The sequence below is a fragment of the Mustela erminea genome, chromosome 17 (genome assembly GCF_009829155.1).
Source record: "Mustela erminea isolate mMusErm1 chromosome 17, mMusErm1.Pri, whole genome shotgun sequence".
Classification (NCBI taxonomy): Eukaryota; Metazoa; Chordata; class Mammalia; order Carnivora; family Mustelidae; genus Mustela; species Mustela erminea.
This window is the reverse complement of record NC_045630.1, coordinates 44,459,832-44,582,579: the sequence shown is the minus strand read 5'-3', so window position 1 is coordinate 44,582,579 and position 122,748 is coordinate 44,459,832. Positions and strand designations below refer to the sequence as shown.

At 54.4% G+C, this 122,748-nt stretch overlaps 4 protein-coding genes and 1 long non-coding RNA gene across 9 annotated transcripts; 2 read left to right on the top strand and 3 right to left on the bottom strand.

Moving 5' to 3' along the window:
- Nucleotides 1-7,623: 7,623 nt before the first annotated feature.
- On the top strand, nt 7,624-18,254 carry REN (renin). Of its 2 annotated transcripts, none has more exons than XM_032318511.1 (9): nt 7,624-7,760; nt 11,102-11,252; nt 11,824-11,947; nt 12,520-12,638; nt 13,562-13,758; nt 16,083-16,202; nt 16,614-16,758; nt 16,970-17,068; nt 17,910-18,254. In XM_032318511.1, exons 1-9 carry the CDS (start codon nt 7,663-7,665, stop codon nt 18,069-18,071), a joined length of 1,215 nt encoding a protein of 404 aa, XP_032174402.1. In that variant the 5' UTR covers nt 7,624-7,662; the 3' UTR covers nt 18,072-18,254. The 2 variants fall into 2 exon arrangements, with proteins under 2 accessions (XP_032174402.1, XP_032174403.1); XM_032318512.1 differs by lacking the exon at nt 7,624-7,760 and adding an exon at nt 10,688-10,809.
- A 1,929-nt stretch (nt 18,255-20,183) lies between these two features.
- On the top strand, nt 20,184-41,051 carry ETNK2 (ethanolamine kinase 2). 4 transcript variants are annotated; one of them, XR_004279959.1, is made up of 10 exons: nt 20,184-20,703; nt 22,446-22,705; nt 25,615-25,737; nt 30,352-30,494; nt 31,053-31,136; nt 33,571-33,716; nt 35,118-35,191; nt 36,819-36,998; nt 38,902-39,004; nt 39,427-41,051. XR_004279959.1 is itself a non-coding variant. In XM_032317361.1 (8 exons), the coding sequence occupies exons 1-8, from the start codon at nt 20,446-20,448 to the stop codon at nt 36,889-36,891; spliced, it is 1,161 nt and encodes a 386-aa protein (XP_032173252.1). In that variant the 5' UTR covers nt 20,184-20,445; the 3' UTR covers nt 36,892-38,059. The 4 variants fall into 4 exon arrangements, 2 of the variants coding, with proteins under 2 accessions (XP_032173252.1, XP_032173253.1); XR_004279958.1 differs by having other exon boundaries at nt 38,902-41,051; XM_032317361.1 differs by lacking the exons at nt 38,902-39,004; nt 39,427-41,051 and having other exon boundaries at nt 36,819-38,059.
- Nucleotides 41,052-42,422: 1,371 nt separating this feature from the next.
- SOX13 (SRY-box transcription factor 13) lies at nt 42,423-71,416 on the bottom strand. The gene is made up of 15 exons (XM_032317360.1): nt 70,929-71,416; nt 70,676-70,810; nt 52,733-52,931; nt 51,473-51,584; nt 51,101-51,187; nt 49,745-49,917; nt 49,291-49,359; nt 48,749-48,863; nt 46,164-46,249; nt 45,773-45,935; nt 45,278-45,387; nt 45,015-45,111; nt 44,553-44,696; nt 43,416-43,632; nt 42,423-42,797 (listed from the first exon to the last, which is right to left on the bottom strand). Exons 1-15 carry the CDS (start codon nt 71,180-71,182, stop codon nt 42,521-42,523), a joined length of 2,238 nt encoding a protein of 745 aa, XP_032173251.1. The 5' UTR covers nt 71,183-71,416; the 3' UTR covers nt 42,423-42,520.
- Nucleotides 71,417-74,457: 3,041 nt separating this feature from the next.
- On the bottom strand, nt 74,458-86,101 carry LOC116575934. Its single transcript, XM_032317559.1, has 5 exons — nt 85,966-86,101; nt 85,159-85,740; nt 82,626-82,678; nt 74,751-74,968; nt 74,458-74,476 (listed from the first exon to the last, which is right to left on the bottom strand). Exons 1-4 carry the CDS (start codon nt 86,099-86,101, stop codon nt 74,963-74,965), a joined length of 777 nt encoding a protein of 258 aa, XP_032173450.1. The 3' UTR covers nt 74,458-74,476; nt 74,751-74,962.
- Nucleotides 86,102-87,490: 1,389 nt separating this feature from the next.
- Nucleotides 87,491-89,997, bottom strand: LOC116576706. Its single transcript, XR_004280253.1, has 3 exons — nt 89,860-89,997; nt 88,708-88,768; nt 87,491-87,618 (listed from the first exon to the last, which is right to left on the bottom strand). It is a non-coding gene; the product is annotated as an uncharacterized LOC116576706 (long non-coding RNA).
- Nucleotides 89,998-122,748: the final 32,751 nt, after the last annotated feature.

Genomic DNA, 122,748 nt, shown 5'->3' with positions numbered 1-122,748 from the left:
CGTTTTCATGCCTCAGGGTTTGGCGTCTGGTCCCAGGATCCTGGGCGCATCTCGTCTCAGGAACACCCACTGACCAGAATCTCCCACCAGCCCCTGCCAGTCCTCTCTCCCCCTCAGGCCCCCAAAGCTCCCAAGACCCGTGTGACCTGCCTTCCGTTTTCCTGCATCATCACCTGAACAGGCCTTCGGTTGGGATCACCCCAACCCCATGGCTGAGTTCCTGTTCCTCCAAGGTTCCCAGAACAAGCCGATAAGGACACTTGATCCTCTCGGCCCCTGCCCCAAGCTCTGAGGCTCTGGTCCCAGCCCCGGTGCCTCCTCCAGAGCTCTCCAAGTAATTACTGCTGGAGGACCACCCACACACGGCAGCCTGGGCTGATTATTAAACTCCATTCTGGGTCTTTCTTTCCCTCTCAAGGCCCCAGCTGCTCATTGCTGCTGAGCTCAGTTCTCCCAGCTGATTGAAAAATTCCTCCAAAAAAAAAAAAAGAAAGAGAAATCCCTCCAAGCAGCCAGCTGGGGCCCTCCAGGGCTGGGGACTTCCGCGTGATGTGGGCAGGAGGTCAGGGAGAAGAAAGACATGTCTGGTTTTTTATCTTTTCTCCTACTTCCCTGTTCACTCTTTATGGACAGATGCAGAACCAGCCAGAAGATGTTTATCTCCTTAACCCGTAAGGTCAATTTCCACCTTCTTACCCCTTCCCCGGGGCGGCGGTCATGGCAAGAGTTTCCCACTAAATTAACGATGGCCAGAATAAATCCATGCCCTGCTCTCAACAGCATAAATCAGGCTCTTGGAGCAGCTAGCCTTCTCTCCCTCCCTCCTCGGCCTCCACTCAGCACTCCCAGCCTTGGTCACAAAACCCGAATCTCCTTGGGATCAGTATCCTGGAGCAGAGTGGGATTTGGGGCCATTTTTAGAGAAACCGTGGGTACCCCTTGTCTCCTGAGAGAGACCCGGGCTCCGGAAGCCCCAACCCCACCGCGCACACGCGGCCGTGGGATCTGACCAGAGGGCCAGGCTTGGGCAGGATTTATGCTTTCCTTGTCAGGTTCTCATGTCCGGGATCTGCCCCCACTGGGAAAGGGCAGGTGTAACACAACACTTCCCTTGGCCTCCACCGGCTCCACGACCCCCAAGCTCGAGGTGACGCAGCCTGGGGCCTAGATGTGAGATCCTGGGGAGCCTCCATGAGAAAAAATAGACCTGGGTGGGTGGGGGCTTGGGAGATAGCCCGATAAGGGGCCCACAGCCCCGCACAGCCATAGGGCAGAGAGGAGAGACTCCCGTGGTAAAGCCATCTATCTCCCTCTGGATTATCCCCAAGACAATGGAAATGGTAGAATCACATGTCGGGCCACCTGGCAGGAAGTCGGGACCCACGGAATCCTAGATCCCAGGGCGGACTGTCCCAGGATCAGGGCATACCTCCCGGCAGGGTACTCGCTCTCATTGGGCAGTGCCGAATGCTAACCCATTCTTCTCTGGTAGCCAGCTAAATCCGGGCTCTTTCTCCCTGCCACTCCTCCCCCAGGACCTCTCTTCTGTACCATGGGGCTGTACCAACAGGTCTGGCTCTGCTCCCCTGGGAAGATCCTTCTAGAGCTTTCTCTCCTGGCTTAGCCTCTGGGCATGGAGAGCCCTCCAGGAAACCTCAGGATCCTTGCTCATTCCCACTCCAGACCACAAACCGCCTGCTTGGATGGAGGACCTGGTCTCTGGTCTCAGGCTTCCTGGTCGAGGAGTTCAGAAGGAGGCCTGAGGGGAGCTGGGTAAAGAGCAAGGAACAGCTGCCTCTCTCCCAGCCTCTGAGCCGTAGTGACAGGGACAGAGGGGGCACCGGAGACAGTTACTTCTGGGCACTGTCACCCCTTGGGAGCTGATTCCTCGCCTGGCCTGTCTGCCCACCTGCTGGGGGGCCCCTCCTCCATCTCACAGCTGCTCTTCTGTGGGTTGTCCTCACTCCTGACGCACACCTGTGTCCCACAGCTGGTGGCGTTTGGTTAGAGAGTGCCTAGGGTCTGTGGGCTGGAATCCCCAGCCCTATCTCTGTCCCAGAAGAGCCTTATCAACCTAGAATGTATCTCAGGACCCTGCCTCCCCGAACCGCCGCCACTGCTACTGGGTGTCTAAGCAGCAGCTAGGTGCTGGATGCTGGCCTTCAAAGAGCTCCCCCACTCTAAAAAGCTACGGGCTGTAGCTGAGCATCCCTCTTTTGAATCCCATGGCTCTGCCAGGCATATCTGACACCTAGAGCCACAGAGAGGCTGGGGTCACAGGGCGAGCGCTCAGCTCATCCCTCACTGAGCTCTCTGAAGTCCCAGCTTCCTCGTCTGAACAGTGGGCACCAGAGCACCTCCTTCCTCGGGCTGCCGAGAGAATAGAGAACACTCCATGGGGCAGGACAGGGGCTCCGTAAAGTGGAAGGGGGTCTCTCGCATTCAGAGGCAGCCTCCAGGCTGACTCTATATCCCCACTTGCTCTCTCTGCCCCTGCTGCTCCTTCTGCTCTGGGCCTTGGAGAGGGGTGTAGGGAGGGGAGTGGTTAGTGCCCTGCACTGGCCAGGATAGGTCACAAGCTTGTCAGGGTCTCAGATGGGAAAGGAGACCATCTCACCTTCAGTCCCCCTCCTGAGATTCCTGACTGATTCTCCATCAGCAGAGAGCCTCAAGGGACAAGTGCGATTCTGGGGCAGGACATCCACCCTTTGGCAGCTGCCCCCCCCCCCCACTGGATATGGCTGCAGCAGGGGAGATCCAGGGCCACGCACCTGCTATGAATTAGGACCCGTTACATAGAGCCCCCGCTAGGTCTCGGTTTCTTCCTGTGTTAGAGGAATACTGATCCACTTGCCTCCCAGGGCTGACGTGGACATTGGGAGGAGACTCTTCTCCCAGGACCTTGCTCTTTGTGTGGGACCTTCCCCTCCCCCACTCACTGCTGTCATTTCCGGATGTGCCGGTCCCACCCCCTCCTTTATCAAAGACTCTGGCTTCTGACTTACAGCCTTCCTCTACCCTATGCCCTCTGTGATCCTTCTAGATGACATCACCATCCACGCAGACGGTGACCTGGCCAGCACCCTGGCCTCTCGGCTCCTTGAGTGCCCTCCGGCCAAGGACCTCACCCCCACATCCTGCTCTGGCTTTGCCATCGCTTGTCACTGCTCTACCTGGAAAAAGACTCTCTCAAACGTCCCACTCTTGACCAGCCCTTTGTCGTCTGCCAGCTTTAGGCTTCCTCTGTTCCCAACCCCCTGCTCTTCCTTTGCTCATGGTCCTCCGCTTCCTTCCCGTTCGTCCATCCTGCCCTATGCTGTCCTTCTTTCCCACATCCCCCTTCTAGGCCACGGTCTATCATTCTATACTATTTCTGCCGGGACCCTAAATCCCTTTGGGGACCCTAAGTCCCTCCTCTCTGATCACCTGGCACCACCCCGGCCTTGGGTGAAGCCAACCACACATTGTCCTGGGGCCCGTGCCCCAGCACCCAAGCACTGTGGTGGGAGCAGGGAGGCAGAAGACAGGGCAGATTGGCTTCCAACGAAGGTGTGATCTCCAGCCATTCAATGTCCACCTTCCTCCCAGAAACCCTCTCCGTTGCCCTAGTCAGCTCCTTCTCACTTTCCCTAACTATCTCAAGCCTCCTCCACAGCCCTCACGCCTCCAGACCCCATCCATCCCCAAGTCTCAGCAGAAGTCCTTGCTCCCAACTTGTCTGAGAAGCCAACAGTCGCCACAGAGAAAGGTCCTTGGCTTCCGGGCCTGGCAGGTAAACGACTCCGGGCAGCTCCCCTGCACGCTCGTCTTCCTTTCTCCTGCTCAGGAGTCTTGCCGGGGTGGTCATCCCACCTCTCCATCGAGTCCTTTCTAGGCACTTAAATATATTCCACTCCCTCCCACCATTAGAAAGAAAGGAGGGGAGCACCTGGGTGGCTCAGTGGGTTAAAGCCTCCGCCTTCAGCTCAGGTCATGATCCCAGGGTCCTGGGATCAAGCCCCGCATCGGGCTCTCTGCTCAGCGGGGAGCCTGCCCCACCCCCCCGCCTGCCTCTCTGCCTGCTTGTGATCTCTGTCTGTCAAATAAATAAATATTTAAAAAAAAAGAGAGAGAAAGAAAGGAGGGAGAGGGGCAGGCAGGGGAACAGAGAGCAACTGCTCACTTGGTCCTCATTCTCCAACCATCACTTCCTCCTTTATTATCCCCAGCTTCTCAAAGTAGCTGCTGGACCATATCACCTTCATCTCCCTCCTCCCCATCACTCCCCCACCATCCCTGCCTGGGCCCCCATCCCTTTGCATCACCAAAACAGCCCCTACGGCCACCTCTCTGCATTTTAACCCATGTCTTGCCTGACCTTGGAGCATCACCTGCCCCTGCTCACTCTCCCTCCTTAATTGCTCTCCTCCTTCGGCTTTGGGGCCACCTGATGCTCTCCTCCTGCCTCTCTGTCCTCCTTTTTGTGGTCTCCTAGTGCTGGCTCTTTCTCCATCGCTGACCCATGAAAGCTGGAATCTGAGGCTTCTGGTTCTTTGCTGTCCCCCTGACTAACTTTATTTACATCTGTGATATTAATGAGCAATTGCAAACAACACATTAATCGTTCACCCAGGTCCACGGGTGCACCTGCCATTTCATGTAATACCTGGGACATTTCTTTTTTTTTTTTCCTCCCCACCTCCCTTCCACCTGGGATATTTCAAAGGAACCCCACACTCAGCAGGACCTCAAAAGGTCCTCAAATTCATGGTCTCCCCAGGCCCCTTTGTCTCTGGGATCCCACTCCTCTTCCCTGCACCCTTGGCATCACCAGGAGTCCAGAAACCTCTGGCTCCTTCACGCTCCATGTCCCATCCATCACCCAATTTCATTTCCTGAATTTTTCTCTAAGCCATCCAATCTTTTCTCTCTCTACCATGCCCACCTCTCCTGGTCCAGCCCAGTTCTGTGGCTGTGGTTGTCTAATGGGCATATGCCACATGATTCGGGACCATTCTAAAGTCCCTGCTAAGCCACACTGTAGCCACCATGTCTTTGCAAAACACATCTGGTTACATCATCATTCCCGTCTTCACCGGCTTGCCACTTGTTCCCTTCAGGTAAGCACAGCACCGAGCTCAAGAACTTGTCATGGTTTGACCCTTGAGTCGGCTGTGTGATGAGTTTGGGGACATACCGTCTAAGCTTACAAGCTGACAACATCTGTATTGTTAGTGTGATCTTGGGCAAGTTCCTTTCTGAATCCTTCTGTATCTGTTTCCTCATCTATATAATAGAATAATAAGGCAACCACCTCCCTCAGATGTTCATAAGAGTTGAATGCATTAGGCATTTAGAATGGCTCCTGGAACATAATGAACATTCAGCAAGCATTTGCCCTTCCCATCCCATCATCTCTCACGCCATTTCCTCTGCCCTTCGTCTAGCCACACACTGGCTTTCTTTTGGCCCTTACTCTTCATCGTGCTTCTTCTCTCCACAGGGCCTTTGCATATGCTCCTGCCATCCAGACTCTATTTCTTTCCCTCTTCAGCTCTCCATTGCCTGCCTATGTGGCCTTCAAATCACAACCCAAGTGTCGTTTCCATAGAGACAACTTCCTGGAGGCCCCTGACTTACCAGTCACCATCATTATTTTATGTTTTTTTTTTAAAGATTTTATTTATTTATTTGACAGAGAAAGATCACAAGTAGGCAGAGAGAGAGAGAGAGAGAGGGAAGCAGGCTCCCCGCTGAGTGGAGAGCCCAATGTGGGACTCGATCCCAGGACCCTGAGATCATGACCTGAGCCGAAGGCAGCAGCTTAACCCACTGAGCCACCCAGGTGCCCCTATTTTATGTTTTTTATGTTGTGATGATAATCTATCTCTCCTACAGACTACGGGATCCACGAGAGCAGAAATGGTATTTATTCTTGTCACTTTCATAATCCCAGCGTCTAGAAAAGTATCTGACAAATAATAAATGTTCAGTGAATAGTGTCTCATGAATGAAGAGCAGAGGCCTATAGGAATGCTTCCTAAACATTCTTTCAATCTGACAAAAAAGGTCCCCAGCTCTGAGGAGTTTTAGACTTTTCCCCTGCCTTCAGAGCCTTCCCTCACCACCAACAACAGTGCCTGAAAATTCTCCAATAAGAGTTTACACCAGGAAGCACCAGGTCCCCCCATCATTCGGTGAGGGTGTTAAAATCTCAGAGGACCAAACATTCATTAGCCAACACATTAGTAACAGAGATAAGCTCCTCTGGGTCTTTTTTTTCTTTTAAGTAGGCTCCATGACCACGGCGGGTCTTGAACTCATCACCCTGAAATCAAGGGTCAGACACTCTACCAGCCGAGCCACACAGGTGCCCCATCTCCTCTAAGTCTTTACTGCTCCCAGCTCGTGCAGAGAGCAGCATCCTGGAGGCAAAGAACAGAACACTAGAGTGTCTGGCACCCTCGAGGCTATCCGGCACCTGCCTTGTGCTACAGATTTAAGGACTAGGACCAAGAGAGGGGAAGGGAGGGGCCTAATGTCACATAGCAAGTTCGTGGTAGAGTCAAAGCCAGAACCCTGGTCCCCAGTTCACTCATTTGATTAAGTGCTAAGCCACCCTTTGGGCAAGAGGCAGACACATAGCCACACAGGTAACTCTGATAAGGGACAGCTGAGGTTCCCACTCTCCTGGAAGAGCTCACATCACTCTGTAGAAACCCACAGCAGAAGGCAGTCAGTTCCAGGCTGAATCGGGGTCCTGTTGCCCAGCACAGGTGGTGATATTTGAAATGCACGTGGAGGAATGATCGGGGAAAGGCCGGGAGAGGACATTGGAGGCTGAATAAATAGCACCCATCCTGGGATTTGGGGGCCAGGTGTCTGTCTGGAGGGCTGGCCTGGACTGTAAACTACAAGGAAAAGGGAAGGCAGCAGAGACAGGGCCCAGAAAGGGCTCAGGGCGAAGCTGGAAGGGAAGGAGGGGTTCGGAGACCAGCATCCCACCTCTTCTTCTGAGAGCTGCCCTTACCTCCCATTAACACTGGGTCCACTGCAGGGGGACACACACCCCTTCCCCCAGCTCCCTGCTTCCTGGGGGCCCCACAAGCCGTTCCCCATGAACGGCTGCTGCTAACAGGGGCCCAGAGACCCAGGGTCTGGCTCTGTCATGAACAAGCCGGGAAGAGCTGCCCATGTTCCAGAAGAAAACTGGGACACAGCGTGGGAGAAGCCAGTCAGGGACACAGCTAGGGGTAATGCAGAGGATGGAGTTTGAAGGGTACGGAGGGGCGAGTCTGGCCGGGAGGTGGGAAACCTAGGCTGTGCGCCTCTCTTGGCCCTGACCGTGTTCCTGAACACTGCTGTTTCTCATTAGCCTCTGCCCGGTCGGGGGCTGCAGGGCCAGGCTGAGATGGGGCCGCTGGCGTCATGGGGCATGGCATTGCTTTCCCACAGCCCTGGTTCTTCCCCTGGTTCCCCAGCTCTGCGTCGAAACCTGGTCACCCTTCACCCCCGTTAGTCCCCTGGGGGGATTTATTACTGGCCGTCCTCCATCTGCCCCACGATCATAAATCAAGGCAGAGCAAAATCACAACCTCCCAAATGTGGAGCGCATAAAAGAAGGGCTCTGGGAGCCACAAGGCTTCAGGGGATCCCTGAGGGAGTCAGGCACCTAGGCCAAGCATGGACCAATGGAGCAGAATGCCTCGCTGGGGACTCCTACTGGTGGTCTGGGGTGTCTGCACCTGCGGCCTCCCCGCAGACACCGGCGCCTTCGGAAGGTAATGGGCTGTGCAGGTGGGGGCGGGGGCACGGGGGCTCCTGGCTTCCAGACAGGGGGTGTCCCCCAGTCCTCACGACCAGCTGGGCAGGGAGGTGCGGTCCCATTCAGAGAGGTGACTCGCCGGTATCCTATGGCCAATAGGGGCACACGACTCAGTCCAATAAGCCACGTCCTTTGATCTCTGCCCAAAGCTTTTGCTCCTGCATGAATCACCATGCAAGACACTGTGGGGATGATTAAGACCTACCTCTTGTTCTCAAGGAGCTCACAGCCTAATGATGAAGAAGGGGGTGCTATGGGGAAGCCCACCAAGGAAGAATACAGTGGTTGAACACCAGCCTTCCAGAGTTTCGTTGTCTTGGGTTAAATCCTGCCCCAGCGGCTGACCTAACTAGTTCAGGGAGCCTGGGCAAGTTACTTAACCTCTCAAGGGCGCAGTTTAACTATTTAAAACCAGAGATCATAACAGTACCTACTTCACAGATCTGCTTTGAAGATTTAATGAGATAACGTACGTAGAGCTCTCAGCGTGATACCGACAAGCGGCAGAAACCAGCTGGTGTTAGTCCTACAGGCAGGATTGTCACCGGTGTTAAAAGAAAGGCTTAAGATAGCCCAGAGGAGGGAGGGAGGAGGACCGAGCTAGCACCGCACCCAGGGCCAGACCCGTGGGAACCGGGCCCATTAAGTTCACGAGGGTCATTAAGCCTGCAGAAGGGGGAGAAGCAGAACAATGAGGACCTCAAGGAGAAAGGGCTTCAGGGTAGGGAGGGCAGGAGGGACCAGAAGATCTCAAGGTAAAAAGGCACGGTGAAGATCTCAAGGTAAAAAGGCAGGGTGAGGTGCTTTGTTTTTTTAAAATCTGACTTTTAAGGAATCTCTACACTCCACGTGGGGCTTGAACTCATAACTCTGAGACCAAGTGTCACGTGCTACAGACTGAGCCAGCCCCAGGCCCCTAAGAGGATAGGTTTCAACAATGGTCATAGTTACTAAGCCTGTAAAATGCCTAGGATTTCACAGGATCCTTCCGCGTATCTCAAATCCTCTTGCCGACAACCCAGCAGTTCCATTTCACAGGTGAGGACACCGACGCTCAGGGAGATCACATGGGAGAGGCTGAGACTCAACACCTACGGGGTCTTTTGTTTCCAAAGCCCCTTCCCTCACTCCGAGGCTCCCAGAGGGTAACTGCTAGATCAGGGGTGTGGGGTCAGACTATGCCTGGGTGCAGCCCCTGCACCCAGGGTAAGGGCAGAACAAGATAAAAAACATTCTCCCTTGTTCGCTTTATTTTTTAAAAGATTCTATTTATTTGAGACAGAGAATGAGATCGAGAGAGCATGGGGGAGGGGGAGGGTCAGTGGGAGACGCAGATTCTTAGCTGAGCAGGGAGCCCGATGCAGGGCTCGATGCAGGGCTCGATCCCAGGACTCTAGAATCATGACCTAAGCCGGAGGCAGTCACTTAACCAACTGAGCCACACAGGCATCCACCCCCTCTCCTTGTTCTCTTTAAAAAGAGAAGAAGGGTTTGGGCCAGAAATGAAGAAAGAGGCTTTTGAAACACACAATGTTTCCCCCTGCTGTGAGCGCAGCGTCATACAGGGCACTCTGGGAGATCTGAACACAGGACCGTTCTTAGGGCGTTCTGCCAGCTCTTGCACACACACTTTCCATTTATTGAGCAGTGGGCAGCGCGTTTGATCTGCACCGTGATCTCATAGGGGAGGGCATTTTGGACGCACAAAAAGGTCCAGAGAGGTTAGGTAAGTTGATCCGAATCACACAGTAGTAAGGGATTTAAGCATGAACCCACGACTGCTGCATCCTCACCACCAGGCACCACTGTGTGCACAAGCCCGAGGCTGTGCTTGCAGTGCTGGCTGTGAGCGCCCGAGGGAAAATGAAGCTGGAGCCCAAGCAGAGGTGGGGTGTGGGGGAAGGGACTTTCTGAAAGGAGAATGGTAAGAGTAAAGGTCCAGAGCAGAGGCTGTTCAGGGTAAGTGGTAGAAAATGCACCCTCTTTAGGATCAGGCTTTCTCTGCCGCTCCATTTCCCCGTCTGTGAAGTGGGAATAATCACCCACCCCAAGGGATGGCGGAGAATAAGATCGAAACTTCTCTGTGAACAGTAAACGGTGACATGACTATGATAAGTCATGTCCCTTAAGATAGGACACTGGCTGGCAGGAAAGCTGCACTGGGGTCCGTGGGCATGATGGGGTCTGGCAACACCGGGTAGGAGCAGGAAAGGGCAGTATAAATAGATGAGCAGCTAGAAAAGACAGGTTCCCCATAAATTGGGCTGCATTCCCGGGACCCCCCCGGCCAACAGCTAGAGACACACACACACATACACACCCCTCAGGCTTCCACAAAGAGCTGTCACGTGGAAGCCCTGGGATTGCCCTCTGGAGAACATGACTAGACACACTGCTTCGAATCCCTGCTCTGTCCTTTCTGAGTCCCCCCACCCCGGGAGCCTCTGCTTCCTGGTCATAGAATGAGGACGACGACAATGGCCTCATGAGGGCTACGTGGGGGCGAAGGGTAGTGTTTTATGCTCACCAAGTGGCAGCTCGGTATGCTTTACCCCCCATCCCCAGTGTCTTTAATTCCACCTCCCAAAGGCGAGAGGCAGGCGTCAGGGAAAGAAACTGAAGGACTGGGACTCGGACTCAAGAAGGCATCTCTTTCCAAGGACAGAGGGCACAGGCACTCTGGAGATGCTGGCTGCTCTCCCCACCCCACCCGATCAGTCCTCCTGCTGCAGCCCACAGCCCTGGCTGGGTGTCTGTCTACCCCGTGAGGCATCCCAGAGCCCCTGCAGGCTGCTGCGGGTGCCTGCCGCCACCTACAGGCCTCCCGCGGCACTGCATCCTCCTGTCCAGCCTTGAGGGGAGCACGCCAGTCGTCATCTTAGAGGGGATGTCATTGTTGGGTTTCCTCCTCTTCCTCCTCCCGCCCCTCGCCTGCTGGAGCTCCCTGAAGACAGCGATGATCTTTATCTTTCTATCTCTAGTATCCAGTGCAGTGCGGGCACAGAGTAAGTGTTCAGCATGTAATTATGGAATGAAAGAAAGAATGAACAAATGCCTTTGTCGTGATAGGGATCAAAATTCGACAGCAGAAGGAAGTGCACGGAGGATTATTTAATTCCAGTGCAGTTGACTCGAGGAGGCCTGCAAATTCTCTTTCAGACGCCTTAGAGCACAGGAGCCATGCGTCAGTGTCTGGGCTCGGTTAGGGAGAATTGTACTAGAAGCTTTGGGGACCCCACCATTATCATGGGGGAGTACAGAGCTCTTCTGGTTTTTCCCTCCTTCCCCCTGGACCAGGATCTTCCTCAAGAAAATGCCCTCCATCCGGGAAAGCCTGAAGGAGCGAGGCGTGGATGTGTCCAGGCTTGGTGCTGACTGGAGCCTTTTTACCAAGAGACTCTCCTTCGGCAACGGCACCTCCCCCGTGGTCCTCACCAACTATCTGGACGTGAGTGCCCAGCTGGGGCCTTGTTTCTCCGTCTCCTTTCTCTCTCGGACCCAAAGCTTTCTGTGCTCTTTCCACGCTGTCTCTGATGGAGCTGTTGAACCACACTGGTCAGCCTATAAAATTCCCATTTCAGAGCTGGGAAGGCTGAGGTACAGAGGGCCGAAAGGAGCCCAGAAGCAGAGTTAGGTTGGGAACGCAGGAATCCAGGCTCTGGGCCTCCAGCCCAGGTGTCCCTGGTGGACAGGACGGGTACATGACCTCAGGGGCAGGTCTCTGTGACAGGCTCTGTACGTCATGACTACTGATTGCATTAGTATCCCCCCAGATGTGGGACACCTTCCTGCTTCATTTTCAATATTTTTATTTTGCTCTCTTGTCTCACTTCCTGGGAAGTCCTAAGATGGTACTCAGCCTTACACCGAGGCCCTGCTAGAACATGGAAACCCAGAGAGGCTGTGTGAGCTACCTCATCTCACCTCACGTGCCAGAAGGGGTATCAGGCAAAAGCCCAAGGCCCAAGGCTCCCGAGCCTCCCCACCCCGAAGCTGCCTCTTTCCTCTCACCCCCACAGACCCAGTACTATGGGGAGATTGGCATCGGCACCCCACCCCAGACCTTCAAAGTCATCTTTGACACGGGTTCAGCCAACCTCTGGGTGCCCTCCACCAAGTGCAGCCCTCTCTACACGGCCTGTGGTGAGTCCCCCGCCCCACCCCTGCCCGTCCCTGCAAGACCTGAGGTTCCTCTCCCAAGCCCCCTCCACACCTGGCCAGTCCTACCTCACACCCTCTGCCACCATCGGATCCATCTCCTCTCTGTCCCTGCTCTCACCGCCCCCGAGAGGAGAGATGAAAATGCCCCCCATTTTCCCGATAGGACCACCAAGGTAAAATGGCAAGCCAGAGGAGTCCCCAGCCTGCCCACAAGGCCATTTCTCCCCTTTCCTGAGACTGGGAGAGGACTGACTTCTCCTTAGTCAACAACCTCTTAGTTAATGCTCACTGGGACCAGAATCTTTTCCGCACCCCTGCATTAGAAATGCTTCATTAGAGACAAAATTCTCACAGATCTGGGCACCTGACAGGGGCCCAAGAAACAACATAGTCCTTGATGGATGAAACACATTTTCAAGCCTCCAACCGCAGGGCCACCCCACCCCTGCTCCTAAGTCCTCAACCACAGGGACCATTCGCCCAGGGCACCTGCCTCCCTGCCCTCCCTGGCCAGGCCTCCATCGGAGAGCCCTGAGCCTACGTCTCCCTGACAGAGATTCACAGCCTCTATGACTCCTCGGAATCCTCCAGCTACATGGAGAACGGGACGGCATTCACCATCCACTACGGATCCGGGAAGGTCAAAGGCTTCTTAAGTCAGGACATGGTGACTGTAAGTGGGAGTGCCCCAGGTCACTTGACACCTGCCCTTTTTGGTCCCCAGACATCTCCTACCGCCTGAGGGCCCATACTTGGGGAGGGTACAGTTCAGTCTACCTTGGAGCCTGGGGAGGGGAGGAACCCTGACCCGCCACCTGCCAGGGGCCAGGGAGGCAAAGCAACAGGATCTGGGACCCAGCAAACCTGAGCTCCTGGCTGCACGAGGGGACTTTTACGGAGCCTTTGACCTTGAGCTCACCCAGCTCTGACTGCGCTCTTCTTAACCAGACCCCGGACTGAAATAAGGGTCCGAGTCAGGGTCAGTGGTACTGGTGAGGTTAGGGTCAGAATTTGTTTTAGGTTGGGGCATAGGTGTTAAGTTCACAGCCGAGGTTAAAGTTTGGGTTATGGTCAGGGCTTGGTTTTCTTTTTCATTTGGTTTGCATCTGACCCTCTCCATTCTGGGGTTTCTCCAGCTCCTGCTGTCAGTTATGGGAGGGGTACACGTGGAATGTGAGAGCTAATCAGTAGGATTAGCTCCTTACCCTCCCCTTGTCTGTGAAACCAGGGGAGGAAGCCTGCCTGGGCTGAAGAAACCCTTACCCACAGTGGGGGTGGGGAACTGAGGCCCAATTCTGCCAGTGTGGAAGCTGGGGAAGGGGTGTGGGAGCTCCTGGTGCATTTTTCTGTTACTTTCTGGCAGAACCATCTTCTCAGCCTCTGCCCCTCCCAGCCCTTGGGGCAAGCCCTGTTCTCTCTGGATCCCCACAGCCTGCACAAGTATTAGAAGAGAGGATATGGGGGGGCCAGTGTGGGGGTGATTGATGAAATGGTCTCATCCCAAATTTCTCCACTCTAGGGCATGTGACCCCTAGACTAGACCCTGGGCAGGAATACGACAGTAGGCTTGGTCTCCTCTGGTCCTTTCTCCCACAGGTGGGCGGCATCACAGTGACACAGACGTTTGGAGAGGTCACAGAGCTGCCCCTGATCCCCTTCATGCTGGCTAAGTTTGATGGGGTTCTGGGCATGGGCTTCCCAGCACAGGCTGTTGGCGGCGTCACCCCTGTCTTTGACCACATCCTCTCCCAGGGGGTGCTAAAGGAAGATGTCTTCTCTGTCTACTACAGCAGGTGAGCCTGGGGCTTCAGGGGCTGAGGCAGGGGGAGGGAGGGAGGGAGGTTGGAGAGCAGGAAGAGAGTCAGGACTGGAATTTTTTTTTTTAAGATTTTATTTATTTATTTGACAGAGAGAGATCACAAGTAGGCAGAGCAACAGGCAGGGGGGGGGCAGGCTCCCCGCTGAGCAGAGAACTGGATGTGGGGCTCGATCCCAGGACCCAGAGATCCTGACCTGAGCTGAAGGCAGAGGCTCAACCCACTGAGCCACCTAGGCACCCCAGGACTGGAATTTTAACATGTTTATGACTAGGAGGCATTCCGTTCATATACAGAACACCACTATCCAGGTTGGAAGCCGCCACTTAAATTTAAATTAATTAAAATTTTTAAAAAGTTCCTGAGTCACACGGCCCCATTTCAAGTGTTCAGCAGCCGCGGTGACTAGTGGCTACATACTGGGTAGTAGAGATAGAGAACATTTCCATCATTATAGAAAGTTCTATTAGCATTGCTCTAGAACAAGAGGAAAATGCAAACTGGGGGAGATGGAAAGTAAAGCATTACTGTGAAGGGCCCACGACCCCACTCACACAGAAAGAGGACTTCATTCATTAATTCTTTCATTTATTTGCCCCTTCATTGATTCAACAAATATTGGGTGCTCAAGTGCCAAACGCCATGAGAAGTCCTGGGGTGCAGCCATGAACACATTATACAGGAGAGAGTCCTTGCCCTCACAGAGCTTACGGTCTGGAAGGAAGACAAGAAACACCAGGACGTAATGTGCAGCAACAGGGAGCGAGGGGCTGAAACCCATAGGTGCCTTTCCACTCTGGGCTGAGCTTATGTGGCGTTCAGCCAGCCTCGGGGACGCCGTTGCCAGCTGTTGGGCTGGCTGCTGGGTCTGGAAAGACAGTAAGAGCTGGACCCGAGGGGTCCTCAGGGGAAGAACACAAGGCGAGTGCAGGGGAGGCTCGGGGCCCAGAGAAATCACACAGGTGAAAGGGAGACCAGGAAACACAAAGGCCACCAACCCGGCCCTGGAGCCAGGGGGGCAGTCCCAGGCAGAGCTGTCTCGGAGATGGGGCGTGGCCAGGCAGCCAGCAGTTGGGAGGCAGATGCGAGGGCAGATGAAGAATGCCCCGAGAGATTCTACAGGGAAGGAAATGTCAGGAAGGGGGTACAGGTGAGGAGCAGAGAGAAGGGTGGGTGTTTGGAAATGCTGGGGGAGGCCGGAGCCTGCTTGCAGGTGGAGGAAGAAGCCAATGGAAAGTGAGAGATGGAAACTCTGGAAGAAAGGAGAAGAACATGGAGGGCGCGGAGCCTGGACGCCACGGGAGGGAGGAGAATCCAGCAGGCAGGGAGAAGAAGGGCCTTGTGGAGAAGAGGGCCTGCTTCTTCCTTGACCCTGGGACAGGGAGGAGGGAACCTCGGAAGGATCTTGAAGTGTTGGGAGTGGGCCCGAGGTGGCTGGTGTTTGCACATGCACATTGTACAAGGGCAGTGAGGTACACGTGCCCACAGAGCATGTGCCAAACCTCCCAGGCGCCCGTTGGAAAACCCCCAACCCCCACATGCACATGGGAAACCAGCCCCCTGGGGTAGGCCCTGAGCTGTGGGAGGTGCTGTGCAGCCGGGAGGTGAGGAAGGCAAGGGGGTTAGCTGTGGACGGGGCACCAGGAGCCTGATTCTGCTCACTCCACTCCCCCCTGCTGCGTGACTCCATCTAAAGGGTGAAAAGCGGGCATGGTACCCACCCTGCCCAGCAGAGAGACTGGTGAGGCTCAGCTGAAACCTAGGCCCCCTCTCTGCTGGTCTTTCTCTGCAGAAACTCCAAGTAAGGAGCTGAGCCCCACCCCCGACCCCTGGCCCTGACCCTGACCCTCCTGAACACCAGGGTCAGATTCACAGCGGCCACCCAGCCCAACTCACCTCTGCAGGCCCCGGCTCTGCCGATGCTGAAGTTGTCCACCCCTCCTTCCCGTTCACCTCCTGCCCCTTACCCGCTCTGACCCCACCGGTCCCCGAGAGCTCCCCAACCCATACACCTGCTCAACCTGCAGCTCCCCAAACCCAAGTGAGGCTGCAGCCAACTGTCCCCTTGCCTTCTGCTCACGGTCCTTGCGCCGGATCCTTCCCTGGGGGGGATGCTTGAGCGGGTGCAACGAAGGTGGAGAAGTGGTGTTCCTGCAGCTTCCCGGCCATGCCACCCTTCCCACCGTCCTCTGCCCTCTGCCCTCTCCCTCCCACCCCTGTCTCCTTGCCCAACTGCCCTGGTTACTGGGGTGCCGGGTCTCCAGGTGATGGGTCTTCAGGAGCTCTGATCTTTCCTCTAGGGATTCCCACTTGCTCGGAGGAGAGCTTGTCTTGGGAGGCAGCGACCCCCAGTATTACCAAGGGAATTTCCACTATGTGAGCGTCAGCCAGACTGGCTCCTGGCAGATCAAGATGAAAGGGTCAGGAACCCTCCACCCTCCTGCTCTCCACAACTGCTGCTGCTGTTGCTGCGGGGGGGGGGGGGGGGGCGGCCTTACCATCTTGTCCTCTGTCCTAAAATGCAGTACCTTCTTAAGGCACAGCCTACATTTGCTCTCTGGGCGCTCTGCCCAGGGCTGGGGAGCACGGAGTTATGATGAGCAGAGGGGAGGGGGTCCACTGAGAGGAGGCAGCGGGTCACCAGGCGGTATGCTGGGAACGGGGATGGCACCTTTCCTCCTCCAGTGCATGCCTTCCCATCCTCCAGTGCATCCCGGGACCACCAGCATGGGCCCCCGCCCCCGCTACTGGCCTCACTCAGAGAAACTATGCAGCCTGGCAGGGTCCCATCAGCCTGATGTCTGTCTGACGCTCCAACTGGCCTCCCCCAGGGTGTCTGTGAGGTCAGCCACCGTGGTCTGCGAGGAGGGCTGCATGGTGGTGGTCGATACTGGTGCATCGTACATCTCGGGTCCCACAAGCTCCCTGAGGCTGCTCATGGACACCCTGGGGGCCAAGGAACTGAGCACAAATGAAGTAAGTTGGGGGAGTGGGGGCACCAGAGGCTGCTGGGAGCACAACCTGGGCCCCAGAATGACCCCAGAAGCAGTAGGTTCCAAGTGGGGTCATTCTGGGGCTTCCCTCCTCTCCTCTCACTCCTCCAGCAGAGGGGCCCAGCCACAGGCATGGGGCTGTGTCTGCTGGGGGACTTCCCACACTCAGCGGGTTCCCTTTACCTTCCCCTCAGTATGTCGTGAACTGCAACCAGGTGCCGATGCTCCCCGACATCTCCTTCCACCTTGGAGGAAGAGCCTACACCCTCACCAGCTCAGACTATGTGTTACAGGTGAGGGTCCAAGTTGCCCCTCAGCAACAGGGAGCATGGGTGTGTGCAGGGGCCTCTAAAAGGGACCAGGTCTTATGCCCCATCAGTGGTTCTCAAACTAAGCTACAAGTTAGAGTCACCTGGAAACTTTACAAATCCCACTAACAAGGGGCCCCTGGGTGGTGCAGTCTGTTATGTGTCTGACTCTTGGTTTCAGCTTGGGGTCATGATCTCAGGGTCATGACCTCAGGCTCGTGATCTTGGGGTGGTGAGATCGAGCCCTGCCTTGGGCTCCGCACTGAGCACGGAGTCTGCTTGAGATTCCCTCTCCCTCTGCCCCTCAGGCCGGTGCTCTCTGTCTCACAAATAAAGAAGCAAACAAATCTTTGAAAAATCCCAGTAATGGACCACAGCCCATACCTATTAAATTAGAACCTCTGGGGCTGAAGCCTGGGCATCCGTGTTTTTCAAAATTCCCCAGGTGATTCCAATGTACAGACAAGTTTGGGAATCACTGTGCTCATCCCCTTGTCTCCACCTTCTCGGCAGCTGCCCCCAGTAATGCCATGTGACTATACTTTTAACCCCTTTTATGCCGAACGGACTTAGGGCAGCTAAATAACTTGCGTAGGATCAGGAGTTCTGCCAGAATGTAAGCTCTTGGAGATGCATTGTTTGCCCGGTGTCCAGCTCAGTACCCGCATCCAGGAGGATGCATGTTGGGTTGAAAGGGCAAGAGAGGCTGGAGTCGATGGGAAAGGAAGGGGTGAATGTTGCTGAGGACAGCTGCTGGGGTCAGGCAAGGGGAAAGGAGAAAGGTCGTGTGCCAGGCAGTGGCGGAGACCCTCTCGCTTCCTGCCAGGATTCCTATGGTAATGATGACTTGTGCACTTTGGCCCTCCACGGTCTGGATGTCCCACCGCCCACCGGGCCTGTCTGGGTCCTGGGCGCCAGCTTCATCCGCAAGTTCTACACGGAGTTTGACCGGCATAACAATCGCATCGGCTTTGCCCTGGCCCGCTGAGAGGCCCTCTGCTGCCCAAGTGGGCCCTTCCTCCAGCCCTAGCCCGGAGCTAGAGCACTCCGGGATGCTCCCCCGCCCAACCCCTCATGCAGGGGCATGGGGTGTGGAGCTCCTTCCGGATGCTTGCCTCCAGCACCAGCGCTTCCCTGCTTGGAGAACAAACAGAATAAAGACTTCATGTTCACAGCCCTGGGTTGCACCTGGGTTCACTGGGGTCTGAGATGAGAGAGGTAGCCAGGGATCATGTGCAGACAGGAATGTGACATAGAATGACAAACTATACACTCACCCACACACACAGGTTCCTGCGTGCAGGGGTGATGCCATTCATACTCGCTCAGGTGGGGCTGCTGACACACACGGCCAGCTCCGTGCAAGACTGTGGGTCAGAAAGGTGCTCCCAGCTGGCAGAAGCCAGCCTCAAACTCAGGCTCCACCCGGCCCCTTGTGCACGGCACACCCCTTAGTCCCCCGGCCCACGTCGCCATTGACACATGCAGTCTAAGACACCATCGCCTGGCAATATGGAACACCAGAGATCTGACTGATACTCCTTTGTACATGCGGGGAAACTGAGGCTCAGAGAACGGAAGGCATGGGACCAAGACGGCTCGTCGATACATGTCAAGATTAGAAGCCAGCCCGTATGACTCAGGTGCCGGGGGCCCCTTAACCCATGCAGGTGTACCTTCACAGATAGAGTCACACGTGCCCTGGAGAGGGGCCCACATGCACAAGCCCAAAACCACACACACAGCTGTGCCCCCTCTCACAGACATGGAACGCGACAGGCTGAGGTCCTCTCCCACTCCTACTCCTCCGGCGACCAGCATGGGGTGTGTATGCTGGGGAATGAGAAGCAGCACCGACCTAAAGTCATGGATACTGGCCCCCTTTGTGGTAGCTGTTCACCCCTCTTTTGGCCAAAAAGGGTGAAGCACAAGGTGGCCCAACCAGGCCTCTGGCAAACCTCATAGCTCCATAATTGCAACCCCTTGGGACTGTGTGGGACCCTGGGGCTCCTCTAGAGCAGATGCCCGAAGGCAGGAGCTGTCGGCAGGGTCCCCGCCCCAAGCCAAGAGCGTGAGTCTGTGTTCAGGATCCTGGATCCCAGCCTGGGACCCCCTGCCCCATTCTCTAAGATCTCTTGCCAGCCTGCCTTTATTTCCTCATTGCCAAAAGGCAGAGTTGGAGTCAGTGTCCTTTCCAGCTCTATATCCTGGGGCTCCATGACCTTGAAATAGACAGGCTTCTCCGTCTCCTGAGCTGTCCAATACGATAGCGTCATAGGGCGATGTACATTAAAATTAAAATTAAGTCGAACGTCACACTAGCCATATTTCAAGTGCTGGGCAGTCACATGTAGCTAGCTAGTAGCCACTGTGCTGGACAGCACGGATATAGAACGTTTCCACTACGGCGGAAGTTCCGCTGGGCAGAGCTGAATTCTGGGCAGCAATAATGATAGGGCCTTGTGGTTGAGAGGTTCCTGAAGAGGCCAAAGGAACTACTTGGAGAAACAGAAGAAGGCCCCTTCTCTGTAGGCACGTTTCTGGATGGGGCTGCGAGAGCTCTCCCACCCGGGCTGAAGACAAGCGATCTTAGTTCCCACTCATACACACACCCTCCACATCCACCACCCAATGTCACCTCGCCACCTAATACATGCATTGGACGGTGGGTGGGAGGGTGGGTTAGGATTTGTCTGGGGAGCTCCCTGCAGAGAAGGGCGAAGGGCCTCTGAGATGCAGCGGGGGACTCCTTTTCAGCGGGGACCTGGGGCACAGGTGGGCGAGTCCAAGCCGACCTCTTGGTGGCAGCCAGATCTCCATCCACTAGGCTGGAACCGGGGCGCAGGAAGAGGCCTCCCCCGGCCCTGCCCCAGGCCGCCCAGGGAGAGTGGTCCGCGCCGATGCAAGGGGAAGGAGGCTGGCCATCGCGCGGGCTCAGAGGCCGGGGAGCGATCCCCGCGCTGCTGGTCCTGGGACCCGGGTGGGGGCGGGGCGGGGAGGGGCGGGGCGATCCCAGGCCCCGCCCCTGGCGTCACGGCCTCCCCGAGGGCGTCACCCCCGCCCGGAGCTCCAGGTAGCGGCGGCCGCTGAGTCCGCGGTGGCCCGCGGGCCGCGGCGGGGGCGGGGGCGGGGCGGGGGCGTTCCCGGGCCCCCGCCCCGCGGCCCGCCGCCCGTGATGATGTCACAATCGCGGCGGGCCACGGCGTTCCCGGGTCGGCTTCGGGCGCCGATCGGAGCGGGCAGCGGGCTCCTGAGTCATGGACTTCCCCTGGCCCCTCCTCTACCACTCCCACCGCCGCGCCGGGCCCCCCCGCAGGGGCTAGCGCTCGCGCGGCGGCTCCGAGGGGGTGGGGCTGCTGGGAATGGCTGTGCCCCCTTCGGCTCCTCTGCCGTGCTCGCCCTTTTACCTGCGGCGGCAGGCGCCGTGCCCGCAGTGCTCATGGGGCATGGAGGAGAAGGCGGCGGCCAGCGCGGGCTGCCGGGAGCCGCCAGGCGCCCCGAGGGCCGCCGCCGTCCCTTGCTTCGGCATATCCGTGGACCAGGACGACATCCTCCCGGGAGCCCTGCGCCTCATCCAGGAGCTGCGGCCGCATTGGAAGCCCGAGCAAGTTCGGACCAAGGTAGCCGAGGGGGCGCGGGGCCGCGCCGGGGCCCTGTCGGGGCTGGAGCGGGGATGCGTGAACGTCTGTCCGTGCATCCGTCCGGGTGGCGGTCCCAGGGGTGCGCGGCCGCTGTGCAGGGCAGGGTTGCAATGGTGGTTTGGGTGTGTATTTTGCTCCATCTGTTCTGGTCCCCAAGCAGAGCCAGGCTCCCACCTTCCTCGGCCACCCACCCCCTCCCCGGGTCCCCACACCCCCCTCCTCCCCGGGGCTCGTGGGCAGCCCGGAGGTCCACCTGCCCACCGTCAGCATGCTGCGCGCGAGGGCCCCACCCCCTGTCGCCGCGCGCCGGTGCCCCTCGCCGCCCGAGGAGCGCGCGGCCGGCGCTGAAACCTGAGGAGGCAGGAACTTTTAAGGGAGCCCCCACCTACACACACACACACACACACACACACACACACACATCCCTGCCTTCTCTGCACCGTGGTGGGAGCAAAGTCTCTAGGCTCTGAGCCGGTCCCAAGAGCCACCGTGTGGAATTTCGGCTTAGCCCAGGGCCCCTGCGCCGGATGGAAACCCTCCCCGTCGCCCCAGGCTCAGGCTCTGCACCCCCACACAGGGGGGGCCTCCTCATCCCCAGCTGGGTACATTCTCCCGGACACAGATGTGGGCAGAGCCTCCAACTGAGGAGCCTCAGGCAGACCTCCCAGCTGATCCGCATCCTCTAAAGGGTCTTCACCTGCTCACCCTCCCCCGCCAGCCCCTCTGGGAGCTGCTTGTGGAGGAAAAAGTCCGGAGCTGGGCACCTGCAGCTAGTTCTGGAGTGGCAGGGGCTCCCTGCTGCTGGGTCTTCAGGGTGGGGAGAGGCCAGGTTCCCCCACCCCAGTGCAGAGGCTGACAGACACCTCTTGGGGGACAGATGGGTGGGTAGCATTTTCGAAATAAAAGACACGCTTCAGTTGTAAGACCCACAAGGCATTGAGCAGGTCTGAGGTTAATTTCAGCACTGATGGAACATGCTATGTGCCAGTCCTTCCCCTCTCTGGGCCTCAGTTTCCCCACCTAGAATTGGTTCGGATGTCCTCTAAAGCCCCGACTGGCTCTGTCACACTGTGCCCCGTCAATTCCATGGTTCAGTCCTCCTTGTCACCGTACCCAGAAAGTCTAGTCTGTTTCCCCCAACCCCAGCCCATGTCCTCTTGTCTCTTCTGGTTTGGAACTCCGAGGCCCTAAGGAGCTCTGACCCCTAAAACCCTCGGCTGAGTTCCAGCCTCCATAAACTCCACACCGCCCTGGCTGGATGGGGTGTGGGGTGTAGCTAAGAGTCCTGGGCCGGGCAGAGGGTGAGAGGCAGCTGGGTCAGGATGTACTTGTCCTGGGCAACTCCCGATCCTCCCTGGCCACAATCTGGTCCATAGAGATTTCTTTCAGGGATGGAGGGGTAAGAAGCGAGGAGGGGGCTTCTCCCACCAAGGAGTGTGGAAATTCCTCTACTGCCAAATCCCATCTGCTAGAAGCGGACCCAGGAGACGTGAGGGTGCCTGGGCTGAGGTTTTCTTCTAAAACTCAGGCTCTCCCAAGCACTGAGGAGGGTAAAGCATTAGGAACAGTGCTGAGCTCCTGAAGGATGGCGGGGCAGGGTTCTGCATGGTTGTGCTGGGCATGCAAATGAGCACCCCTTGCTAGAGGTGGGGAAGCCATGGGCATGGGCCTGAACAGAGACCCTGCCCCACACGCCCTTGTGCTCCTCCTCCCCATGCCAGCGCTTCACTGATGGCATCACCAACAAGCTGGTGGCCTGCTACGTGGAGGAGGACATGCGGGACTGCGTGCTGGTCCGGGTGTACGGGGAGCGCACTGAGCTGCTGGTGGACCGGGAGAATGAGGTCAGGAACTTCCAGCTGCTGCGAGCACATGGCTGCGCCCCCAAACTCTACTGCACCTTCCAGAATGGGCTGTGCTATGAGTACATGAGGGGCATGGCCCTGGGACCCGAGCACATCCGGGAGCCCCGGCTCTTCAGGTGAGAAGGTGACCCGGGTTACCATTCATTTCCACGATTCCTCAAGCCTTGGCCAACTTCCTTGGCATAGAGTGGAGTCCGTGAATGAGTCATAAGGTCTGTGAACTTCCTGAAATTGCATGAAAATGTGTGTTTGTGTGTGCACACGCGTGGCTCTGCAGAGAGGGGCCGTCGGTCTGTATGGATTTTCAGTGGCATCCGCTGGAAAGGTGATCTGCTTCTTAGGCAAGTGAGAATTTGGTGAACCTGGGACCAAAGGATCTGCTTTCCCTAAATGCAGCAGGGCTCTGCTTCCTGGCTTCATGTCTCCGCCCTTTGCCCACCCCACGTCTGACCTGGAAACATCTTGAAACCTTGGAAATGAAATCTGAGCCAAATCCGCAGAGCGCCCAGGATTTCCTGCCCCTCCCCTCCTGCCAGGAGCTCAGGCATGCTAGGAGAATGGGCCCTATCCAGGGGGAGCCTGGGTTTAGCAGCCCAGAGAGACACCAGCCCTCCCCTAGTCTGAGCTCCGTCCAGGTTCCCCGACAAAGTGGGAGCCCAGGTTTGGGAAGCTGCCAAGGCTTCCTTCCCGAGGCTCACCAGAACCCATGATCCCCTGGGAGCCCCTCCCAAAGCCTGGATGTGTAGCACCCAGGAAGCAGACTTTACCTTTAAGCACCGTGGTTGCCTCTGTGAGGTCTGGAAGGGGGAGAACTAAAGAGGAGCCCTTAGTGCCTTTTCTCTCCTCTAACCATTGTGGGTATGGAGGCCAGGCCCTCCCTCCCATGCTACCGCTGCGTGCGGAGCCCTCTGGCCAAGCGAGGTCCCCAGGCAGGCTGAGGTTGACTTCTGATCCTGGGGGCAGCCTGGGATTCTCGGGTTCAGTCCCATCCTTGCCAAGGAGAAGGCACTTTCCAGATAACCCAGGTGAAACAGTAAAAGGTCATCTAGGGAGCAGACCAAGAAGTTTTTGCTTCCTCACCTGTTACCTAGTTAACCCCAAGTAAGTGCACCTGGCCCTATTTGTGGAGACAGATGGGCCCCCCAGGGACTTAGAAGGGACTTTGAGATGCCTTTGCTCTAGTGCTCCCTCTGCGGCTGGTCAGGCTCTGGGGTATTTATGTCATATGTCGAGTTGTATGTCGTATCTGTGTGTGTGTGTGTGTCTTTGTCTGGAGTTAGGGGGACGTACAAACCTGTCCAGTGGTCTTCTCCGGCTCCTGCTGAGTGTCCTGCCTGGAAGCAGACGGTCAGAGCAGGGTGGGGGCCCGGGGAGCCGTGGGTTGGCTTCTCCCACGCCACGCTGCTGGCGCTCCTTCAGTCTTGTGTAAATAAGCTCGTAGACTGGCACGTTGTCCCTGGGTCTCTCGCAGTGTCCGGCCACCTCTGGGAAGGTGGTGCCGTTCCTCGTGCTCTCGTGGGAACAGTTACCATCAGGAAGATTGAAGATGGATGTAGGTTCGATAGCAACTTCACACTTGGGGGAGAGCCAGAAGCTGGGGTAGGTGTAGGAAGTAGGCTCTTCCCTGATGATTTACCAAAGAGAGCCCGTTATCTTTCTCAGGGAAAGGTGGATCTCTAAGGGAAAGGTGAGGAGGAGGCCTTGGGGAGCCACGGCCTCATGTTCCCCTGAACCCCACCTCCCAACCTCTACGAGGCTTTGCAGCACAAAAATGCTGAGTGTTGAGGTTACTTCCATTGCTTTTTCAGACAACAGCCCTATTGATATTCAAGGAAACGCTCTGTTCATGCTCTAGTCGGAATCTTCCTTCTGGAAGGAAAGGCCTGGGTCTCAGGTCTCTTTCCCTGCCTCGCCTGAAACCCCAGCGGGCTCCCTCCTGCCCCCGGGGCCTCTAGCCTCTGAAAGCACAGCCTTCTACGCTCACCCTCTCGTGGCTGCCACGCCCCCTGCCCCCTCCGCCCTTCGGGAGGTGGGAGCCTGGGGGGCTTCTGGAGGAGACCTTAGCCTGCCCTGCTATCCCGTTAGGTGACAGCCTGCCCCTTCCCAGGACCTGGCAAGGGGAGGGGTGTCCCTGGAACAGCTCAGTAACAAGGTTTCAAACAGCCAATGCCTTTGTTGTCTTTCCTAGTGATTATTATTCGAGCAACAGGCAGAGGCGAAGGAAGCTTGAATGTTGGAGGCTTGGCAGCCGGGTTGGGGGTGGGGCTCCAGAAGGGAGAGCTGGCAGAGGACTGGGGGAGCCCAGCTGGGACGCAGGGCCTCAGATGCTGGGGTCCTTATCAAGGCCCTCCCTCTCTGACCGGTCAGCCCTCCATCCGCCCCCGCCCTCTCCCAGCCCCCTTCCCCACCGCCCCCTCCTTCTCTCCCGGGACCTTGGATAATGTCCACAGGAGAACTTGAAAATAGAACGCTGGTTTGTTTTGCGTCCTTGGCACCCGGCCGCCAGCATCAACTCCCTGCCGCTGAGGAAAGGGCTGCCCTGGGCCGGCCTGCTTCCCTCCCCACCTTGGCCCGGCTGATAAGAGGCAGGCATTTCTTCCCAGCCAGGCATCACCACCCGCCTCATTCCCCCGCTATGGGCATGGATCAGAGTCCCCTGGAGGGAGGCGGGCCACTGCCCCCATCCCTAGGTGATCCTTCTGTCCTCACGGGTTGCTGTGGGTACACGACCTTGGGGTGGGGCAGGGTCACTGACCCTCGGCCAGCGGCCCGCAGCTTTGCCTTCCTGCTCCCTGAAGCAGCCCCAGCCCTAACTTCTGGAAAAGTTGCTGCTGGACTAAAGGCCTGACGTCATTTTCAGACCCTCCTCCCGCAGGAACGAGAGTCCCTCAGAGAGCTGTCCCACACTCAGCGCTCCGGCTCGTCCCAGTCGTCCCCCTGTTCAAGCCCCTTCTGGTCAGGAGGGGCTGAGCTGGGATGGGCCTGCCCCCACGCTGATCCTCTCCCCTTCCTGTTTTCTGTGTAGGCTAATCGCCCTAGAAATGGCAAAGATTCACACCATCCACGCCAACGGCAGCCTGCCCAAGCCCACCCTCTGGCACAAGATGCACAATTATTTCACCCTTGTGAAGAACGAGATCAACCCCAGGTACAGAGATCTGGGAGGGTTCAAGGCTGCCCCTGTGTCTGCTGCCTTCATGGGATCCCTCCACCCCTCACTCTTCGGGCTCCATCCCACCCCCAGCCCCTGGAGGCTGAGGGGCTTAGGTCCTGACTGCTGAGTCTGTGTCTCCAAGCAGAGCTGGGCTGATAGACTAAATCTCAGGAACTTGGGTCCACAGCTTTACGCCTGTGTGCTTGTGTCTCATTGAGTCTCTGGTTGTAGTAGAGATGAGGGTTGGAGACTGTGCCTCTCCCTTTCCTTAAAGGAGACTGAAGCTCAGAGACTAGCCTTGACCCAGGATGTGGGGCTCATTGCGGGGGCAGGGATCTGTTTCCTAGCCCAGAGCCCTTTCTACCTAAGCTGCTTTCTGAGCAACCAGAAGGGAGAGCCTGGCCCCTGAGAATGGGGTGAGGCTGAGTTCACAGTCAGTCAAAACTCAGCTTGTCAGTTGACAAGCCCTTGAGACATCAAGACTCTTGCTACTTGCCTGGACGCCTCTTGTCCCCACATGCCCCTGGGGACCCTGCTTCTCACCTTGTTCACACTGACAGCTTACCATTTCCTCACTGCCCTTTCCAAGGATTGGTACTCCACCCATCCCGACTGTGCCTTTCCCCAGGGAAGACGGGGCTCCCAGACAGCGGGCTCTCCAGCCGGCAACCTGAAAGTCCTTCTAGCCTTTGGCTGCCTGGCTGTCCCCAGCTTGAGTGCTGGAGGAGGCATGGAGAGTTGAGAGAAGAGCGTGTCACCCCTGCAGGGAAAGGCGGTAGTGAGTCTCCATCCCTCCAGGTACCCTGCTGGGTTGAACATCTCCCTTGTTCCAAAGGTTCATGGGAGACGGGGTATCTCCTTCTCTCCTCCAAGATGACAAGACAATAATTAACTCTATCCCAATCATGTGTCTCTATCATACACACGCACGCACACACACGTGACTTTATCTGGATCCTTGCACTTAATGATTATCAAGCCGTGCTTTCGGACTATTTGTCCAGGATGGCCCACATTCAGACCTTCGATGCCAAATGTTATCTCTGGGACAAGGACTGCCTATCCCCTAGGGCTAAAACAGCACATGGAGAGCAGGACCCTGGGGTGTCTGAGTCAACAGGGCCCTTCAATCGTGCAGCCCACCACTTTCATTTGATAGATGGACGAACTGAGGTCCAGAGAGGGGATGGGTCTTGCCCAAGGCCAGTGGCAGCTCCAGGCCTAGACTCAAGTCTTTTGTACTATTTCCATGTAACCTTCAGGGGTGACCTCGTTGGGAGTGGAATGGTCCTTGAAGAACTGACCACCTTTGCTCTTGTCATACCTTTGACCTTGGCAAATTGAGCTGTTTAACTTCTCAGAGCCTCTTTAAGGGACAGTGTGTGTCGTAAATGACCTAAGCTGCCCCAAGTGGGGCAGTGGTGAGCAGTCACCGGGATGAGATGCAACTCGCGAGCTCGAGTCACAGTCTAATACCCCTGATTTAGTCAATCCTGCATCTCACAAACATCAACAGGGATTTAAAACAATGAAAAATATGGACGTGACATTGGCCCTGCCCTCAAGGAGCTTAGGAACCATCTGGGTAAACAGGACCTGCCTTTGCACAGTGACAAAAGAAGGCATGTAGGGTGGGAGAACCAGGGCTGGTCTTCCTGGCAGAGGCAGGAGGGGCAGAGCTGGGAAGTGAGGCCGCTCGGGCTGGCAGAGACGGTGTGAACTCACTTGGCTCATGGGTGGCAAGTGGATGAGGGTGGCTGGAATGGGCCTTCTGGAGAGATTGGGAAGGGCTGTGGGTGGTGGGGTGGAAGGAGACGGGGAGGACCCTTTGAAGCCAGGTTAGGGAGCCAACATTTTGTTTAGCAGACAGTGGGAAGTCACTGCAGGGGCCTCTGCGCCAGGCAGGGACCATGACTGTGGTTTAGGACGAAGGCTCTCTGGTGTTGTAAGGGACAGAGTCAGGCGAGATTTGGGGAAGTGGGGGTAGGGATTGGAGGTAGGGCGACCCGCTCAGGAAGAATGAACAAGATCCCTGGGCAGCCTCATGGTAACGAGGGGGGAGTGGGGTGCAGAGTGGCAGGTGTATTAGGGACCCTGTGGGAATAGATTTGGTGGCCTTGGTGTTTGGTTGGGCATAGAGGGTGGGGAGTGGTCCCTGCTCTGGGGGACCAGGAGGAGATGCAGATGGGTTGTGTGGTATCAGGGCAAAGGTGATGAGCCAGGAAGCTGGGACACTTAGTCTGCTGTGGGAGAAGGTACTTCCGTCCGCCCATATCCGGAGAGCTGTGGGGACATTTGGCAGGCAGCAGTGTTTTTTTTTCTTTTTCTTTTTGTTTCTTTTCTTTCTTTCTTTTTTTTTTTTTTTTTTTAAGATTTATTTATCTATTTGAGAGAGAAAGAGCATGAGTGGGGAGGAGGGTCAGAAGGAGAGGGAGAAGTAGATTCTCCACTGAGCAGGGAGCTCAGCATGGGGCTCCATCCCAGGACCCTGGGATCACGACCCTGGGATAACTAACTGAGCCCCAAGCAGCAGTGTTTTCATCAGGAACCCCCAGGCTTCCCTGGGATGGGGTGCGGGGACCCTGCACCCTCATCCTGCTGCCTCTGAGGGACCGGCAGGCTGCCTGGGGTGTGACAGTTTCTGTGACACGGTGGCGGTTACTATTTTGCCAACCCCACAGCCTTGAGAAGGTCTAGTGGTGTCAGGGCTGAGGTAGCAAAGCTGGCGGGCTTTCAAGTGGCCCGGGGTGGGAAGCGGGGCAGCAGAGGGAGGCTGCCCAGGGAGATAGAAGCCCTGGATGGCTCCTCTAGTAACCATCTGCGTGGCCTTGGGGTTGGGTAAGGTGGGGGTCAGGCGGCGGTCAGGGCCTGGGCAGCACATATCTTAGATGTCAAAGACGTGTTTTTCAGGCTGAGACCTGGGCAAACCAAAGGAGGCCTCCTAATTCTTATCTTTAGATGGTCTTGGAGCAAGAAAAAAAAAAAAAAATCTTGAAGTATATTGTCTTAAGGAGAGCCAAGACTGAAATGCGTTTATGTAGACTGGGCACCCCAGATAAACTCCAGTGAGGATAAAGGAAGGCCTCCCCCGATCATCCCCGGCAGGCTCCCCCCGAGCTCAGAGCGGCCTGTGCAGAGCCTCTGAGGGGCACCGGGACCCTCGCCATTAGGAGGTCTGGCTTGATTTTGCATCCGTGAATAGGCTGAGGACTGCCTCCCTTAGGTGAGGGGGAAGAGGGTTCAGCTGTGCAAGAAACATCTGGAAGCTGGAAGGCCTCTGCTTTTCCTTGAGCCTCCATTTCCTTGACAACTTGGACGAGAGGCCTCAGATCCTCTTCAGCTTTGACGGGTCTCAAAGCCTGGGAGGGAGCCTGCCGCTTAGCCTTTCCCGGGGGGACAGGGGGACGCCTTAGTCGCTGAATGCTCTTTGCCACATTTTGGCCTCTGGGCTGCGTGTCGGGGGGACGGGGCATCCTTTGGGAGGGTGGGGAGGACGGACAGATCTCCCACTCATCCTCCTGCACATACTCGGGCTGCCCCGGGTAAGAGAGCAAACAGGAGCTACATGGAGACAGAACAGGAGATAAAACCCCTGCCTCCTCCCCTCCACCCACTGGTGGTTCTGGATTTTAAGGGCTGTGCTAACTGTTTGGCTTTTCAGTGTACACAGACCTGTGTGCTTCCTGGGGACCAAAGTTCAGAGCGTCCCAGAACAGTGTGCTCTCAACAGCCTCCCCATGACCTCTGCTCCCGGCACCGAGGGACCCATTCATTCATTCATTCATTCGTTCCTCAACACAGGTTTCTTTCAGCAGCGAGACCTTAGGTACCACGAGAAGGGGTAGGGCAGAAAGAGTGGTGGCCTCTGTCACCTGTGCTCCTGTATACAAGTTGCGCACGTAGGCGTGGTCTGGGACAAGGACACACATGCTCCTAGTTCAGGGTGCAGGGGACAAGTCACTGGGGAGCTACAGAGCAAGTGCTCGACTGAAAGCCCTTAATATTCCTTTGGTCTTGGAGGAGTGAGCCCAAGAGGCAGTTTGTTTGCTTCCTTCAGTGGGCCTGAGTGGCCTCTCTGGGAATGAGAAGTTAGCCTTTATGAGCTCCCTGGGCCTTTCCTCCTGTAACACCAGCTCCTGGAGGAGGAGGGGACGGATCAGGAGTGTCTGTGTTCTCCAGCCCCTCCGCAGGGCACTGTGAGGCCTCCCCAGTCTTGTTTTAGAGAGCAGACCTCTGCGCTCGTTCTCGTCTGGAACAACTGATGCAGACACGCTTTGTCCCCTCCTGTCCTTCCTGTGCCTCCTTCCTTACCTTCCCCGCCCTCTCACGAAGTGGCAGGGACACTGTTGGATCAGGGACAGACGTGCTTTGCAAAAGGCTCTTACACCGTGTTTTAATAAGCTGCTTAGAGTAACTGCAGGAAGTCAGGAGATCAGGACGTCTTAGCGCCAGATGACAAAGGTGAGGGTCTAAAGGGCGGCCCATTTGGCCAGGGGTCCCCTGCAGGAACAGATAGCGATGGGGCCAGCACTCAGGACTCCGGAGGCCCAGCGCCTATCTTGCTGTCAGCCCTCCCCCTCACCGGCCTCCTTTCTTGCCGCCGCCCAGCCTTTCCGTAGATGTCCCCAAGGTGGAGGTATTGGAGCAGGAGCTGTCCTGGCTGAAGGAACACCTGTCGCAGCTGGACTCCCCGGTGGTGTTCTGTCACAATGACCTGCTTTGCAAGAACATCATTTACGACAGCACCCAAGGTATGCCTTCCCCGGCTCTGGCTGGGCCACAGCTGGGCGGTACCCAGGCGATCGGCGGCCTTCCGGCTGCCCTTGCTCAGACCGGCCCTGGGATGAGCAAAAGGCGACCTTCCGGTTTAGGTCTCAAGTTGACTTAAGGGAGAAGGAAATAAATTTCCACCTGGAAAAAATCTATGCTGTGGTCTGTGGAGGTCCTCCGTGTGAGGCTACCTGAGCCATTCCCCCTGCCACAATATTCTGGGTTTCTGAGGATGTCTGGGGTGGCCTGGGCCCTCCTAGGGACAGAACCTTGCTGTGTGCCCCATGAGAGCTCCACCCCCGGGGAGCCCCGACCTTTACCTCTGGTCCTCAGCCACGTGGAGGACAGATGTCTTGAGTACCCACCTGTGTGCGGACAGCTCAGGGGCAGGGGGACAAAAGAACAGCCTCGAGGGCACCCCCAGGGAGGGTGGGTTGGGCTGGGTTGCCGCCACAGGGGCATTCCGGTCTGTGGGGACCTGATGGGCTCCGTCTCCCTCTCCCGGGACCCACCCCCATGGCCGCTGTCTTCCCTCACAGGCCACGTACGGTTCATTGACTATGAGTACGCCGGTTACAACTACCAAGCTTTTGACATTGGCAACCATTTCAACGAGTTTGCAGGTGAGAAGGGTATTGTTTGTCTCGGTCCAAGATACTTTCCTCGTGATGGAGGGCCAGGTCCGGGGTGAGGATCGGGGCGGGGCTCTGCCCTCCCTGGGGGGGAGGCGTGACAGCCGGTCCTCCAAAATCTCACAGCTCAGGGAGGGGAGGCACAGCCTGCCTTGAGGGGGCTCCAAGGCTCATGGGTGAGGCCAGACCCTCACACAGAGCAGACCCCCGCCAGCCCATCGGGCAGTTGGGTACTCATGAGGACAGTGTCCCATCCCTAGGATCCTGGGCTTGACATGCGAGTTAGAAAAAGACCCCTGGGGGCCTGGCCGGCTCAATCAGGGGAACATGTGGCTCTTGATCTTGGGGTTATGAGTTCAAGCTCCACATCGGGTGATTACTTTAGAAAAGTAAAAAATATTAAGAAAAAGCCCCCTTTCCTCTACCCCTGGTAGATGGGCCAGGCACAGCTCTGTCCCTTTGCTCAGGCTGCCTTCTGCCCAGCACTGCCTGCACGATCATAAGGATCCTGCCTGCAGAGAAGGAGCAGAACAAGCTGGTGCCCTGAGGAGAATCTAGGTGGAACTCATTAAAAGCATATACTCTGCAACTTTACTGTCCATGTTCAAACCCTGACTTTGAGGCTTACTAGCTGTGTGACCCTGGAGCTGGTTACTTACCTACTCTGGGCCTCTGGAAAGTGGAGGTATTAACTGTACCTACTTCTCATCAGCGTGAGCTCCACACACAAGAGGAGCACATGCTAAGCCTCCTACTGGTGTTCACTGGTACTAGGCAGCGTAGCTAAGGAGGCCGGCGCCGGAACGGATGCAGTTGGATGAGGGGTGTCTGGCTGTGCTGGCCAGTTGAGGAAAGGCCCAGGCTGTACAATAGCAGCATTTGTGTGAAAGAAGCTGGGCAGGTTTTTCCGGCTTGAGAGCTTCATTGTTAAAGGATCTGATGGGACCAGAGAGGCGACTCCGGGATGGAGTTGGACACTGGGGCTGGAGCGACATCAGGTAGTGTGGGGTGCTCAGGGGAATGGGGCCAGCCCCTGGGGCGCAGGACAGGTGAGGCACACCCAGGCCAGCTGTCAAGCCACCACTTACCTGGTCCAGCCTCGGCCGTTCCCCAGCCTAAGCCTGCCCAATTGTGTCCCTTTGAGAAGCCCAGGTGATGGGGTCTGTCAAGCACTCATTGTACCTGAGAGTGTGACTTCCCAGGATGGCCACCAGCAGCATCTAAGAACCTACAGGACAGTGGGGCCTCAGCTGGGCAGGGCCCTGGGCCTGTGGGCGCTCTGCTGCCAGACCTGCTGACCTTTCCAGAAGGGATCATTCTGAAGCATCTTAAGCCTTCCTGCCCCACATGGAGCAAGATCCAGCTGGAATTTCTCCCAAGGGGCAGATTGCGTTGTGCTCTCAGTTGTGAAGGAAGGAGGAAGGCAGGGAAGGAGACTGGGAGCTGGGGAGGGAGCACTCCTGGGTTCTTGGGAGCAGGAAGACCCAGTCCTGGGAGGCAGGAGGTGAGCGTTCCATCCCTAACCTCCCCTCTCCCTGGCTGCCTGGGAGCAGCTTCTACTCTGGGGGTTTCTACACCTGTACCAGAGGATTCTTTCTCAGCCATCCTCTTGGGACCCCAGGAGATGGAGTGTGTTTCTCCAGGAGTGAGGGGAGCTGGGGAAGGACAGGGAGGAAAAGAGGAAGAAACCAGGGGCAGGGTGGCCCTGCTTCTGTCTTAAGTGAACTGCAGCTCTCCGTCCCAGCTCGAAGGCCAGGCTCTGCCACCGGGTCAGGGATGTGGCTGGGGTGCGTTGGGCGGGCAGCAGCTCGAGGACTCGAGGGCAGGACCAGAAGGAATGGAAGCCGCCTGGTCCAGGGTTCCAAGCCTGGCTGCATTTCTGAGGTATCTGGAGATTTGGACACGGGGCTAGAGGTGCCTGGGAACTTCTTACCAAGCTCCCTCGGTGATGTTTTGAAGGAGCCAGCTCAACACTGGTCCAGGAGGCAGTCCAAGACCCACACTTCCAGATGGGAGACCCTGGCCCGTGGGCGGGAAGGCCTTGTGCGGGTCTCACTGGTCTGCATCCCACCAAAGAGGCAGCCTGGGGTGGGGTGCTGTGGCCGAGCACCTCCTGTGGGCCGTAGTTGCTCTGAAAGGCACAGGGGTACAGCGATGCTGACTTAGGGGTCCCTGTCACACCCAAAACCGTGCCTCGCCCTGCAACCGGTCTGCCTCAGCTTTCCTCCATCCCATGGAAAGCAGCACCCCCGGCTCCCCACACTGGCTAAGTTCAGTGGTCGAGAGGCTGTATTCCTAGGCACAGCCCCACAGGATGTACACAAAGGTTTCTAGGGGAGCAGGGGATACCGGTGAGCTGGAGGAGTCCCCCCACCCCAGGTGGGCCCGCCTCTCAGGCACTGCCTCATGGCCACTTCCCCCTCAGGTGTGAACGAGGTGGATTACTGCCGCTACCCCGGCCGGGAGACCCAGCTACAGTGGCTGCACTACTACCTACAGGCACAGAAGGGCATGGCTGTGACCCCCACGGAGGTGGAGAGGCTCTACGTGCAAGTCAACAAGTTTGCCTTGGTAAGTGCCTTCGCAGGGGTGGTGGTGGGGGGCACCCCCAGCTCCTCCAACAGCCCAGGGCAAAGGAAGCAGAGGTCAGGGTAAGAAGTGAGGTCCTGAGACCCCAGCCCCTGCTCCTGAACCCCCACCGTGGAAGTGAGGTCTGGGAAGAGCCCTCTTGGGCATCCCCAGAATACGGAGGTGCCCTCTTGCCTGCAATTCCCTATCCAAGTCTCTCTTTCCTAGGGAAAGACTTTCAAAAAAGAGCCCAGCTTCCTGTTTCAGCAGTTCTCTCCTTTGGACAAGTAATTCTCTCTAGTGTCTAACTTGAGCCTTTCATGCTGCCGTTAAATGCATCTCATTTTTTTTAAGCCGTTGGAGGAGATAAAGCATGTCCATTCCAATCCTCCTTGTTAACGACCGCCACTGACTCAACTGCATAAGTTTCTCCCATCACGCTCTTCCTGCTCAAACTACCGAGCTGTCAGTTCTCGATTTGGAGTGTCATTCATCCAGGGTACCTGGTTCATGGCCGGACTCCATCAGTGTGTGCCCAGGGGATTGCTAACTAGTCTTATTAACGTCAGCCTCGCAGAAGCAGGAGGACAGGTCCGCTGCTCTGAATTTCACAATACAGCGTGGAGCTCACGTAGAATCTTTACTTACCTGTCATTTTGGATTACTGCTCCTGTTTTCCTCATTGGCACAGAACTGATTTCCCATCAGGTTCTTCTTAACTGGTGCGCTTAGGCCTCTTGCTAAATGTTTTCACATCATTACTGACGCTTTGCTAATTGGTCTATATGCCCCTTGAAGTCCTGAAAAGTGGAGGTAGGTGCTATGCAGCCAAGCCCCGACTGAGCAGGATGTGGGGTGGGGTAGGGGGCCCTGGCTCGGGCTAGTCATGATGTCACCACTGTTTGCTCAGGGACAGCTGGGAGCAGGCTCTGGCTTCTTGAGCCTGGGGTGGTCTGGTTCTGAGGGCTCCTCTGGTCAAGGCGGGAAGCAGTTGAAGGCTTAGAGCCCAGACTCAGGGCCTCGCGCTGTCACACCCACACTCCTTTCCCGACCCAGCCCACGTCCAGACAGAAGAAGGAAAGGGGCTGGAGGACGTCAGTTAAGGGGGTCCCCCTGATGGGACTGGGCCTGTGCTCTGGGGGAGGGGTTCATCTCATCCTGGTGCCTTGGCCTTGAAGGCCCCAGGAGACTCCCCTGGGCAGGGGAGATGCCAGGAATGAAGCTATGCTTAGCATTAGAAGCACCATCCGGCGGACCCCTACCTGGGGCAGGTCGAGCTCTGCATTTTTCTCAAGGGAGTGAAGCCTCCAAATGCTGACCAGCGACTTGACCAGCTCCTGGCTCTGTGGGGTTCCTGACAGGCAGGCGTGGTTGCCTTGCTGACTTACTCTGGTCCCTTTCCAGGCATCTCACTTCTTCTGGGCACTCTGGGCCCTCATCCAGAACCAGTTCTCCACCATCGACTTTGACTTCCTCAGGTGAGTACAGAGGGCGAGTTGGGGCAATGGGGAGTGGGAGAAAGGAGTAGCTCGAGCCAAGGGTGTGGGGGCAAAGACAGTCCAGAGACAATACCCGAAGTCCCTTCTTCTGCTCTGCTAACTTGTCCCCAATCCAGTCACCCCATATCCAGTGGGGTCACCACTCTAGGGGAAACACCTGAGCCCAGCGCACCATGCAGAAAGTAGAAGTTCTCGAACCTTCCCATCATGCCTCATAGCAGATTTGCTTTCCCTCCTACATCTTAACGACCTAGTTCACTGCACCCTGTTCTGCAGCCACTGTTCTTAGCCACAGAGCCTGGTGGTGAAAGGAAGTGTTCATTTTATGGCAGAGGGAGCAGAGTTCTTCCAGAGCGCAGAAGTTAATCTCTGAGGCCACTGGGGCGGTTTAATGCTTACCGCCAGGGCTATCAGGCTCAGCTCCTCCCAGTGAGGTACTAGGGCCGACCCGGGGTCCGTATTGGAGTACTGACTCCTGGCTCCATCATCTCAGATACACATGGCCTCAAGGACCAGGAATCGTGTGGTCTAGCCTTTCTCCATTCTGGTCTGGTCTTGTTGCCCTGTCCGCCCCTAACCCACCCGCCCTCAGCTGGGAAGGAGACACTGCCCCGACTTCACAGTGTTCACGGTGACTGGAGAAAAGGCCAAAGACACAGCTGAGATCTCCCCCTCACACTTAGGATGGCTGTTTATCAAAGAAACAGAAACCCAGCATTGGGAAGGATGTAGAAAATCGGAACCCCTGGCTGCCGCTGGCGGGAACACAAAAGGGCACAGCTGCTGGGAAAAACAATACCGAGCTCCCTCAAAAATTTAAAAATAGAATTCCTGGGCCATCCAGCATTCTCACCACCGGGTGCGCAGCCAGAGTCGAAAGCAGGGGGTCAGAGAGAGATGTGCGAACCCGTGTCGGTAGCTTTATTCACAAGAGCCCAGAGGCGGGAGCAACCCCATGTCCATGACGGCTGACTGGGGACATAAAGGTGGTCTCCACACACAGGGGAGTATTACTCAGCCTTTTAAAGAGAGAAAACCAGGTCACATGCTAGAACGTAGGACCTCTGAGGACCTGCTAAGCGAAAGCCAGTCACAAACAGACCATCACTGTAGGATTCCACTTACGTAACTGAGTTAGTCAAGTTCACAGAACCAGAGCAGGGGGGCACCTGGTTGGCTCGGTCAGTACAGCATGACTCTTGACCTCGGGGTTAGGAGTTTGAGCCCCACATGTGGTGTGGTTACTTAATTTTTAAAATAAAACTAGAGTGGCTTTTGCCAAGCGCTGGGGGGTGGGGGGGGGGGTGGATATAAGTTGCTGTTTAATGGGTGTAGAGTTTCAGTTTTGCCAACTGCAAAAGTCCTGGAGGGCTGTTTATAAAGATGTAAGTGTACTTTACACTGCTGAACTGGGCGGGGGGGGGGGGGGGGGGGGGGGCATTTAGGGAAGGGTTGCTCCAGTCTAAGAAAAATAAAATAGTTGGAAGAAAAAAAAAAGAAAAAAATCCCCTGCCCTGGGGGTGGAGCTGGTGAGAATTGCTCAGGGTATGAGTTCCCCCAGTTCCCCCACCTGGCCGGCCTTCTCAGCCTGCTCCCCCTCTCGCAGGTACGCAGTGATCCGGTTCCATCAGTACTTCAAGGTGAAGCCTCAAGTGTCAGCCTTGGAGATGCCAAAGTGACCAGCTTCCCCATCTCTCCCTTACCCACCTGCCCGGCCAGACCCGTTCTCCGGGGCTCAGTCCTGCTCTGGGGTCCGCCCCCTTGGACAAGGTGGGAGAGGGGACAGGTGGGTGTCCAGGGAGAAGGCCCCACCCCTGCTGCCAGCCCCCGCCCTCACCCCATGGATATTGCTGGAGACCACGTTCTTTTGTTTGGAGGGGCTGATAGGACCCAGCTCTGGGGGTCCCCTTCACCATGCCAGATTTGGGGGTGGGCAAGTGCCTGCAGTCAGCCAGGGCCTGGACCACAACCACCCCTGGGAAGTCCGGTATTCCTGGCCTCAGGCCACGCTGGAATCGGGGCTGCCTTAGATGTGTCTTCGACCTTCCTGGCTTGGGGAAAGGGGGAGGTGGGAGGGCTCCTTTCTACCTCCAGTGCCCTGAGCCTCCAGCCCATCTCCCTCTGCACGCCCCACGTGGGAGGTGCTGATGAGCCCAAACCAGCATCATGCCAACTCTGACAGATGGATGTATATATCTGGGGGGAATGATCTAGAACTAGGGTTAACGGCTCCCCTAAAGCCGCCTCCTCCGAGATCCCCTTCCTTTCTCCAAGCCAGATCCAGTCAAACCACCCCTTCCCACACCTCTGCCCCAGGACCTGTGTTCCCCCTCCCCTCCCCTTTTGGCTCTGTGCTTGTGTTCTGTCCCTCTGCCGCCTGCTGGGAGGGAAGGCAAGGGAGTGGTGCCCTCCTGGGCCTCCAGAGCCCAGCTCTGCTTTGTGCTTGGCCAGAGTAGGGTGGCCACCATGGCCAGCAGCTTCCCACCTTGTTCCCTTCCCTGCCCCCCAGGCCCTCGCTTCCAAGGATTTGTCTCTCCCTCTTCACCTTTTGTCCTAAAGTTGGCCCAAAGACTTCCCGCTAGGAAATGAGTAGTGGGAGTCAAGGGGGCGGGGCTCGGGACTTTGGGGTTCGCCAGGCGGCCAAGAGCCTGGGTGGGATGGGTCGTGAAGGTGCGGAGCTGCCGGTCCTGGTCCCCGAACCCCGACTCTCTCGACGGCCTCCACCTCCTCTCTGCCCTCACAGCCTCCAGGCTCTGGCCTAGAAAAGTGATTCATTTGTAAATTATCATGGTTTTCTGCATTAAAATGGCCATTTCTGGACCACTCTGTGTCTGAGTGCCGATGGTGAGGATTTGACTTTGACATAGAGGGTATAATGGACTAGTTCTCCCACAGTGGGGGGTAGGGGTGGCTGCACCCGCTTCTCCAGGGTTCCCTGGGGCTGCCCCCTTCCTCCCCTACCCTGTGAGCACCTGGCTCATGAGGCCTGTGCTCCTGGTCCGGGGTAGGCCTGGGCACAGCTAGTGCTGTCACTCTTCTGCCTCTGACCGTCCTGCTAGAATTGCGGCTCCGCCAGGTAGTAACCAGACAAGAGACCCGGTGGGGAGGGTACTCAGGATTTCTTCCTGCCCCCGGCCTAGCTCCTAGCTGTTGAGGGGGAGGGGTGCTGTTCTGCTGCAGGGAAGGCAAGGATGATTTCTGGAACGAATCTGTTACTTTCTCAGAAGGCTGGAGGGAAGGGAGACCAGAAGCTGAAAGCAGAGCCAGGGTACCCCCGTCGGCAGCCTGGGCTGCTACCGCTGCGCTGCCTCCAGGGCCCGCCGGAAGGTACCCAGTACCCTGAAGAGCGGGGAGAGCAGTGGCCGCCTGCCAGGTAGACTCTGGCTGTTTGGCTTTTGCCGGCGAAAGTACCGGATGCCATGGCAACCACTGGAGCAGAGCTAGACCCAGCAGCTGGGGCCTTCAAGGTCACGGTGATCCAGTGTAGCCAGGGGGGGCCCCCCGGGGTAGCTGTACCAAGCCCAGGAAGGGTATGGGAGAGGATGTGGTGGTGGTGGGGGGGGCCTTGCCCAGTGATGTGCCAGGGCTGGGCAGGCAGGGCCCCTCAAGGGTACCATGGGGTCAGGTGTTCGTGGGCAGGGTCTTCTCGTGGACTAAAGGGCAGTGCCCACCCTCCTTGTTCCTCTCAGATCCACCTCTGGAGCTGAGGGCAGAAATAACCACTGCGAAGGCAGCTTCGTTTCCAGCCTCCTGGGGCCTTGATGTCACAGCGTTGGAGACGGTGTTGCAGTGGTGAGCAGGGAATGGCTGGGACAGGGCCCCCCAGGTACCATCCTGTGCCCCTACGGCCCCCCGCCACCACCTGCACCAAAGGAGCGAACCTGCAGGCACCACCCCACTGCCTTTGAGAAAACATCCTCATTCCTCCAGAGCTCCAGGAGGAGGAGACAGGTGGGGGGTAGGGTTGGGGGGGAGGGGTAGTTTAGGACACCCCGCCCCCTCAAAGCTTGGAGACCTCTCTCTCCTTTCACTGCCACCCCAGACCCCAGACTAACCAGCTCCCCTTGCCCCTGCTCCAAGCACCAGGCCTCAGCAACTCCCCAGGGATGGGGAGGGGGCAGAACGGAGGGTGCGTGGGCTCTACAGGAGCTCTAGCCAAAGCACACCAGGGCAGAGGTTCATCTCTGCTGGGCTCTGACCCTCAGCCTTTGCAGGAGGCACAGAGAGGGCAGAGAATGCCCTAGGCTTCCCGGAAAGGACTAGAACCTTCTGTTCCTGGCCTCATCGCCTGCCTGACCCTATGCTGCCTCTCCCAGGGCAGAAGGGGTAGGGCTCCAGGGCACCAGCGAACAGTCCTCATGGAGAGCACTGTCCATCCTGGAAGGATCCAGAGCATGTGATTCCATGAGAGCAGGACAAGGGTTCCTGTAGTGGGAGGAGGATGGTTTTGGCCCCAGTCAGCCAAGACCACAGAGGACCTGGGAATGGGGAAGTGAGAGGAACTCAGGACTGGCAGAGGATGAGGGTGAGCCTGGCTGGGAGTGTCCTGACGGACGGCCCTGATTTGGTTAGAAACACAGTGTGGGAGATAGTGGAGTCTGATGGGAGATGTCAGTGCCAAGTTAAAATGAGCAATTCTCCCCATGACCACTAGAGGGCAGCCTTGCTCATCTTCCCAAGGACCACTTCCGTCTTTCCCTGGGGGGCCAGGGAGGCTGGGTTGTGCTTGTTAATTCCACCTGAGCTAAGAGGAGAAGCTCTGGAGTGTGGGCCAGGAAAAACTCGCAAAGGCCAGTAGCCAGGACCTAGTAATTCCTGGGGGAGTCTTCACTCCCAAGTTAAAGACCCTGGAATGAAGCACACCTAACTTCTCTCGTCACCACTCTCTCCTATCTCCCCGGTTGTGAACACACCACCTCTATTAATCTGACCCAGGTCTCACTCTTCCACTAGAATTAGGCTTCAGCTTTGCTGCCCCCACTCCATACAACGGGACTGATATCTGATAAAGAGTTGGTCTTTTTATTGATGGTTGTTAAGCATTTTGGAAGTTTTGGTTTGTCATCAGCCCTTTTAAGTCTAATGGGCTGTTACTTCTCAGTGCCTTACGTGTTTGAAATCCTCATTCAAAACAAAGGTCACAGCGCCCTGAAGCACATCACTGGCGCCCCTGCTTCATTACTCAGTATCCTGGAGGGCTCCTAAATGGGACTGGGGCATCCATGGGAGCCCTTTCCTGGGAGGAGGGTCCACCGCTTTCATTAGGTTTTCATGGGGCTCCTTCTCCAAAAGGAGGTAAGGACTACAGATAAGGCTTAACCACAGATGAAGCCCAGACAGGAGACCTGACACCAGCCAAGGCCACAAGGCCAGAAGTGGCCTCCTGACTGCTTACGGTGCTCTCCCTGCTGCCTTACCTTCTTAGGACCGGGGTAGACCAATGTGTGGGGAGGTCTAGCTTACTTCCTGGAGGCAGGGGCAGTATCTTCTTCGGGGTGCAGGCTGCTCTCTGAGTGGCCTCTGTCCCTCCAAAGGCTTGGCCTGGGCTTCCCTGGGCTCAGAGGTTCGTTCCCAGAACCCACACCCGAAGTTCTAGGGAGCTGCCACAAGGGGGCAGTGGTGCCTGGGCTAGCGCCAGTTAGGACTCGTGGCTCCAGGCCAGCCTCCCAGGTCCCCCACTCACAAGGACCAGATTCTGAAATGGTCTGTCTTTATTATGCCAACAGAAAACAAAAAAATTCCCCAAGTGTAAACAGGAGAAAGGTGCTGGTTAAGTTACTCATCATTATCTTATTATTAACAAAATAAAGCACTATCTATGTTTACAGTCATAAAAAAAGAAACAGCCTGGAGAGAAGTTGGGCGGAAGGGAAGGGGGGGGAGGAAGAGAAAGCGACTAGGGGAGGGGATTGGCACAGACACCACAACTGCCTCGGTGGGGTTTGGGGTTCCCTTCCCACCCTGACCCAAGGGCTGTTCTGGATCTTTGGCGTCAGGTGCCAGTGGGGTTCTTCTTAGAGACACAACTTGTCCCTGTGAGCAGGAGCTGAGGCAACTTCCCCAGTGAGTGAGGGAGGGGAAAGGAGCCGGGAGGGGCAGGTGGGAGGGGCAGTCTTCCCCTCACCAGACGGAGAATGGGGAGCCCCCTCCCATTGCCCACTCACCCGCTGCCATGAGGAGCAGCCCTGGTTCTCCAGGGCTTCCATCAACTGTCAAGAAGGGGGGGGGGGCATCAATCCTCCTATCCTTAACTCCCAGCACTCAGACTGGGACCAGGGACTGGGGCACTAAGACCCCCTTGGAGGCTGAGCACATTCCCATGTTGCTCGGAGCTAAAAATGGCTCTGTGGGAACCAGCCAGCAGAGAAGAGGCAGGGAGGGAATGAAGGGAAAGGCAGGGGGAGGTCAGGGCGGCTGGTGGGCCCGGGGGCTGACCAGCGGTGTCCAAAGGGCAGAGGCAGACCCCAAGAAAGGGAGAAAAGCACAGCCCTGCAGAGAAACGAGGACAGAAACACACACAGGACACACAGAACCTGAGACACCCAGACTGACAAAGAGGTAGCAATTTGGGGACAGTGAAGCACGGAGAGGCCCCCAGAGAAGCAAGAGTGGCATCGAGAGACACACCCACAGGAACCTAGCAACGGTGCCTGGCACGGAGCAGGCGCTCAGTAAATCCCTTGTGCAATAAGTGAACAGATGGAAACACGCGTGTGCGCACACCTACACATACACGCGCCCGCATCAACACAGCAGCCAGAGGCACCACAGGCTTGGCAGAAGATCAAGACAGCGAAGGACAGCCAGACCTTTTTGCACGGAGTACAAAGTGATCCTGGGATAGAGGAGCGATCTGGGAAGGGGGGCGGGGTGTGGGATGGAAGAGGGTGTTGGTCCTACAGGGGCTGGTCCAGCCAGGACGAGAATGGAAACAAAGCATGTGGTCCCAGGGGGACAGGTCTGGAGCTGCCACACCCCTGGAGTGAGGAGGCCCGCAGGAGGGGAGCGTCCTACAGTGTCCGCTGCCCATGAGCCCCACCGGACATGAGCCCCGCCGGACGAGGCCCTCAGCCCCAGGGCACCCTACAGGTCCTGCCCAGCAAGGCCAGCAGCTCCTTGGGCGCGGCCGCAGGGGTGGTGGGGAGGGCATTCCCCCCCAGGAGGCTATCTACAAGTGCACAGCTGCGCCCCTCTCCCCGACAGGCCCAAGTCCAAGTACCAACAGAGTCCAGGCCGGCTGGCTGCACCCATGGGCTGAGGGCCAGGTCTTCCCGGGGGGAGGAGGCCCGGCCCACCCATCCCGCTGGATCAGTCTGTGAGCACCACCAGCTCCCCGTCGCTCTTCTCCTCGCCCTCCGAGTCCTCGTCCTCGCTGTACCGGTACAGCTCGCCCTCCGCCACCGAGTGCCTGTCTTCCGTGGCCTCACCCTCCTCCCTGAGGCTGCAGGTGTTGACGATGACAGGCATGTTGGGGTCCAGGCTCCGGGGCACGTAGTGCTCCACCAGGGGCTGAGCCAGGGGCACACCTGCCACCCGCGGGTACAGGACGTCGGGGGAGCTCATCTGCAGCTGGCCGGCCTGGGGGCTACAGGGCAGAGAAGAGGCACGTTTCGAGGGACCCTCACTTTGCACCCCCTAACTGCCCCCACCACCTGAGCCATTTTGGGGCATGCCCTCCCTCCCCACCACCGTGCTTTCAGCTCTCTCTCTCACCCCCAGGGCTGGCCTCCCCACAGCCATGTTCACAGTCAGCCACAGACCGGCACACACCTGCGGTCTCAGGGCCTGAGCGTGCTCCCCGGATAATCCCAGGGAATCATGTACAAATCCAGCATTTGGAAGCTAAACTTAAATGCCCCGGCGTGGGGTGAGGGTGGAGGGGGAGTTGTGTTTCGATTTGCAAGACTCCATGAAGGTACTTGCTTCTGTCAAGTCAGGCACTCCCTGTACCGTATCACCTTTGTTTTTAGGAGCCCTGAATTTTTTCATGGAGCTTGTGATTCACATGCACATTTTCCTCCAGGTACACATGGCCAGTCCCCCCCCAGCCAGGCACAAACCTATCTCCTACACCCCTGCAGGCCCATGGGGGGGTGGACGCAGGGAGACCCACATACAATGTCCACACACACGGGCGTTCCAGGCCGAGACAGCACCCCGGAGCCTCACACCAGCCCTCACAGCGCAGGGACGTGGGACTCACGGAGTCACGTAGCTCTGGCGGGCATCCTGGCGCCGCGTCCTCATCAAGGCCTTGTACTCGCCCACCCGGAGCCGCTTGCCCTCCACGATACACGTGCGCTTGGGCCGCGGCTTGTACTTGTAGTCGGGGTACTTTTCCAGGTGCTGGCGGCTCAGCCTTGCCTGCTCCTCGTAGTACGGCTGCTTCTCCTGGTTGGTCATGGACTTCCAGCGGGAGCCTGGCCCAGCCCCCCGGGGGGGGCGTCAGTGCGGGGCTCCGCCCACCCTCCCCAGCCCCTGCAGGGGCCCCCGAGACGTGGGTCCCCAAGTGAGAACACAAGGGGATCTATGCGCCAGCATTTAGCAAGAACCCGGCCCAACACGGGTGCTCCTCGGAGTCCGAGGAGCGAATGAATGAATGAATGAAGCTGGCACATGTACTGGTGTCTATACACCCAACACCCATGTCTCCAACCACCCAGCAACTTCTGGGAGGCCTCTGGTCTGCATGATTTGCATAAACAAAACAGCCAACACCAGGCCACCAACAACAGACAGTCCCCCGGCCCCCTGCTTAAGGCAAAACACCTTGTCAACTGTCTTGGTTGACAAGACGTGGGGGCCTCTGTCTTGAAGACAACAGCCAACTTCTAGCCCCACCTGACCTCCAGTCAGGACCTAGAATTTTTAAAAAAGCTTTCTCCTGGGGCAGTGGCTGGCTCAGTCGGGAGAGCATCTGACTCTCGGTTGGGAGTTTAATTAAAACTTTTGTAAAAATTATTGATTATATATATATATATATAATTAAAAGACCTTTCTAATGATAGCCCAGAAACACCAGTCCTTCCTGTTTCCTGCCAGAGCCAGAGATCCAAGGGTCTGGGCAAGCATAACAGATTAGGGAGAGACCAGGTGTTTAAAAATGTGTATCTACACATGTGCGTGCACACACACGTACACACACACATATACACACACACCCTACTTCTTAGGTGCAGAGCCCTACAACGATACAAGACCCCAGGACCTAGCCTCTAAACATCCTGCCTGACCCCTGTGACTCCAGACTCCTCTGAAAGTCAGGACGATGGGGACTGTCACCCAGCAAGGAGACCACTGTCTCCTGGAGCCCCCTGACACCCCACTCGCTGCCCCTTACCAAGGATCTTGCTGATGCTAGAGTTGTGCATGTCTGGGAAGGCTTGGAGGATCTTCCTTCGCTCATCCTTGGCCCACACCATGAAGGCGTTCATGGGCCTCTTGATGTGGCTGCTGTTGCGGGACTCGGGAAAGTGGCGGGAGCCTAGGGGACAGGGCTGAAGTCAGCCAAGCAGGGCAGCTCCTCTAGGGTAAGGAGGCCTCCCAGGCCGGCAGTCATCTCCAACTTTATCACTAGGGGGCAATGGTGGGGCGCCCACAGCCACCATGGACACCAGCAGAAGACCTTATCAGAGGCCCAGCAGAAACTGGGGACTGAGAAGGGACAGACACACAAGGGGACTCCAGAGACAGACTATGGGAGAAAAGGCATCAGGGACAGAGACAACCTGACCCTCCCTGGGCCCTGTGGGAATCAGAGGAGGGCCCTCCTCCACACCAGCCCGTCGCCTGAGGCCCTAACCGTCCATGTCGCAGCCCAACATGGCTTCTTCGAGGGGGTGCACGCAACTGTCCTCCAGCCGCTCCTTGGCCGGGGACGTGTCCAGGCTGATGAGGTCCTGGGGTTGACAGAGGAAATCAGCACGTCACTCCACTGCCCTCTGCATCACCCACTGCCTTCCTCACTCACCCCTCCTCTGGTGGCCTCAGACTTGGGTCTTCCGCCCCAGCCGAAGTCTATTGTCAGATCCCTAAGCCCTGGTGCAGGGGAGTGGGGGGCCATACCTTCCGGAAGGGAGCATTGGGAGAGCTCTCTAACGCCCCACTGTGGCCATGCAGCAGCTGCCGAGCGTCCTGAATGGCTTTGGTGACAGCGTCCCCTTCACCGAGGAAGCCTACGGGAGGACAAAGGGCAGCAGAGGGGGTCAACCCTGTCCACACCAAGCTACTCCTGCAAGTTATTCACCTGGTTCGGGGTCCCCTCTTGCCCCCTACACCGCACATCCCCAAGGGGGCACTGTTTACGTTGGCTGTTGCACAGTGTGCCAAAGACTAGAGAACCGCTTTCCCTGAAATTGTGCAATTCAGTGGCTTGGATCCCTGATGTGGGGATGCCCGGTCAGATCTGGTGGGGTGCCAGAAAGCAGGGGAGCTTCTGAGATGCTAAGTGTGGAAACAAAGAGGCCAAAGGCAGGTCTAACCCATTTTCCAGAAACTATAACCCAGAGAAGGGAAGGACATGCCCAGGACCAAAGGATGCCCTCCTGGCAGAAAGCTTACCCAGTGGCAGGCTGGGCGGGCTGGCCTGCAGGTCCCGTGTGGGGGCCCCATGGCTCGGGGGGCGGGGTCCACAATTGTTCATCTTCAGGCTGGGGGAGCTGGAGGCACTGGGCAGCTCAGGGGCCTTGGGTTTGGCCGTGAGGTTCAGGGGCTGGGAGGGTTCCTGAGGGAGACCCCAGAGATCAGAGGCTGAGAAAGACACTAACGGAGACCCAGAGGGACAGAGGGGACACAGCGAAACAGACAAGCATACCGGGGACAGATAAGCAGATGGCAGGAACAGGTGAACAAGGACAGAGGAGGGCCCCCACCACCCCCTAGGGAGGCAACCCCAGCCATCCCACGCAAGGGAGGCTGCCCCAGGCCAGGGGCAGGGTGGAGGGGACAGTACCTGCAGGGGGTGGTGGGCAGCCATGGCCCCAGGCCTCTTCACCACGGGGGCAGGGGGCGTGTGCAGCAGCGGCAGGGGGTAATCCACTATGGAAAAGGCGGCAAGGAGAAAAGTCCTGGATGAGCACAGAACAGCAGACGGCCTGCTTGACGAGGTCCCAGTGGTACCAAGGGGACAGAGGCTCGCAGCCGGCCCAGTTTGCTTCCAGACAAGTCTCTCCCCAGCCCCCGAGTGCCGAAGGCCTCCCATTCCCTCATCCCTGGCTGCCCTGTCCTTCCCAACCCACAGAACCTCAGGTCCGAACCCAGTGGTGACAGAGGACGGGTATAAACCAGTGCTCGCTCTATGAGTACTTGTGTTCCGTACCCACTATGTTTGGGGTACAAAAGCCGCTCCCCATGTTAGCCTGTCTCCCGCAGTGGCTCATGGTAATCCCTAGCATGGGGCGTACAACAGGCGCTCGGCCCAGCACCCCCGCGTGCAGAGAAAACAGAGATGGGAAGACAAAAGACGGGTTGCCCACATAGCTCAGAAATGGGAACACAGACCTGGGAATCTGGGTCCTCGAGACGCCACAGCCCATCCTTTCCCCTTTACGCAGCCCCCAAACTCTTCATCCTACTGGGCCCACCTCACTCGCCCTCAACCCAGCCCCGTGTCAAGGAGCGGACAATTCAGGTGGAGAGCGGAGCTGTGTACACCAATCACTAAGCCCAAGGCCAGTGAGGATACGGCCCGCGTGGGTAGCATGCCAGAGAACTGGGTTCCAGCAGGGTGGCCGGAGCAGGCTCCTTGGGGCTAGTGGCTGCAGGCGGCCAGGCAGAGGGGAGCAGTGGGCTGAAAGCCAAGTTGGGGGAAAGGAGACTGGCCCAGGATGGGCAACCTTGGGGGTTTGCGGACCTGGTACAGTAGGCGTCAGGGCACCGTGTAGGGCTCGTGAGCTTGGGAAAGGCACTCCACACTGGGTTTGGAGAAGGGCCCTCTGCTTACTAGGATTCTGGAACCAACAAAGCAGGTGGCAGTCTGGCCAACTTAGGACTTCCACAGCTTACTTCCTGCCTCCCTTGACCAGAAAGCACAGGAACAGGTGCATCCCAATGCCCCCAGGCCCTGCCCTCCTCACTCTGGCAGCTCTAGTCCCCTGGAGTTACAAACGGGGGTTCATGCTGCTGGCCTGCTCCCCCTTCCTAGTCTCGCTACCTTCCCGGCTGGAAGCTTCCTGAAAGACAGGGCCTAACTTTTTCAGTCCTCTGTGTCCCCACCCTCCAGGCATGCCTGGTGTAGAATGAAGCAACAGCAGAGTCAGCGACCGGCGAACTGTGCCCATAGTTGGACCACAGGCCTTGGTGGCAGGACCACAGGAACTCACTGGCCTGGTCTCGCACACAGAACAGGGAGGGTGGACCCGAGGGACTCGACTCCTGGGGCAACTATGGGCAATATCCCTGCCCTGTCACCTTTCGCAAGGAATCCATAATCATGGCCTATGAATACCCTGTGTCTCCATCCGACCACCTCTGTCCGAGTGCAGGCTGTCCGGCTGTCCCTAGAACTTCCTGAGCAGCCCCCCCACAATGGTTCATGCTCCAGACGGTATCCCCCGTCCCTCTCTGCTCCCCGTCACCCACAGTCGGTGTGACAACACACCCTCTATTCAATCGTTCAAGCATATCTGGTTCTACAAAAAATTCCCTCGCCAGCCTGTTCCATGACCACCCCATCATGCGCTCCCCTCAACTCCAACCCTGGCCAGCTTTGGGCCTCAGGCTCCAGGGTCTCCGCCTCAGACTGCCCTTGACCCTCAGCTCCCAGCTTCAAACCCACAGTCCACCTCCCAGGCCCCAGTTCATTTCTGACCTCCTCAGAAAGCCTTCTCAGACTGCCCGGTTACGAGCATCTTTCCTCCCTCCCCAGACTGCATATTCCGGGAGCTCCAAGTCCGCCTTGATCACCCCATGGCCACCGGACAACACAGTGTCTGACAGGTGGCTGGCGCTCAGTCTGTGTTCACCGGATTTCGGTGGTGGGGCAGAAGGGGCACGGTTGGGGAGAGACAAGTGTGAGTTAGGGGGCCACCAGGGTGGCTCAGTGGGTTAAAGCCTCTGCCTTCGGCTCAGGTCATGATCTCAGGGTCCTGGGATCCAGCCCCGCATCAGGCTTTCTGCTCAGCAGGGAGTCTGCTTCCTGCTCCCGAGCCTGCCTGCCTCTCTGCCTACTTGTAATCTCTGTCAAATAAATCAAATCTTAAAAAAAAAAAAAAAAAAAGAGTCTGAGTTTGGGAAATGCAGACACCACAGTGAATGTCCGAGATGTTACTATTCTGGTCCAGTAAAGGTACCAGAGTTGGGGAAACTGCACCCAGACCGGCCACACTTGCTTCTGTCTGCAAAGTACTTCTCAGTGTTGAAGTGCTACTGTGTCTCATTCTCGCAGTGAAGTTCAGAAAGAAGGGATTCTTCCTCCACTAGACAGAACCAAGAGTGAAGCCCGGGAAGGCCACATGGCAAAGGAATGACGGCAGTCCCGGGCTCCTTCCTGAACCTCAGGACAGCCTCTGCTAGCGACCGCACCCCACCCCCACTCACCTGGTTTGCAGGGGATGGGCTGAATAGGCAAGGCCAGCTGGGACTCGGGAGTGACAGGCAGGGGCTGGTGGCTCGGGGGGAAGGCCGGGATCATGACATAAGGCATGTTGACCTGCTGAGGGCGAAGAAACCCTGTGTGAGTCCCTGCGGGCCCACACAGCTCAGCCCAGGACACGGCGCGGGGGCTAGGGGGGCACATGGTGCCGGCGGGGGGACCCCTGATGTGGGAGGCACAGAGACCCCAGACACTGGAGGCCCGGGATCCGGTACAGGGCCAGTCTTCCAAAGGCTCCAGCGGACCCCACATCCCCTCCTGCTACCTGCCCTCAGCTCAGCCCCAGCTGGGGACGAAGATCGTCCGGCCACTCCCTTAGAACAGAGGAAGGTGACGAGGGTCCAGGGCCAGAGCAGCAATGAGCCCCCTCCTCAGGGTCATGTCTGAGTGATTCCGCTTCATCTGTGCCCCGTCCCTCCCTGTTCCTGGCATGTCCCGGCTGGCATCACCGCCCCCCTCCCCGCCCTCTGGCCACCCCCTTCTTTACCTGGATCTGTTGCTGGAGGAGGTTGATCTTATGTTGCTGCTGAATCAGCTGCTGCTGCTGCTTGGCGATCTGACAGCAGGAAAGAGCAGGGGGCACGGCCATCAGCCCCAGCCCCAGCCCGGCACCCCGGCACATACCGTGCCCTGGACAGGGCAGGCAGCAGGCAGCCCCCCTCACAGGCCTTCCCCCTCTCCACAAGCTCACTCCTCCCTCAGAGGCCACGGCGGGAGGTGGGGCAGGAAGCAGCCAGCTGCCCTCACACAGAGCCCTGCAGGCCCCCTCTGCTCCCCGGGCCCCCACAGGGCTGTCTAGAGGGCAGCTCTGAGACTCCTAGGGGACTCCTGCCCCCAGCCTCGGGCTGCACTAGCCAGGGCTGCCCCCAGTGTGCTTCCCTCCAGGCCCTGGTAGCCTCCCCCTCCCCCAGTCAGCCAGCCAGACACCACCCAGGACCTACCTGCTCCTGCTGCTGCCGGGCCAGCTCCATCTGCTGCTGCTGCTTCTCGAACAGCATGGCGGCCATGTTCTTCTGCTCGGAGTGCGCCGTCAGGAGCTGGTCCCGCAGCGTGGACAGCTGGTGGATCATGACCAGGAGCTGGAGCTCCTTCTCGGCCAGGCTCTCCTGGGTCCCTGCTCCACGAGGAAACAACCACCGGTGAGAAATGTTGTTTTTCCGGCCATCTGCTCACCCATGCGCCCTCCCACACACCTGAGGTTCACTGGGCAATTGCTTCCTGGGTCCCTGTTAGGGGCTAAGTGACAGAGGACGGAGACACGATCCTTGCTCCGGAGGGGGCTTGCTTGCAGTCAGACAACCACCTGCCCCAGAAGGTTCCCACCCACAGCCACTGCTTCCAGCCCCTGGAAATGCCGGCCGTGGGACTTCTCAGTCCCGCATCATTTCTTGGAGGTTCCCGAGTGCCCCGAGCCGCAGGATCAGTGTGGGTAACTATCCCACAGGAGGGGCCAGCGGGACTCGCCACTCAGGCCTTGGAATAAGACACAGGAGGCACGCGGAAACCCGGGGTTCAAATTCCCACTTGAACTGATCCTGTCTGGGGGCTCTTGGACAAGTAACCAACTTCTCTGTGCTTCGGATTTTTTAATCTACAGATGAGCACAAGAACGGTCCCTTCACAAGGGTGCCGTGGGGCTAGGATAATGAAGGTAAGGCTTAGTCCAGAATCTGGCACATGGTTCTTGCCCAGTAAGGGCCACTGCTTCCTGCCCTCCAGCTGAGCTCATGACGGATGCCACCGGGCCAAGCTGCGGACCACTGGCCTCAGAATCACTCAGGGAACCTTCGACAAATACACACGCCCAGGTCCCCAGCCCCTGTAGTTCTCATTCAGCAGGTGGAGTGGAGTCTGGGCATCTGTACGCTCTTCAAGGTCCCCTGGGGTTGTGACCGACCACACTGGGGAAAGCAGCCATGCTCAGGAACCAAGCAGCAGCCCTTGAATTTACTTAGTGAGGTCCTGGTGGCCCAGAATTAATTTTTAGCAGTGAAAGGGCACGTCCAGCTCATCTGATCCGGGAAGTGGCAGTGACCTGCCGGGGGTCACAAGGGTTCCTCTAAGAGTCCAAATCCATACTCAAGGACCACGATTCCCACCAGGCCTCGCCTGCCAGAGAGGCCAGATGGAATACTCAGTTCCCAGAGGAGGGACGGTGCCGACCCCCAAGGCCAGGCAGGAGGGGACCCCGAGACCCCTCCCCCCAAAATAGCCCTATAGGCCCAGATTGCATGGCCAGGCTGGGAGGAGGGAAAGGGTTTAGATACCCTCCCCTGTCTACCCACATGGGCCTTCACCTTTGACATCTTTGGTTTCCACAGAGCTCCTTCCCAGAAACCTCTCCTTCCAGTCACTGGACAGTAGCTTCTCAATAGCGGGCACGACTAGAAGATACGAAAGAGATGAAGAACAGCATTCCCAGCACCACCCCCATGCCCGCCTCCAACCAGGGCAGACGTCTTACCCTGCTTTATTCCCCACCCTCCCAAGATTTTATTTGAGAGAGAGAGAGCGAGCACGAGCAGGGGCGAGCAGCAGAGGGAGCAGCAGACTCCTTACTGAGCAGGAAGCCTGATTGGGGGCTCAATTCCAAGACCCCGAGATCATGACCCGAGCCAAAGTCAGATGCTTCACAGACCAAGCCACCTAGGTGCCCCTAGACATCCTACCTTCTTTTAAATGTTGGTTGAAGTCCAGCTTCTCCTGGCTTCCAGAGGCAGCCTCAGAAGCTCCCGGTCTCTTGGGTTCCGGGGACCCATTGCTCTCAGGGGAGCTGCAGTCCTACAACACACACTGAATGTCACTGTCACCCTCAAGAGAAGGGGGCAGACTGCAGGGGGAACCGAGCAGCCCTGGGACGTGCACTCCCTCTCCTCCACCACCACCACCACCTCCCCCACCCCCGCCACCAGGCCCTCTCTCCCCACCTTCCCAACCCTCCCCTCTGGCTTTGCCCCATATAGTGAAGGCAGAAAAGGTTTGCAGACCAGAGATCAGGATTTCAGGCCTGGCTCAGTGACTCACGAGGCGCTTGATCCCACATGAGACTCTGAACTTCTCTGAACCTGACTTACTTCCCTCTTCTGAAAACAGAACTATAAATACCTCCCCCGTCAGGGCAAGGACGCAAATGCACGTGAACGAGGCTCACTGCTGCAGTCCGAGTGGCCAGCGAGCTCGTCCTCATGACTCCCTTGCACACAGCCACACCTGCGCCTGGTGGCGGATCCACCTCACCCTCCTTAGGGCATCACCACCCCCAACTCTGCTCGGCGGAGTCCCCTCGGTTCTTTAAGGCCCACCTCGAGGCCCTACTCCTCCAGGAAGTCTTCCTCAGCACTACCCCGGACCCCCAACTCCTCCCACAGACCCCTCCAGGTTGGATCCCTCCTCAGGGCCCTAAAATTCTCATTTTCATTCATTTGGTTTTAATTACACATTCCCCCTTTTTATAGCTCTTGCACAGAATCAGGAATTTTAAGGATTCCAAGAACCCTCCCTGCTCATGTAGTTCAGAATGCCTTCATCTTAAGGATGGGGGACTGGATGGTCTTTAATGGCAGCTGATCTCAGGCTCAGGTAATGAGGCTGATTTTCTCCTATCATATGGTAGGTAAACCTTGAGCAGATGTATCCTGTCTCTCCAATGAGTCCTCAGAGGTGAGGACTGGTCACACGTGGGTGAGCAGTTAGTACCAGGGGAGCAGGGGAGAGACAGCGTACCGCTGGGACAGGTGGCCTGATTTAGCAGCCATTCCCCACCCACCGAAGTCTTGCCCCAGCGACAGATGTTCTGCCTCCCGTCTGCCCAGCTAGGGGAGTGGGCGCCCACCCTGCCTCAAGGAGAGGCTGGGGATGGCACATGGGTGTGGGCTACGAAGGCAAGGCAGGGACACTGACCCAGGAGCCCCAGGGAAAGTGCCAGGCACCTGGGCTGGAGCTTGGGAGTCAACAGCATCCTGGGGAGCCCGGGCTGGGTCTCCGGGCTGAGGTTCAGCTGCGGCGGCCGAGCCCTGGAGGGCCTCATGGCAGGGCTCCTTCTTCCCTTCCGACTTGACGGTACAGTTCACCATGGTGCCAACGCCATCCGGGGCCAGCTGGGCAGAGCCCGGGCTCCTCATGGACATCCTGAGGGAGGAGGAGCAGAGGGAAACCGATGGTGGACTCAGCCACTCCAGCCTCGCCCAGCGCAAGCTTCCGTTTGGAACCCACAGTGGAAAAAGAATCAGTAAAGAGTCTTCAGTCCTGAGCTTTTCTTAAATAGGAAGGTCTGCAGTCAATCGGGCCCAGCCCTCAGCAGGCCCTACCTGTTGCCTTGTTGGAGCTGGTTGGCGGGATGGTCCACCAAAGGAGGGGAGAGATGATCAACTGGCAGTTTCTGAGCCCACCAAAGTGAAAACTCTGTGTGTGTGTGATTAGCTGACAAAATTTTTTTTAAGTCACAAGACATCTCATAATCTGGATTTGAACGGCTTTTGAAGTTGGTCTAGGGCGACGATGGGCTGGAATTAAGTAGCAGGTGCCCTCCATGGACAGGCCAGTTTTCCTCAGTCCCTACCACTCCCTAGTGCCCCCCACAAAAGAGGAACCAAGTGTTAACTACCCCATATACACATTTATCCTTTTTTTCAAGATAAAAGTGAGCTATTTTTATACCGAAAAGTGGGGAAATAAACAAACTTAGAGATGTAAGGCTTGAAGAAAAATCCTTTCTCTAGCCAGAGTCTCTCCTTTAGAGTCTCTCTCATGGGCCCCTGTAGGCATCTGCAATGCCTCCCATAAGCAGCCTCTGCACCCACTGCTCCCATCACTGCCTCCCCTGTGCTACCCCCCCTACCCCCCCACACACCAGGAACAGCTCAGCAATGGAAGGATCCCGGGGAGCGATGCCGGTGGTCATGCCAGGCTCAGAGCCAAAGCAGCAGAGGCCACCCAGTGCACTTGCTCCAAGGTCACAGTGACAAGACCAGTGGGGACACCCAGCAGCAGCAAGTTCCAGGTACCCGTAGGTCCTACACTCTCTATGGGACCTTGGGAAAGTTACTGAACCTCACCACACCCATTTCCTCATCTGTAAAATAGGCGGTTCTGAGGACTAGGCAATGCTAAAATGCATCCGTTCGGGACGTTGCATGGCCCTTGTTAAGCACCCCGTGTTGAGGCACCGCAGAAATGCGGTCCCTACAAGGGACCCACAGTCTGCGCGGGCCCAGGGGCTGCATGGGAGTTAGTCATGGGTCACCCGCAAATCAGAAGCTGGGGGCAGAGCAGGAAACTACTGTAACAAACCCTACAGTGATTCGACACCCACTAGTTTGAGAAGCACTGTTAAATAGAAATTTTAAGAATTTCTGCACGGGCATTACATTTTTAGGAGGTGAGTGTTAAGGCACAGATCGGATATAGCAAAACATCCCTTCAAACTGAATTGCAGGTGTAGAACCCTATAGGGCGTCAACTCTGTAAAACAAAATGTTTCCTGGAACAGAGACATGAGGCTACATGCTGGATGCAGACGTCCCATGTGGGGTTTTATAGTTTTATATTAAACAATTACAGTTGAGTAAGGTGTATTTGATTCGATGCCGTCTCATAGCAAACTTCTCAAGCCACTTTCAAAGGGTGGGGTGCCCTGGGGACCAACATGGAACCCAGGACCAGGGGAAGCAGAGCTGGGCAGACCCAACCCTAAGAACCCCGGCTTGGGAGAAAAGGTTCCGGGATCCGGCTCCACGGTCCGGCCCCGGGGTCCCCTGTCACCACGCAGGGGCCTGGCCAGTGTCCAGGAAGCCGGCGGCTCGGCCCATCCGGGCACAGGGAGGGGCGCCCAGCCAGGGCCCGGGCAGAGGTGAGGGGGGTGGGGGGCGGGGCGGGCTGGGAGGGGGGTATTATCCCGAAGCTGAGGGCAGCAATTACATAACAAACAAACCCCGGGCTCAAGCTGTGAATTAATCAAACCGCTGAAAATAAAACCTTCCTCTCAGGAACTTCAGACAAAAGAAATGAAAACAACCAGGCCGGCTGGAAAATAAAAGGCAGCGGGGCTGAAAGGGGGACAAAAGGAAACCAGACAATAGGGTGTTGGACAAAGGCAATAAAGCCAAAGGAAGTGTGACAGGCGAACAATGCGGGCCTGTGGGCTTGTGATCCCTGGCAGCTCCACGGCCTCGTCCCACACCCACCGCTCTGCCGGGCGTGGGCAGGCCACCAGGTCACCTCCTCGCGCCCCACTCGGGTCCTAAGGGGTTTTCGCCTCCATCCTGTCCCACCAGCTCCTACCTCCAAGCCTTTCTCCCACTGCAGCCCAGAGACCCCGGGGGCACAGCTGGGCACGTGGGCACACGGGTACAGGAGTGGTCTGCAGGCCTCGAGGCCTCGGTGGTTCTGGCACTGCGCCCCCCACAGCAAAAGGCTGAGCCGCCATCCATGCCCCCAGGGCCCAAGGTGAAGGCAGAGGTGATTAACAGCCCTAATTAACTCTAGAACTGCACTGCCCACCACCGTAGCCACCCACCACCTGCGGCCACAGCGCTCACAACCCGGCAAATGGGGGTGTAACCTACAGCCCGGTTTCCGAGGCTTAGGATGAAAACCAGAACGTAACCTAGCTCATGAATAAATGGCTATTGATTCTATGTTGAAATTATGTTTTGGATACATGGAATTAAATGAAATTGTTTTCACTTGTTTCTTTTTACACTTCTTAATGCGGTTACTGGAGAATTTAAAATTACGCACGAGGCTCGATTTGTTATTTCTGCTGGAAAGTGCTGCATTAGGACATCTCCCTTGGAGCGCCGATGGCCTTTTTAACCCACACTTAGCCCCCAAGAGTACCCCAGCTGGATACTGGGGTTTATCTTTATGTTGGAGAGCTTGGTTCATCCCGGTCTCTGGCACAGCCTCTGCTGCCAACAAAGAAAAGGACTCCCAGTGACCAGCCAAACTGGCCTGGAGGCGTCCATCTGTTCACCAGGACGTGGTGCCCACCAAGTAACCCTGCCAGGTCCTACGGCCCAGACAAGGTCCCTTCCACTTCTACAGGTGTCTGCCTCAACTTTGGGCCCTGGGCACTGGCTCTCCACTGGTCTCTCGGGACCCATTTGTTGATGGAGAATCAACAGCCCAGACCTGATTGGCTCCTCCCAGAGTCTCGTGTTCTGTGGGGAGAGGGTCCTTGGGCAGTTTCTTCCCTCCCTCTCGAGGAGTTCCTGGAGGACAGGCCTGCTCAAAGAGTGGTCCCTTTCCCAGCCCACAGACACGAGAGGCCCTCGGAGAGGATCAGCGCCAAGCCCTGGACCCAAACCATCCCGCTCTCATTTCTCCCAGCACAGAGCAAAAGCTGCAGGTGATAAAACTAAATAAGGAGAGAAAAAACCAGGTGACGGTCCCTCTGCTACTCGGCAGCTGAGCGGTGCAGGCTCTAGCTGTAGGACAAGGGGACTTGGGGGATGGTGGGTGGTCAGTGGAACAGGCTTTGGAGCTCCCCAACCTGGGGTTCTGCCACCAGCTGATGTGTGTGACCTTAAGCAAGTCACTTAACTGAGCTTCTTCTATCTCCTTATTTGTGTAATGGATATAAGAAACCCCTTTCTCACTAGTGCCCATGAAGATTAACAGAGGGTAGCCATCAAGTTGTCATAGAGCCCAGGATGCTCCTAGAATCAGGTGGTTGAGAGAATAGGGCTGAAACAGACCTGCACACATCTAAAAGCCAACTCTGTCCAAATTGCTGTGCCATCTTGAGCAAGTGACTTCACCTCTCTGAACTCATTTCCTCCTCAGAAAAATAAGAATACCCAATCTGAAGAAATGAGCCTCTCCCTAACACTCCAGACTTTATAAGATGTGCCTGTTTTACCTTCTTAGGACACCCTAAACTTGGCCTTTGGGGTACTTAGCACAGTGATAAGAGACCTTTACATGCTTCGTTCATTTCTGCCCGGCCCAGTAGCAGGAGAGCCCGCCCCCCACGCCCCACCCCAGGGCATGTTTCGGCTCATCACAGTGGGGCCCTGAGTCTAGCACAGAAGGTGCCCAACAGTCATACACAATCAGAGTAGAATACAGTTCGGCAAAACAGCACAAGGCAGATGTGAACAAGTAACCAAAGTAACCGCGATCACAAGTCTTCCCCAACGTATGATAAGGTTAAGTCCCAGTAAACCCATCGTGAGTTGAAAATATCGTTAAGTCAAACCTGCTTGTACTCCACCTAACCCAGTGAACGGCTCGGGCTTTCGCCTAGCCCACCCCGAACGCGAACACTTATAGCTAGCCTACAGTTGGCAAGATCAGCTATACCAAGCCTACTGTATAATAAAGTGCTGAGTATCTCGTGTAGCTTACTGATACTGTACTGAACGCAGACGACAGGCCCAGAAGCACTGTGAGTGTGTCTCGTGGTTGCCCGGGAGGCCACCGTTGCGGGACATCACGAGGGAGCATCGTACCGCATAACCACCAGCGCCGGAAAAGATCAAAACTCCAAGTATGGTTTCTACGGAACGCGTATGGCTTCCTAATCATCGTAGAGTCGAGAAACTGTACGTTGAAGCACCATCCGTCAGACCGTCTGTGTTACTATGCACCAGAAGCTCTCTGCGGTGCAGTGCCCACCCCCGGCTCTCCTCAGCTGCCTCCTCCATCTGACGGCTTCCCAGGAGCGACTTAAACCCCCCCAAGCGCCAAAGCCAGTCCAATCCCCTTTGCCTCTACCTTGGGACAGGGGAGAGCCACTTCTCACACCTTTTGGAGCCTACTGGAGTTTCTCCCCGAAGTCTCTTCTTTTCCAGAGACTAAAAAAACCCTCCCATTACTTTACCCCTTCCTCAAAAAGCACACTCCATGCTTCCCTTACCCAAGTGGTTTCTCAGGAGGTTTTTAGATCAGCAGCTACACCTGCCCCTCTCTTCAGAGGCCTAGAAGCCCAAGGATCCCGGGCACACAGGAGCTCTGAGTTACCAGGTTCCCCCAGGTCCCGGTCAGAGGCCACAAGCCCACACGTGTGGTCACACTGGGGTCAGCCACCCAGCCAGGCAGAAGTGCTCCTGGGAACCCAGTTCCCTCCCTCCTCCCCAGCCTTACCTGCATTTTATAAATGGAGAGACTGAGGCACAGGGAGGACCAGTTTCAACCATCCTTCTTCGGAGCTAGCAGCAGAGCATGGAGGACTGGGGTACAGATCAGCACCCCTGCTCTGCCCACCCTTCCCTTCTAGGGCACCCACTCCCCAGGTCCCCCGCCACCTTCCCTCTTGGCCTTCTCTCTCACCTGAGTATCTGTAAGAGGCGAAGGCCTCACAGGGGGAGATGGTTCAGGCCATCCTCAACCCAAGGGGGCAGACACAGCCTTGAGTCTGTGAGCTGGTGGCAGAGAGGTCCCCCCCGCCCAAACCCAGGGCCCAATGCTCCACAGGGCCAGCGGCTTGGAGCACGGCTCTTATAGGGCAAAGCTGACGGCAGGTGCCAGTCCTCTCTCTTTTTCTCCTCCCCTCTCCTCTCCTGGGCCCTCGGACCCCCACCCACAGGCACACGCGCACAGGCCCCCTTCTATCCAAAACAAATCACCAGCCGCTTCCTCTCCCAATCCGCCAACGACCTGGCCCAGCTGGACTGGAATCAAAGGAGTTTTCACCCTTTAGCCCTTCCTCCCTCCATAACGACAGCCCCCTCCCCGCCAAAATATCTAGATGCAGATAAAGATAGAGATAAATTCTAGTCATCAGAGCATGACGGGTGACTCAGACCCAGGGGTACAGGAAGATAGCCTGAACACACAGGCAGACCCCCCGAGAAGGGCCATGACCACACTTCCCCACGGCGCCCACACCAAGCCTAGACTCTACTGCAGGCTCCCACTCCTCCGCTCGCTGAGTGGGTGGTGCCAAAGGGCACCGCCAGGGAGAGAGCGAGCCCACGGCAGGGGTGGGGCAGGGCCCGAGTCCCAGGGGAATGTCACTTCCTCTCAAAGCCCCAGAGAGTGGTGAGCCTCAGGCAGCCCTGAACAATAGCCCGAGGCGTGGGTGCCCAGAACGGTGCCCCCAGTGCCACATCCTGCCATTCTTCTCCCAGGCCGCACCCTGCCACCCTTCCTGGCTACGCCCGATCCTATCTCTGATGTTTACTCAGTGCTGGGAGCTGGGCCGGCTACAGGCTTGGGGAAAAGCTTTCCGGGAGGCCCCTTTCACCCTCTCCAGCCTCTGCGGGTCCCAGACATACCCGATCCGGGGCATGCACTGGTCTGGTCTAGCCCAATTCAGGAGACGGCCATGGCCAATACCCCTCACCTAGGCTGGGCAGGCCAAGGTGGTATTCACCCAGCAGGAAGCAGATACCGACCAGTGCAAACTCCATGAGCTCCCGAGCGCCTGCCCTCGAGCCTATGAGAGCCGGCAGCTTCCCCTGTAACCCCTGGCCCAGAAGCCCAGATCCGGCCTGTGTTCCACCGACTGCCGGTCTGCGCTGCACCCCAGGCCAAGGGCACAGCGGACTGAAGGAGCCAGGGAGAGACTGGAACTGTGATGGTCTCATCCATGGCCCCATGTGGTCGTCCTAGGTCTCTGAGGCACCTGAGTCTTGTCCCAGGCCAGGAGATCCAGGAAAAGACAGAGGGGACAGAATGCAAGTGCTGCTGGGGCTCCCAGTGGGATGCTTGCCTGCCCCACAGTCCTGGGGAAAACAGAGAAAATTTACCAGGTGTTTCCTGGAGTCCCTTCTCTGGGGGCCCTCCTCCCTTTAGGGCTGCGTGTTGTCTCCAGCCCACCCACAGGGATAGGGGGCCCCTGCAGTGCTGTTCTTGTCTCCCAGTGACCAGGTCGAAGCCCATGTTCTGGACAGGGGAATGTGTCTGATCTTCTGCACCAGCCAGGTCCCACCCAGGGCCAGCAGACAGCAGAAATGCAGCCGAGGCGGACTGGCTTGTCAGAGGCCTCCCTTTGGGGATAACCCCGAATGTGAACCAAAGGAAGAGGGGGCCAAAAGAGCATTCAAGGGCAGAGTACTCGCTTGGCTGATAGGCATCGAGTGAGGGGGCTCACCGTGCATTTCCTCCATCCTCCCCGAGGCTGTGCAGAGGGGCACCTGAAGCCAGGCCTCCATGATGCCCAAAGCGAGGCCTTTTCACACAGGCCAGTAGGCCATCAGTCTCCCTCTGCCCCAGACACCAGGACCCAGTCCAGTACAGACAGATATGCTGCCCTCCCCACTCACAGGATTCTAGTTGGTTTTGACTCAAGTCGTGGCCAAGAAGAATTACCCAAAGAAATCAGGGCTCCTTTGAGGACTTGGGAGAAATGACTCGACCTCTCAGAAACTTCGTTTCTTCATGTGTAAACGGAGATCCCAATACCTACTTTGATTAGGAGCCAGCAGATACTCAGAGAACCTGGCACAGAACAGAAGCTCAGCGAAGGCGGGAGGGAGAGGCCTACAGCAGAAAAGCGTCCCCCCGTCGCCCACCATGCTGCCTCCCTCCCCGGCCGGCCTGGCAGGTCCCAGGCTCTCGGGTCCCCAGCTCTCCAGGACACAGGACAGCGGGGGCGCCCCTCTGGCGTTGCTGGGAAGTGGACTAGCACAGCCAAAGAAAAGAGTCTTTGTGGCCACCCGGACCTGTCTGAAGCCTGGCTCTACTGCGTACTCCTGGCTGCTAGCTGTGGGACCACGGGAGGTGTCCGTTTCTGCATCTCTGAACTGGGACATAACTATCTTACAGAATTATTCAGAGGACCCAATGTGATGTTTGTAAAAAGAAAAAAAAAAGGTTTGCTACCTGAACACTCTCCATCGCCCTTTGGGGAAGCCGCCCCCACCTGTGCGTAGCCAAACATGCAGAAGACCCACCACCCGAAAGGACAGTGCAGCGTGTCACCCTCCTCCCCCTCCATCTGCCCCCTGTAGGTCTCCCTCCCTTCGGCCCCATCTCACCACCCCGCCTGAGCTGTCCCTAGCTACCCTGGAGTCTCCCCTGGCCGGTGCCTGCCCTGAGTCAGCATCCAGGCCCCACACGGTGCAGACAAGCTGAAAGAGTCCCACATTTGCCAAGGAAACCCCACGTCCCCGCCCTTCCCCAGCCTACGACCCAGCAGCTCTGCAGCACTGAAGAGCTCCCTCATTTCCTCCGGAGCCCAGGCAGGGGAAGGGTTGTTCCCATGCACCCCTGCAGTCCCCTGCCAACCCCAGGAGGGGCACAGGGGCAAGTGGCACCAGCCGGAACACAACCGGGTTCACCCACCAGGCTGGATGGAGTCTCATCTGGGCCAGGAATTCCCCCTACCGGCGCCGGGCTGGGCTGGGCTGGGCTGGGCTGCGCAGCTCTCAGCTCTTGCTTGATGTTGAGTCTAAGCCACATGGACAAGAACCATGGTACATGGTGGCCTGAAGGCTTGGAGCCCCAGACAGTCGGTTCAAACCCTAGGATCCCTCTCACTTGTGGCCAAATCAGGCCAATCACTCCACTCTCAAAGCCCACTCCTTTGCTTACTAGGAGAGTGGACTAGGAGTATGTAACCCCTAGAGTGCTGGCAAGGGGTAAGGAGGGGATACGGGGACAGCAAGGCCAACCACTGCCTGAGCAGCCTCATCGGGATCTGCAGCTGGATCTGCAGCTGGAGCCACGGCTGGACGCACCCAGCTCCCGCGGCTCCATGGAGGCACCCAGCATACCGGAGACCTAACCTCTTCACACCTCAGATTCTCCATCTGTCAAGAGCGCCAGCAATTCCCAGCCCCCATGGCTGCTGGAGAATTAGTAAGTAACGCACAGGAGCGGCCCCCAGCAGGCTCACTCGGAAGAGCATACAACTCTTGATCTTGAGGTCATGCGTTCGAGCCCCACGATGGGTGTCGAGATGACTTAAAACATGAAGTCTTAAAAAAAATAAGTCGTGGATACAAAATACTCAGCAGGATACAAAATACTTCATCCTGCTCCTGGCTGAACGAATGAATGAATGAATGAATGACCGAGCGCCCAGGAAACCTCTGCCAGGCACAGTGCTCAGCCCAAACCAGCACAGGTCTCAAGCACACTTCTTAAAAGCTTTTCAAGTATCAGCTTCCACATGGCCATAAACCCAGCGCCCACCCAAGTGGGCACCCGCACATTGCCTCCTGGGATCCCCAAGGGCTCAGGAAAGATAACTGAGCCTCTTCCTTCTTCCTGCCTCAGTTACTCACTGCAGGGCAGGGAAATGGGTCCGTGATCGAGACCGACAGTTGGATCAAGAAAGAGGATTCCGTCAACGCCGGTCACCAGGAAGGCCACCGGGCAGTATTGACAGGGAGACAGCCATGAACCCAGAGGCCCGCATGCAAATAACCAGCAAATCTACTTCAGCCTCAGCCTCTCCTCCCTGGGATGGACCTCGAGCAAGGCTCCACAGAATGTACACCCCGAGAGAAGGTCTGGGGGCTTCCAGGGCAGCTCAAGCATCGAGCTCCCCAGCTCGAGCAGACAATGGAGCAATAAGGCGCCCGCAGCCCTGCAGTGGTCGGGGAGAAGGCCCGTAAGCTGGACCCCGACACACCAGCCTCACCTTTGTGCACTGGCTCAGGTCTGCAGTTTCCCCCATTGCCTCCCCTTCCCCCACTCCAGGCTTCGGGTGGGAAGCCACCTGGGCCTGGGGTAAACCTAATCACCACCATCTCCCCCAAGACAAGCTCACTCATCGGAAACCCCAATTCAGCAGCGCCTGCTCAAGCAGCATTCATTCTGCAGGCAACAAAGTGTTTCGTTCTTTTTCTCTGCAAAGGCCCTGTTTCCTCTCCCATTATCTACCCCATCGGCAGCCAAGCCTGCCACAAAAGCAAGATTTCTTCTTTCTTTTTGTTACTTTCGTGGTCCCCTTCCTTTTTGGGTGGCTGTCCTTTCTCGGCTTTGGCTCCTTTTCAAAAGGGCAGGGAAGCAAGGGGAGGTGAGGGGTAGGATAGTGAGTCTCTGGTTTCATCTAAAATTCTCATCAAATGATCCCCCACACAGCAGCCTGCATCCCAGTCTGCCTTTGGAAACTGAAGCAGAACCACCCCGACCAAAGAGTCAGAGCTGGCCAAGGGGTGGGAAGAGGTGGGATTCTGGGAAGGATACTGACGTCTGGAGCTCACGATGCGAACAATAAAATAATAAGGGGGATATTCAAAATATCTGGTAAGTGACGGGCACTGACCCATTAGATGGGACTCTGGGGGCAATCAGGGGAGCTGGCAGATGCCAGCCACCATCAACCGGCTGACATGCTGGTGTGATCTGCTCGAGAGCCCCTCCGATCCTAGCTACCGCTTACTGAGCCGCTGCTGTGTGCCCGGCCCTGCTGCAGACACCTTCACTTATATGAATTCATTAAGTCTTTACAGTAACCATCTGGGGTATACCCATTTTACAGATGGAGAAACTGAGGGACAGAGGTGATCTGCACTCAGCAGTCTGGTGTCAGAAACCAGCTCTCAGACAACAGGAAGCGAGCAGACAACATGCTAAGTAAGTGTCATCTTTGGGGATGAGCCCTTCTAACTCTTCCAACACTCCTGTGAGAGAGTTACTATTATAATCTGTTTTACTGATGAGGCGACAGAGGCTTAAGGAGTTTTAAGCAACTGCCCGAGCAATGAGTCTTCTCTGCTGCTGTCCTGAGGTTTCAGGAGCCCCCGAAAGTCATCTCCTGGAGCCGGAACTGCCTGTCCTCCAGTCCCAACTTCCGCGGTTTCCAAGACGGGGGTCAAGGGACGCAGGCAATTTCTAGTTCAGCTGATGGGAGAGAAGTCGAAGGCAAACCTGGGGCTGATGAAGCCCCGGTTTCACGGGTTTGCAGGCCTCCCCGCCTCCTGCCAGCTGCACCAGCGGGGCCGCCCAGTACAGCCTCCCCAAACCACTTGCAGACTAAAACAATTCAAAGCCAGCGTCCTACCAGGTGTCTTCCAAGGGAACGGGCGGCAGCACTCGGGAAGTCACGGGGCCGCTCCAGCCCGAGCTCCCTTACAGTCACCGCTTCTTTGTTCGCCAGCCATCTCTCCCCCGGCCACCTATCCCCACGCCTCCACACCTGCTCCCTTCGCTTCCCATTCCTGCCTGACTCCGCGGCATGGAGCAGAACTGTGTGCTCCGCGGTCCCGCAACACATCCGCCGAGTGAGTGGCTGCACTCATTATTATTACTTTCTTATCATGTTTCCCTGAATGTAAAAGGAATGTGTGCTCATTGTAGGACATCCGCAAAACTGAGGATAACACAGAAAAATGTGAAAGCCACCCGTTTCCCATCAACCCGGAGGTGGCCACTGATGAGAATTCCGCAGATTTCCATCAAATCTTTTTTCTATGCATAGTTTTCTTTTCCCCTATTGAGCTCATAAGCAAGTTTTATACTACTCTCACCCCCTACTTAATAGTCTATCCGAGGGAGTTTTCATGTTCCTAAACATCAGAAATTATTGGAAACGCTTTACAAGGTCAGCTGTAATGTCTGCACATCCCCTCCGTGACAGCACCATAATCTTTGCGCTCAGTGCACAGGATTTAAATGGTCCAGTTCTTGAGGAGTTTCTTTTTGCTGTTGTTGTTGTTTTGTTTTTGTTTTTTGTTTTTTTTTTTAAGATTGTATTTATTTATTTGACAGACAAGTAGGCAGAGAGGCAATTGAGGAGTTTCTTATTACTGAAACCTCTTCACCCTCAAGGTCATGCACCCTCCAGACACCTCCAGTGGGTCACAGCCATTCCATTCCTGTGACAGATGAGAAGGTAAGAACCCTGACAACCCGTGAAAAGAGCAAAGCACAAGGGCTTCTTCACCTGCCTCCTCTTCGCCGGCCGAGGACAGAGTAGCAAAGGAAGTGCAAGATAGAGGGTGGAGGCCAAATGGGGCCCCGGAAGCTTGGGTCCAGAGTCTGACTGCTCCCCTTACGGGTAGGGCCTGTCTCTGCATTTCTCAGGGCCTTGACTTTCCATAAAAAGATGGGAGAACTACAATGAGATAACACTTCGCACCTGCCAAGATGAATTTTTTTTATTTTTTTTAAGATTTTATCTATTTATATGACAGAGAGAGAGAAAGCACACAAGCAGGGGGAGCAGCAGAGGGAGAAGTGCTCCCTGCTGAGCAGAGAGCCAGATGTGGAACCCGATCCCAGGACCCTAGGACCATGACCTGAGCCCAAGGCAGATGCTTAACCAACTGAGCCACCCATGTGCCCTGATATTTTTTCCCCCAGTTGTTTCCTTTTTTTGTTGTTTTTTTTTTGTTTTTGTTTTTGTTTTTTTAAAGAAGTATTGGCAGGGATGTGGGCAATTGGTGATAGGGGAGAAACACCGTGGGTAACAATACAGCAGCCCCACCCAGAATTAAACATACAATAACCTTATCAGGGACACCTGGGTGGCTCAGTTGGTTAAGTGGCTGCCTTCGGCTCGGGTCATGATCCCCGTGTCCTGGGATCGAGTCCCGCATCGGGCTCCTTGCTCGGCAGGGAGTCTGCTTCTCCCTCTGCCTCTAGCCTGCCACTCTGTCTGCCTGTGCTTGAGCTCTGTATCTCTCTCTCTCTCTCTCTCTCTAACAAATAAATAAAATCTTTAAAAAAAAAAAAAAAACAATAAACTTATCACCCAGCTATTCCACTTCTGGAATATACTGAAAGGAACTTGAAAGCAGGGTCTCGAAGGACTATTAGACACCCACGCCCATAAGCGTTATTCACAACAGCTCAAAGGTGGGAATCACCCAAATGTCTGCGGAAGGACCAACGGGTAAAGAGTGGGATGTGTGTGGATAGAATATGTATTTCACGTATTATGTATACAGATGTAGAACTGTTATCAGCCTTAAAAGGAAGCAAATTCTGACACACGCTCTACCGTGGATAAACCTGGAAAACATGATGCTAAGGGAAGTAAGTCTGACAGAAAAGGACTAGGATTTGATTCTGCTTATAAGGAGGTACGTGGAAAGTCAAATTCATAGACACAGAAAGTAGAATAGAGGTTACCAGGGGCAGGGAGAAGGGGACTGGGGAGCTGTTGTCGAACGAGGACAGAATTTCCGTTTGGGATGATACAAAATTCCGGAGAGGGATGGTGGGAAGGCCATACAACGTGAACATACCCACTGCCCCGAAACCATCCAATTAGAAATGGTTAAAATGATAAATGCTGTATTCCATCTTTTACCACACACACACGCGCGCGTGCACACACAAACACACACACAGAAGATGGAGAAGATGAAGCTGCTATAATTTACACTTTCCTGGCGCACCTTTATTTGCGCAGAGGGGCAGAGGAAGAGCATAAACACAGCCTCAGAGACTGGGGACGAATGTCAGACTGGGCGTCGGGGAGCGGCGGGCTGGAGACCGGCTGCCTTTGGAGAAGCCCATGCTCACAAAGCCGTAATTAACAACACTAATTGAAGTGTCTAGAAAAGGCCAGAGCCAGACAGTGCCAGACCTGCCCCGCCGGCTAGAAGGCCTTCCCCTCTACACCTCCCTCGCCTCCAGACCAACCAAAGGCTTCTCCCTGCCAGGCAGACACAGGTGTATGAAGGACCCCTCAGCAAGGAGGAAAAGGGATCTGGGGGCAAGGAAGGAGGAAAGCGGAAAGAGATCAGGCTTCCTTCAAATCGGGTCCCTTGGCCTTCCCGGAAATCCTTTCCTCCAGTGTTCTTCTCAGGGTGGCCGTTTCAAGAAAAGCACTGGGCCGACACCTGGTTTCCTGAACAGATCTGCCCCGACCTGCCGTCCATACCTGGGCACCTCATTCTACTGCTCCGGGCCTCTCTCAACAGCCATGTGGAGAGGACACGGTGACAGTGGTCCAAATAGAAGCTCTACACCAGAAGGTCTGAGCTACAGGGAACTGGGGCACGGACGGGACAGCCGGACCTGGGAGAGGAGGGAAATGAGCAGGGACTCATTCCCTTACTCCACAGATGCTGGCTTGCGGGCCACGCTGTCCTTTCCTCCTGGATGAGGGACAGACGGGGACCAAAGTCCCATCCAGCCCCAAGATGGATTTGCTATTTCCATTTCCTGTTACTGGTGCCTTTCCCGGTAAAAATAGATCTGAGTTCCCATTTAATCAAGAACACATCCCAGGGTCCCAGCGTCTCCCAGAGCTGCCTGTGCTCTGTGGCCATACTGACAGCAGCCCACCACAAGGGACCCTTGGGGACTTCCTATGGAAACCAAAAGGCCGCCCGGCATCTCTGTCCAAAGAGGAAGAGAGATGAGCTTTCCCCTCCCTGCCCTGGCCTCCTCAGTCCCTCCCTCAGCCCCCATTGGACTATCAGAGCCACTGTTTCCCATCCCCCACAGCCCGCTGCCCTGACCCAGGAGGTGGGGGGTCAATGATGGGGTCGCTGGAGGCCCCCAGCTCCAAACCAGCTCTAGCGCTTAGGAAGAATTTAACCCTCTCCTTCCCAGCTCATGACTACCCAGCCCTGGGCAGATCTACCTGCAGGGAGGGAAACATAACTGCAGAGGGGGTCAGACAGGCCCAGGTGAGAATTCTGAGTGCACACGGGAACGGAACTGGACTTGGCGGCCGACGGTCTTGAGTTGGAGCCCCAGCTCGGACGCAAACTCAGGATGCAGTCCTGGGCAAGTCCTCCTTCTCTGAGCCTCAGTTTTCCTTTCTGTAAACCGGGAGTCAAATACACACCCCCGGACTGCGAGGGACCGCAGCACAGTGACTTTCTGAAACTGTCAAAGCGCTTCATACTCCGGGGTGTTTATATTATAAAGCCCCACGCAAGAGAAAGGGATCCAGAAGCTTTTCCTTCACCGTGGGGCCCGGACACACCACCCAACTCCCCACGGTCTCAGTTCTTCCAGTCGCACATGGAGTGAATTATTACTTCTTCTTCCATAGACAAAATTAATAGGGGAGGGCTCCAAGGTCTTTGATGCCGTGGAAATACTAGAGCTGCTAAGCCCCTGGTTTCCACTCACCAGCGGCTGCCCGGATCAGCAGAAAGATAACCCCAGAGTGACCACAAGTAGCTCAGCACTTCACAGATCTTTTCGGCAGCAACAGGACCCACTTGATAGGTGAGGCAGCTGAAGAACCCTGTTTAAGATCTGCTTGGCTCCCGGTCCAAAACCATTGCACGAGGAACCTACGGGCCAGCTGAGCCCGGTGAACCCTCTGCAGCAGGAGGGCTGGGGGCCGAGAAGACAGCCTTCACTTTGGGCCAGGGCCTTGCAGGCAGCTCCTGAACGGCCCCGAGTCCAAAGGTTGGTTGACGGTTGCTTATTACTGTGAATCATTACAACTCACCAGCAGTTGGTTTTTGGGAAACGTGCTAACTACATGTGAATTTCACGGGTTCAACAAAAACCCATCCTCCTTGGGGTAGAACTGTCCCCCCTGCTTAGTGACCAGTCTAAGGGAGGGCACTGGGCCAAGGACAAAGAGCCGTGGGCTCTGAGCAGGGTGGTCACTTCTGTTCCGCCCAGCAACGCCGCACCTACACTAGCAGGTGATAGACCGTTCATTCCCTTCCCTGGGCTACTCCTCTGCACCAGCCTGGTGGGGTTCACGCCCCTCCCCTGCTCCAAACTTCTGGAACACCCACCGCAGCAGTTCTCACCCTTGCTTCTTGGACTGAACGCCTCCCAGGAGTAACAGGATAATCACGGTGATGAGAAGAGCCAAACCCTGGGGTAAGATTTCCACGCGCACCGGCCGCTGCTCTGAATACTGGCCACCTCATCAGTCCTGCAGAGGGGGAGCCCTCCCCCTTTCCCAGATCCCAGAGGCCATGCTCAAGGCTCAGGAGAGGGCTGTCCGCACATCCAAGCAGGCCAGGCGAGCCGTGCCTCTCCCACCCCAGCACGAGCCCCAGAAAGCGCCACCACAAGGTCCACCATCCTTGGTCCAGCTCCCACTTCCTGGAGCCTTCCACACTCCCTGCCCTGTACCAAGGCCCTGTACCAAGGCCTACATCACTTGATTTAACCCTTTTAACCTAGTGAAGGAGGCATTTTATGCTCTTCCTGCTTTCTGGGCGAGAAAACATGGCTCTGAGAAAGTGCTAGTATTCACCGGAAATCACGCGGCTCAGAAGAATCAGAGTCAGCATTCCAATCTGCGTCTATGTGCTACTACCTGCACCCTTCCAACCCAAGGCTGTGGAGGCAGAAATATGTCCATCAGTCCTGACGCTGTGGCCAACTCGGCGGAGAAGTATTATTCCCGCAGTGTCGCTCTGGTTCCTAGGGTTCCCTGCCTCACGGAGTCGCTCTGGTTCCTAGGGTTCCCTGCCTCACCTCCCCAGACGGAGTTTAGCTTCCCCGGGACAGGGTCTGGTCTCCTCTCCGCCCCTGCATTCCCCCCCAACTCATCCAATCCGTTCACTCTTATCGATTCCCTGAGGATCACATCTGTTCAAAAAGCTATCAGACCACTGCTTTTTAAAAGATCTCTAGAGATTAATAATTCTCAATCCTGGGACGCCTAGGGGGCTCAGTCAGTTAAGTGTCAGCCTTTGGCTCAGGTGGTAAATCCTGGAGTCCTGGGATCAAGTCCCATGTGGGCTCCCCGCTCAGTGGGCAGTCTGCTTCTCCCTCTCCCTCTGCACACTCACTCTCTCTCTCTCTCCCCCAAATAAATAAATAAAATCTTTTAAAAAAATAATTCTCGATCCTGAACAATGCAAATTTGCCCATTTCTCAAGAAATGCACATGCTGGCTTTCCCAGCAACGTTGGCTACACTTATTTACTTGGACCCTGGCAGGGCCAAAGCTGAGGGCCACAGCATGGGTTTGGACAGCCAGCGAAAAGGAATACCCCTCCCCCCTCACCTGCCCCCACCCAGGGCCACCAGCCTCAGCCCCACACCCTGGGAGCCCACTAGGCCTGGCAGGGAAATGGAAAGTTGTCTCAATTACCAGATGGTTCAGCATGATTTGAGGCAGCAAAAATGTCCTTGAATGGAAAGCAAAAGAACAGGGTTCTGTTGGAATTTTTCACAGAACAATGGGAGAGAAGTTTCAGTCTGAATGAATGAGCTAGCCATTCTGAAAGTTCTCTGAAACATTCTCTGGTTCCTCACTGTCAACAAAGTCCTAGCTCCCTGACCTGCTCTGACCTCGGACCTCGGTGGGCTTTGCCTAACTGTGATCTAAACTGATGCCCCTGCCTTTCCACCCAGAAGGCTCAGGGCGGGCAGCTCAGGCCACGTTGCTCCTTACAGTCCCCAGCACTGAGGTGCCCGACAAACGGTCGTCTCAGCAGGACACGGGGTGGCCAATGAACCCCAAGTCCGGTGCTGGGCCCAGAGTCTGTGCTCCAGACTCACTGCCCAAACTTCCCGCACAAAATTCAAACTTGTCGTTTACCCTTTCAGGAACCCCTAAAAAGAGCCTGGAGCTAGCTGGGGAGGAGGGCTACCGAGTCAGAGAACAGACGACAAGTCACCCGTCCCGGGAATGAGCCGCCTGGCCGTCAGCTGTGCGAGGAAAATAGTAAGATAATCGTCCAGACCTCACAGCTGGAAAGCAGGCCTGTTCTCTCACCGCCCCACGAGCACCATCTTGACCATGGCTCTTTCCAGAGTCCCACGGAAGCTTCTCGCCTTCCAGAAAATCTGCCCTTCAACAACCGTCCAGTGGTACCAACTGAGCACCTGGCTGGGAGGCAAGGAACTCGCCTGTGCGGTTCGCTCGCTCTCCCCAAAGCAGCCTGGGCCCCTCCCGGCCATGAGGCAGAGAGGCCAGAGGTGGGAACCCAGCCGTCCCTGAACCTGAGAAGCTCCCTGCCCACCCCCAGGACCTCTGGGGGACACTGACCCTTTGAAGAATGGCCAATGCAGCTCCATTCTTATAAAAGCCCAACAGCTGCGAAGGAGAATGAGGGGAGGCCGATGGAAGAAGGAGACCAACTTACGTGCATGGGGGGAGGAAGGGGACTTGCTTCCAGGAATGGGGACCAGTGTTGAGTCCAGGGGGGCGTGGAGGCCAGCCTGGGGGAGAAAGCGCCGCCGGTGCTGCTCCTGCCCTCCGCATCGTCTTCCGGGACCCCCTGCGGCACAAAGCCCAGGCACCCACAGAGCTCTATCTACGGCCCGATCTCGTGGCCACCAAGCTCAATTCCATCAGCTCAGCACTTCTGCAGAAAGGGGGTTGTTCTGCTTACGCACCTCTTTCCACAGGTCATCGTGCCCACTCCCCCTCTTCCGGGGTCCTCTCTCCTCCTGTTTTCCTTTTGGGGCCTGTGTCGTCTCAAACACCTCTCGAGAAACCCAACTGTGGCTCTGTCCTGAGCATCACAGCTCACAGCCCTGACCCTGCGTCCCAGAGAAATCTGGAGCCCGAGGCCCAGTGAGCATGCGCGCAGGAGGCGAGCCCACCCGCCCCGCTTCCAAGAGCCATGTGGGCCCCGTGGGGCTGCCATGCCGTCCGGAAGGGCTTCTCCCCACGCAGGACTGGGCTCAAGACGGCCCCATGCTGAAGCCACCCCCCAGCACAGGCCAGGACGCCACACAGTCAGCCATAAATTGTTGACCTGCCCCTCTTTCCGGTCCGGCCTCGCGCCGTGGCCCTGAAGACTCTCCCCCCGACGCCGGAGAACAGAATGTGCTTGGCTGGAGACCTGGGTGTCATAAATTGCTAATAACAGATTCTCAATCTGAAAAACAAAATCACAGAAGGCCTGGCCCTTCCTTTCTGCTCCTCTCATCCTCCTGCAAGGCCAAGAAGAGAAAGAAACGCCTTCTCTCGCCACAGAGTGGGAATCAATTCTTCCCCTCCCCGGGACCCCCAGGGGGATCAGTCTCATCTGCCTCGCCCTTCTCGGGTACAAAAGCCAGGCCTGAAGGAGCCTGTTCTGGGAATGCCTGTTTCCCAACATCCGCTTTTGTCTTTAACTTTTATCCTTCGATTAGCTGAGCACCTGCTAAGTGGTAAGCAATGTGACCAGGCAGGAAGGTACCCTATCCGCAGATGAGGGGTGATGCTGGGGGGTCTGGGCTGTGCTACAAGCAGTGGTGTTGAGAGTGGCCCAGCCCTCTGGGCTCACCCCAGGGAGACCCCCAGCCAGACCAGGAAGGCTGACTCTGTTCCCATTCTCCTCTGCCTGAGAGCCATCTGGGGGGACATGGGACAGGGGTGGGGAGGCGAAGACAACAGCAAAAGCCAGAAGCTGCCATCTTTGGAAAGAACAGTAGTAGAAGACAAATCTGAATGTTCCCAGGGAGAGATTATAAACTTGTGGTCAGGGCAGAGGTTACATGCAAACCGTATGTAAATACGTACATGGTCCCTGGACAGACCCACGTGTCTGCTGCTCTTTCGGCCTCTGCTCTGACCCAGGCAGTCTCCAGGTTACCTGACCACCTCGCCAAGGGCATCTCAGACCTTTGTCCCCAATCCCATCTCCCCGCACCTCCCCCTGCACCGCCTTCGCTCCTAGCCTCCCCTCACCTGAGCAGCAGCAGGAGTGCAGAGGAGGAGACAAGGCGGGGGGCGGAATGCCCCACAGCCCAAGTGGCAGGTGAGGGAGGCCAGGTGGAGCCTGATAGCCTCTGCCAAGGCTGACATCCTTCCAGATCTGGTCTTGGGATGGGTTCCCTGTGACGTCAGGAGACACCATGGGCTCCAGACATTGATCGATGCCCCCGTCCCTCCCGTTCCTCAAAACCAGTGCCAGGAGGCCAGGAGGCTCCACGGCAAGATCCCAGAGTGGGTTTCCACTTGAGTCTGCGCTGGGTCAGACATGCCACACAGACCAGCCTTGTCCCCACAGCCCCACATCCAGAGTGGGGCTAGGATACCCCACCACTTGGATGAATCCCCGTCCCTAAAGTTCAGATTCCTCATCCACAAAAAAGGTTCCTCAGGCACCCGAAGGTAAGCCACCTGCAAAGAGACACAGAGGGCGGGCTGTGACACAGCGTCTGACTCCACATGTGGATTCTGAAACCTCACCACAGGATCCCAGGGTGGCTGTCATTGTCCTCATCTGACTCTTCCTCACCTTCTCCCAGGAGGGGTCAACACAAGCCTTCCCAAGTTGCAGACAGGAGAAGTGAGGTTCCGAGATGAAGTGACAGGCCCGAGGGCACAAGGGCAGGAGCAAGGAGAGCCTTGCTGCCTGCCCACCCACCCTCAAACCTCAGCGTGGGCATCAGAGGGAGAAGTGAGCGGGGCCTCGGAGGGCTTGTCCCTGACAGAAAGGCAGGACAAGGGCCCCACTGCCTGATCCGCAGGGAGCCACAGCCCCTGTCAGCTGGGGTCAGGCCTGGATGGGGCCCCAGGAAGCCTAACCCAAGCGCTTGGGGTCCTGGGCCTCTGGGCCTGACTGATCTGCCTGGGAAAGAGGCAGCCTGGCCATGTCCAACTTGACAATCACAGAAGGAAGATGCCAGACTGACATTTCCACATGACAGATACAGAAACCAAAGTCCAAAAAAGCTTATGACCTGGACAAGACAGAGAGTGATCCTAACCGTTCTCTTTATTATGCAACTGCTGGGCCTCAGCATGTGGCACACCTTTTTCTGGAATCCTCACAACAGGTAACCAACCATAGGGGACACACCATTACCCCATTTTACAGATAAGAAGAATGCAGCTCTAAGAAATTGGGCAAATGGCCTGATATCGAGACTCAAAATCCCAAAACTTCAATTCTAGACCCTTCTGACTATACGACTCCCTGGTACTTTCACTGAACACTATCCTGCTTCCAAACTGAAGAATGTTCTAGAGTGAGACTGAAGTTATTCATGACGTACTGGTATGGGGAGGAGGAGGAGGAAAGTGGAGATAAAGTGATGACCAGAACTGGCACCTGATCCTGCAACAAGCTGGGGATGGATGAGCCCAAACTCCTTTGCCTGCCATGTAGGCCACTCTCTGCCTGGCCCAGGCCACCCCCTCCCCACCAGCTGCCATCCCCACACACCTATAATGCAGGCCCAGACACGCGCTTTCATACCGCTAGGCTCTCTGGCTAGAAGGTCCTTCCTACATTCTTGACCAGAGAACTCCTACACCTCCCTCTAAGCCCCACTCCAATATTGCCCTTTCTCTAAAACTTACTCCTTGATCATCCTAGAAGAGTCAACTGCTCCTCCGGGGAATGTCAGTTTTTGGACATCCCTGGTCTCTGATCCTTGATTGGACTCCCAATTCCTCAGCCTTGGGCTGGGACAGGGACAGTAATAGCCTTTCTAAAACAGCCCTCCCTAGACAACCCTAGCCCTCCCTAGAGCACACTAGGCATCTCTTCACACACCTGATGATCACACAGTCCCACCAGGCAGCAACTCTTATCACCCTCACCGCACAGATCAGGACTGAGCCTCAGACAGGCTAAGTTACCTGCCCTGGACCACACAGGCAGTCTGGCTCCAGGGTCTGCCTGCCCGTGCTGGTCCTGCAGGACTCCTCCCTGCCTCCCCATCCCTAGTGCAGTGCCTGGTATGTGGTATGTGCTCAGTAAAGGTTTATTTCATCAAAAGGTGTGCAGGGAGGAGGGTTCCCACCCCCCTTCCAGCCCCAAAACCACCTGGAATTCTTTTTTTTAAGGGGTGGGCGCCTGGCTGGCTCAGTGGGTTAAGCCTCTGCCTTCAGCTCAGGTCACGATCCTGGGGTCCTGGGATCAAGCCCCTCATCGGGCTCTCTGCTTGGCACGGAGCCTGCTTCCCCCTCTCTCTCTGTCTGCCTCTCTGCCTACTTGTTATCTCTCTCTGTGTCAAATAAAATAAAATGTTAAAAAAAAAAAGAGAGAGAGAGAGGGAACTCGAGCACGGAAGGTGGGGAGGGAGGGAGAGAGGGCGAGAGAGAATCCCAACAGGCTCCCTGCCCAGTGTAGAGCCCAACGTGGGGCTCGATCCTACAACCCCGAGATCATGAGCTACACCAAAATCCAGAGTCAGGATCCAACAGACTGAGCTGCCCAGGAGCCCCCCACCTCGCCCAGAATTCTTGGGTCCAGGTCTCCCTATTTCCAGCCCCACCTTCCATCACTCTAACATTCAGCGCTTCTTTCTTCCAGAAACCTCCAGGTGCTTTTCCTGTTTCCCATCCATTTCCTGAGTGCCTCAGCAGGGGCGAGGCGTCTTGCTGTCTTTCCAGTGGGAAACTGAGACCCACAGAGGCCTCCTGGCCAGGGGATCTGTTCAGAGGCAGGTCTCTTGCCTACGGGGCTGGTGCCTTGTGTGGACTGGTTTTACCTCTGCCTCAAGCAAGAAAAAACAAGCACCAAGTTGCAAGGGTGGCGGGGGAGGGGAGGGTTTGGAGGTCAGCACCTGCCCTTCCCTGCGTGCCAGCACCCCCCCACACCCCCGCTGACCTGGCCACTGGTCTCTGGCTGGGCCTGAGAGGTGAGGAGGGGGGGCTGTTCCCCTGGGGCTAGAGAGGAGGAGACAAGGGGCCCTTTGTGTCTGCAGAGCTCCTGAGACACCTGTTCTCCCTCGTGCCTGCCTGTGGCCTCCCTCCCTCCTGGCCAGCCTGTGTGCGGCCTTGTTTATCCTACGGGCCTGGCAGCCAGGCCCAGCCCGCTCCCAGCGTGGGGCTCCGGCAGCCCCTGCCAGCACCTGCCCGGTCCTGGCAGCCCCGGGGGCTGCGGGCCAAGCACAATCCCCCTGCTGTTGACACAGTTGTTGATTTTCAGGAGGGCAGGGAAGGCCGGGAGAGGAGGGGAGAAGCAGCAAAGGCATTTAACGCCGGCCTGGCTAATTTGCAGTTGGTCCTAGCAATCCTGTCTCCAGCTGCCTGGGAGAGGCTTGGGCCTCCAACCCCGGGGCTGCCTGGACCACACACCACAGTGTGCCAGAGTCCCACTCGACCCCGCAGGACCACACCGCAGGCAGCTCTGCACTCCCTCCATGCGCGTCAGCATACCCCCATGCTGGCACACGCGACTCAAAGCTGGGCAAGGCCTTTGGGTGCCAGAGCGCCCAGCCCCCCTGTCTTCAAGGGCCTACCACTCCCCCTGCCTCCAAAGTCATGAGGCCCCCTCAGTCCTTGGCGAGGGGCAGGACTGTCTGACAAGCCTTTGGAGACCCAGGGAGGGCCCCAGGAAGATGTAACGGAATCTGCCCTTGTAACTCTCTGACTTGTTCTCGAGGAACGATCTCCTCACCCTCTGGATCTTTAGGTTTACTCTTACAGGGAGCCCTCCCTAACTGCCCACCTCTGGATGTGGTATCCTCCTCGGTCTTCTCAAAGCAATACACATTACACCGGGCACCTCCCCATCTCCACTTCCGTCAGGATGGACTGATGACTTACTTCCCTTCATCTTCCTCACTGCTGTGTCGCGGGGCTGGGCTGGTCTCAGCCCCCACGTTAGCAGGGCGCACTTAGCAGGGCCCATCTGCGAGGCAGGTGCTCCCTACAGATCCAGTGCATGGTCCCCACAGGCCCGAACATCCACTCCACCTTCACCCCAAGCTCCCCATCAGACAGTCACCTCCTACATGGACAAGGCCCTGTGGCTGGTTAAAAGGCTTTGGGAATGACCCACAAGCCCGTGAACTTAGACTAGCAAATCTGCTTCACCAGTGAGCTCCTTAGAGATCAAAGAATGGATCTTGAAGGACTGGGATGAGTAAGTTTTGCACCTGAAAGGGGGAGAGAGGAGGGCAAGGGTGCAAGGAAGACCCTGCCGGCTGCTGTTAGGCCAGGTAGGAACTCCCCTGCCTCCTCCCCGGGCAGCCTTCCCTTCTGGAGCTCCTGAGCCCATCAGGAGGTCCCTCACATCTGTGGCCACCTGTCCCAAGAGGACATGGGTGATAGCAGTTGAGCTCCACACACCTTCACTAAACCGACCACCACACGCACACCCACACCCTCCCCTCAATTCTGTTTCCCCAAACTCCAAGTCAATCAATGCCCAGAAAGGGGTAACAAAGAGCCCAATCACTTCCAAATTTGGGGTGTCATGTTGAGGAGAATGGATCTCAGGCCAGACAGAGCTGGTAGAAGGTAACTTACATACTATGGAAACCAGAGTTTCCATAGACCCAGTTCCAACAGGGTCACCATGTACAGCTGTGCAGACTATACACTGCACAACACTAAGAGCCCCATTCATCCAGACTTGCATACTTATCACAACTCAGATGGCCGTTAAGATCATCCCTTGACTTCCTCACAAGAAAAGTTCTGCTACCCTCCTCTACTCCTGGCAAGAAGGGACACAGATTTCCTTCCTGTTCTCTGATGTGTTTCTTGGCTTGGCTAAGGTACCTGTGAGTGAAGGCTGAGTCCATCACCCCAACTAAGAGGAGAGGCCTCCCTCTCCCTGCCCCACTGGCCCCAGCGAGAGGACCCCCTGACTCCACCACTCTTTCCCTTCCCACTCTGCTCTTTCTCCAGCCCCTCGCCCTGGCTAGACTCCCCAGCATCACCCACTCCCAGGGAGAGGGTATGGCTGCAGGCCCATGCTCCCAGAGACACAGCAGCAGGCAATGGAGTTTACAGAGAGCAAAAGGACAGAAGGGGAGTCACTACCCACTGGCCTGTCCCTTCCCCAGGTAGAATGGAATTGAAACCCCAATCTTGTCGGCACCTGAGGCTCTGCAGAATTGGAGGTCATGGAGGAGGAGAGAGAGGAGGGCCTTCCTCTTGCTCTCCTGGGCCTTCCAGTCCATTCTCTCCTTTCCTTCTTGACGTTGGTCTCATGTCCTGGGTCTTCCTGAGGTTCTCAGAGGCTCGAAGGGCTGACCAAGGTCTCTAGAACGCAGCACCCCCAGCCCAGCTGCTGATGAACAAATGCACGCATGCGCACATACACACACGCACATCAGCACGGCAGGCCCTTGCCAACCAGCCAGGGAAAGGGGAGCCAGGCCAACAGGAGGAACTGCAGGGGCCGGAGGGGCCACTCCCTCTGCTTTCAGTACCTCCCTATTCATTCTCCAATCCCCTCACCCCACCTGCCTCTGAGAGCCAGGCTGTACCTGTACCCAGGCCTCCTTTCAGCCCCTCTCCATGTTTTCTTGGCCCCTCCTTGCCTGTCCTTCCCCACGGAACCTTCAGGGACAGGCCTGGAACCAAAGCCTCACGGGGAGATAGGAAAGACTTTAGCTCCTTCAGTGGGGCTGGGGGTGGTTTCCAAAGCTTGGCACCCCACAGGCAGAAAGCTCCTCTCCCTCCATTCTGAAGAGGGCACAGGGCCTGCCTTGTGTAACCTGTGTGGCCAGGCAAGAGTTAACTCTTTGGAGTCAGGGTGAGGGCAGCTCAAGGCAGGATTTACTCCCTTTACTGCCTCCTGCCAGGTGCCAGCGTGAACAGGAAGACCTGGGCCAGGGAGCCCTGGCCCACCGACTGTCGGCCTGAAAGGGTTCCAGTCCGGCCTCGTGGGAGTCTCCTCATACTCCCACTACTCCTCCTCCTGCCAGGGACCCCTCTATCTGCAGAATAGTCTAGCATGGGTCCCCATTCCTCCCTGCCAGACAAACACTGAGCTTTCTGTTGCTCTGCGTGGCAGTTCTAGATATGTTTTAAATACTTTCCGTTCTGCTTACAAAAGTAATGCACATTGTTGTACTACTTTGGGGAACGACAGAAACACAGAAATAACAACAGAAATACGAGCCATAATTTAAAAAAAGAAGAGAGTGGAGGCGCTTGGGTGGCTCAGTGGATTAAGCCTCTGCCTTCAGCTCAGGTCATGATCCCAGGGTCCTGGGATTGCCCCAATCAGGGCTCTCTGCTCAGCAGGGAGCCTGCTTCCACCTCTCTGCCTGCCTCTCTGCCTACTTGTGATCTCTGCCAAATAAATAAATAAATAAATAAATAAATCTAAAAAGAGAGAGAGAGAGAGAGGGAAAAAAGTCAACAAAGGGTGTCAATCTTTACCGCCACCCCCCCCCCGGCCCCTGGCTACCAGAGCTGTCTGGCCTGCTCCCACTGGCCTCTAATGCCCCCCCATCTTGGACTTCTAAAGAAATCCCCCCACCCTGGCTGCTCTTTCAAACGGCAGGACCTGAACCCCCCGAATGGGCAGCGAGGCTCATCTCCAGTGCCAAGAAGCAGGACCTGGCCCTTAGGTGCACCCCCTCCCTTTGTTGGGGGAAGGGAGGCGGCCTGGACCAAGGCCCTCTGGGAACGGGTTCTCACCCCATCCTGTCCCACAGGCTGCACATTCCATTCTGAGTCAAGTGGGGGCGGGGACTGGGGGAGGTGAGGCCAGGGGAGGAGAACAGTCTGGCCTCCTCTGGGGCGGATCCCCCAGGGAGCTCCAGGCCTGGCAGGGATCGGACCTAAACCACGGGGGGGGGGGGGGGGGGGGGGGGGGGGGGGGAGCCCAAGGATTCCGGCCCATTCTGTGGTTCCTTCCCGTTCTCCTCTCCTCACACCAAAACACCGAAACCCTGCCTTGGACATGTCCCCAAAAGGTACAGGGGACAATGTGGAGTAACACTAAACCTCTCCCCAACTCCCAACCTGGCCACAATTCCCAGGGATGCTTCTGGGGCTTCAGGCCAAAGCCATTTATATGCTAAGGTGGAGAACTGAATTCAGGTTTATGGCTTCCCACAGTCACCAAGCAGTCTAGTAGTCTAGATAGTAGCATCCGCTACTATCTGAGTAACGGATGCTATTTAGGAAAATAGGGGGAAGCTGTATAGTTCGTTCCCACTTCCTCCTCTACCACCCCAAACACACCTCTCTCCTCAAAACACACTACGGGGGGCGCCTGCGCGGCTCAGTGGGTTAAGGCCTCCACTTTCAGCTCAGGTCATGATCCCAGGGTCCTGGGAAGGAGCCCCACATCGGGCTGTCTGCTCAACGGGGAGCCTACTTCCCCCTCTCTCTCTGCCTGCCTCTCTGCCTACTTGTGATCTCTGTTAAATAAATAAATAAAATCTTAAAAAAAAAAAAAAAAAGAAACACACACACACTACGGGACACCTCAACCTTTTGGCACACATCTCAGCCCCAGCTGCTTGCTCCCCCAGCTCAACCCCGTCCCCATCCCCATGTGCATTGGCTGTAAGATGCCAGGCCACACACACAGCACGTCCTGGGCCAAGCCCAGGCCTTGGATCTGCCTGCCGATAACCCTGTGAGGAGATGGGGAAACCCCAGCCACTTCCTCCTCACCTCACAGCCTCTTGGAGGTCTGACCACTGTCCCTGTCCCATGTCTGGGTCCACCTAGATCCTTACCGACAACACCCAGTCAGGGGACGGCGCTGGGCAAGGCCAGGGCCACAGGGGCCCAGGTTCCTCCCAAATGAGGTGGGTCACAGGAGCAGAGGGTCTTCCTAAATAAAGCAGGGGCAGGAGAGCCAAGAACATGCCCGGAGTAGCAGGGGTAACTGCCAGGTTCTATGCTGTAGGCCAGGCAGGGCAGACAAAACCCTTGTCCTAGGCAAGTCCCAGGGGCCTTAACCACCATGAAGCTTGAGCAGGAATGGCCTCAGGGGTCTCCGGCAGGCCTGACCGGACACACTATCCCACTGCAGCCACTCTTAGGAGGAAGTCACCATGTCAGCACTGCTCAGAGACTATTTGAATTTTGTAAAGGAACAGAGTCCCATCCGACCAGAGAAGCAAGCAGAGGCTGAAGGTGGCCCTGCCAAGCCTGCCTGCAACAGATTTCCTAAGCAAGGCTTCCCAAGGAGCTGGAAGGAGGACTCCAAGGAAGAGGCAGCCAAAATGGAAGTGGCCAAGAAAAGACCCCATCCAGGACATGCCCTCCTGCCTGGGAGCAGGGAGACAGGGAGTTGACAACGGCTGAAAGCCATCTTCCATGAGTCCGGGTCCCCTGCCTGGCACTATGACAGCCTTCCTGGCTAACACAGCCAGGTTCCAGAAAGGAGGCTAGCAAAGGGTGAGGACTGCAGCGAGTTTGGACAGGAGCGAGCCCTCTTAAGCAAACACTGAGCACAAAAAATAATTCCCATTCAAAGCACGATCTGCTGTGGGCCTGGCTGGGCCTTCCCAGCAAAGTCCTTTTCAAAGGCTCCCCTTCACCTCTGAATGTGGCTGGGGGAGGGGCCCGCAGGCCCAGTGGCATTTGAATTCCACTTCTTCCAGAGGCTTCCTGGTGACCTACTGGGAGCTACCCAGTAAGGTCAATCTCAAAGCATTCCCACAGAGGAGGAAACCTATGGAGAGCATCAACCGCTCAAGGGCAGGAACAGGCCTCTTAAGGCAATGCTTCTCTGGCAACAGAACACCCAGACCCACGCCATTCACCGGGCACCGCTGTGGACTTAATCGGATGTGAGTCTCCTCAGCTGTAAGAGGTTGAGGTTAAGTACTGTTGTTGTTTCCCATTTCACAGATGGGAAAACAGAGGCTCAGAGCTGTTAAGTGATGAAAACCTCTCCCAGCTCTAACTCCTTACTGGATACATCATGGTGTCCTCTATCTGCTAATTATCAGAGCAATAAAATGTTCAGGCAGCAACCCCCCCCACCTAAGGAAAGAGGGGTACGGATGAAGCTGAACCACGAGATGCTTTCAAAGCCAAGGAAGCACTGAAATCGCCCTTCACCTGTACTGACCCCCAACATTCTTGGTAACAAAATCCAAGTTGGGGATAGAATGCCCCCTCTAGGCAAGAGCGAAGAGTGATTAGTGAGACCCTCTGGCTCCATTTCCAGAACAATCTCCCTTCGACCACCCTACCTCCATTCTGAATCCAATGGGCCTCCTGGCTAGCTCTTCCGTTCCTGCTGCCCCTCAAAGTACCCTCTATTAGCAGCCAAAGTGACCTCTCTTTTTCCCACTTTTTCCCACTTATTAAAGCCATTCATGACCATTGTCGAAGACTGGAAGAATCAAAAGAAGAAGGAAATAAAAATCACCCATTGCCCAGCATCTGGAATCAGCTCTGTAAACATTTCCAGGCAGCCTAGGTCTTCTCTTCACGTATGCATGCACAGGGGCACACGCACATGCACACGCACGATCATCTATACAAAATTAGTACCACAGCATAGAACTTCATCTAGGGTTTTACTCCCTTTATCGTATTCATATTCCAAATTATAAGCTATTCTTTCTTTACCTACACTTTTTGGGGTCCGGTGGGTTTTTTTGTTTGTTTGTTTCGGCATACATAGTTCAAAGATGTACAAGGCACTCCGTTCGGCAGGACAAAAGGGTGCAGAGTGAAAACACCGTATTTCCTCCATCCTGACCCATGCCCTCCCCTGGGGCAACTCTGATTACCTGTTTCTTATATACTAAATCATCTTTTAAAATCATCCATCAGATCACGTCACTCCCCTCCGTAAAATTCTCCAGTGGTTTCCCCATCACACTGGCCATCTAATCAAGCTCCTGAACACTGCTCCCAGGCCCCGGGTCCCCAGGCTTGGGCCCTCCCCTCCGGATTTCCTCTAGGCACACTGCTGTTACCAAACCCCAAACTGGCCTCAGGGATTTTTCATTCCCCCTGCGTGGAATCCTTTTTTCCAGGCTTTGTGCAGCAGGCTCCTTCTCCTAGTCCAGGCCTCCACCGGCCGCCTCTCTCCGATCATCTCTGCCTGCCTCCATGCCCCCACCCTGTGTCACAGCACCATGCTGTATTTCTGCCGCATGACCTATGGTTACTTATTTCAAGTTATTTATTCCACTAGAAAGAAGGCTCCCTGAGGGCGGGCACGCTACCTGTCTTGTTCGCCCCTAAAATCATGCTACCTAGCACGGGGCCTGGCACATAATAAATGTGCCAACACATTTCCGTGAAAGACACAAATGGGGGGGTGGGGTGTGTGTGTCTGCAATGCTGGTTCTCATCACTGAAAACAGGCCAGGAGCAGGAACTCCAAGCACCAATCTCCTGGCCACCCTCCCCAGTGCCCAGGGTGGGAGCCAGAGAATCAAGAAAGGAAAGAGGAACCCACGGTTGGAGGCAATACCCACCTGTTCTTCCCCACTGTCACCCAGCTCATCCCTAATCGCTGCCTTTGCCGAGTCTGGAAACACAGAAGGAGCTTGTGACAAACCCAATTTCCTAGAAAATACTCGAACTGCAAGTGGGAAGTTGAAGTTTTTCCGCTTCCCATCTCCCCAGGAGGCCTGGATTTTCCAGGTTCCCAAGTGAGCGCCAGCAGCAGGTGACATGGAGGGCACCGAGGGAGCAGAGCTCCCTTAAGGAACTGCCTCAGCCGGTCCCACCTGGTGCCCCCACCCCCACCTACTCCTTCCCCAAGCGGCAGCAGACACCTGGGCTCCTCTCTCCAGAAATTCACCCAGCCCCAGAGACACAAATGCACATCCAATCCTGAGCCAGCAGCCCCAGCCAGGACACTCGGGGGAAACACTCCTAGAGAGGCTTCCTTCCTGGGGCCTGATTTCCACTGAGAGAAGACTGCAGGTGGGCCAAGATTGATTTTTAAGAATGAGGGAAAGGAGGGAGTAAAGTGCCTTTCACAAAAACTGTGAAATAATGGGGGGGGGGGGGGGTGGCAGTAATGAAAGATTTCCCAAGATGGATCTAGGCAAGGAGTAGGGAGATCTGAGGAGCCAAAATCAGGAAAGGGTGGTAAGAAGTGTGAGGTTTCTACCTTGCCAGAAGTGGACAATTGTTACAACTGATTAAAGGAGGACACTCCTGAGTGTCCTTCCGGTCAGTTAATAATGGCAATAACAGCGAACATTTCTCCAGCACTTACTATGTGCCAGGCACAGTTCTATGAGCAAACTGAGACACCGAGCAGTAAGGCCCAATTGCTCAAGATCATGTCGCCGATGGCAGAATCTAGGATCTACCTTCAGAGCCCTGGCTCTTAACCACAAAGCTTTATGTGGCTTTCAGTGGCCCCAGGGCGGGGGGGAGGGAGGGATCCCGAACCATTTCCCCTTGTTCCCCTTAACTGATCATTCGATGTCAGTTTCAAGGATATGCACACAATTCTGCCAGTTCTGCATACGGGAAAATCTGGGAGAGTTAAGGTGCTCGCCCAAGCTGATGCTGCCCGCGGGAGGGGAATCAGAACCAAAATGTGCGGAACCTCAGCTTGTGGAGCACCACTTCCTAAGGGAGCACGATGTACACCCGGATCTCCAAACTCCGCCCAGAGCAGCAGCATCTCCTCTGGCTCTGACCAGACCCCTGCGCCAGAGCCAGCGCCGAGGCGCCCTGCCCGGAAATTCCCACAGAGTCACTGCGAACTTCCCAGGAAAACTCCTCGGCTTCCTCCTAGCCCCAGTCACGGGGGCAGCTGCCAAGAGCGCCGCTGGAGTCCTTGCAGCTGCCGTCGGCCCTCCAGGGCGGGAGCCGCCGCTCGTGCGCTCGGGGTCCTCCCGGAAAGGTCCAGGGCTGAAGTTCAAAATTCATTTCCCGCCCAGGCCCGGCTCGCGGCCCCGCCCGGGGCTCTCCGGCAGCCCCCACGCTCTCGCCCTCCCCAACCCCAGATAAGTAATGGAGCCCCTGCTGCCTGGAAGGCCAGCCCGGCAGCCGGGAAAATCCCGCGGGCGATCCTTGCGCGTCTGGGGACTCGCAGCAGCCGAAGCGCGAGCGCGCGTGCACACACACACACACACACACACACACACACACGTGTGTGTGTGCGCGCGCGTGTGCGTGTCACAGAAGCCGGCGCGCACACGTGTGTACATGTACGTGTGAGTGTGTGTGTGTGTTTACGTACAGAACGCGCGGGGTGGGAAAACAATGGCGAGCCTCTGGGAACCGAGCGACCGGCCCCCTCCCCACCTCCCCGCCTCCCTACCCCTAGGCAAGATTTGCTTTGCAGCGCAATCGGGATGCAGAGATTCACCTCCGACTGCAAAGGCGGGAGGTGGGGGTGGTAAGGAGGAGGATAGGGTGGGAGGTGGGAGGGGGTGAAACAGGAGCGGCCGGAGCAGAAAACAAACAGGATGCAGCGCCCGGCGGGTCCGCTGGGGTGCGAACCTGGCAGGGTGGAAAGGACTGCGTGGCCGGCCCCCGGCACCGCACCAGCCGGGGATGGGGGAGTCCATCTGCGTCTGGGCGCCGGCACCCGAGCCGCACGCGGGGCGCGCACGGGTCGCCCCAGCTTCCCGTTGGGAAATCCTAGAACTGGGCGCCTAGATAGACTGATGAGAAAGCCCTCGTGCCCCTGGCCCGCCGGCGAGGGGTGGAGGGGGTGCGAGCACCCCAAGGCCGGCTAGCGTGGTGCGCACACAGACACACACATTCCCCCCCCACGCCGCCCCACGGCCTTACCGGGCTGCCACCCCTCTGCACAAGGACCCGGGTCGGCCCGCGAGGAGCCGCCACTGGCCGGCGTCGTCGGGGGGGGGGGGGCATGTAGGGGGTCCGTTTCCTTCTCAAAAAACTTTGCAAAGGACGAAAACTCGCAGAGATGAGAGCCGGTGTGTGCCCAGAAACACCGGGGCGGGAATGTCAAACTTCGCAGGGCTGGGGAGAGGGGCGCAGAGGCGTGCTGCGGGAGCCGAGGGGAGCACTTACTACTCAGCCAGGCGCTGGGCTCCGGGCTCCGCGCTCCTGCTCCGGCTCTTCCTCCGTACGGGTCCTCGCGGCTGGCAGCCCGGGCTTCCCGCTCACATGCCCCGGCGGCAACGCGGCTGACCGGCGCGCGGGGCTGGGGCGGCTGGGTTGGGAGCAGGCACGCCCCCCGCCGTGGGCCGGGGAGTCGCTCGGGACTCGTGGCCACCCTGGGTCCGCGCCCCACCGCCGGCCGCAGTCCCGCGCGTAGAGCTCGGTTCCGGCCGGGCGGCGCCCTCCGCCGAGCCAGGCCGCTCTCTGCACTCTGCCCTCTGCCCTCTGCTTGCGGCCGTCTCCCTGCCTTCCGCGGTCCTGCTCCCTGACTCGCCCGGACGCGGCGCCGGCCCGCCCGCCCGGCTCTCCCGCTCCGCGCCTCGGCTCGGTCCCGAACCAGGGCCTCGGCGGCCGGCCGCTGCGCCCTGGGCTCAGACCTGGGCTCGCCGCTCCTGGGCCGGGGCTCCAGGACCCGCCACTTGCACAGTTCAGTTCGAGCCGGGACCGGGAGCAGGGCGCTCGCAGCTCGGTGCTGCGAGGCGACTCCACAGCCTCAGAGGAGAAAGAGGGAGGGAGACAGAGAGCGGGCAGGGGGAGGAGGAAGGAGGAAGGGTGGGGAGATGGAGAAGGAGGGAGGGACAGAGAGTTCCCTCCTCCTCCCTGCAGCCAGGTCCATCCCGGCATCCACAGCTGGAAACCTCCGTTGGGAATGGGAAGGGGAGAGCGGCGGGAGGCGGGTGGGAAGAGAAGAAAGAGGTGGATTCTGCCCACTCCCACCGCGCAGGTGTGAGGGTCGCTGCCGAGAATCTCCGCTCCTTGGAGCAAGACCCAAGAAGTTATTCGTCTCGCTCCCGGCCTCCTGACCCTCCAGACGGGCAGGATTGAGAGTTTCCGACCCTACGCAGAACCTCATCCTACCTGAAGCTAGACCGCTTCCTAGTGCCTCACACCACTCTCTCGGGTGTTTGTTGTTTCCCTGAGCCTGTTCTAGATGAAGGGGTGGGTTCCTTTAATTCGGGGTGTTCCTTAAAGGCCATGGAGGGCACTCGGTGTGAGGACAGGGATCAGAGTCTTCTGGGGGGGCGGGGAGGGGTGTTATCTGAACTGGGTCTCAGGAAGTAGAGCCGTGAAAGGAGGGGCAGTGGTGAAGCTGAGGATAAGACACAGACAGCATAGGTGGCCCATCCTCTCAGCAGGTGATGGTCAGCCGGGCTTCTAGGACCTTCTGGGGGCTTTGGATTTCATCATTCCCCGTGGCCTTCCTTACCCAACTCCTTTTATTCATATTTTAGTTCTCAGCCCAGATATCAATTCTTCCAGAAGTAGGTCTTGACAGCCCAATCTGGGTTAGGTGCCCCATCTACTGGGGCGGGCTCCAGAAGCCCTCCCCCACCCCGCCTACACACCCCTCCCTGCCCGGGGAAGGGGGAGGCAGGGGGGTAGATATTTGTACGGCTTGCCCCCCACCCCCACTGGAATGCAAGCTCCCTGAGAGCAGGGATGTCTCCCCAATCTTACAGAGAGCAGGCCCTTGACAAATATTTGTGGATTTGTGGGTTGATTGAAGGGAATAGGGAGTCCCTGAGGGATTCTAAGGAGAGCCTCTGATGCCGTCAGTCTAGCTGGAGGCAGGGAGACCCTTGACCAGACAGTGACAGTCACCAGGGTAAAAGTGACACAGGCCTAAGGTAAACTAGGAATAGGTAAGATGGAAAGAAGGAAGCAGGGGGATGGAGGTGGGACAAGTCTGTATCAGCTCTCCAGCGAATGGCTTTTGGATGACTGAATGAAGCCAATTCAGAAATCATGGAAGAGCTACCCAAGTGCCACCAAGCCTTTCCCCGTCCTGGCCAGCATTCCTGTGTTTTCCATATAGCTGGATTATTTTTCTCTGGCCCCTGATCAGCTTCAATGCCACCATCTATGGGTCGGTCCCTCCCCGTCACGGTCTTCAGCCACAGCAGAGTGAGACAGGAGGAACAGAGAGATGGGACACAGGCTCTCCTCTTTCCAACAGTCCCCGTCCACTATATATCGCACTCACTAGAGACCACCCTTCCTAGTCACTGCCACTACGTTGAAATAGTTTTTTGTTTTGTTTTTGTTTTTAGTAATCTCTATACTCAACATGGGACTCCAACTCATAACCCCCAGATCAAGACTCTATGCTCTTCTGGGCCAGCCAGGTGCCCCTGAAAAATGTTTAAGTATCTGCCTACTATGTCTTACACACAGTAAGACAATATACATATATGATTCTATTTTCAAATACAATATCCATTTGTACCTTATCCCAGTTCTGTGAAGGCTGGTACCATCATCTCCATTTTAGGGGTAAGAAGAATGAAGCTCAAGGTCATGGCCAGTAAGTGACGGGAGGAAGTTGTTTGACTGAAGATTCTGGGTCTTTCTATACTACCACACCGTTTCCTGGGACTACCCATCAAAATGACACCATTTAACCTAGTGGACTACTCCCTCCTCGAAATGTTCATGACTCCACACCCCCGAGTTTCTTCTGACCTCACTGGTTGTCCTTCCTCAGCCTCCTTTATTTATAGTCCTTCCTCCACTTGTCTCCAGGGGGGTATTTCCCATGGGAAACCTTCTGCACCCCTTTTCCTCTCTCCCTTCTCGCCATACATGAAATGTTATGTTTCCAAAGCTTTATTTGTTTTTTAAAAGATTTTATTTATTTATTTGAGAGAAAGAGAGAGAACGAGCTGTGGGGAGGACAGAGGGGGAGAGAGAGAGAGAGAGAGAAGTAGACTCCCTGCTGAGTGGAGACCTGATGGGTGGCTCAATCCCAGGACCCAGAGATCATGATCAGAGCCGAAGGCAGATGCTTAACTGACTCAGCACCCAGGCACCCCGTTCCCATAGCTTTAAATACCAACTATTGGGGTGCGTGGGTGGCACAGTAAATCATCCAGGATCATCCATCCTTGATTTCGACCATCAAGTCATGATGATCTCAGGGTCATGAGATCGAGCCCCGCATCAGGCTCTGTGGGAAGCCTGCTTAAGACTCTCTCTCTCCTTTTGCCCCTCCCAGCCCATCTCTCTCAAATAAATAAATAAACCAACATGTGCTGATGATTCTCCCAACTTCTTCTGTAACTCTCCAGGACTGCTTACTGCACTTCAGACTCATGTATCCAACCACACACTTGACATTTCTACCTGAGGATCTCACATGTTCCAAGATGGAACTTTAACCACCACCCCCAAGCCTGTGTACATACACCCTGTACCGTCTTTCCCGTCTCAGAAAACGATACTACCGGGAGGTTGGAGCCAAAGACCTTAGGAGTCATCCTCGATTCTTCCTTTCCATAGACCCAAATTAATGAGTGCTGTTGGTCTTTGTCCACAGATGTGTCCCCCCTCCTCCTCTTCTCTGTCCTCACCGTCCCCACGCTGGCCCGGGTCATTATCTGTCAGCTAGACCACCACAGCCTCACTGCTTCCGAGAACCAAGACCACCCACAGTCCCATCATTTCACTAAGGCTACTTACATCGCCATGACTTTTAACATTTGTTCCAGAAATTTCTTGCCCTGGAAGGTAAGCCTGTAAACTAGTAAATAATTTCATTATTTGCTCCAGGAACTTCCTGAAAATCAATTTATCTGAACAATAGACGGCTCGAATGGCCCCCTTCTGGGGACAATAGTTTGCGTAACCTGGCAAACCACTAGTTTATCAAACAATTGTTTATTTTTCAAGATCCTCCCCTCGCTGTCGCCTCCAGTCCAGAACTGTTATCTTACAAACTGCCCAATCCCAATGGGATCTCCATCTTGAAAGACCTGCCTCTAACCAGACTTCAAGCCCTATAAATATCTCTATACCTGAAAGCACTTCTGCAAAGCCTGTTCTTGCCAGAGCAGGCTCCCTTTCGTCCTCTGGTCTGGATGTAGATGTTCCTTTCTTTACCTTCCCTTCCCCAACTCCCCTACCCCACCCCTGAGACCACCCTCCACACCTTATTCTCCTGCTTCACAGCACTCATGGGATTGGTACTTACTTTATCTGTTTACTTGTTTTTGTTTTTTGGGGGATTTTTCCCTGTTTTCCCTTTAGACTGTGGACTCCGTGAGGAGACAACCTTGTCTACTGTATTTTCCACTTAATTTCCAGAGCCCCTTGCAGATGCTCAAAAAATATTTGCTGAAGGAAAGACTTTGGTTCCAATGAGGTGGCCTCCAGGGCACTTCACGTGGCTGCCTGTTCCTGAGAACCCCATGGGGGCTCTGGTGCCCCGGGGAGCTGGGGTTTCCTGCTCTCCCTTCAACCTTCAAGGCTAGAGACAAAGGGGCGAGTGGGAGAAGTAGTAAAAGGATTCAATTCACAGATTGGTGTGAATCACTTTCTTCAGTGTTACAGGAACAGGTGAGAGGGAGAAAGTTCCAGAAAGTGAACTTCCAGAAAGTGAACCTCCAGAATCTGGGAGGAGGAAAGAGCAGTGAAATCCCTGTCCTGCTTTGCCTCAGGTCTTTCCTGCCTTTCCCTAGGCCTCAGGACCCAGCGAAGGGCCATTTTCTCTCTGAAGCTTAGAGGAGCTGCTTGCCATTTGGATCAGGTCAGGGTAGGCCCAGCCTAGTGGAGTTTGCCTGGGTACCAACTCTTCATCCTGCTGACTAAGGACGTGCTTTTCTGGATACCTACCGCCAGACTTGCCAGGCAGGAGAGCTGAGCTCAGACGGTCACACTGTGGAGGATACCACAGGAGCCCCCTTCCAGAGTCAGGCTCTCCCTTCAGACTGAGCTTGATGGGCCTCTCCTCAGTTCTACTTGAGTTTCTCCTGAGAGTCCCACTTGGGTGTGGAGGCGAATCAAGAAGATAACATGTTGATTCACAGAATGTTTCATTGGCCTATCAGAATCTGAAAGTGTAAGATCTGGTAAGCCATCAGCGTTCCAGAACCATCTCCTCCATCTCCTCTCTTTGTGCACAGACAGGAGAGGAATCTTACCCACGGCTGACTCTTAACACACATGCCCTCTTTCAGTCTATCAGTTCGTGAAGAAGGGAACTGTTCCTTTTCACAGAGGAGGGAAATCACACTCCAAGACTGGAACAAAATTTCCAAGACTGCGTGGTGAAGGGGGAAGGGCTGACGTCTGAACCCAGGTTTCCTGGCCCTCAAGTCCATGGTTTTTCTACTGCAGCACCCTGTGTTGCCCCATATGGGGTTTTATGGTCCTTAGAGTCAAAACCATCTAAAGTAGCACTGGCTATTATTCAACAGCCCACATGCTAGCCTAGGTCCCAGAACTAGAAGCAGCCCAGGGCACCTGGGTGGCTCAATCGGTTGGGTGTTGCCTCTTGATCTCAGCTTGGGTCTTGATCTCAGGGTCGTGAGTTCAAGCCCCACCTTGAGCTCCATGCTGGACACGGGACCTACTTGTAAGAAATAAATAAATAGAAAGGAAGAAACAGCTCTCTGCTTCTAATGTGACAGTTAGCCACCTGTCCTGCTGAAGGGCAGTCTCCCAAGGACAGATGGACGACTGGACCCATCCCCCCATGCCCAACACACTTGCATGCACACATACCGGGACCTCAATGAGGGCCTGTGCTCCCCTAATGCTGTGACATTAGTCCTTTCTAGACACACACACACACACACACACACACACACACATCACACACACACACTCTTCCAAAACTTCACCCCATTGTTCTTCCCATGTCTAGCTACCATGGGGAACTTAGTTTGGGGAAGAGGGCAGGAGTATCAGGTGTCACCTCCAGACCTAGGAAACTTCTCTCCCCACAAATTTACCTATTTGTAGTCCTAAACCCTGGGGGCAAAAATTGGGCCTCAGGTTTTACTGATCAGTTTGGAATGGGTGCAAAGTCATGGTTCCCTCCCTCTGAGGGCGCCCACACACAGTATGGCCCTGCGCAATGGGTGTTTTCTTCTCTCTTCCTTCCTCCTCTCCTGGTCCTTCCCACCTAGGGGGACCTAGGGCCCCACCTGAACGGGCAGCTGATGGAGGGAGGGAGGGAAGGAAAGATCAGAGGGTTGTTCCCTTCCCAGCAGCCCCAGGAACTTGGGAAATCCTGAAGTGGCCTCCTCCTGCCCCCCCACCCCCCACCACCTGGTTTATAGTGCCCCGCCCCCACCACCTAACTTTTTTTTAACCCTCTTTCCTGACTTGAGGAGACCTAGATCCTCATCCTGGGAGGGACTGGCGACAATTAACAAAGGCACCATGGAGTAAAGACAATTAACAATCCAGAAAAGAGGGGAAAGAGAGGCTTTGTTCTGGTCTCCATGGCAACTGGGGGGGGGAGGGAGGAGGAGGAGGAGGAGGAGGAGAGGCCATCCAGGGAGGCTGATACTTTCACTTTCCTTTCATCCCTCCCCTGTCCCGCCCCCTTGGGTTTCTGCCAGGGAGACAGGGGATCTTGGAGAACACAGGACTGGGACAGGTCCAGTCTGCAGGACTGGGATTCGAGGTGGGTGACTGTGAGGTTCACACCCTAGCTAAGAACTCACTGGGGAATTAAGGCTCGACAGAGCGCCTCGGGGCCTGGTGCATCGGCATCCTCCCCTTCTTCTTTTCTGAGGGCCTTATCTTGTGCCAAGAACTGTAAGCAAGCCTCTGCTCTGGCTGGCTTGTGGTCAAAAGGAGCTTGAGAGGCTGGTGCTTTCTTCCTGGTCAGAGCCAGGGGGTGGACTGGCCCCCCGCAGCCTGCAGGACCCACTGCGAAGTGGTACAGCACCCTGGGCGCAAAGTTAGTAGGAATTCAAGATGGTGGCGGCAGAGCATGAAGTCAAGGGCAGGGCCCTTCTGAGCAGTGCCCTATGCCAGCAGTGCACGTTGAAAGCCTGGGATGCCAGCCGGAACAGAGGGCAGCTTGGGGCCTGGGCTCTGTTTGCCTGCTCTTGTGCACGTGTGTGGGGGCCGAGGGGGGTGCGCACAAGAGGGAGAGAGAGAGAACACTTCTGGGCAAATCTTTCCGCCTGGATTTCTGTTTCCTCAGCTGTTATCGAGGACATTGAACTGGTGATCTTTGGCTTGCCTCTCCTATGGGTCTGCATTTCCTCTTCTCCAGGACGAGAGGAGGATTTTCCAGGCTTCTCTCTACTGCACACAGTTCTGAACTCCACCGCGAGGAGCAGAGCAGAAACCAAGTACGGAGAACTCATTCCCAAGTGTTCTGGTCCAGCTCTCCCAGGCTTCCCTGTTTGGAAAAGGCAGAAGACAATGAAATACAGACTCTAAACCCTGCTAGAGACCGTGCTGTCAGTTGCGGGGGGAACTGGAAGGCACCTGCCATCTCGCAGATGCTTCCAGCCAGAGCAGAAGTGTCTTGGCATGAGAGACCGGGAGCCCCAGACCTGCCTTCCATAGGGGCCTCTGCATTAGCCGTAGGAGACTGTCTGTCAGGACATGTCTTGCTCTCAGCGGCCTTAACATTGTGAAAGAGTATGGATTAGGGACTCCAGAATATTATCTTTCTAGGACTCAGCCTCATTGTGCTGTGGGTCTAAGGGAAATGAAGAATATTAATCAGAAACGAAAATCAAAGAGAAAAAAAAAATCAGTTCTGTCAGAGGCCCTAAACCAGACAAGAGGTCAAAAGGTCAAGGGTCAAAGGGAATAAAGAAACTACATCTGCTCTCTGCCTTCATCTCTCTGCCGGGAGGGTCTCCTGCCAGGGAGTCCTTGCAGGGATGCTATTATAGGCCAAACTGTGTCTCCAAATTCATATGTTCTAACCCCCAGTGCATCACAGGGTGACTGTACTTGGAAACAGGGTCTTTAAGAGGTCATCTTGTTAAAAAGAAGTCATTAGGGTGGGCCATAATCCAACATGACTGGCATCCTTATAAGAAAAAGAAAATCTGAGGGGCTCCTGGGTGGCTCAGTGGGTTAAAGCCTCTGCCTTCGGCTCAGGTCATGATCTTGGGGTCCTGGGATCAAGCCCCGCATGGGGCTCTCTGCTCAGCAGGGAGCCTGCTTCTCCCACTCTCTCTCTGCCTGCTGCTCCGCCTACTTGTGATCTCTGTCTGTCAAATAAATAAATAAAATCTTAAAAAAAAAAAAACGAAAATCTGATATAGACACAGAGGGGAAAGACAGAGCGAAGACACACGGGGAGAGAAGATGGCCGTCGGCAAGCCAAGGAGAGAGAGAGGGGCCTTGGGCCAATCCTTCCCTCAGAGCCCTCGGAAGAAGCCTCCCGTCGTGGACTTCTAGCCTCCAGACACGCGAGAAGCTACGGTTCTGCTGTCTAAGCCCCCCATCCATGGTGCTTTTTAAGGGAAGCTCTAGCAAATGGAATAGGGAGGCTTAGAGGCTGGGAGGTCTGCCCAAGCTTGGGGCTGCCCAGACGCCGAGAATGTGTCTGCATAAGGGGGTAGGCTTTTGTACTAGCACTGCTGTATTATTTTAATTTGAAACAAAATTGATCTATTACTCTCTTCCCCCATAGCTAGTCTTTTAAATTTTTTATTTCTTCTGGTATTGGTTTAACACATTTTATTGTTTTAATCCCTTTAGTCTTTTATTTTTCTGGTTTTAATGATTTTACTTATCTCTGTCATTTTTAATCTCTGTTTCGTCTTTGTTCTAGCTATTTCATACTACTTGCTTTTATCTCATCTTATCTTCTCGATTTATTGTTATTGTATTATCTTTTTATTCTCCATCTTTTATTTCTAACCTTTGCCTTATCATGTCTTTGTTCTAGCTTTTCATTTCTTTTTAGTTTATTTGGTTTATTTTTAGTTCATATTATCACTTTGCCCACTGCCGCCTTCTTTTTTTTTTTTTTTTTTTACTGTTTTTACCATCTTTTTATTTCTTCTTAGTTTATCTCTTTATTGACTGGTGTATTATCTTCCATATTTTACTGTTTTCAATTCTCCCCGCTTATTAAATGCGGGGGCTGGAAACACAGCCCTCAGGGGAGAGCTGCCAGGCTAACCCAGGCCTCAAGCTGAGGAGGCTGGATGTTCTGCGGCAGAGAGCGGGTCCACTCAACAGCCCCCAGCAAATGCCCCCCCTTTGCTCCAAAGTGGGCCCCCCCCAATCTGTAAGAATTAATCTGTGTAAGAGAGGAGACCTTAGGATAAAATTCTCTCAGGAAGATACCCGATTTGCCTACAGTAATAACACACGAGAGCTGTGGAGGAGCCCAGCTTTCTCATACCACATGCCATCCAACTGCTCTCGGAGCACGACATCATCTCAAGTTCACCATCAGCAGACATCGGACCAAGGGTATAAAGAAACTACATCACCCGGCAAGGTGGGTATAGAAGGCAGGAAATTCCACTTTGTGAAAAACTCTCAACAGACTACCTCACGTTTAATTTTTTTTTTAAGATTTTATTTATTTATTTGACAGAGAGAGAGATCACAAGTAGGCAGAGAGGCAGGCAGAGAGAGAGGGGGAAGCAGGCTCCCTGCTGAGCAGAGAGTCCAATGCGGGGCTCAATCCCAGGACCCCGAGACCATGACCTGAGCCGAAGGCAGAGGCTTAACCCACTGAGCCACCCAGATGCCCCAATCTCAGGTTTAATTTTAATAAGAAACCAAGTGGTCATGATCCTTGCAAAATGTTTTTGGGAAAAAGCACAATGAAAGATCATTGAGAATTTTGACATCTAGCTGCCTCCTACATCCATTTATTTCATAAACTTGTATCAAGAAGTTACTATGTACCAGGAATTAGGTTAAGAAATGAGGATAAATTGAAGAGCAAAAGGAGTTGGGTCCTTGCTGTTGTACAGTTTATAGTCTTACGAAAAGATATGATATTTTCCTGGCGATGACTGATCTGATTTGCCTTCCTTGCAGACAAGATTACAGGAGGTTGGAACGTCTGAGAGTGCTCATTGTTTCCCCAGTATATTTCTCCCTTTCTAGAGAAATACAAGTTTTAGCTGAGAAAATAACTGCCCGTCACAAGACTGCATTTTCCCAGGCTCCTTTGCAGTGAAATCTAACCAGGTTCCTAGGTTCTGCTGGAGAGAACCTCAGCAGAAGTGAAACATACACCTTCCTGGTTCTACCCCACAGGATGGACACAGAGAGATACAGGCAACTTCCTGGTCATATCCCTATCAATAAAGAGTGGTTATTCTTTCCATTCTTTTTCCCTTCTGTTGGCTGGAATGTGGGTAGGGTAGCAGTACCTCCTCTAGTTATGGAAGAGTCTGGAAAGCCGTTAAGATGAACGAAGGACACTGAAAAAGGAGTATGGATGTCTGATACCACGGAGGCCCCATAAAGATCTGTTCTGCCTCTTCTTGGACAGTTATAGGGGAGACTAATAAATCCGTGTCTGGTATAAGCCACGGTGACATAGACCTTCGTCATGGTAGCGGAATCAGTTCTCTTTAGCATGTAGGTCTCCCCTAGAACTTTCCCTGATTTTGACTCAAGCCTAGAATCATCTGTTTCCAAGCACTCTTAGAGGAAAATTAGATCTATCCCAGCGGGGTCACTCCTGTATGCAAGAAAGGGACCTTTCTTGTCACCAGGGTGCATGCGGGTTGCCAACTTGTCGCATTTTGTGGCTCGACTCTGATTCTTTACAAGTTTCTATGTAAGGCTCTCTCTTGAGTCTCAGAAAAGTAAACTAGGTCTTAGCACTCATGCCCACTTTAAATATCTTTTTCATGACAAACCATATGCAAACGGAAGAATATTCTGTTAAAAACAATATTTCATCAGCGCAATCTCTACCAATGACCAGAGTGACCCTACCCCTCTGTCAACAGTGTGATTCCTCTCCAAATATTATACTATTGGCTTAGTACTCTGGCCCTCTAAATGTTTACTTCCGTGCTCCCTGGTCACATTTTCAGTAACTTCTTCAGCAGTAGGGAATTCCCGTCCATGAGCCCTGCTCCTCTGCAGAGAGACACTGGCGTGAAACCTGCAGATTCCTCTAGCCCTGACCACCCTGTAGAACCCTCACACCGTGAGTTTAGTCCTGCTTCTACTCAGGGAACAATAGCCCCTAATGTTAGTCTGCTCAAGCTGCTGTGACAGGATACTACAGACTGGGTGTCTTGCACAACAGAAATTCATTTCCCACAGTTCTAGAGAGTGGAAATCTAAGATCAAGGTGCCAGCCATCTGGGTTCCTGATGACAACTCTCTTCCTAGCTTATAGATAGCCACCGTCTCCCTGTATCCTCACTTGGTGAAGAGAAAGTGCTCTCATCTCTCTTCCCCTTCTTGTAAGAAACTAATCCTAATCGTGGGGTCTCCATACTCAAGACTTCATCCAATCAACTACCAATGGCTCTATCTCCAAACACCATCAGGTTGGGGATTCGGGCTTCAACACATGAATTTGGGGGGTACACATTCAATCTGTAACATCATCCCCACTCTCCTCTCTTATTAACTGCTGTATCCTCAGTCCCTAGGATAAATAGTCAGAATCCTGCATAATTCTAAACTGCCGAAGGATAATGATGACATCCTAGGAGATTCACAGAAGTTACCTCCTGATATCTAAGGCATTTCTCCCAGTATGGAGCTGAATGCAGTTCACAGTAATACTATAACATTTTATTTTGGGATGTCATAGTATAATAATCATAAAGAGGACTAGATTCTACATAATAATTTCATGTCTAGGGGCACCTGGTTGGCTCAGTGGGTTAAGCCTCTGCCTTTGGCTCAGGTCATGATCCCAGGGTCCTGGGATCGAGCCCTGCGTCGGGCTCTCTGCTCAGCAGGGAGTCTGCTCCCTTGTCTCTCTCTGCCTGTCTCTCTGCCTGCTTGTGATCTCTGTCTGTCGAGTAAATAAATAAAATCTTTAAATAATTTCATGTCTAAGAATTAGGTCCTTTTCTTTAAAGTTCCATGGGGAGGGCACCTGGATAGCTCAGTCAGTTAAGCACCCAACTCTTGGTTTCGGCTCAGGTCATGATCTCAGGGCCGTGTGATCGAGCCCAGCGATCGAGTCTATTTGAGATTCTCTTCCTCTACCCCTCTCTGTACATGCACATAAGCTCTCTTTCTCAAATAATAAATAAATCTTTGAAGTTCCATGTGACATATGAGGCAAAGGTGAATTGGCCATTTCAGTCTCAGTGCCACTCAGCTTTCAGATTGTTAATATCATAGTCAGTGCGTGAGGGTATCTGTGGTAGTAAGTTTCCAAGATGGCCCCCCACGATCCCCACTTTTTGGTGCACATGCCCTTGCCCTGAGTATGAGCTAGACTTAGTGATATTTTTTTTTCTTTTTAAGTAATCTCTACACTCAATGTGAGGCTTGAATTCCTGACCCCAAGATCAAGGGTTGCATGTTCTTCTGACTAAGTGAGTCAGGCATTCCCAAACTTAGTGACACCTTTTTTTAAAGATTTTATTTTTAAGTCATCTCCACACTCAAGATGGGGCTCGAACTTATGACCCCGAGATCAAGCATTGCATGCTCTACTGACTGAGCCAGTCAGGGGCCCCTAGTAACACTGTGTGAGTTGGAGGCAAAGGTGGCAGACAGTGTGTGATTTGGAGACCGGCTCATAAAAGGCAGAGCGGCATCTGGATTATTTGCTCCGGGGGAAGACGCCTGGATGTCAAGTGGTGTTTGTGTGAGGGTCCACGTGCTGACGCCTCCTGCCCACAGCTGGGTGAGCGAGCTTGGAAGCACAGCCTCCAGCCCCAGGCTTCGAACATTGCAGCCCAGCAGCTAACTTCCTCTAGAGAGGTAGTTAGTTAGAGAGAAGTCCTTCTAAGAGACCCTGAGCCAGGAGTACTCAGCTAATCTACTCCTGGACCGCCAACCCTCAGAAACTGTGTGAGATGAGAAATGCTTATTGTTTAAGTTGCCAAGTTTGGGGGTAATTTGTTTTGCAGCAATAGGTAAGCAGATAATAGATTGGGATGTCAAGATGAATAAGATAATTCCACAACTTCTAAATGCATTTGCCTTCTGTGGTTGGGCTCGGCCACCTGCAAAAAAGAAGATTAGTAAGTGGGAATCTGAGAGAGCATTTCTTCTCTAGAAAGCATGAGTGAATCATCTGCATAATCTGTGTTCTCCCAAACCTCTTAGCATGATCCTGGACACAAAATTAGCTAATGGATTAATTGAAGACTTCTTACTGAAACTTGCATTGCTTTCTATTTGCCTTATAATTAATAAATATTTAATTTTTAAATTAAATATTTTATAATTAAATAATTTTTAAATATTTAATTTATTTTTATTTTTAATTAATATTTTTAATATTTAATAAATCAATAATTAATAAACAAATAGTAGATTCACAGAGCTCCTTCTGGAGTGAAGAAGAGTTATTTTGCCTGCAAAATCCATTGTAAAAGTTTTTTCTGGAGGCTTCCATGATGGAGGCCTCCATCTCCATCCTCACACCAGTGATTCGAATTGGTCATTCTTTCCTCCGTGCACTCATGGCACTTTGAGAACACTTCTGTGATGGCACTTGGCACAGATGACTCGCTATCTCCCTCATTCGGCTGGGAGATTTTTGAAGGGGGAGACTATGATTTATTCATCTTTGTTCTTAGAACAGAACACAGGCTCTGGCCCGTAATATAAGTTCAACACATATGCCTTATGTAAATGTAATTTATAAACTATGTTACTACATAGTTTATAAACTATATATAATTTTTATAATGAATATAAACTATATTAATAATTAATAAGCTATATTAATGAAGGAAGGAATAAATAAATTAATAAATGAGTTGGCTTTGAAAGAAAACTAAGTGGCCTGAGGAAAAGATTTTCCCCCTTGGATTTCTGTTCACCTATAAAATGAAGGGGTTGGCAAGATTTCTTCTAAGACCCCCTTCCATTTAGAACTTCCAAGATTTATGATTGAAGGTGGGAGCGGGAACCCATGCCCTTCTACAACCTTCAAAAGACAATGTTAGGAAGAACATAATAAAGGTAAGACTAGAAATCAATGAAATAGGAAACAGAACAACAATGTAAGAAAATCAATGAAAGCAAAGACTGGTTCTTTGAAAAGATCAATACAACTGATAAACCTCTAGCTAGATTGATCAACAACCAAAGAGAGAAGATACAAATTACCAATATCAAGAATGAAAGGGAGGGAGCATCACTTCAGATCCTACAGACTTTAAAAGGAGAAGAAGGGAGTATCATTAACAACTTAATAGAATACATTTGGCAACTTACATGAAATGGACAAATTACTTGAAGACACATATTAGAAAAACTGGCCCAAGAAGAAATAGAGAATCTGAAAAGCTCTCTATCTATTAAAGACACGAATTCATAATTTTTTAAAAATTGGCAAAATCCTATCAGTTGTTTAAGGATGAAATAATGCTAACCATTATTTACATTAATTGTTTCAGAACACAGAAGAAGAAGGAAGATTTCCCAACTCATTTTATGAATCCAGCATTACCCACATGCCACAGTCAAAGATGTTCCAAGGGAAAAAACCCTACAGATTCATATCCCTCCTGAACAATAGACACGAAGCCTTAACAAAATCTTTGCAAATAGAACCCAAAAATATACAAAGTGGGATAATTCAGGAATGCAGGGCATACGGAAAGCAAAGGAAGAAACTAAACTGTCTTTATTTGTGGCTATAATGATATATATGCAGAAGTCTCTAACCAATTTACCAAAAAACTACGATAACTAATAAATCAATTGAGCAAGGTTGTAGAATACAAGATCAAAATGCAAAAAAAAACCCAAAAAAAACATGTATTTGTATGTACTTGTAATAAACTATTGGAAAATGGAATGAAAAGGTGTCTTTACAGTAGCATCAACAAACATGAAATATTTAGTGATCAATTCAATGAAAGATATGTAAGACATTTACATGGAAAACTTCAAAACGTTGCTGAGAGAAATTAAAGAGCTAAATGAATAAGGAGATATGCCATGTTCATGGATGAGGAGACTCAATATTGTTAAAAGGTTAATTTTCCTCAAACGATCTACAGATTTAATGTAATCCCAGTCATAATCACTACTATAGGGTGCCTGGTGGCTCAGTTGGTTAAGCAACGGGCTTCAGCTAAGGTCATGACCCCCGGAGTCCTGGCATCGAGTCCTGGCATCGAGTCCCGCATTGGGCTCCCAGATCCACGGGGAGTCTGCTTCTCCCTCTGACCTTCTCCCCTCTCATGCTCTCTCTCACTGTCTCTCTCTCAAATAAATAAATAAAGTTGTTGTTGTTGTTGTTTTTTTAAATCACGGCTATAGACTGAATGATTGTGCCTCACCCCCCCACATCCAAATTCATATGCTGAAACCCTAATTCCAGTGTGATTATGTTAGGAAATGGGGCCTTTGGGACACCTGGGGAGCTCAGTCAGTTAAGCACCAGACTCTTGATTTTGGCTTAGGTCATGACCTCCGGGTTCTGAGATTGATCTCTGCATGGAGCCCTACATCAGGCTCTGTGCTGTGAGCCTGCTTGAGATTCTCTCTCCCCCTCCCCACCCAGCCTCCCACCCCTGCTTACATGCTGTCTCTCTGTCTCTAAAAAAAAAAAAAAAAGAAGAAGAAAAAGGATAAAGAAATGGGGCTTTTGGAGGGTGATTAGGTCATGGAGACAGAGCCGTCACAAGTAGGATTACTACCCTTATAAAAAGTCCCATGGGTGCCTGTGACCAGTTCGTTAAGCATCTGCCTTCAGCTCAGGTCATGATCCTGGGGTCCTGGGATCCATCCCCAAGTTGGGCTCCCTGCTTGGCAGGGAGTCTGCTTCTCCCTCTCTCTCTGCCCGCCCCCTGCCCACGCTTGTGTGCTTTCTCTCTCTCTCTCTCTCAAATAAATCAATAAAATCTTTAAAAAATAAAAAAAAATTTAAAATCCCCAGAAAGACCTCTTTTTTCTTTTTTAAGAGTTTATTGATTTATTTGACAGAGATCATAAGTAGGCAGAGAGGCAGGCAGAGAGAGAGAAGGGGAAGTAGGCTCCCTGCTGAGCACAGAGCCTGATGCGGGGCTCTATCCCAGGACACTAGGATCATGACCTGAGCTGAAGGCAGAGGCTTTAACCCACTGAGCCACCCAGGTGCCCCCAAAGTCCCCAGAAAGACCTCTTATACTTTCCACCATGTGAAGACACAGCAAGAAGACAGCCATCTATGAACCAGGATGTAGGTTCTTACCACACACCAAATCTGCCAGTCCCCTAATCTTGGATTTCCCAGCCTCCAGAACTGTGAGAAATAAATTTCTGTTGTTTAAGCCAATGGTAAGTCTATGGAATTCTCTTCCAGCAGCCCAAACAGATTAAGACAATCATCCAGTAGTTTTTGCAGAAATTGACAAACCTGTTCTAAAATTTATATGGAAATTCGAAGGACCTAGAATAGCCATCTTGAGAAAGAAGAACAAGGGAGGATTTATATTATTTGACTTCAAGTCCTGCTATTATAAAGCTGTAGTAAGCAAGTCAGTGCGGCATCGGTGTAAGGATGGACATATACATCAGTGAAACAAAATAGCAAGCCCAGAAATAGACCTACACACGCTTTGTCAATTGATTGTTGACAAGGGTGCCACAGTAATTTAAAGAGGAAAGGATATCTTTGCAACAGATGGTGCTAGAACAACTGTACAGTCTTACAGAAAAAAAAAATACATCTTGACCCCAACCTCATAATACAAACCAAAATAAACTAGAAATGGATCATAGACCTGAACATAACAACTAAAATGATAAAATTCTAAAAGAAAACATAGGAGAAAAGTCCTCGTGCCCTTGGGATAAGAAAGATTTCTAAAGACACCAAAAAAGAAACAATGACTTTTACTCCACTGAAATTAGAAACCTCTGCTCTTCAAAGGACCCTTTTGGAAAATGAAAAAAGAAGTCACCGGTCATAGCCTGGAAGGAAGTACTTACAAACAGGTACCTGACGAAGGACTTGTATCCAGAACATATAAAAATATATTCAGAATATATATAGATACATTCAGAAGATACAATTTTTTAAAGATTTTATTTCTAAATAATCTCCATACCCAGCATGGGGCTTGAACCCTCATTCGTTACCAGGGAAATGCAAAGTAGAACCACAAGGAGTGGTTACCACGCTCCTCTCCCAGTGGCTAAAAGGGGCAAAGATGGACAGTGTGAGCACAGAACGCCCCTGTATCACGGGTGGGTGTGTAAAATATTACAACCCCTTTGGAAGATAGTTTGGCAAGTTCTTACAGAGCTAACATACACCCGCCTATAACCCAACAATTCCCCTACTAAGTAAAATACCCAAGAGAAATGAAAAACAGATCCATAAAGACTTTTACATTCACGTTAATGGAAGTCTCACTCATCACAGCCCCAAGCTGGAAATATTCCAAACGTCCATCAATAAATGAATGGACCAACACAGTGTGGGGAAGCCCCCCGCCAATGGAGTAGTACTCAGCAAAGACAAGAAACAAACTCCTTACGCTTAGAACACCTGCGGAAGGGTCCAAGTCTACAGTTCTGTTTCTATGAACACCTTGAACTTGCAAAACTCTTCTACAGTGACAGAAACCAGAGCAGTGGCTGCCTGGGGCCAGGCGCTGGAGGGGGACTGGCTGCGAGGGGCACAGGGGAACTTTTGGGGAGGGATGAAAATGTTCTCTCTCGGGGCGCCTGGGTGGCTCAGTGGGTTAAGCCGCTGCCTTCGGCTCGGGTCATGATCTCAGGGTCCTGGGATCAAGGCCCGCATCGGGCTCTCTGCTCAGCGGGGAACCTGCTTCCCTCTCTCTCTCTCTGCCTGCCTCTCCATCTACTTGTGATTTCTCTCTGTCAAATAAATAAATAAAATCTTTAAAAAAAAAAAAAAAAAGAAAAGAAAATGTTCTCTCTCTTGGATTGTGGTGGTGGTTACATGGGTTTAAATATTTGTCAAACTTTACTGAACTGTACCCTTAGAAATAGTTTATTTTAAGTAAGTTATATCTCAATAAAGTTAACTTCAAAAAAGAAGAAGAAGAAGAAGAAACCAAAATGGCTGCACTGCTCTGTGCTCCACTGAAAGCTGGGCTCAGTGTCCACCTTCCCACTGCCCTCAGTGTATTCCCAACATCTCTACCCCAAAGCCATCCTCCAGCAGGGCCTCCTTTCTCTGCGACAAGTCTCTTGCCCAGCATGTCCTTCCCCCCCTGCCACCCCCAGCCGGGACTTTGGTCCATCAGCCTCCAGCAGCCAGAGCCCCCTTGAACCCGCCACCAGCCGGCCCTGCGGATGGGCTGTCCGTGCCGTCCCAGGTAAGGGCCCCGGGCCAAAGCCGAGCCGCAGGAGCAGACTGTGTTCCGCAGATGCCGAGTTGGCCCTCGACTAAACACATCAGCCTCACCAGCTCCTGCTGGGTCCTGGCGAAGGCCTGAGACTGCACGCAGAGTCTCCGGCACCTTTGCCATCAGACCTCCACGCTTCTTATCCTGTGGACCCCCAGGGCCAGGCTGTCTGGTCTGCCGCGTGAGGTTTCGCAGACCCGTCCTAGGCTTCTTGATGGTGTCCCCACCCTGAGTCTCGTCTTTCTTTCAGATCCTAGTTCCCTCTGGCCCAGGTCCTTTCCTGTCCCTAAGATATCATTCCCCAGCAAAGCCGTTTAAAAGAAAGACACCGGAAGCTGACCGTAATTAGAGCCTTGGACCCACTGAGGACCCACTGAGGAAAGGGCACCCTGGGCTGGCCGGGGCTCCTCTCCACCAGGCCAGTGACTCTCTGCAAGGCTAGAGGACCTTGTTGCTCACCTCAATGGGCCCTATTTTGTGCCACCGCTCAGCCCCGCCTGGGGATACACACAAGAACACTTTGGGGACACAGGGAGCAAGCGTAGCCAGAGAGAGAAAGGGGTGCCAGGAAGCCCAAGAAGCTCGGTTAGGGTTCCAGCCTGCATTTGTTTCTAGAATTGTCTCTGTACTCCTGATCTAGGGAGAGGTTGGGGTATGGGATCCAAGTGGTCCTTGGGGACCATAGGCCTCCAGGCCAGGGACTAGGGGGATTGGGAGCAACTGGGAACTGTGGCTCTTTGGCCCCTGGTCCCTTGCCCTCCTACTCTTGGACGGCGGAGAGGATGCTGTTTCCCTGGTCATGGGAATGGCTAGACCCGGCCGTCTTGGACACAATGGCTTGGCTAGAGCACGTGGGCGAGCCCAGGAGACTGGCTCGGGTCTGCGGCTTCCTGGGAGGAAGTGAGGCATTGTTTCGGGGGTTGTGTGGGCCCGCTGGAACTCCGCACAATGCAAGGAGCGATGGGTGCCAGGTCCAGCCCACCGACAATCGGGAACTTGTTTATTGCTTTAATGACCCCATGGTGGATCCACCTGGAAACAGACCTGCTAATGAGCGGAGACGGAGCTGGCACAGCCCCAAGGGAAGCCTGTCGGGCCAGCTCCCCTGGAGGCGCTAAGGGTGTGTGGTCTGAGACTGGGAGAGCTGGGAAGGGAGGCCTGGGATCTGTCTGGGAAAACCACAGCGAGATCTTCTGCTTCTCCATCCCCATCGGCCTCCTCCGCGGGGTCATGAGAAGGCAGAGTGGGGGAAGGAGCCATGGGCTTGAGAATGGAAGGCTTGATGGAGCTTTCCATTCCAGCCTCCGCTCCAAACTGCTGGTGACCTTGACCAAACTGTCCAAGCTTCCTGGGCCTCAGTGTTCCCATCTTTCAGGAAAGGATACCCAGATCATGCCTGCTGTCTCCCCACTTTCCCAGGGTGTTGGGAGGATAAGGTAAGATCAGACACAGCAACTGCTTTGAACTTCTTGGAAGAAAAACCCTTTTAGACATCAAGGCTTTACACTGTTTGCTTCTTTCCCCTGTGGCTGGAACCTGGGAGCTTGGGGAGATGTACTGTCTGGGACTTGGTTTTCCTAGACTGTTTTTCAGACACCTGCCAGGGACTGAGACAAAATTAAAACCTGCCCCTGGATCAAGGACATCTGGGAGCCACAGGTAGGCAGCATAGGAAGGGGCGACGCTGTGCTGGGGCCAGCCTGGACTGGCTCGCAAGAGCCAAGCACTGAATGTTCAGGAATGTTAAATCCGTTGGTAGCTTGTGATCGGCCACTCAGGAGTTTTTACCCCATCAAAATTAGTGGTCTCTAGAATCAGGGCCTTTTTTTTTTTTTTCTCTTAAGAGCTAGTTTTCCAGCTAGAGTCTGCAAAAGGCCTGCTCGGGGCTGCCGTGACCCCACTAAACTCCTACCCTGGTCTCACCAAGCAGGTGCAGCTCGTTTGCTCTGGGAACACAGACCCCCTTCCCCCCCCACAATCAGGCACTGGAGGCCTGAGCAGGTACAAAAATGGCCCCGGGCCAGGCAGCAGTGGGGCACGGGTGACCAGTGAGACAGAGGGGTCTGGACTCCGGTGCTACAGCTAGGACCGTCGTCTCTCCTGTCCCATCCTGAGATCTCAGGGTCTGGGAGCCACACCGAAGCTCCGGCAGGATGCCGAGGCCTGCTCCTGCCCTGGGCAACCCCTTGCCCTTGTTCAAACACGACAGGGGCAGGGGTGGGGTGGAGACCACATGAGCCTTACATCTTGGACATTTATGAGGACACGCAGGGGAGCAAAAGTGAACCTCATTAATTATTTGAAGAGTTGTTTGCTTGCTGGCTTGTGCTTTGGGACCTTATTTTAATCCAAGAAGTTTCTTTAGAGGCTGAAAAGGGGCGATGGCCATGGATTCCTCAATGGCCTTGGTCATGGCAGGCAGTGGGGAGTAAAGCTATGAAGCGGGGGGGGCGCCTGGGTGGCTCAGTGGGTTAAGCCGCTGCCTTCGGCTCAGGTCATGATCGCAGGGTCCTGGGATCGAGCCCCGCATCGGGCTCTCTGCTCAGCCGGGAGCCTGCTTCCTTCTCTCTCTCTCTGCCTGCCTCTCTGCCTGCTTCTGATCTCTCTCTGTCAAATAAATGAATAAAATCTTTAAAAAAAAAAAAAGCTATGAAGCGGGGGGAGGAAGCAGCTAGTGACCTGGGAAGGGTCAAGGGCACAGCTCAGGGCCTGCAGGCCACAATACCTGGGCTCCAGTTCTGGCTCTGCCATTCGGTCTGGGGCACAGCACCCGGTCCCTGGGGGCCACACTTTCCTCGCCTGCAGGCCATCTGGAGGGGCCCTGGTGGCACTCACATCCTCTGACCTCAATTCTTCTCTGCGGCCCTTCAGTTTCTCTTACCAGTGTCTGTAAACGGGTGGCACGTAACCTCGAGACGTGCTCCCATTCAGTGAAGAGCTCCTTGTGCCATCGCACGACTATCACAGTGTTAGGTATTTGCTCCAGACTCCATCCCAGTTCTGGGCTGAAATCTTGGCTCTCACCTCTCACTGGCTGTGTGACCTCAGGGCAGGCTCTCCTCTGATCCCACCACCTCTTCCAAGAGGTAAGACTGATCAGAGAACCCTCTACTCAGACTTACTGGCGGAATTAAATGGGGTGATGCGTGTAAACTCTTTTTTTTTTTTTTTTTAAGATTTTATTTATTTATTTGACAGAGATCACACGTAGGCAGAGAGGCAGGCAGAGAGAGGAGGAAGCAGGCTCCCCGCTGAGCAGAGAGCCGGATGAGGGGCTTGATCCCAGCACCCTGGGATCATGACCTGAGCTGAAGGCAGAGGCTTTAACCCTCTGAGCCACCCAGGCACCCCTGCATGTAAACTCTTGGTACAGACCCTGGGACACAGCACGTATGGAAGAATGGTAGCTGAGGTAGGCCCTTTCCTCGGAGGGGGTATTACCCTCTGGAGCAGGACCCTGGTGGGCCTGGGAGGGACCTGCCACTTAAAAGAGGTAGAAGACCTTGAATCCCCTGTTGGGGTACCTGGGTAGTGCCCTACAATCTTACTAGGGTATCTCAAGTCAGCAAGTGAAAGTCACAAGCTCCCAGAGGAGACCCCCGTATTGTCACAAGCATGACTGATCGGAGGTGGCGGGGCAGGTTTCTGGTTTTGACTTGTCCTCAGCTCCCTTGTTAATGACATGTTGCTTATCTCTGGTCTCCCTCATCGCTTCGTACAAATGAGGTCATGCTGATGAGCAAAATGAAATCAGTAAAAATGTTTTAGCCATAAAATTTGTTGCCATAAAATGTATTATTGCCATAAAATGTATTATTATTGCAAATAATAATATAATTACTCTCCATGGCCCTGGACAGCCCTGAGGGATTTCTCTGTGGGTAGAAGAATTTTCTTTTTCCCATTCTTTTCCAGGGAGGGGGTTTTTTGTTTGTTTGTTTTTTTCTTTCCCCCAGCAAAAGCCTCTGTGCCTTGGGGACAGAGTGGGGCTGAATGACCAGTGTAGCTCACAGTCCTGTCTTCCACCCTCCCACTCGTCCCTCCACTGGGAAATCTAAATATATTTTTAGGGAACCTCATTCCTCCCGCCCCGGTTTCCTTTCCAGGGCATGCCTGGGAAAGCTCTCAGAACTTGGGACCGAAGGCTGCAGTAAGGATGTGCCTGAGCATTCCTCTCTGACCCTGGGCTCTGGTCCCCAGGAGGACTGATGGCAGTGGGGAGGCCCAGGGGCTGAGATGGCCCAGAGAGAAAAAAGGTGTGGCAGTGACCAGGAGGGTAAGAAATGGAATTAAGTTGTCGCTTGGATGGGGAGGGAGGGATACAACTGTTGAGGCCCCAAAAGAAGAAGAGAGTAAACAGCCCAGCCACCGTCCATCCCCAGGTCCACCTTGGATGGGGCTGAAGGGCTCGGGGCTCCAGGGCCCCAGGTTCCAGGGCCTGTCAGCTTCCGCTTCGTCGAGCTGGGGGTGGGGCAGGCAGGTGACACAGGCTCTGCTGGGAGTGGGATAAATAATCTTCAGCTGCAACAATAAAGATCAATTATGACCTAATCGCCCAGCCTGATTCCAAAGGGCCAGGGGTTGGGTCTTTCTGCCCGTCCCTCCAGGTTTAATCATCTGAAGAGTCTTTGGACTTTGGGAGACCCAAAAGGGAAATAATTAAGCCAGGGAATGGCCTTCACCAAAGAAGTATCTGTAGGCGTGGGGCAGGGGGCACAGGCTGTGACAGGTCCCCCCTGGGTGCATCTGTGTGGGCTGGGCGGGGAGAGGACAGGAGCAGAGGAAGGGAGACGGCTGAGGTGGACAAGAACTCTGTGGTCAGGAAGGATACCGGAGTGAGCCCCGAGAGCCATCCTCTGCTCGGGGAAGGCAGACACATGGGGAAGCTGCCACCTGAGGACCATTCTCACCCAGGAGTTCCCTTCTGTGTTTGTGACACCTTTGCAAACACTGGAAAGATTGGCAGTATCTTGGGAGGGACCAAAAGAACTCCGAACAGCACTAAGCAAACCAGAGTGATTACCGGCTGCATTGGCCGCTGCAGCACACAGGCGCAGAGACCAGAAAGCACCTGTCTTCGCGTCCCACTTGCCCTGACTTGTCACCCTTAAAGTACGGTTATCTCTATCTGACACCAGCCGGGCCAAGTTCTACCTGGCGACAGAGTTGTCCCCTGCTTGGAGCCATCTCACACACATGCCCAGCTCCACATTCCGCCAGACACATATCACTGAAATGTACATAGACACAGCAGTGGAGGGTGGGGGGCAAGGATCAATTTCACACATGATGGAAACCGGGGAAGCAATCATGGTACACAGGTTACATGCTCCTGCGGGGACTTGGGACAGGCCTACCGGTTTTCCCTAGAGGAGTTTTCGGGTTGGGATTCCTTTGGCCTGGCTCTTTGTTTCTAACAGAGGTACCCATAAGGTCCCACAGGCGACCCACATATCTCTTCCAGTATGTTTGCCCTGGATTCCTGAGCAACTTCTTTGGAAACACAGTCTATTAGCAACTGAAAGAACAGTAGAAGCCATCAAACCCATTTTACAGATGGGGAAAGTGAGTTTTCTTTCCCCATCCAAAGCGGGCTCTCCAGACTCCCATTTGCTTTCTAAATGACTTTTCACGCTGTTTTTTTGTTAGTTGGGCATATCTTTATTAATGATAGTTTTACATGTGCACCGAAGTCCTCTGGCTTATTAACATGATGATGAAGGCTCAGCCTGGGTTAACCTGTGCGCCTAAGCAGCCGCCTGGGCAGGGAAGACAGAGCACAAGTTGCCTGTGAGCATGAGGCCCATCCCCCACTCCGGCGCTGAGGCGCTACTGTGTTTTAAAATCACCTTGGTATATTTATATATTAGTGTTCTTTTCTATTTTAAAAATGCTTTCCCATTGTGCTTTGGCTCACTGGGGCAATGCCGTTCTCCTGGTTGTGCCGATAGTTTTTTCAATCAAAAACAAACAAAAAAAAGCCACATGTTTCTATTTCTTTATATATCTCCGCTTTTTCAGGAAAATAAATATTTGTTGAATTGAAGTAGAAAAATTTTTGAGAAAAATGTTTTTGTACCTAGTGTATTTTGCTGTCATTGTTGTTAAATAAGTGCTTTCGGTGACAGGGCTTTTGTTCTGAGAAAGGGCTTTTTATGCTGGGGGTAGGGGGCTGTTGCATACCCAGGGAGCTGCGTTGGGAATTTCAAAGTAGGAGAGTCTTAAATCATGCAAGCACACGGTAGCACCTCTGCTTTCTCTTCTCCTCCACTTTGTTTCTGCCTCCTAATTCATATATTCCCTCTTCTCATCAATGCCATCCCCTATCCCCACGACTTGGCCCTCCAGCCACTATATGGTAGGAGAGCAAGGCAGACGGTCACGTAGTTCCTCAGTCTGCATTACAGACCAATAAAGGAGGGCAGAGGTCCCAGTATCCTTGGAAGCTCCAGAGAACTCATCCATTCCAGCATCCCACCTTGAGATGAACAGAGTTGTTCTGGGGTTCAAGCGCTTGACAGCGGAGGTCCTCCCTTCTACCCCCGCAAGACGATTTCCAGGTGCCCACAATTCACCAGGCTCTCTCAAGGATCCATTCACACACTGGGCTTTACTTAGGTGCAAACACTCACGTATATGGGGGTACAGAACAAATCCCACCCCTTCCTCAGCGAGCAGGGAGCAAGGCCCTAGGGGCCCTGACACAATGGAACTCCAAGCCAATCCCAGCCACCAATCATGGGGCCTTTCCCTGTCTCGTGACTCATCTCACGGACAGCCACAGGGCAGTGGCGCTCTGCCACGTCTTCGGGGATGCAACAGTGAAGGAAACATAGCCCGGGACCTCCAGAGTCCAGTATTTAACAGGGAACAGACACTCAGACGATCAGTCACACCAGTGGATGGCAAATGTCACGATGGGAGCAGCTCTGGATGCTTAAAAGATGAGTAGGTTTCGGGGCCCTAGAATGGCTCAGTCGGTCGAGCACCCGACTCTTGACATCAGCTCAGGTCATGATCTCAGGGTCGTGAGAGGGAGCCCCAAGTCAGGGTCCAGGCTCAGTGCGGAGTCTGCTTAAGAGTCTCTCTCTTGCTTTGCACCCCCTCACGCACTCACGCACACTCTCTCTCAAATAAAGAAATACATCTTAACAACAACAACAACAAAGGTATAGGTCTTCACCAAAAGGGGAAGAAGGGGGAAAAAAAGCATTCTAGGAAGGAACAACGTGTGAAACAGGGGGACTGGAAAGAAACTTCAAGTAGCTGGGTAAGATAGGGGGGACAGCTGCTGAGATGCGTTGGTAGGAAATGAGAGCTCTTTGGGCTCGTGCATTTCTGCCAAGCATGGGTTTTAGGTGCCGAGCAAGAGACAAGCTCTCGGAGCTTCTGTTCTAGGAGGGAGACAGATAACAACACCCAAACAAACATATCAGAGTGAGAAATGCTAAGCAGAGAACTACCGCAGGAAGGCATGAAAAATGAGTCACAGAGGCACTGCTTCGGGCTGGGCGGCCAGAAGAAACTTTTTGGCGGGAGGTGGATAAGGAAGTTGGCCATGTGAGAAAATCAGGCATCCAGGGCAGAGGGAATGGCTATAAAAAAACGCTCCGGTCAGCAGAGCTGTTTAAGGACATTTGAACACTGAGATTGCTTTAAGAAATGCCCTTGGCCATGCCTCTCCAGCCTCTTGAGATAGCTACTGTGGCCGAACAAATTACCCCAAACATTAGTCAAATCAAACAACGAACATATCTCGTAAGTTTCTGAGGGTCAAGATTCTGGAGGTAGTGTCTCGGGGTGTTTCTGGCTCTGGGTCTCCCGTCACCACGTGAGCTTCTTCATAGGGTTACTCACGACACAGCAGCTTGCTTCTGCCCAGAGAGAGCCAGGAGATAACATACCCCAGACAGTGGCCATGGTCTTCGATGAGAAGCCCCACAGTGGTGTGGGATCTACCTTGGCTGGGCGCTCCTGGAGCGGTGTGCAAGGGACCATGCAGAGGTATGATTCTCAGAAGTCGGGAGCTGCGGGGACCATTTTGGAAGCTGGCCATCTCTGCCCTACGGCCCCTGAGGTTTACGTCCCTCTGGCAGGCAAAATATTCTCCTGCCCCCAGCCCGCAAGACCCAGAAGTCTCGCCTCATGGCAGCACCAGCTGTATCTCATCATCTAAATCAAGTATAAGTGTAGATAAGGCTTCTCAGGGGTAGTTTCTTTCTTTCTTTCTTTTTAACTTATTTATTTTAGAGAGAGATTACACAAACAGGAGGAGCAGAGAGAGAGAATCTCAAGCAGACTATGCACCGAGCCAGGAGCCCAACTTGGGGCTCAATCCCCCGACCCTGAGATCATAACCCGAGCAGAAACCAAGGGTCAGATTCTTAATGGCCGGAGCCACGCATGTGCCCACAGGTGTAGTAGTCTCTCTCTCTCTCTCTCTCTCTTTTTTTTTTTTTTTTTTAATATTTTATTTATCTATTTGACAGAGATCACAAGTAGGCAGAGAGGCAGGCAGAGAGAGAAGAGGAAGAAGGCTCCCCATGGAGCAGAGAGCCCAATGTGGGGCTTGATCCTAGGACCCTGGGATCATGACCTGAGCTGAAGGCAGAGGTTGTAACCCACTGAGCCACTCAGGTGCCCCCAGGTGTTGTCTCTTAAGTAGACTCCCATGAAAAGTTCCTCTTGATCAGCTAAACCGAGATGAGTTACTTGCTCCCACTACACTCTGTCGTCAATGTAGGGGAGGCACAAGATAGCCACTGAATTCATTCCTGTTCTAAAGGGGGAACGTGGTCCATAACAATTCTGAAATCCAGCCCAGCAGATGGAATAATTCTCCAAGGCTCTTCTTGGCTCTCCCCTCTGAGCTCTTGCTTCTGACCTCTGTGTCCTTCCTCCCTCTTCATGAAAGTTAGCCTGTGTTTTCTCAGCTTGCCTCCTACCAATAGAATTTTGAGACTCCAGAAGGCTCTTTTAATTTTGCATTGTCTCAAAAGTGCATGAGAACACTTAGGAAAAAACATCAGCCCAGAGCCTAGACTACAAAACATGTTCAGTAACAGCAGCAATTATTACTAACGGGAGGTATGGTACACAGAACAATGGTCCCTAAGGATGCCGTGTCCTAAGCTCTGGAAACTCTGAATAGGTTTCCTACATGGCCAAAGGGACTTTGCAGATGTGATTGAAGTAAGGATCTTGGGATGGGGAGAGAATCTTGGATTATCCATGTGGGCCCAATGTAATCACAGGAATTCTTGTAAGTGGGGGCGCCTGGGTGGTTCAGTGGTTAAGCATCTGCCTTCGACTCAGGTCATGATCCCAGAGTCCTGGGATCGAGCCCCATGTTGGACCCCCTGCTTGGCAGGGAGTCTGCTTCTCCCTCTCCCACTGCCCCTGCTTGTGTAACCTCTCTCACTGTGTCTCTCTCTGTCAAATAAATAAATAAAATCTTTAAAAAAAAAAAAAAAAAAGGAATTCTTATAAGTGAAAGAAGGAGGGGGCACCTGGCTGGCTCAGTCAGAAAAGCATGTGACTCTTGATCTCTGGATCATGAGTTCAATTCCCACATGGGGCATAGAGATTCCTTCAGTAAAGAAATAATTGTAAAAAAGAAAAAGAAAGAAGAAGGCAGGATGTTTAGAGAAGGAGATGCGAGGCCCCTGCAGAGCTTGAGCGATGGGACTGCTAGCTCGCCACGAGGAGCCACAAGCCAAGGAACGCAGGTGCCCCTGGGAGGTGGGAAAAGACAAGGAAATGGATTTTCCCTAGAGCTTCGGAATGCAGCCCTGCCAACATCTTGACGTTAGCCTAGGAAGAGCTGTTTTGGATTTCCGGTCTCCAGAATTGTATAACACAATAAATTTGGGATGTTATAAGCCACGGGGTGGTAATTTGTTTCGGCAGCAGTGGGCAACTCACAGAGGGGGCAATGGCACCATGAAGGTATGAAGGGGTGGGGACAGATTGGGGGAAAAGATTTAAGTTAGGGACATGTTGAGCTGTTAGAGCCCAGGAGCAGATGGGCAAGGAACAGCTGGGGTATTTGAGGCTGGAGAGAAACGAGGGTTTCAGGAGATATGGAAGCCATCAAAGTGAACGAAGGATGAGGGGAAGAGGCGGAGGACAGAGGATGCCTGAAGGGCAGGCCAAGGGCTGGGGGGAGCAGGGGAGCCCTTGAAGGAGAGAGAGAAGGAGCACTTAGCAAGGATTAGCAAGGGGATTAGCATCCCCTGACAAGGTGGTCAAGGGATAACTAGAGAAGGCTCGAGTTTCCTTCTGCTTTTTCCCTGGGGTCGGCTCTTTATTTTCTGTGTTGTCTGAATCAGCCGAGTATGTCTGGAAAACCTCATGAGATGGGGTCTCGTGGCTCCCAGGATCCCAGGGAGGAAGGATGGGGGGGGCGCAGGCGAACGCCCTCTCTGGCAGCTGCTGTACCGTCGTCCTGGGAGTGACGCCCAAGGCCTGGCTTGTGTCTCGGGAGCACGTTTCGGGGTCGTCAGGGAATAGAGGGGCAGCGGGGACCATCAGAGCAAAGCCGTCTTTTTGACTTGCTTGGCACTCAGCCCAGGGGCCTAGATTTATCCTGAATTGAGGGAACAATCGGGACACTTTGTGTGGAGGCCAGATGAGGCCACCGTGGGGGGCAATGTGCGCAAAGCAAGGAGGCCCAGGTCATGCTGGGGAAGGAGAGAGGTCCTCCCGGGAACTTCCGTTCCGTTCCTAAACGGAGGGCCTTGGTGACGCAGCTCCCCTGTTCAACTGGAAAGGCCAAGGGGCCCCTTTAAGCCTTCTTGCTTTGAAGACATCCATAAACAAGTTTATCACTTAGGAATGCTTTTCAATGACAAGAAACAGAAAAGCCAACTAACAAGGACTTACATGAGTTGGGATTTATTTTCTTTCCATAACAAGAAGTCTGGAGGCTGTCAGTAGCTGGATGGCTTAGGGCACTGTAATAGTAGCGATAACATCTTGTATTTACCTTGGCCTTTCTCCCAGAGTCACAGAATGGATGCCGCCGCCCCAGGTATCACATCCCCATTCCAGGTGGGCAACAGGAGGAAGGGACGGTGCCAGATACATCTGTTCCAGTTATTAAAAGAAATGAAGGGTTTCCCAAAAACCAAACAGGATTTTGCTAATGTCTATCTGGCCAGGACATTGTCAAAAGTCACCTACAGCTGCAGAAGATGGATGGTTTTCGTGTTGCTGGGCTCTAGAGTGGAGACTGCTAAGGGAAGGGGGGTTGGGAGTGGGTGTGGGGCAAGCTGTTCTGAAAGAACGGGATGCTTGTGGACTCCAGTTGCCCCCGCTTAAAGGAGATGTTGGGGGTTATTTTTTTTTTCCATTTGAGGGTAGCTGGAGTATATGGGACCCCATACCCGCCGCCACCAGGCAGGCCCCAGGCAGCCCGGCATTGGTCTCCATAGGCTGCAGTCCATGCACCCCTCCTTCTCGGGGTGCGGGTGGGGTTTCCTATTCTACAACCACCACTGAAAGAGAAGGAGGAGATGGTTGGTGTCTGTCTTCACTTCCAAGTCATGAAACACTTAGGGCTGTTATTTTTGAGGTCAAAGATACCTGTTCTGTTAACTCAAAGAGGAAGCAGTCAGAGACTAACTCTCACCTTCCGACCAGCTGCTGGGCCTTGGTGAGACAGGGCGGGGGGGGGGGGGGGGCGGGGAGACAGGAGGGGGTCCACGCCCGGCAGCCAGGTCGCCCTCCTGCCTGCTTCCTTCACCCCGACCTTGTTTACACCAGGTCTCAGCTGTTTACCCTGAGTTTGGGCCGCCCTCCCCTTTGTCTCTCTCACCTGCAGAAGGACTATCTCAGAAGTTCTGTTGACACCCACCTCTGGCCCGCCCACCCACACACTGCCCACCCCCACTGCAGCGGGCTGGCAGGGAGACCCACCTTCCCGACCACAGCCCCTCACCAGGCGCACACAGGACGGCAGCTGTCAGATGTGGTGGGAGGGTGGGGAGGGGAGGGCTCTCGGCCCACTCCCTCCGGGAGAGGATTTGGGAAAAATCCAGAGGGACCTTCAGGCATGACTCACACTCAGTGCTCAGTGGGTGTCTGCCCACATGACTAGAAAGACAGGCACCCGCCCATTGCCAAGCATGCCTGGGGGTCTCCTGGGTACAGGCTTCAGAAGCCGGACCTCGGCAGTGACAGCATCCAGCCGGGCGGGAAGTGGGGCCGGAGAGGGAGCTTTGCCCGCAAGGACGTTGCATCTCCTAGTGATTAATGGACAAAGGTCACTCACATCAGCACCATTTCCTGAATCCGAACAGCCACCGAATGGGGAGTGGAGAGGGGGTGTAGGGCAAGGCTGGCTGATACAGGAAGAATTTTGGAAGGTCTGCTTTAGACCCTCTGCCGTGCAGTGAGGGTGTAGTCAAAAGGGGAGAAGGGGCCCTTTTCTGAGCGGGTAGCAGGGATAAACATGGGCTTAGTGTTTTTGGTGGACAGTCTGGCCTCACCTACCAAATGTTAAATGTGCCTGTGTGATACGCAGGCTACAGATAATATTTCCACAGACATATTATGGTAACAAGGCTACTCTGAGTCCAGAGCAGGATTTGGGGGAGTTGGGGAACACTCTTTTTTTTTCTTTTAAAGATTTATTTATTTATTTGACAGACAGATCACAAGTAGGCAGAGAGGCAGGCAGAGAAAGGAAGGGAAGCAGGCTCCCTGCTGAGCAGACAGCCTGATGTGGGGCTCGATCCTAGGGCCCTGAGATCATGACCTGAGCCAAAGGTAGATGCTTTAACCCACTGAGCCACCCAGGCACCCCAAGGGACAAACACTTTTTATATCATGCCCCTCTGTGTTTGCGCTTCTTGCTGCCAAGCAGGTGTTACCTTTCTAATTATGGAAATAGCGTTACCACCCTCTCCCTAGTTCAAATGTGTTATCAGGATAGGTAAACACATCATGACCCTGGGAGAGAATTCTGGCCTGGGGGCTCCTGAGTTCCACAGGTAGGAGTTTCTCAGAATCCTGAGGGCCCCTGGGGACAAGACATGACTGGCAAGGGGACTTGGGGGACCAGACAGAAAGGGCAGTGTCCAGCCTTTTCTGCTTGGGCTGCCTCCGGGCTCTCCCCTGAGCCCAGGCCCCCCAGCACCCAGTTTATTAAGGTAAAGAAATAGCAAGTGGGAAGAGAAAAAATATATATATAGCCACCCATAAAAAAAGATAAAGTAAATTAAAAGAAATAAAAAGATAATTAAAATGATATAAAAAGCAGTGCGCAGCTAACTGATGAAAGGGACTAAAATAAGCCCCAGCTCAGCCCACGGCTCTCCGGCAGCTGAACAGCCCTGAGGTTGTGGAGTCCTGGTCCCCTGGGACGGGGGCTGCGGTGTCCCAACTTCACCGAGCTGGGAGGGCAGCAGGGGTGGGCAGCCCCCCTATCTGCTGCTCTGTGCTACAGTGTGGGGGGCTGGGGCCAGGCTGGCACTGTTCAGACAGAACCTATGGAAAGGCTTGGGACCCTTGGTGGTGGGGAGGGAACACTGGGATGGGGAAAAGCAGGACTTGAAATGAGCTCCAACCTCTGAGTCCCCCAAAGCTCCATTCTTGCCTGCTTCCTAGGCCTGCCTGCCTCTCTCTTCCTCAAAAAAGGGGGTACCCAAGTCTTCTTCCAGGGGGTCCTGAAAGCCCGGAAGCACTCTTAAGCCTATTACTCCCAGGTCTCCGTTTCCCCTGGGAGTCTGCCCCTTCCTAGGTCAACTGACCAAATGTGCACTCCTTTAAGACAAAAGGGCGAGTCTAGGACTCAGCCTGGCTCTGAGTGGGGGGCTGTAACCAGCCACTCTTCCCGTTCAGTGAATTTCCCAAAGTTGGGGTTCTTCCATCTGGCCAAATCCTATGAGGAGACATCAACCTTCCCCCCAGCTGGGTCTAAGGTGATGTCAGCGTGGCTGTTAGAGGCTTCTCGGCTGGGGGTGGGTGGGGTGGGAGGGGTGTAGAAGGCCTGCTTGCTCTCTGCGTTCCCATGCAGCCGCAGCCAGCACAGGGCCATGTCCTCACTCGTCTCTGGGAACAATGCTTTCTCCATCCCTTTAGAAGAGAAATCTCTGCAGCTGGTGGAAAGCTTAAACATCTCCCGACATCCTCAGCACGGAGCATTCTTGAGGCTGTAAAAGAATGAGGGGAACCTACCTGCAGGTGGGATCAGGGAAGGGCTCTGGGCAGGTTAAGGATGCCGAGGGTCTGGTCTCCCAGAACAAAGGACTATTTAACCAGTAATAAATCCCCACCACTTAGAAGAGCCTGCTGCTTTGAGATTCGGTGTTTTCCAAGGCTTTAAGAGCCCCAGGACCAATTCTTGGTTAAGGCTTGAGCTTAAATTTGGGGGCTCCCCACCCACCCAGAAATCTCCTCAGGGAAAGAAACTCTCTGGAGTACTGAGCAGTCAGGCTTGGAGGGAGGGATGGCCTGGAGGGGGGGCGGGGTGGGGGAACCGAAGACCGTTTCCTCCTCCAAACTACCGGGTCTTTTGTCAGTCACTACAAAACTGCACAATAACAATAAAAAACAGGAAGATAAGATGAGCTAAAAGAATGCAATATAAAATTATAAAGGACAAAAGAGAGATAAGGAATAATCAAGATAAGTAAAACAGAACTAGAGGACCCACGGATGAAAAGGATGAAAGAAATAAATGAGCTTTAAAATGATACAAAAAATATAATCAACAATTTTAAGATTAGGAGCTGAGGTTATAAAAACAAAAAAGGTTTACAGTGTTCGGATGGGACGGGGCAATCAGGGAGTAAATCTTCCAGAAGTACACAGGAGTCTCCCCTTTCTCACACAGCAGGGTTTGAGCCTGAATTCAGCCGACTTCAACATCCTTCTGGATAGCGTCTCATGGCTTACACACTGTTGGACCTTTGTTTCTGATTTTTGCTGATCCCCATATCGTGGTATTGAACCCCTCGTTCTGCCAGGGTTTCCTGAAGCTAATTTTATTGGGAATGAGTACCCGATGGGTCTGCCACACCATGTTCTGAATTCTGAAACAACAAAAGCCCTGAAAACCAAAAATGCCATCTTTTATTTGGAGGCATAACCCAATCTGGCCAGAACTCATTAGGGTGGCAAAACCCACCCTAACATGAAGCTATTTCTAAGATGAGCCTTCATACATTTCCTTGTAGAAACATTCGAGCATCTGATCAGAGGGGACTTCTGCACACCCGGCACATGGAGTTGTGTAACACAGTACTTGTGCCTCACATCTTTGTTTACCATCTTTCCAAAATTCTGAAACACATCTGGTCCTAAGGGTTCAGATAAGAGATTGTAGACCTGATGAAAAGCCTCCACTAGGCACAAGAAAGGCTATGTATACATACATATATTATTCACACCGTGGAATAGTATACAGCAACGACAATGACATCTACACCACAGGCAGCACGATGTTGAGAGAAGGAAGCCAGACACAAGAGCATGCGTGTTGGAAGGCTCACTGACCACAGGATTCTTGTGTCTTCATCTCTTCAATTCTATTTGTAGGAAGTTCAAATACAAGGAAGCTGCTCAGGTAGGATTCTCTCATCAAATATAGGCCAGTCCCCGATTCCCCCTTCCCCCTCGGAGCCTCGGCTGGCCCCATGGAGAACGCACCGCTGAGTGGCCCAAGCTCACGGCCCCATCCCCAGCACAGGCCCGTTGGCTGGGCCCCCTCCCTTTCTGCCTTCCTCTCCCCGCCTTTGTCTCCAGCCCCTCTTTGCTTTCCCTGGGTGGAGTGCCCGAGGGATGGTGGCAATTTTGTCTTTTCATGCTTTTGTCCCAACTCCATTTGGGGTCCCTCTCCACCCTCTTCCCTGGCCATTCACACCGGTGTTTCATCTTCCTTCGCTCCCTCTCCTCCTTGGCTGACGGGGCCGCTGATCCCCACGCGGTCTGCTCTCTTCCTGTCCCTGCGTCTCCACTGTCTGATCCTTGGGATCAGCGGGCTTTGGGCTTTTGTTTGGGCCGCAGGGCTTTCTCTCTGCCTCTGCCTCTCTGTCCCACCACCCTCCCTTCCTTCCCCCTCATCTCGATGTCCTTTGTGGGACATGCACTTTTATCTCCCTTTGATTTGCTCTCTCCTCTTTGTAGAAGAAGAATGAAAGCCTCAGCTAATTGTAGCGGGAGGGCAGTGACGCCCCATTCCCCTTCCCGGTGTCTTCCCCACCAGGCCGAGCAGGAAGCGAAATGAGGGCAATTGAGACTCCCACCTGCTCCTGAGTCGGCTCCGGCTCTGGGTCTCTCTGCAGTGCAGAAGAAAAGTGGGCTCTTCTTCTCCATTGTTCTCAAGGGGAGACGACACAGTGCTGGAGCCCCTCACCACCGCCTCCAGCAAGTCTCCCTAGACCCACCACTCATCCACGGATGTCATCACTGCCCACTGGTGTAAGCCGGCCGTCCTGGAAGGTGCTGGGCGCAGAGCGGTGAACAAGACAGATGTGCGGTCTCTGAGTTCACAAGTCATAGCAATCAAGTGGGTCAGGGAGGGGTGTGATCGGAAAATGACTTTCACATCTCTAACGGAGGTACCTGAACTCAGTGATGACCTTAGTCAGGGGGGAGAGGGAAGATACACAGGTCCTAAACAGACAAAACATTTTGTCCAATGGAGGGACAACATGATCGGAAGTTCATTATATGAATTTATGGGGCAGAAACTGCTGTGGACCCCTGCAGGAGTCCAGCAAGGAGCTGGGAATTTATCCTAAGGATGCAGGAAGTGTTTTGAACAGGGACCTGTCAGATGAGATTTTGTGTTTGGGGCGGGGTGGAGAGTAGAGCGAGATTGGAGGAAGGGTGAGGAGGTGTCTTCATTTCCTATTGCTGCCGTAACAAGTGACCACACATCTGGTGCCTAAAACAACACAGCTGCATCATCCTACAGTTCTGGAGACCAGAAGACCAAAGTCAGGCTCGCGGGCTGAAGCTTAGACGCTGGCAGGGCTGGTAACTTCTGGAGGCTGGAGTGCAAAATCCATTTCCTTGTCTTTTCCAGCTTCCAGAAGCCACCTGCATCCTTGGGGTCGTAGCCCCTTCCACCTCCTTCAAAGGGCACCTTGCCAATGTCTGCTTCCATCGGCACATTCTGTCCATGTCTGACCTTCTTGCCTTCCTCTTATAAGGAACCTCGTCAGTCTATCAGGTCAACTTGGATAATCCGGGATAATCTTCCCATCTCAAGAGCCCTAACTGACTCACTTCTGCAAAGTCCCTTATGCCATGCAAGGCGACATATTCACAGGCTCTGGGGATTAGGATGTGGACATCTTTGCGGGCCATGGTTCACGGAAGCTCTTGTGGTACTTCGGGAAGGACACAATGAGAACTTGAAGTGAGTGGGAGCAGTGCAGGAGGAGCCAAGGGCTAACTTCAGGAAGGGGACTAAAAGTTGACTGACAGGCTGTGGGAGATGAGGGAGAAGGCTGAGCCGGAATCCCCTCTACTCTCAGACTCCAGCAACTGACCAAATGGCAAGGTCACTTTCAAGATGGAGAACACAAGAGAAAACAGGGTTCCATATGGAGGGTACAGTACAGGAAGAGAGGGGTCTGAGCTACCTCAGAGGCATCCAAGAAGAAACACCGCAAGGCCAGACGGGCATCTATCTGGAGCCCAGGAGAAGGGTATTCGAGGGCAAGAGAAGTTAGAAAAAGGGTCAGCAAATTATGGCCCGCAGACTGACAGCCAGCTGTACAAATAAAGTATTATTGGAACACAGTCAGGCCCATTCATTTACACATTGTCCCCAGTTGCTTTTTGCATGATAGCAACACAGCTGCAGACTTGCAATAGAGAACATGTACCACTAAACCATAGGGCCCTCCCATGAAACGCATGGCAACCCCGGGTTGGAAGGTGGTGCATGTGAGAGCATCGAGTGGCCCAGATCAAACACGCGGAGGGAGAAGAACAGAGAGGCCCGGGAAACCCAGTATTCAAGAAACAGGAATAATACAAAGAGCCATAGACGCACATTGAGGGTGGGTGGTTAGAGGCAGAGAGAGACAACCAGAGCCAGCCTGTTCTTCCTGCAGCAGAAGACAAGCACTTTAAAATACGTCCACAGGTTCTTTGATACTGTAGGGGATCAGAATATGCCATCCCCAAATATGCCGTTTTGGCATAAGGAATATTTTGAGCGGAAGACAACTGAGAAACAGCAAACACCAGGAAGGAAAAAAAAAAAAAGAAAGCTCCCTGCCCTCCCCCACTATTTGCCTAGAAGCAGGCTTAGGCTCCTAATCACCAGAGACTCTTATCAGCCCAGAGACAGCCAGAAAGGAATCTACATAACAAACCCGCACTGAAATAACCCTTATCTTCCAGGCGCTGTCCCGGTATATGTTCCTTCCCGCAGTCTGCCGCTCTTGGAAGCCTAAAACCCTTTTCCTTTGGCTTCCCATTTCTCTATAAATTTACTGGTCTTTGTTAAGATGCTAGAAGCCTGAATTCATCACTGTTCACTGTTTCTCCCTCATGTATGAGCTCTACACGGGTTAATAAGCTGTTTTTCTCTTGTTAATCTGTCTTTTGTCAGTCTAATTTGCAGGGCCCCTGTAATGAACCTAAGAGGGTAGAGGGAAAGGGGTTTGTTTGTTTCCCCCTCCTCTACAATACTTCTTCCTTGAAAAGATGGAGTCTAGAGGCATCTAGGTGGCTCAGCCAGCTGGGTGTGGGACTCTTGATTTTGGCTCTGGTCATGATCTCAGGATAGTGAGAGGGAGCCCCCCACGGAGCCCCGCAAGGAGACCTGTGCTCAGCAGGGAGTCTGCTTGAGATTCTCTCCCTGCTCCTCTCCTTCTGTTAAGTGTGCTTTCTCTAAAATAAGTAAATCTTTAAAAAAAGTAATAAAAATAAAAGATGGAGTCTGGTTCTCCCACTCTTCGTGGTGGGCTAGATTTAATGATTCACTTATCGGAAATAAAATTGAGCAAAAATGGTAATGTGTAAATTTGGAGACTAGGTCATAAAAGGACTCCCCGTTCCTCCCCTGGAAGTTATGCCAGATCGTGGGGACACAAACAGCCTATGGAGATATCCACATGATGAGTGCCTGAGGCTTCCAGCTGAGAACCTGAGAGCGCCGTGGCCACCTGCCAAACACCGTATGAATGTGAATGAGCCACTCGGTAAATCCCCAGCACAATGCAACCCTTCAGATGACGGTGGCCTTGACCAACATTCTGACTACAGCTTCATGGGAGATTCTGAACTAAACCTACTCAGCTCAGATGCTTTGGAATATGTATATTTTTAA

Coding starts and splice junctions, on each gene's coding strand:
- SOX13 (XM_032317360.1), bottom strand. CDS start 71,182: ATGGCAGCCCCACGGGGCCCACATGGCTCTTGGAAGCGGGGCGGGTGG. Junction 48,864..49,290: donor TCCTCCAGCAACAGATCCAG/GTAAAGAAGGGG, acceptor CTTCGCCCTCAG/CAGGTCAACATGCCTTATGT. Junction 45,388..45,772: donor CCCGCCCAGCCTGCCACTGG/GTAAGCTTTCTG, acceptor GTCCTCCCGTAG/GCTTCCTCGGTGAAGGGGAC.
- LOC116575934 (XM_032317559.1), bottom strand. CDS start 86,101: ATGAGGTTCTGCGTAGGGTCGGAAACTCTCAATCCTGCCCGTCTGGAG. Junction 85,741..85,965: donor GCGACCCTCACACCTGCGCG/GTGGGAGTGGGC, acceptor TTCTCCTCTGAG/GCTGTGGAGTCGCCTCGCAG. Junction 82,679..85,158: donor GCCCAGCGCCTGGCTGAGTA/GTAAGTGCTCCC, acceptor CTGTGTTTCCAG/ACTCGGCAAAGGCAGCGATT.
- ETNK2 (XM_032317361.1), top strand. CDS start 20,446: ATGGCTGTGCCCCCTTCGGCTCCTCTGCCGTGCTCGCCCTTTTACCTG. Junction 22,706..25,614: donor CGGGAGCCCCGGCTCTTCAG/GTGAGAAGGTGA, acceptor TTTTCTGTGTAG/GCTAATCGCCCTAGAAATGG. Junction 31,137..33,570: donor CCATTTCAACGAGTTTGCAG/GTGAGAAGGGTA, acceptor CTTCCCCCTCAG/GTGTGAACGAGGTGGATTAC.
- REN (XM_032318511.1), top strand. CDS start 7,663: ATGGACCAATGGAGCAGAATGCCTCGCTGGGGACTCCTACTGGTGGTC. Junction 7,761..11,101: donor GACACCGGCGCCTTCGGAAG/GTAATGGGCTGT, acceptor CCCCTGGACCAG/GATCTTCCTCAAGAAAATGC. Junction 16,759..16,969: donor AGGAACTGAGCACAAATGAA/GTAAGTTGGGGG, acceptor CCTTCCCCTCAG/TATGTCGTGAACTGCAACCA.